This window comes from Cornus florida, unplaced genomic scaffold (assembly GCF_030987335.1).
Source record: "Cornus florida cultivar Cherokee Brave unplaced genomic scaffold, ASM3098733v1 CherokeeBrave_3.0.0_Hap2_Chr09, whole genome shotgun sequence".
In the NCBI taxonomy this organism is placed as follows: domain Eukaryota; kingdom Viridiplantae; phylum Streptophyta; class Magnoliopsida; order Cornales; family Cornaceae; genus Cornus; species Cornus florida.
Window position 1 is genome coordinate 56,997,643 of NW_026775579.1, and position 137,291 is coordinate 57,134,933.

The 137,291-nt window shown below is 35.5% G+C and overlaps 9 protein-coding genes and 1 long non-coding RNA gene across 10 annotated transcripts; 4 read left to right on the top strand and 6 right to left on the bottom strand.

The window, feature by feature from the left end:
* Positions 1-577: 577 nt before the first annotated feature.
* On the top strand, positions 578-16,579 carry LOC132272652 (uncharacterized serine-rich protein C215.13-like). Its single transcript, XM_059773753.1, has 5 exons — positions 578-732; positions 880-1,021; positions 1,351-1,461; positions 15,774-16,022; positions 16,076-16,579. The coding sequence occupies exons 1-5, from the start codon at positions 578-580 to the stop codon at positions 16,577-16,579; spliced, it is 1,161 nt and encodes a 386-aa protein (XP_059629736.1).
* Positions 16,580-30,096: 13,517 nt separating this feature from the next.
* Positions 30,097-30,573, bottom strand: LOC132272653 (uncharacterized). Its single transcript, XM_059773755.1, has one exon. It carries the CDS (start codon positions 30,571-30,573, stop codon positions 30,097-30,099), a length of 477 nt encoding a protein of 158 aa, XP_059629738.1.
* Positions 30,574-31,598: 1,025 nt separating this feature from the next.
* On the top strand, positions 31,599-34,753 carry LOC132274033 (lecithin-cholesterol acyltransferase-like 1). Its single transcript, XM_059775179.1, has 2 exons — positions 31,599-32,096; positions 33,683-34,753. Exons 1-2 carry the CDS (start codon positions 31,687-31,689, stop codon positions 34,593-34,595), a joined length of 1,323 nt encoding a protein of 440 aa, XP_059631162.1. The 5' UTR covers positions 31,599-31,686; the 3' UTR covers positions 34,596-34,753.
* Positions 34,754-35,191: 438 nt separating this feature from the next.
* Positions 35,192-40,877, top strand: LOC132274032 (uncharacterized). The gene is made up of 3 exons (XM_059775178.1): positions 35,192-35,974; positions 38,385-38,572; positions 39,806-40,877. The coding sequence occupies exons 1-3, from the start codon at positions 35,362-35,364 to the stop codon at positions 40,331-40,333; spliced, it is 1,329 nt and encodes a 442-aa protein (XP_059631161.1). The 5' UTR covers positions 35,192-35,361; the 3' UTR covers positions 40,334-40,877.
* Positions 40,878-42,699: 1,822 nt separating this feature from the next.
* LOC132273301 (protein PHLOEM PROTEIN 2-LIKE A10-like) lies at positions 42,700-44,580 on the top strand. Its single transcript, XM_059774288.1, has one exon. It carries the CDS (start codon positions 42,963-42,965, stop codon positions 44,217-44,219), a length of 1,257 nt encoding a protein of 418 aa, XP_059630271.1. The 5' UTR covers positions 42,700-42,962; the 3' UTR covers positions 44,220-44,580.
* Positions 44,581-48,555: 3,975 nt separating this feature from the next.
* LOC132274034 (phytosulfokines-like) lies at positions 48,556-49,091 on the bottom strand. Its single transcript, XM_059775180.1, has 2 exons — positions 48,921-49,091; positions 48,556-48,818 (listed from the first exon to the last, which is right to left on the bottom strand). Exons 1-2 carry the CDS (start codon positions 49,023-49,025, stop codon positions 48,693-48,695), a joined length of 231 nt encoding a protein of 76 aa, XP_059631163.1. The 5' UTR covers positions 49,026-49,091; the 3' UTR covers positions 48,556-48,692.
* Positions 49,092-65,322: 16,231 nt separating this feature from the next.
* On the bottom strand, positions 65,323-67,565 carry LOC132274035 (uncharacterized). The gene is made up of 3 exons (XR_009470319.1): positions 67,306-67,565; positions 66,343-66,558; positions 65,323-65,633 (listed from the first exon to the last, which is right to left on the bottom strand). It is a non-coding gene; the product is annotated as an uncharacterized LOC132274035 (long non-coding RNA).
* Positions 67,566-86,954: 19,389 nt separating this feature from the next.
* On the bottom strand, positions 86,955-87,272 carry LOC132273302 (phytosulfokines 3-like). The gene is made up of 2 exons (XM_059774289.1): positions 87,167-87,272; positions 86,955-87,067 (listed from the first exon to the last, which is right to left on the bottom strand). The coding sequence occupies exons 1-2, from the start codon at positions 87,270-87,272 to the stop codon at positions 86,955-86,957; spliced, it is 219 nt and encodes a 72-aa protein (XP_059630272.1).
* Positions 87,273-105,155: 17,883 nt separating this feature from the next.
* LOC132273647 (phytosulfokines 3-like) lies at positions 105,156-105,483 on the bottom strand. Its single transcript, XM_059774632.1, has 2 exons — positions 105,382-105,483; positions 105,156-105,281 (listed from the first exon to the last, which is right to left on the bottom strand). The coding sequence occupies exons 1-2, from the start codon at positions 105,481-105,483 to the stop codon at positions 105,156-105,158; spliced, it is 228 nt and encodes a 75-aa protein (XP_059630615.1).
* Positions 105,484-114,224: 8,741 nt separating this feature from the next.
* LOC132272654 (small ribosomal subunit protein uS7cz/uS7cy-like) lies at positions 114,225-114,978 on the bottom strand. The gene is made up of 2 exons (XM_059773756.1): positions 114,465-114,978; positions 114,225-114,418 (listed from the first exon to the last, which is right to left on the bottom strand). Exons 1-2 carry the CDS (start codon positions 114,976-114,978, stop codon positions 114,225-114,227), a joined length of 708 nt encoding a protein of 235 aa, XP_059629739.1.
* Positions 114,979-137,291: the final 22,313 nt, after the last annotated feature.

The window sequence follows — 137,291 nt, forward strand, 5'->3', positions numbered from 1 at the left end:
CACCCAAACCCAGTTAAAAATAAATAAATAAATAAAAATAAAATCTATTCAGTTCCACGAGTGTTACATCTGTTCAGACTGGTCTATTTCAGTTCCGGTGTGATTCAATATGGCGACTAGGGGTGGCAAATGAGTGGGTTGGGCCAGATTTGAACTGGATTAAAAATGGACGGGTCAAATATGGGTCAAGACCCATCTGCAACTTGTTCATAACAGGTTAAAAATGAACGGGTTAAAAATATATAAAGTCAACCCGTTATGACCCGTGGATCCATTAATTATTATTATTTAACTATTTTTTAATAATTTTTTTAATATTGAATTTTTTTATTCTTTTTTATTTTAATTTATTTAATTTTTTTAATCGTTGGTAACCCGGCGACATTCAGAGAGCCATCATTCCAGTGAAGAAGGTTCAGATACAGTTCCGGCCAGCTCTAGTTAAACCCAGCAGTTCCAGCAAGCCTCATATAGACCAAACAGTCCATTGTGTTTTTAGTTGGGTGCATTTCAGTCCGGTGAGAACCTATAAAATTTCAGAGATCACCTTTAGAGAGATTACAGAGATTCGGTGACCATGACTTTGCAATCAGTTCAAGCGATCACCGTGAACAGCTCCTTTCCAGCATGTTTCAGACTTTCAGTTCCATCTCTGGTGAACACCATTGAAAACCCAAACAGAGTGAAGAATTTTAGTATACAGTCCGGCAAGCTTCCCTTTGTATCAGTCCGGTGATGAGTACAGAAAACAGTGCATTTCAGGTGAGCTCCTGAAGATGCAATAATTTTCTCTCTCTAAATTGACAGAGTTTCATTACACTTCAAACATTTCGATCATTTCTCTTCTTTATTTTTCGCTTATTTATAGATTGTTTACAGTGTTCTAGAAAATTCCTATCTAACTTCCTCCATTGGGCTCATCCTCGAGGCTTTTGCAACCATGTATCCAATCGCCGTTAAGGGCCTCCAGCTTCACTCTTCAGCATTGGGTTTGCCTGATGACAGCTTGATTCGGGCCCCGGTCATTTACCAGGCCCATTCTTCATCATGTGGGTTGGATCCGGCCCATGCCGCCTTTGGTATCCTCAACTACCCCCATAATCACTCCCTCATTAATTAGGGTGTGATTATCAATTGACCAAATGATGACTTGACATCTCAAGACGATCACGTGGGGCATCGAGCGGTCGGCCTTGGAATAAATGTCTATGAAATTTGAATCTTCTTAACTTCCTGACATCTCGGTTAACGAGACCACTTCCCCTTTATATATTGTTCCTTCACACCCACATCTTCCCTTGTCGTACCTCTCACATCTTATTGTCAATCAATTTCAGTTCATTCTCTCAGGGCAGCTCGGATCTTCTCTGGTCAAACCAAATCTCCTCTGGCGAATCCAGTGAAAGGTTCTTCTCTCTCAATTCTTTTGCAACATCCTTTGCTGCTCTAAATCTTTTCAAGGTTAGTTCTGTTTTTTCTTCTTCTTAAAATATTTGTATATTTTCCCCCAAGGATCATAGTCGTTGATATCATACCTGTAGATTTGGATATTCTACGCATGAAACTTCATCTCCCTTCCGACATTCACCTTAGAGAATGCCCCAATGACATAAATATCATAACTGGTGCCGGCCTTCTTCCCGGTGAAACCTTGTTTTCCCTTCATCATCTTAACATTATTAGATTCCCTCTTCACCCTTTTTTTCTGCTATGTATTCAATAGGTTAAAACTTTCTCCTCTCCAAGTTAACCCCAATTTTTTTAGGGTTCTGTTGGTCCTTATGTAGGTCGCGGTAACCACAAGCTTGGAGAAGTGTGCAATTTAGGCGAGGGCCAAGTTTTACATTTGTAAAAGCCACTACTACCTTTCACTATAAATATAGTTAAGGCGAGTAGGGATCGTCCCAAGGGATTGGAGTCGGAGTTGATTGTGGAATCGCTATTAGGGTTAGTAGGTCGAATGATCAAACAATTGATTGGTTGGTTGATTAGATTAGAGAGCAACTAAATTAGACTAAGTAATTGAATGCAATGGAGAGTAAGTAAGAGAGAGAGAAGAGTCTTGGGGTTTAGAGATTACCACCAAGCAATGCATTTCTATATTATTGACAAGTGATTAATGAGGGCAATTAGGGTGTTGCAATATTGGTGTGTGTGTGTATTTGGTTGATTCAACAAGCAAGGATGACTAATTAAGCATACATTGTCTAACCAACATGTGAAAAGCACAATATATCTAGCAATTAAGTATATATTGTCTAAATAGCATGTGAAAAGCACAACATATCTAGCAAATCATTGATCCTTTTCATTGAACTCACAACCATGCATAACATAAAATTAGAGACATATGCTACTTGCATTCAAAAGTATGGAGCATCAAACAACTAGCATGGATTGTCTTCCCATCTAATATTATACTATCACTAAACTACAATTAAACCATTGAAATTAAACTAATTTAGCTAAGAAGGAGACACAATCCATCAAGATATGAGCATGAACCATCTAGAGAATCACAAGAACATTCCTTTAAGCACTATGTTTTGACAACCTTTAAATTTATGGCATCAATACACATTGACATGCATCAACAACACAAAATTTAGAAATAAGCACATGAATATCTATTCTAACATACATAGACATATGGATAGAATGAAATGATCAATTGAAAGCATTAAACCACATAAATCATTGATTAAACAAGATCTATATATATCAAAGTGTCAAAACATTAATTACAACGCTAATCCCTTAATAATACACAAGATTAAGATATAGAAAGCATGCTTGGGGCTAACTCTAGCCCCAAGAGGATGTCTAGCCACTCATGGTGATGATTCTCTAACCCTCAAGGGCTAACTCCATGGTTGAAATCTGCTCCTTGTTGATGAAGAGTCTCCAATGGTGTCTCTAGCCTCCTCCTCCTCTAAGCTTCCTCTCCAAGAGATGATATTAAAATAATGTTGGCTCCTCCTTGAAAAAACAATCCTTATCCTTATATAGGTTGGTCAAAATGACACCCAAAATGAGCTGGGGTCGTGCACACAATATTCCCTAATGATTGGATAAAGGACAACTTTCAATGAGATGGAATTTTAACTTTTTCATACTGGAGGAAGTTCAATCGATCGAAAGTAAGTGAGATCGATCGAACTTAGGCTGGATTGATCCAACTGGCTGAGCTTTTTTGAAAAAGACAAATCCGAGATATTTATGGGAGATATTTATGGGAAAAGGACAAAAATGGTTAGTGGGTGGTACAGTTGTGGATAGGATCAATCATTTGAATAAGGACAAAAGTGTTCGATCGATCGAAGGATGGTGTTGGATCGATCGAACTTTTGGAACTTTATGCTTTTGGGTCAAGGCTTGGATCTATCTTGAAGTGCTGAGATCGATCAATGTTCGATCGATCAAACCTTGGACTTGGATCGATCGAACTTGCTGCTTTGCTTCATTTTGCTTCTTTCTTCCTCCACTTTGCTCATTTCTTTGTTTAATCTCATAATTGATTAATTAAGCTCTTATTTGGCTGAGTTAGCTTATTTTCAGGATAAGTGTCTGAAAATGAAAATAATACGAAATCAATTTAAAACGGCAAAGTAAGATAGATAAAGGTACTAGAATGCCTAAGCTTAAGGGGTTTAAATACGCACTTTTCAATGCTCATCATACCCCCAAACTTAAATATTGCTAGTCCCTAGCAATGAATTAGAAAGAAAAGGAATGAAATAAACAACTATATAAGTATGAATCTAGAAAACAATAAATGGATAACGCCACTTTCGTAGGGAACACGATTGCATTTAACATGTGCAACAAGCCTTTTAAACCCCTAGGTTATCCCTAGTGGACGAGTGAAGTCTCGTGAGGGTTTCCAGAAATGATACCCACAAACATTAAGCTCATTCTTTCAAAAGAGGTACCAATATTGCAAACAAGCATTGGGAGAAAACTACCTCAAGTATGCGATTTTTCAACCATTTCCAAGCAATCTCCCAAAATCTCAACATCAAAGCAAGCAAGTATGGTCCCCCACACATCAAGAAAATGATCATGCAAATCAAAACAACTCTAGAATTCTTTTGAGTGGACCGATATCAAATGTGTTGCTATCTAAGCCAACTAAAGAATTAATCACATCCTTACCCTCAAACTAGCATACAAATCTAGTACTGATCATCAAGACAAAAAGTGGACCTTTTATTAAAGCTTATTGTTCTAGGCGCGCTTATTCTTTTCACTCATTTTTTTTTTTTAGAGGATCAAAGATGGAAGCATAGTGCAATGTATTAATTTATTAAGCTTTCTCGCGATTCATGAGATCGAGTGTTAGGTCAGTGACTCCCAAACCAGACGGCTTTAGGGCACTAGGTGTTCAAACACCCCTACGGACTTACAAGCTCAAATCAACTAGGCTACAAATCAAGACAACCTCCATCTAATCATTTCCCACTTCTCACCTTTTGGGAAAAGTCCTCACTTTTTATTGTTTTTGCTTTTGCCCCTTTTTTTTTTTTTTTTTTTTTTTTTTGAATAAGTTCAATTATTAACCTAGAGTTTGGGCCCTCCACCTTTCGGCGCGAGAAGTTCAGTGCTTGATGAGGCTAGAATCCCGGCTACTTAGTGAAAAGAGGTTGTTATCCACCTTTATCAAGAATGAAAGGTTTCAATGCACTACTAGCCCAATTGGGATATAACCAATTCAATAATCAATGAAGCATATACCCCACAAATGAATGCTAGTGTGCGCCTGTGCTAGTGTAGAATCCTAGAATGAATCTCAAAACAATCACAAAATCAGGATGATGTGGACCACAAGTGCAAGCAAGATATCAATCCTTCGAAAAATTTACTCCTAAATGGCATTCATAAGGCATACAAGGAGTATTGGACTCTCAAGTCAAGCAATTTTTAAATTTTAAGCAATATAGTCCTCAAAAGATCAAAATCATAACTAGGTATGGACCAATTATAGAAATATCCCTCAAATACACGAGTCATGCTAAAAATTTGAATTTAAAACCATCACTATAGAGCACCATTCCCCCCAAACTTAAATGGCACAATGTCCTCAATGTGCAAGAGAACAAAGGAAAGAGTATACCAGTGCAACTAAGCAAGAATGATCGGGACTGAAGTGTCCGAAGTGGGTGGCATTGCCCCCCCCCCCCAAACTTGGGATGAACTGTGGTCCTAAAAATTGGCACTTGGATAAACGCATTAGATAACAAAATGGGATAATCAGCGCACAGTGGATATGCAAGTGTAGATGGAATAAAGAAATAGAAAAATGAGAGATGCAAAAGGGTGGTCCTGAAATTGGGTAGCACTCTCTTACTGAAGTCACTGTAATGCACCTGATGGAGTTAAAAGGACAGATGTATCAATAAAAGCATACGACATCCATCATAGATAAAAACAAAAATAAAGTGAGATAAAAACAAAAATAAAGTGCAATACATCCAATGTCAAAGCCGACAGACTCGGCTGCAAAAATAATAGTATCACAAGTGTAGCAGACACACAACATATATAGAGAGCATAAAAAGATAAAGAGACTGGAAGTCTCAGGCAGAGGGGGCAGGACGAGTAGAGCGAACTCCGTAGATCTCCCTGGCTAAGTCATCAATGGCAGTCAAGATCTCTATACGGAAGTGAGCAACGTCAGCTCTAATGGCAGCCATCATATTTAAACGAAGGGTAGCAAGGTCGGCTCTAAGGGCAACCGGCATATCCTCCAAACTCTGAAGGTGCTCTTCTAAGCGACATGTCTGATCATGAGCCTCTGGTGTGGCTGAAGTGGAAGAGCTGTCATTCTTAGTCATGATCTGCAAAAGGAAATCTTGTAATGGGAGTGAGTGCTAGAATAAATAATTGAAAGCACAATAGAAACATGTATGTCAAATAAGATAAACAAAATAGAGATGACATGAATCTATGCAAGTGATGGGATATGAAGCATGCTAAGCAATATAAGTACGAATTGCTTCCAATGTGGAATATCACAGGCATTGGGCATAGATATGATAGCATGAAGTGAATACCAGATGAATGCAGTGTGTATGTGAAATTCGATCGATCAGAAAAGAAGTGAGATCAATCTCATAGATTCGATCGATCGAAAACACAAGTTCGATCGATCGAACTATGTTTTGTGAAAAATAAGGAGATCTGTGGAAGCAAGGGACCCACGTGAACATGTTCGAGGGCCCAAGTACATAACAAACATTAATTCCAGCCACCTGGGATGGTCCACACTCCCAAAAATCATAAAAACTCATGACAATGGACATGGCATAAAGATGGATATAGACATATGTACATGAAAGACTTAAAGCTTCATCCATGGCCACTAATCTTAATAAAAATTTGAACAAATCAGACACTGAAAGCATATTCTTAACAAAGCAAGGTGTGAAGACAGCTCTAGGGTCTTGGATCTTACCTTGAATCGAAGAGAGGAGGGATGGACTGTGAAAAGGAGGAAGATCCAAGAAGAGAAAGAATGAAATAGTATCATTAATTCTGTTTAAAGACTATTGCTCATTAGTTCGATCGATCGAAAGGTAGTGTTGGAGTGATCAAACTCTCTCTCTCTCAAAATAAAGTCAAAATAAAGTCAGAATAATGAAATGCAAAACTGAGATCGATCGAAACAATAATTCGATCGATCCAACAGAGGCAAGAGTATGCAGGTTTTTGGTTCAGAAAATGGCTAAGTGCTGGAACTTGAGATTGATCTAACCTTAAAGTTAGATCGATCGAAGATTTTTTAGATCGATCATGAAATGAGTTCGAATGATGAGACCGAGAGCTGATTTTGGATGCAGGCTTAAAATTTTTCTAAGTGTTGAGTCCTGAGATCGATCAAACCTAGAAGTTGGATCGATCGAAGATATCTGATCGATCTAAGAATGAGTTCGAACGATGGGGCCGAGAGCTGATTTTGGATGCAGGTGGATGCAGGTCGAAAATTTTTCTAAGTGTTGAGTGCAATCCACAGTTCGATCGATCGAACTCCAATGTGAGATCGATCGAACTTTGCCAAATGCTCAATTATGACATAAAAGCTTATGCAATCCTTACCAAAGTTCCTTACAATGCATGTGAGAACCAAAAACAGGTATCTAGACTTCACAAGGAATAGAATGAAAGATAGAAATGGGGGAGGAATAGGGTTTTGGCACCCTACGAATGTCTTTGCTAGTGTTTAACGTCTCTAGCAAGACGTTGGGCTCTTTTAGCCTGGATCAAAGATCTTGTGATGCATCCCCTCCTTGTTGGGGTGATGAGTACTTTGAACTTTTCCCAATAAACGGTTCTTTGAAGAACTCGTTGGATTAAGCTCAAAAGGAGTCTTTGGTTCCTTGTCAATGCAATGTTCTATGTGCTCATACACCGGGTCAACTAAATGTGCAGCTTCAAAATGTCTTTGAAAGACTTGACCCTCGATGTACGGTTTCAACCTCTGCCTATTAACCTTAAAAATGTTTCCCTTTTTCAAATTTTTGATTTCAACCGCCCCATGAGGTGCAACAGAAATGATTTCATAAGGACCTTCCCATTTAATTCTCAAATTCCCCGGAAAGAGTTTAAGTCTAGAGTTGAAAAGCCAAGCTTTTTGACCGGGTTCCAAAGTCTTTTTCATAACATGCTTGTCATGAAAGGTTTTGGTTCTCTCTTTGTAGAATTTGGCATTATCATAGGCATTGTGTCTCAATTCTTCTAACTCACTCAATTGAAGAAGCCTATTCTCTCCGGCTTTATCAAGGTCAAAATTGAGTTTTTTAACGCCCAAAAGGCTTTGTGTTCTAACTCAACCGAGAGGTGACAAGGCTTTCCATATATAAGCCCATAAGGAGACATGCCAATGGGGGTCTTATATGCCGTCCGATAAGCCCACAAAGTATCATTTAACTTCCTTGACCAATCTTTTTAGGTAGTGTTAACCGTTTTCTCAAGAATATGCTTAATTTCCCGGTTAGACACTTCAACTTGCCCACTTGTTTGAGGGTGGTAGGGAGTGGCTACCTTATGAGTGACGGAGTACTTAAGAAATAAGTGCCTCAAGAATTGATTGCAAAAATATTTTCCCCTATCACTTATTATAGCCCTTGGCATACCAAAACGAGCAAAGATATTAGATTTGATGAATTGAATGACCACGGAGTGGTCATTTGTTTTGGTAGCACATGCTTCTACCCATTTGGAAATATAATCAACGGCAAGAAGAATGTATTGAAAACCATAGGACGTAGGAAATGGACCTATAAAATCAATGCCCCATATATCAAAGATTTCAACAAGAAGTATATTGGTCAATGGCATCATATCCCTTCTAGACATTGTCCCCATTTTTTGACATCTCTCACACGATTTACAAAAATTGTAGGCATCTCTATGAATAGTGGGCCAAAAGAGCCCGCTTTGAAGAACCTTCAAGGCGGTCTTCTTTGCACTACATGCAAGAGTATGACAAAACACTAGGACACTCAGAATTTCACTCTCTAGGACACTCAGAATTTCACTCTCCGGAATGCATCTCCTCACAATTTGATCCGAACAATATCGGTATAAGACTGGGTCTTCCCAATAGTAATTCTGGATGTTGGCAAAGAAACCATTTTTCTCATTCTTTGACCAAGAAGTTGGTAGCTTACCCACTGCCAAATAATTCATAATGTCGGCAAACCAAGGCATTTTCCCATTGAAAATTTGAAAGAGTTGTTCATCCGGAAATGAGTCACAAATTGGTAGACTAGGGAAAGGCTCTATCGATAACCTAGAAAGATGATCGGCAACCACATTCTCGGTGCCTTTCTTGTCCTTGATTTCGAAGTCAAATTCCTGAAGAAGCAAAACCCATCTAATCAACCTAGGTTTTGTTTCTCTTTTTACCAAAAGATGCCTCAAAGCAGCATGATCAAAATAAACAATAACTTTTGACCCTAAGAGGTAGGATTGAAATTTATCAAGGGCATATACCACGGCAAGTAACTCTTTCTCGGTAGTGGAGTAATTCAATTGAGCTCCAGAGAAAGTTTTACTTGCATAGTATATGGCACAAGGAAGCTTACCCACTCTTTGCCCCAAAACTGCCCCCATGGTATAATCAAAAACATCACACATACTTTCGAATGGCAATGACCAATTGGGAGGTTGCATGATAGGAGCAGATGATAATAAAGCACGCAATTTATAAAAGGCATCTAGGCATGCTCGATCAAAGACAAAAGGGGTTTCCTTAGCAAGAAAATTGCACAACGGTCGAGCAATTTTGCTAAAGTCCTTGATGAAACGGCGATAGAAGCCGACATAACCTAGAAAGGAGCGAACTTCTCTCACCGTTGAAGGTAGAGGTAATTCAGAAATGAGCTCAACTTTTGCCTTATCTACCTCAATCCCCCTCTCAGAGATGACATGACCTAAAACAATGCCTTATTGAACCATGAAATGACTCTTTTCCCAACTAAGAACAAGGTTTGTCTCTCGACATCTTTTAAGCACCAAATCTAGATTTTTAAGGCATGCATCAAATGAGGACCCCAAAACAGAAAAATCATCCATGAAGACCTCTAGATACTCTTCCACCATGTCCGAGAAAATTGACATCATACACCTTTGAAATGTGGCAGGTGCATTGCACAAACCAAAAGACATCCGTCTATAAGAAAATGTGCCGAATGGACATGTAAATGTGGTTTTCTCTTGGTCTAATAGGTCAAGGGCTGCTTGATTATACCCCAAATAGCCATCAAGAAAGCAATAATATTGTTGCCCGGCCAATCTTTCTAGAATTTGATCAATGAATGGCAAAGGAAAGTGATCCTTTCTAGTGGCGGCATTCAATTTACGGTAATCAATACATACACGCCATGAATTGGCGGTACACTTAGAGATTTCCTCACCTTTTGCATTCTCAACCACCGTAATCCCCAATTTTTTGGGAACTACTTGAGTTGGACTCACCCACTTGCTATCGGAGATTGGATAAATGATTCCAGCGTCTAAGAGTTTGATTACTTCCTTCTTGACTACCTCATTCATGTTTGGATTAAGTCTCCTTTGGGCGTCCCTAAAGGGTTTTGTCTCATCTTCCATAAGTATGCGATGCATACAAATAGAAGGGTCAATTCCCTTAAGATCCACCACACTCCATCCTATGGCTTCTTTATTTTCTTTAAGCACACTTAAGAGTACCTCTTCTTGATCTTTTTCAAGACTTGAAGAAATGATAACCGGAAGAGTCTCTTTTGGACCTAAGAATGCATACTTGAGAGTGGAAGGTAGAGTTTTAAGCTCAAGAGTTGGTGGAGAGATTAAAGATGAGACCGGTGGAGTGCTAGAGAGTGGAGGAAGGGGTTCTATTGAAATTCTCCAAGATGGACAATCTAAGCTTGTAACCGATTCCATGAGATTGCTTACTTCATTCATTGATTTTTCATTATCAAATCCACAATTTCCATACATTTCAAGAAGACAAGAAGCAAGAGGATTATCGGATAAAATAGATGAAAGACTATCCTTAATTGGTTGCTTCATAATCATTGTTGGAATTAACTCCGTAACAACCTCATCTAACACATCAACAAGATAACACTCTTCTTCATCTGTGGGATGTCGACTTGCATGGAAAACATTGAGTTTGACCATCATATTGCCAAAAGAAAGATCCATAATCCCGGATCTACAATTAATTGTTGCATTTGCGGTGGCAAGGAATGGTCTTCCCAAGATGATTGGGATGTGGGTGGAAGGATTGGCAACCGGTTCAGTATCAAGAACTACAAAATCTACCGGAAAGTAGAATTTATCTACTTTTACAAGGATGTCCACTACCATGCCCCAAGGTGTTTTGACGGATCCATCGGCCATTTGAAGTACCACCGAGGTTGGCTTCAAATCATTCAACCCTAATTAGACATATACGAAGTAAGGAATCAAGTTAACACTTGCACCTAAGTCAAGAAAAGCTCTACGAATTTCATGTGTTCCAATTACACAAGAAGTAGTCGGAGCACCAGGATCTGTGAACTTAAGTGGAGTGTTTTGTTGAAGAATGGAGCTCACTTGCTCCGTGAAGAACACTTTTTTAGGGCTTGGACCCTTGCTCTTCCTCTTTTGTGTGCAAAGATCTTTCAAGAATTTTGCATAAGGTGGGATTTGTTTAATGGCATCCAAAAGAGGAAGATTGATGTTGACTTGCTTAAAAACTTCAATCATGTCATGTGTTTTCCCTTCTTGCTTCCCTAAAGGTGAAGTTTCTTTTAAAGCATAAGGGAATGGAGCTTTTGGCTCACAAGACTTTGTAATTTGAGAGGATGATGGAGAAGATTGAGAATTCTGGTTAGGAATAGTTTCATTCAAGGAAATAAGAGTGAGATTGGGAATCGAATGGGTGACAAATTTAGGTTGCACTGATTCACTATCTTCTTTCGGTAGTTCAACCCTATTATCCACTTGCTTGGCACTTCTCAAAGTAGTGATGGCTTGCGCTTAAGCTTGGGAAGAACACCCGATGTAGGGTTTGCTTCCACACAAAATTGGGCCTTTGGATTTCTCTCGGGTTGACTAGGTAATTTTCCAACCTCTCTTGCATTCAATGCATTAGCTATAGTCCCGATTTAGGATTCAAGCTTTGAAATTGATTGAGAATGGGAATGCAACAAGTTGGTATTCATTTCTAAGCTATCCAAAGCTACCAAAACCTTATCTTCAAATGTTGAATTGCTAGAGAATGCATGAGGATAATGAGTGTCAACTTGGGAGTCATACATTTAAGGATGTGAAACGTGGTTCATTCTTTGGTGATGAGAAGAAGAAACAATTCCTTGGGACCCTCCATTCCTCTTTTAAGGTGGAATGTATTTACTTTGAAAATTTTTGATTGGGTAAGGACTGGGACTCTCATTCCACTTTGGGACATATGCACTTGAATAAGGTCGAGCAAATGTAGCATTGACTTATTCAAAATGTTCATTAAACACATGTCCATTGGGACAATTGGAAGTAGTATGTAGAACACTTGAACATGTCATGCAAGGCTCACAAGATTGAGAAAAATGATGAAGAGGGAATGAATTGGTAGCCGGTCTTTGACTTAACAAGAATTGATCAAGTTTTTGAGAAAGAGTTTTAACTTCGGCTACAATTTCCCTTGAACTTTCAATTTAGCAAACTTTTTCACTTTCTTCCTTAGAATGACGATCGAACCGAGAAATGTAATGTTTGTGCAAAGAATTCTCACTCATTTTCTCAAAGAGGTGCCAAATGTCGTCTTTATGTTTCCCAAAATATGAGCCTCCACATAAGGTATCAACAATGTCCTTTTGCATATCGGATAGGCTTTCATAGAAGTATTGGACCACTTGCCATTTTAGAATGCCATGATGTGGACACTTTTTTAGTAAGTTATTCAATCTCTCCTGAGCCTCATGCAATAACTCTTCTTCCCTTTGAGAAAATTCTCTAATTGAAGCACACATTACATTGGTCAAATTTACGGGGTAAATTTTTTTTAAAAACTCATTTTGCATTTGCGCCCAAGATGTGATTGAATTTACCCTTAAAGTATTGAACCAATGTTTTGCTTTGTTTTTAAGTGTGAAAGGGAAGATGAGTAGTTTAAGAACTTCCTCCGGGACATTTATGTACCTCACTGTGGAACATAGTTCAAGAAATTCATTAAGATGCCTATATGGTTCCTCTTCATCTAAGCCATAAAAGAGTGGACACATTTGAATGGTCTCGGGCTTGATTTCATATTGATTAGTCTCAAAATTAGACAACACAATGCAAGTAGGTGTATGGTATGCATGAAGATTATAATGATCACGAAGGACCATTGGAGGAATTGGAGCTTGGACTCCGGGGCCATATTGATTAAGTGGTGGGTTTTGCATGAAACGTGGGTCTAAGTAGCCACGATTACCCTCTAGATTTTCCATGTGAATGCCTAGCATGAATGGTATGGCGAGGTTTACATAAGACTACAAATGACACACAAATCACCACAAAACAAGCAAGCTCTCCCCCTTTGCAACAAATCAACCATCAACAAACTTCCTCCACATACATTTTACCCACACTCCCATACTTGAACAACATGCAAAGAAAAGTAAATTGCCTCCACGCGGGCTCACAATCTATCTAAGAATTTAAAAACTTGCCTCCACGTGGGACGACGATTTAACTAAGGGATTGAGTAAAGAAAGTCTCATAAAGGCCTTTTAGCACTTCAACTCCAAATTTAAAGCTTAGCTTAGCAATTTTTAAGTTTTTAGCATTTTTCCTTTCTTTGCTTAGCTTCTTTACTTGGATGTTCCTTTGCTTGCCTTCTTGCTCAATGCTCCTTGTCAAATATGAACAAACACAATAAGTAACCAAAAGAAAAATGAAACAAGTAAAGACACGATCAAAAGAATACTAATTCCTAATTGATTCCACAACTACGACGTTGCCTAATCCCCGGTAACGGCGCCAAAAACTTGTTGGTCCTTATATTGTAGGTCACGGTGACCACAAGCTTGGAGAAGTGTGCAATTTAGGCGAGGGCCAAGTTTTACATTTGTAAAAGCCACTACTACCTTTCACTATAAATATAGTTAGGGTGAGTAGGGATCGTCCCAAGGGATTGGAGTCGGAGTTGATTGTGGAATCGCTATTAGGGTTAGTAGGTCGAGTGATCAAACAACTGATTGGTTAGTTGATTAAATTAAAGAGCAACTAAATTAGACTAAGTAATTGAACGCAATGGAGAGTAAGTAAGAGAGAGAGAAGAGTCTTGGGGTTTAGAGATCACCACCAAGCAATGCATTTCTATATTATTGACAAGTGATTAATGAGGGCAATTAGGGTGTTGCAATATTGGTGTGTGTGTATTTGGTTGATTCAACAAGCAAGGATGACTAATTAAGCATACATTGTCTAACAAACATGTGAAAAACACAATATATCTAGCAATTAAGTATATATTGTCTAAATAGCATGTGAAAAACACAACATATCTAGCAAATCATTGATCCTTTTCATTGAACTCACAACCATGCATAACACAAAATTAGAGACATATGCTACTTGCATTCAAAAGTATGGAGCATCAAACAACTAGCATGGATTGTCTTCCCACCTAATATTATACTATCACTAAACTACAATTAAACCATTGAAATTAAACTAATTTAGCTAAGAATGAGACACAATCCATCAAGATATGAGCATGAACCATCTAGAGAATCACAAGAACATTCCTTTAAGCATTGTGTTTTGACAACCTTTAAATTTATGGCATCAATACACATAGACATGCATCAACAACACAAAATCTAGAAATAAGCACATGAATATCTATTCTAACATACATAGACATATGGATAGAATGAAATGATCAATTGAAAGCATTAAACCACATAAATCATTGATTAAACAAGATCTATATAAATCAAAATGTCAAAACATTAATTATAACGCTAATCCCTCAATAATACACAAGATTAAGATATAGAAAGCATGCTTGGGGCTAACTCTAACCCCAAGAGGATGTCTAGCCACTCATGGTGATGATGCTCCAACCCTCAAGGGCTAACTCCATGGTTGAAATCTGCTCCTTGTTGATGAAGAGTCTCCAATGGTGTCTCTAGCCTCCTCCTCCTCTAAGCTTCCTCTTCAAGAGATGATATGAAAATAATGTTGGCTCCTCCTTGACAAAGCAATCCTTATCCTTATATAGGTTGGTCAAAATGACACCCAAAATAAGCTGGGGTCGTGCACACAATATTCCCTAATGATTGGATAAAGGACAACTTTCAATGAGATGGAATTTTAACTTTTTCGCATTAGAGGAAGTTTGATCGATCGAAAATAAGTGGATCGATCGAACTTAGGCTAGATCGATCCAACTGGTTGAGCTTTTTAGAAAAAGACAAATCCGAGATAGTTATGGGAGATATTTATGGGAAAACAACAAAAGTGGTTAGTGGGTGGTACAGCTGTGGATATGATCAATCATTTGAATAAGGACAAAAGTGTTCGATAGATTGAAGGATGGTATTGGATCGATCGAACTTTTGGAACTTTATGTTTTTGGGTCAAGGCTTGGATCTATCTTGAAGTGCTGAGATCGATCAATGTTTGATCGATCAAACCTTGGACTTAGATCGATCGAACTTGCTGCTTTGCTTCATTTTGCTTCTTTCTTCCTCCACTTTGCTCCTTTCTTTGTTTAATCTCAGAATTGCTTCAATTAAGCTCTTATTTAGCTGAGTTAGCTTATTTTCGGGATAAGTGCCTGAAAATGAAAATAATATGAAATCAATCTAAAATGGTAAAGTAAGATAGATAAAGGTACTAGAATGCCTAAGCTTAAGGGGTTTAAATACGCACTTTTCAGTGCTCATCAGGTTCTGTCCGTTTTGCTGCTTCTGAATCGTGACAGAGGCATAGATCTTAACTTAGTTGATCTTCTCCTCTGTTACAAGGTCAGCAAGATTAGGTTGGAGGACGAACATTACCATTTTTACCCTATTGAGAAAAGATCCATCTGTACGGACAAACTTAATTCCGAGAAGGGGTGGAAAAAAGGCATTATTGGCGTTCGGGGGGCTTGGTTTGCTTCGGCTGCCAAGGATTATCCTATCCCAACCGCCTTCGGCAAATGCTCCATGTCTTCTTATAAGAAATTCAAAACCCATAAGACAGATTGCCCTTGTGAAACTTGCATTCCTCGCTTCTGTTCGTTTCTTTGCAATTCTTTGGATATCTAGCAGGATAACGAACTTAGTTACAACGTTTACAGGGATAGGTTCAATTATCTGAAGGACTTCGTTCTGAACGACATCCCCTCTTGTTCGGAACTCCTCACATCCGAGAATTTAAGTGATATCTCTCTCCTGGGCACCACAATGAGTCAGCTTCGGATTCCATCCTTCAGCAAGAGGAAAGATCCTCCCAAGGTCATCGCTGCTTCCCCGGCTTCTTCCTCCCCAGCTTCGGCATCTTCATCTGCCACCACCAGGGTCATAACGAACTTAGTTACAACGTTTACAGGGATAGGTTCAATTATCTGAAGGACTACGTTCTGAACGACATCCCCTCCTGTTCGGAATTCCTCACATCCGAGAATTTAAATGATATCTCTTTCCTTGGCACCACAATGAGTCAGCTTCGGATTCCATCCTTCAGCAAGAGGAATGATCCTCCCAGGGTCATCGCTGCTTCCGCAGCTTCTTCCTCCCCAGCTTCGGCATCTTCATCTGCCATCACTTCCAGCACTACCCCGAACGTGGTGACTGTTCGTCCAATCGTCACCGCTCCACCTGTCAACCAGAACTCTGCCCCTGGAGTTCGGAGTACCACTACCCCTAGTGCATCCGTTCAGGACAAAGAACGAGGAAAAAGGCCTCAGCCTGAAAGCGAAGACAACCTTGATGAAATTCTTCTAGCAAGGAGGATTCAAACTTCCGGGCTAAGTTTGCTTATCCCTCCTCAGGTCAAACCAACTGCTCCTTCCGAGTCCGCCCTGCCACCAGTTCTTCCTCTAGAGAGGCTCCGTGGACCCCCAGATTCGTCCTAGCTGACTGCTCGGTAGTGAAGCCGAGTGAAACCATGTTCAGAGAAGGTCCAACAGCTATGGCCTACTACAAAAACATGTGGTCACCTAAAGACATTGAGGTCACAAAATCTCTATCTCAGAAGGAGGTCTTCGGCTGTTTTCCTCTTGCAGCTATAGAAGTAATTCCCTACCCTCCTCCTTATTGCATTTAAAAATGTCTTTATATTATAATTCCTCTAGACATACATTCGGCTTAATTAGGACTCACGTATTGTTTTATAGACTCTCTTTGGTATGATAGCCATGCAAAAACATGTTGAGGCTGCCAACGTTAAGGCGCACAAGTTCGCCAATAGCCTTGAAGCATCCACCAAGGAGAATAACATCATTGGCACTAAGAATGCTGAATTAATAGTGCAGCTGAACAAGGTTGAGAAAGAAATGAACGGTCTGAAAAAGGAAGCAGACTCCCTTTAAGATGAAAAAGACGCCCTTCAGATTGAGAAGAGCGTCTGGCAGACCGAGTGCGAAGCGCTCAAGGCCAAAAGAGACAATCTTCAGCGCCTGCTTCATAACAAACAAGCAGAGCACATGGCCTTTGAAAAGAGGGCTCTGGATGAGCGTAATGCCCTGCTCAGTGTCATCGGCAGGGTCAATAGAGGGATGATGGCTTTGCACAGTCGTTTCTCCTACATTGGGGTCCTCAGGTATGCTGAGGGATACCGAGAGGGTTTCAACGATCGCCTTCCTGCTGAAGGTCAGACCATTTTAGGCACAGGCCCGGATGTTGACAAAGAGCTGGAAATTGATTCTCTAGGAGTCTATGCTGATCCAGACCCCACTCCTGCCCAACACATCTTTGAAGAATGTGAGGGGATTGCCTTATCTAGAGTTATCCCTATCCCTCTTCCTGCTCAGCCTTTAGACATACCTCCTCTCTCTATTGTGGTTCCTCTTGTGTCCGCTACTGAGGGCGGAACTCAGCAAAATGAAATGGTGATCCAGCTTGACTCCCCCCCTCGCAGAGATACCGTTGCTAATGATGGGGAAGTGAATGCTAGCAACTGTGAGGAGGCTATCGAGGGTGAACAGGTGAACGAGGAGACAAACGGAACTTGATTGTACCCATCTCCTTATGATACTCTTTGTTATCTTCAATTTATCGTGAATGAAAAGGATAATTTTTTACTACATCCGATCTCAATCTTTGTATCATTTGGTAGTAATCTTTGTACCCATCTCCTGGCACTCGACTAGAATGCCACTTACCACTTGACTTTTTATTTTTTAGTAAGTGTTTGGTGTTCGGCTCATAGTGCCAGTTGCCACTTACTTGGCTCAAGTACCTGGCGCTAGGCTAGAATGCCACTTGCCACTTGGCTTTTCATTATTTTTTAGCAAGTGTTTGGCGTTCGGCTCGTAGTGCCAGTTGCCATTTACTTTGCTTAAGTGTCTGGCGCTCGGCTAGAATGCCACTTACTACTTGGCTTCTCATTATTTTATAGCAAGTGTTTAACGTTCGGCTCGTAGTGTCAGTTGCCACTTACTTTGCTTAAGTGCCTGACGCTCGGCTAGAATGCCACTTGCCACTTGGCTTTTCATTATTTTTTAGCAAGTGTTTGGCATTCGGCTCGTAGTGTTAGTTGCCACTTACTTTGCTTAAGTGCCTGGCGCCCGGCTAGAATGCCACTTGCCACTTAGCTTTTCATTATCTTTTAGCAAGTGTTTGGCGTTTGGCTCGTAACGCCAGTTGCCACTTACATTATTTAAGTGCCTGGCTCTCGGCTAGAATGCCACTTGCCAATTAGCTTTGCTTATACTCAGTCACCTTATTGGAAGAAAATGATACTCTTTATAAATCTTTCGAAGTTTTGCCCTCTCGCAAGTATTCAATTGAAGGTAAACATTAGTTAAACTGAAACTCAATTTTCATTGATAATACATTTTTAAAGAGGTGGCGTTCCAAGGCTTGTTTACTAGCCTCCCAGCCATGGTCTCCAAGACGTATGCCCCCTTTCCTATAACTTCTACAACTCTATACAGTCCTTCCCAATGTGACACCATTTTCTTGATAATACTAACTTTTCTTTTCAGAACCAAATCACCAGGTGCAAAAACCCCTATGCCTCACTTTTCTTTTATGACTGTTCATGAGCGTCTGCTGATATGATGCAAGCCTTATTATTGCAGCATTCATCTTCTCTTCAAGCAAGTTGAGGTTGAATTTCAACATATGATCATTCTGCTCCTGATTCTACGCTAGGCTTCGTAAGGTAGGAACTTGGTGCTCTATCGGTATTACTGCCTCAGTACCATATGCCATGACGAATGGGCTCTCTCCGATCGGTCACCTTGGAGTCGTTCTATACGCCCACAGGACGTTCGGGAGTTCATCCAACCACTTCCCTTTTTCTTTCTCAAGCTTCTTCTTTATGCAAGCAAAAATCGTTCTGTTTGTGATCTCAGCCTAACCATTCGCTTGTGGATGGCCGACTGCTGCTAACTTTTTATTAATTCCATATTCTTCCAGCAACTCCCTCACCTGCTTGTTATTAAGGTTAGTCCCATTATCCATGACTATCGACCTCGGCAACCCAAATCGACAAATTATATTATTCAAAATGAAGTGTCTCACATGGGTCTGAGTCACACTGGGATACGGTTCTGCCTCCACCCATTTGGTAAAGTAGTTTGTTGTAAGTAGAACGTATTTATTTTGTGATCTGGCGGTCGGTAATGGGCCAACCACATCCATCCCCCATTGCGCGAAAGGCCATGGATTGGCCATTACGTGTAAATCTTCTGGTGGTTGGTGGATCAGTGGTCCGAACCTTTGACACTTATCGTACCTTCTCAAAAATTCCTCTGCGTCTCGTGACATGTTCGGCCAAAAGTACCCCTATGTCATCGCTTTGTGTGCTAGAGACCTTCCCTCTGAATGATTGCCACAAACCCCTTCGTGGATAGTCCGCAGTATCTGCTGAGCTTCTGCAGGGGTTACATATTTTAAGTAAGGTCCTAAATAAGACCTCCTGTATAGTTAGTTGTGCACTGTGGCATATTTTGTAGCATTCGATCTGATCCTTCTTGCTTCATCCCTCTGTTCAGGCAAAACACCATCTCGTATATAAGCAATAATTGGATCTATCCAACTCAGCTCATATGGTATGACATTCACCTGCCAGGGATCCGAGCTTGACGGTTCCTCAAGGATCGATGGCTGGCATAACACCCCAATTAGAATCACCCTTGCTAATATTCCACCTGAGCTTGACGCACTGCTGGCCAACCGATTGGCATCTTTATTACGCTCCCTCGGCAATTGAATGAACTTGATCTGATCAAAACTTCTAGCCTCATGCATAACGGCGGAATGGTATGCCTCCATTGTCTCATCCTTTGTTCTATATTCCCCAGTCACTTGCCAAATTATTAACTGCGAATCACTGAAGGCGACTAAACTTTTGACTTTTAGCTGCTTGGCCAACCTTAACCCAGCCAACAACACTTCATACTCTGCTTTATTGTTGGTTGCTCTGAACTCAAGCCTGATTGCTTGGCTCAACGTAGTGCCTTCTGGTGTTTGTAACTTGACCCCGATTCCTGCCCCCATCTGATTTGAGGAGCCATCAACGAAGAGCTTCCATGACGATTCTTCGAGACATTCATCTGGCTCATCCACGTCACACTCCAGTAAGAAATCAGCCACAGCTTGCCCTTTAATAGCCGTTCGGGGTTCATACGTTATGTCAAAATAACTAAGCTCTATTCCCCACTTCGTCATCCATCCGGACAAATTAGGCTTATGCAGGATCACCCTTATAGGAAATGTGGTCAGAACGACTATAGGATGGGACTCGAAGTATTGCCTAAGCTTCCTCTTTACGTTTACCAAGGATAAGATTACTCGTTCGGCCTTTGAATACCTTCTCTCTGGTTCGGTCAACGTTTTGCTTACAAAGAAAACCGAGAACTACTTACCCTTGGCACATTGTATCAGCACACCACTGGTTGTAATGTTAGAAACTCCAAGGTACAAGAAAAGCTTTTCGTCAGGCTCTGGGGCATTCAAGATTGGTGGGTTCCACATATATTCTTTCAACTTGATCAGCACTTGCCTCTGTTCATCCCCCCAAGACTGTTTTCCTTGACCCCTGATTGTATCGAAGAATGGTCTGCATCGGTCGGATAACTTAGACAAGAATCGACTCAGTGCCGCTATGCATCCAGTGAGAGCTTGGACTTCTTTGATAGTGTTTGGTTCAACATTTTTTAGCAAAGCTTCCGCTTGGGCTGGACTAACCTCAATTCCTCTGTTGTTGACCACGTGGCCAAGGAATTGCCCGGATCCGACGCCGAACGAGCATTTAGTTGGATTCAGCCTCATTCCATACTTTCTTAGTACGCTGAACACCTCTTGTAAATGCTTTAAATGATGGTCCTTCTATTTACTTTTTATCACCATGTCGTCGATATAAGCCTTCACTGTTTTGCCCATTTGATCCTTAAAAATCTTGCTAACTAACCTCTGGTACGTGGCTCTAGCATTCTTCAATCCAAATGACGTGACCTTGTAGCAATAGATCCCTCGTTCAGTGACAAAAGAGGTATTTTCCTCATCGCTTGGGTCTATTGGGATTTGATTATAGCCTGAATAAGCATCCAGAAAGGTCAACCGCTCATACCCAGTTGTTGCGTCCACCATTTGATCAATCTTTGGAAGTGGAAAACTATCCTTCGGGCAGGCTTTGTTCAGATTGGTGAAATCAATGCAAACTCTCCATTTTTCATTCTTCTTTTACACTACAACCACGTTCGACAACCAGACTGGGTACTGTACTTCTCTAATAAACCTAGCCTTTAACAATCGATTCACTTCGTCTACAATGATCTGGTTACGCTCCGGGGCAAACCTTCTCTGCTTCTGCCTCACTGGCTTGATGCTCGGATCTACATTAAGAGAATGGCAAGAGACTGAGGGGTCGATCCCTGGCATGTCTAAATGGCTCCAAGCGAATACATCGGCGTTCTGGGAGAGGAAATCAATTAATTGACGTTTTTCTTCATCGACAAGCCCTGAACCTACCTTTGTGGTTCGATCTGGCCTCAAATGATCAATTTGAACTTCAGCTAGGGGTTTCTCGGTTTGCACCGGAAGCTCCTCCCCGTTTATGGCGGGGGGAGGTTTCTTTAATTACTATTGTGTGCTAGTAGGGCGAATGGGAGCTTTTCCCTTCCCTGCGACTTTTAAAGTCACTGAGTAACATTCCTTTGAGACAACTTGATCCCCATAGATGTCAATCACCTTGCTCCCGTCCGAACTCAGGCATTTCATCACTTGGTGTAAGGTCGATGAGACTCCGTATACCCTATGAATCCACCCTCTCCCCATCAACAGATTGTAAGAGGGATGGATCTCCACCACCACAAAGCTCTCTATAAGCTCCCTTTCGGCTGCCCGGACAAGCAATTCTACTATGTCGATCGGTTCAACTCGTTTTCCATCAAATCCCAACAACGGATTCCCAGTATATTTGAGCTCCTCTGGCTTGATTTCCAGCCGATCGAAAGTGACTCTGGGCATGATATTGGCACTGCTCCCTGGATCAATTAGCACTCTTCATACCAAACACTCTGCCACTGTCAAGCTAACGAACAGGGGGTCTTCATGAGGAATCTAAACTCGTATCAAGTCTGCTTTATCGAATCTTATCTGCGTTGATGCGCTTTGCTGGTGCAAAGTGTTAACACTGCCTATTCTCCTCTTCATTTGTGCTTGCCGAAGACGTGTTCGGATCAATTCTTCAGACTCTTCGGCTCGTTCAGGTCGACCATGAATTGCATTTATAATCCGAATGGGCTAAGTGTTATGGTGATTCGGCTTTTGATTTCTTTTGACTTGCTCAATTGGTCGATTCTGCTCTTGGGCTAGTCCTTGAACATATCCTGCAAACTCTCCCTTGGCGATCAGCATCTCCACTTGTCTCCTTAAGTTCTTGCATTCATTAGTCTGATGACCAAAATCGCTATGAAAAACACAATGTTTAGACTGATCCCTCTGTTAGAGAGGTTATCTAATTGGCAAGGGAGCACGAAACTTATCTTTGTTTTCTTGGTATAGCTTTGCCAGTGTAACTTTGAGTAGAGTAATCAAATCATCCTCCCTAGGCCTCTTCTCTGCCTTCCAGGAGGTCTGACGCTGCGAAGGAACTTGTTTCTACCGTATCTTGGCTTTAAACTTCTCTTCTGTGGAGATGATAGATGTCTTCCTAGATTAGTTGCTTTCTCCTCTTCCAGACGCACAAAAACCATCAGCTCTCTCATTCAGCTCGTCCATTGTCTTCAGCGTGTTCGCCACCAAACTTGTATGGAACGGTGTCCCTCGGGTCATTACTAACTTGAATGCTTGAACTGCTGTGGAAGGATGGCACTCTATCACCATGCTCTTGGTTAGGTTGAACCTGGTAAGAAAGGCTTGAAGACGCTCATCGTTATGCTGCTTCATAGTGAACAGACTAGAGATATCTTTTGCCGGACGCTTATTCCCATAGTACTGGCTTATGAACCGATCACACAAACTACGAAAACTGTCCATTAAGCCCCTCGATAGGTTCTAGAACTAGTTGAGCGCCAGTCCAGCTAAGCTTGTAGGAAAACATTTGAACATCAAAGGATCATTCTCCGTGTTTAGTGCCATTTTCAACTGAATGTGATATATATGATTAATCAGATCGGTCGTTCCGTCGAACAGAATGAAAACAAGCATAGAAAACTTCCTCGGGCTTGGAGTATTTTGGATCTCATTAGAAAACAGTGAATCAACCGTCTGTGCTGCCGAACGGAGGGCCTCATTCTCTCTTTCAAACCTCGTGATGATTCTTTGATCTGTAGATCTTCTTTCCGAGCTCCTATAATCATATAAGGCCATTGAAGGCCGATAAGGTGGATCGAACGACCTTTCCTCAGTGAACTCTTTCTGCCATGGCGAGTTAATCTTGTGATAATCAAACTCTATATCCTGTTCGCAATTGTGCCTTTCCTGATGCGGATTGAAAGCTGTAGTTTCTTCCCGCCTGATCTGCTCACGATGTGGATCGAGATGTATAGATCCTTCTCGATCCTCAACTCGACGAGCGTTTGGTGGTAAATTCTCTATCCTAACCTCTTCGCAATGGAGATCAACGTGGTTATCTCCCTCTTGCTCACCTTAATGTGCTTTATCAGGCTGTACGCCTCTTTCGCCCACCAGAGGCGGTCGCGGTGCAACTGGAACCTCTCAGTGCTCCATTCCAACTCTTAACTCTGCATTTTCTTTTCTTAAAGCCTCGATCATGTTCATTAGTTTATCAAGCTTCATCTGCTGGCCATTCTCCACTGGATTTGAACTCTCTCCTCTGATTATCATTCCGAATCGTAGCAAAGTCATTAACCGCAAATTTCTGATCAGATCTGAACTTTGCCAATGCAGACGCTCTAGATCTGGATTCTAGCTTAGCTGAATTTTGATCGTGATTAGCCAGATCTGAGTTGCTCCGGCTACAAACTTGCCAAATTCAGCAATCTTAGCAACTCTAGACCGCACAGCTCACCAAAATAAGAACAAATCAGAGCTGCGTAGATCGAACGCCAACTTCTCAAAATCAACTAGATTCGAGATTCGGCCAGACAGATCACGATTTCACCGATCTTGATTCTGCCTTCAACGATCAAGCATCGTCTTCATGCACTACATTGGATCGAATCAATCTGAATCAAACATCAATCAATCCTCATCGTTTCCCACAGACGGCGCCATTGAAGATGTAACAATTTTCTCTCTCTAAATTGACAGAGTTTCATTACACTTTAAACATTTCGTTCCTTTCTCTTCTTTATTTTTCGCCTATTTATAGATTGTTTACAGTGTTCTAGAAGATTCCTAACTAACTTCCTCCATTGGGCTCATCCTCGAGGCTTTTGCAACCATGGGTCCAATCGCCTTTAAGGGCCTCCAGCTTCACTCTTCAGCATTGGGCTTGCCTGATGACAGCTTGATTCAGGCCCAGGTCATTTACCAGGCCCATTCTTCATCATGTGGGTTGGATCCGACCCATGCCACCTTTGGTATCCTCAGCTCCAAATGTACCGACGACATCCTTGGATCAGCGGTGATGAGGGCCTTTGTGATGGCCATCCTCTTTGTTGTTGTCATTTGTCGCTGAGTTCACTGCTCAGTAGCAATCTGGAGCAGCCAATTTCGCCGGAGGCAGAAATGGCACAGGAAGCAACGTGCTTAGGTTCTACACTGGCTATCGATACCCTGGACTCAAGATCTCACCCATCGCCATCCTCGTCATGAGTTTATCGGCTTCGTTACCGCCCTCCACGTTGTTGGCAAGCTCTACGGCTACCGATCCACTGCCGGGGCTTAGTTTTCCAGATCTGGATCACCCGAATTAGGAACTTTATGTTGGAGTTTTCATGATCAAAGCTTTGGATTATATGGGTCTTATTTCCAAATCAACTCCACTTTGTGTCCTCTCCGCTCTCTCTGTCTTACTCTCTTTCTCTAGGCTTGCCTTCTCCGAATCATCCTTGAAATCCCACTTAATTTTCTCAAAATATCTCATATCCATTAGAATTTATTTCCAAAGTTTCTTTTTCTCTGGTAGCGCCTGTGTGAGAGGAGGACTATTGATATCGGTTCTTGATGAGTTAATGAGATCCTTCCACGTATGTGGGGAAGTTAAGATCAGAGGCTGAATGGAGCTCCAAACTAGTACCAAGGATTCTCTATAGAGGAGATTAAAAGAGAGAAGGTAGATTTGTTTATCACCCTATGGTAGCTTGAGTCCTAGAAGACTACTCCCTCCATCCCTTATTAGTAGTCTATTTTTCTTTTTTTACATGTCCCAAATTAGTTGTCCTCTTTGAAAAGTCCAAGCATCTTTTTATTATATTTTCATCATTGTCCTTTATCTTTTTAAAAAATTTCAAACTTTGGTATTATATATATTTAATGTTTGAAGGACAATTTAGTAATTTGGAAAGGGAACAATGCATTAATTGCATGTCCCCTTAAAAAGTTGTAAATCCAAAGATGGACAACTAATAAGGGACGGAGGTAGTATTATTTATGGTTATTGTTGTGGTGGTGTATATGTATTACAACCTCCTTTAAATGATGAAAGTTTAGTCTTATTTATACTACTTTTATTCGGGTAAGGACCCTTGGTTATGAGTGTTAGCCCCCTCTTTATTCAATATTGGTCACTCTGTCAGGCAAGACCCTTGGTCATGAGGGCTAGCTCCCTCTATCCAATGGTCACTTTACATGACCTCTGACATATGGGACATCTAGCCAGCTACCCAAGGCACGTCGTTGCCCTTTTCGAGGTGGTGATGATGATCTACATTAAATACGGGTCTTTTCAGTCAATCAATATATATTTAATATATTATGTGGTCTCTATTACTCGAGCTCAGCTATTGGGTATTAAACACTCTTCCCCTTGTGTAGACCTTGAGGTGAGGCGATTCCTTGGAACTTAGCCACCTAATCACTGATTCTCAAATTCCTACGAAGTAGGAGGAGAGAGGGGAATTACTTGGGACTTGCCTTCTTTAGTCCCAAGCTTCCACATTTCTTTTAAAGCTCTCGAGCTCCTATGCAGGGGGAGCTCGGGATGAACAACATAGATGATTTAGATATAAGCCCTATTTATAGGGAGGAGATTTTAGAGATAATGCATAGCGATACCCATCCAACTAGAGTGGGGTACTTCCATGGCAGCAAGAGAGTAAAGGGTAGCGACCCCCTCCTCTAAACAGTGTAGGCGCGTTGAAAGAAGCCATCCAAATGAAGCAGGGCTTCCCTCGTGAAGCCAAAAAGATAGAGCTCTTGCGTACGGTACATGATCTTTACAGTATGCAAATGTGGCCTTGCATTAATAATATTAAAATGACAGGTGGCATCTGAGGTAGAGCAATCATCAACAAAGACAATGACATATTAATACACACACACACACACACACACACACGAGTATATGTATAAGGGAATGATTCAAGGGAAGGGTATTGTTGCCCTTTTGATTTTATAAGTTAATGGTAATCTTGTAAATTTGTACTGGTCTAAAGATGTCATTTTAGACATCGAAAGGGCAAAATTGATCTTATATTAATTTTTTTGCTGACATCAAGTGAGTCACTGCTTAACGGCCGGAGCGATTTGTTATCCAAATCAAAACCTGGTAAGTAAAGTTTTGAAACGTAGAGGGGTGTGAATGGGATATTGGCAAAGGTCAGGAGGTGATGAAATTTACCGAACTTTTTTTAGTGTATAGCGGGTTGGATCCTAATGATTGAACAACAGCCCCAAAAGAACAACATAATTAAAATACATAATAGAAGTCAAAATGTTACTCTCTATCCCTCTCAACCACACATTCTGTTAAAGATGTCCAATTGGGATTTGGCCAAAGTTGCCAAACCTCTCAGTCTCTCTCTAGAAATCAATGGAGGGTTTTGGACTGAAAATAGTGAGCTTCTTCCAATCGGGTTGCACAATGGTACCCGATTCGAAAGGACAAGCATAGGTAGTTCAGGCTGTGGTCCAACCTGACCGTTGTCTTAGCCCCTTTCACGGAGTGTTTTGCTCAATGCATGATTCTTTACTATGACCCACATGTGGATGATTACCTAATGCCCCTGGGTTTAGAGTCTTGATACTAGGGTCCCTCACTTTGGTTATACCCAAGCCCTTATCTACCTTGATCCTCAAGTGAATTTTCTCCTCTCTACTCTAATCTGTTGTTGGATTTTTGCTTTTTGTTAGAAGTTTTCTTGTCTATTTAATTGAAGTTTGGAAGGTATATCATGTTTGGGGTCATTTTGATTTTGGTCACACTCACGAGGGTTGAACTTCTTATATAATGTCTCAATATATGGTATGATGCAAGTTGGGTATAGGCAAAAATCAGTTATTTTGAATTGGGAGAAATAGAATGAACAAGACCAACTACTACTTATTATTATTATTATTATTTTTAATTAGAAATGATTTAAAACATAATGGAATAAGAGAATAACAATGTTATTTAGACCTATTTCACATTGATGTGTGTAATAGGAGGGTATTATCCCTACAGTGAATAAACTCGAGTATGAGTCTTATCCATTGCATTTAAGGGATAAAAAACTTCATTGGCTATCCATAAAAGAATTCTCTTGATGTATCTCATTCATACGAAAAACGTGATGAAACCCGTTCATATGGAATTACATTTCATTTTTCAAATTAATATCTATCGGTCCATCACATCACTTGTTATCTAATGTGATTTAACCTTGTAAAAAGTATTTATAAGATTTTTTACGCGTTGCAAATATTTATTTTTCTTGTAGTGTTATAAAAACTCTTCTAAAATTAAGTATTTTTTTTAAAAAAAAAAAAAAAAAAAAACTCTTTATTAGGGATTGCTTGTAATATAGACATTGGTATTCATTTCATATATTTTGTATCCACTATAATTTTCCCTTAAAAAAATTTATTTTTACAAGTGTAGTTCGACTGTAATATTTATTTTTAAATATACTTTATATTAGTTTTCAATTTTAGATAAACATATTTTATTAGTTTTCATATATCATAAAATCCTTGATTTGTAATTTGAAGTTTCATAAAAACTACAAATTAATACTTTTATTTATTTTGATTTGATTTTCAGTGTTAGGTTTTATACCATGAAACCCTAATACAAGATAAAATCTTTAGTGCAGCTCCCATTTGTAAAGTCATATTATCTCTCATTCTCACCCTGCCAATAGAATAAATAAATAAATAACTTTATTATTATTTACTTCAAACCTTAATCTCACTAGCCCAAGTTTCTCCACTACTCCAACTTAATGCTGACTAGGGCAACCATACACCCCTAGCTTACAAATCACACCGGCCTTTTACCTTATATGTACACAAACATCATAAGTATCTACACTCTACAAAATTCTATACCATTCTAAAATCTTTTTTTTACGTCCTACCCATATCTAAAACTCTTTGACATTCTAGAATTTTTTTAACTCTTTCCGACATTTCACAATCCTCTCCACTCTATTTATGTCATGCAATCCTCTTCAATATTGATCGATGATGTAACCTCAATGCAAACTTGCGGTGCATCGCATTTAATTGTCATGCGAAAAAGGATCAATTTATTAATCTCCATCGATCATAGAACGATCAAATGAACTTCTAAACGCATTCAGAAGTGAAAGGACAACGCGGAAGGCAAAGGCAAAAATTTTACATTTCATCAACCATCCCAATTTTCTAATAGTGGGCAATGCCGAATAACCCATCCCAATTTGAAGTGGCAATGGCGAAGGCAAAGGCAAAAATGTCATTTATTAAATTTTGAAAAAAAAAAATTACCATTTATTGTTGGAATATTTTGAAGCACAACAATAAAAATAAAGTGACATTCACTTTGTGCCAATCAGTAAGGAAAAAATAAGTTAAAGAAACACCAACCGAAAAATGATCGAGTGGAATCCACATTGATGACAATGAGTCTGTTGTTTACTAGCTCAAACTCATCTACTCCATCAAGTAATGCAACGATGACACCGACTTATGTTGAAGGATTGGCACGTACACAACGGCTAAGATAATTCACCCGATGTTGAAGAATGTCAACCATTACATGGACCACAAGGATGAAAAATGGCAAAGTAGAGACGGAATAAGGATAAATTTTGCGTCAATTACAAATTTATTCATGAGCAAATTCGATGATGCAACAACCCATTATCAGTCTCAATCTCAAAGTCTTGCGGTCGCCCAAATAGTATGAGAGGCATACTTAGCAGAGAAAGAGAAGACCAGACAAATGGAGCTTTACAACAAAAAAAGAGCTTAATAGATATCGATCATGCAAATAGAACCAAAATCAATGCAAACACCATCAAGGAAATCATAGCCTATTGAACGACATAATGAGATATTAAAATGTATATATTTACACTCTAAATCAAGCTTCCCGTAAGATTAGTTCATGCTTCCCATATGATTTTATAATCCTTAGGATATTTAATTTCTTAATTCATAATGGATATTGTATTATTTAATTATTTTTTAAATCTGTATCGTATTGTTTTAATTTCTTTTAATCCATAATGGGTATTGTAATATTTAATTTCTTTTTAATATAGCTATTTTAAATATAGCTATTGGGAAAAAGTAAAAAACAAAAATATTAAATATTAAAATATTATTATTTTAAGAACCAAATCGTATCATTTGAGTAAATGCAATAGCTAAAATTTGAATTTTAAAAATGTTAACGCTTAGAATCTAAAGAGCTAAAGTTTAGATATGTCATTTGAGTTGGCTCTTACTTCATCTTTGTTTGTTCTTACTTCTATAAGTTGCTATATATACACATTGTTTAACCATTAGAGAAAAAAAAAAATTGAAACAAATCAAAGTGTGTATATTATAGAGAGTAATTTAACTCATTTTTCTGCATTTTCCAAACAAATACCATCCAAAATAACTAGAAAACAACACTTCTTAATGTAACAGCATGGCTTCTGCTTCTTGGGAACAACAAATCTGCCTTCACCCCAAAATTGAAGTCTTCACCAAAATCACAAGGCCTGTCCTCATCAATCCTACCCATCCCAACACTGCAGCTCCTCGGCACCACCGTTATATTCGGTGGTGCCGGCTGCCTCATCTGTCTCTGCGTAAATTTATCCATATCAACCCTATCCCCCATACTCTTTGTAGAGGTAGCTCTGATGAGCTCTCTGAGATCCTCACTGTCGTTGGACCTCGACGAGCTGACACTGAAGCTCTTGGGCAAGGAGGAAACTTGCGCGGCTGGACCGCCTACCATGTTGCCGTAGCTGATCTTTTCAGCACAATCTGTCAAGCTTCGGACGTAAACATCCTTTGCTTTTCTCAAAACCCTTCTGGGAATTGTAATGAAGCGCATGAACTTGTTTTCGTTGTTTGCTTTGCTTCTCATATTTCCACTTGTGTAGAGAGAGAGAGTGTGAGAGAGAGAGTTTTGGTTTGGAATGGAGATGGTGTGGGACTGTGAGGGGGTTTTATAGAGTTGACAAAGAAGCTGAATTATTTAATTGAGCACAAGTTTGAACAATTAAAATGTGGGTTTAGACTTATTCAAATTAAGCACACCATATCAGAAAAAACATAAGATATGTATATATATATATATATATGATCAAACTGTGTGATATAGAGTGTAGTGTATTAGCATTGTTAATTACTACTGATTTGTTATAAGATAGTAGGCCAAAAAATCGTTTTCAACGTTTGACTTTCTTTATTAGTAGTTGTTACTATGTCTATGAACATTCAAAACCATGTGCCTACGAGGAAACACCTCATTCTCTTAAAAAGAAAATAATAATAATAATAATAACAATAATAAAAAATAACTGGCTATAAATCTTTGCTTAATCGTTCGAAATAAATAAATAGCTAGCCATAAATGAACTCTAACTCTTAATTATTTAAATGTTTGGTTGATCAATGGATCCATTCATTAAATTTTGACTTTTCATAGCAAGTACAAGAAAAACCTCTAAACCATGAAAACTTTCTCAATAAATAAACATTTCATGTGTTTTTTGTTGGAAAAAATTATGAAAAAACTAGGTGATTGCGGAAAGTAAATTTTTTTTTTTTTTTTCCTGCTAACCAACCTTATAAATTATTGAATTTTTTTTTTTTTTTCATTTTTTACTATTTTCATTTAACCAAACTAAGCGGGAATTTAGAATTGGAAAAGGAAAAAGAATTAAATTGGACTCTATTACCCAAGTCCAACCGAACCCAAGAAGTCATACTTGTAGCTTTTACTCAGATTCGAGTTGGGTTCAGAGAGTGGACTTTATTAACCAAGTCGAACCCAACCCAACCCAAGAAGCATACATGTAACTTTTTTTAGTATGGGCTGGGCCTATTGAACAACAGCCCAAAAAGAACAACATAAAATTCATAATAGAAGTCAAACCGGTTACTCTCAGTCCTCTCAACCACACATTCTTCTGTTCAAGATGTCCAATGATTTGGCCGAAGTTGCCAAACCTCTCTTTCTCTCTCTAGAAATCCAATGGGGGGTTTTGGAAGGAAAAGAGTGAGCTTCTACCAAGTGGTGGTGGTTATGGTGGTCTCAATGGCTGTGATGTTGTACACGTGTCAGGCGAGCATCAACCTCCACCCTCTGATCTTGGTGCCCGGAAGTGGCGGGAACCAGCTAGAGGCTCGCCTAACTGACGGTTACAAGCCCCCGAGCGGGTTGTGCAGCCGGTGGTACCCGATTCGGAAGGACAGGCACGGGTGGTTCAGGCTGTGGTTCGACCCGACCGTCCTCTTAGCCCCTTTCACGGAGTGTTTTGCTCAACGTATGACGCTTTACTATGACCCAGATGTGGATGATTACCGAAATGCCCCCGGGGTTGAGACTAGGGTCCCTCACTTTGGTTCCACCCAAGCCCTTCTCTACCTTGATCCTCATCTCAAGTGAGTGTGCGCCTCTTTTTTACTCTCATCTGTTGTTGGGTTTTTGCTTTTTGTTAGGGGTTTTCTTGTCCATTTAATTTAAGTTTGGAATATATGGCATGTTTGGGTCACTTGATTTTGGTCACACTTGCAATGTTTAGTGTTAAATGGACTTCTTAAATAATGTCTCAACATATAGCATGACGAAAGTTGGGTTTATGCAAAAATCAGTTATTTTGAAAATGGCCAACTACTCAACAAATGTTGTTACTTTTTTAAAATTAGAAATGATTTAAAAAATAATGAAATAAAAGAAGAACAATGCTAATTTGTACATATTTCTCTAGTCAATGTGGGTAGCTGAAGGGATTTTATCCCTTTGATGCAATGAATAGAATCGTGTATGAGTCTCATCCATTGCATCAAAGGTATAAAACATCTTTCGGCTATCTATCTCGGTTTAAGAATCATTTTATATAAGATTGTGTTAAGTTGCATGAAATTAGAGTTTTAAAATTGGAATTGGTGTTGAGAAAAATAATTAAGAAAATTGAACCAAAATTTTCTCTAATTTTACAAATTTCATTTACAAGGCTCCAATTTTATACAGCCGAATATTAAGAAAATTCTCTTATGAATTCCATTCATATGAACATGATATGAATTAACACAAAGACCGTAATACACGGACGGATATGTCTATTCCCATGTTAATCAAAAGTAGGTATAGACTTGTAGAGTCTACTCAAAATTTATAGTTTTATAGTATCTCTTTTGTTAAATATGAAGATTCAAGTCGAGTAAATGGGTGCGTGAATTTCTTAACCAAGAGAAAAAAAACTTGTTTTTTACCATATGACTACTCATAAAACTCTAACTACGTTCTTATGCTTTAGCATTTTACCCTTGTTTGCTAATTAAAGTGGGATACAATAACTTAAAAAATCTTTGAGATTGATAGACAATGTTCTTGTTTGAAATGGAGACACCAAAAGTATTATCTTGTTTATAAAATTGTTGAACATATTTTAGAAAACATATGTACACATTTTGTTCCTTTTGTAGAAGTTCAAAATGTTTCTGAGTAAACATAATCAAAGAAAATTAAATCCTTAAAATTTGTCATTAATAACTTTAATGTCTTAAAGATTGGACCATACACGGAATGAATTTTCAATATGGTGTGCTACATTGCATTTATGTGTTTCTGCTTGGCTAGAGTTTACATAATAAAATGTCAACCCAACACCATGATTTTACAATCCGAGCCAAGACAAAAAGCAGGTTGCTTTGGGATTAAACTGTCTTAAACATATACTCCTGGCTACTGTATTCAACCCAATATAATGTAATGTGAGGGTGGGCCTTGATGCAACATTAAAGTTGCTCCCGTGAATTAAGAAAACAGTGTTTCTGGGGAAGTAAGAATGCGTACGTCTAATCCTCCTCAGACTCCGCAATGACGAGAGCCTCGTGCACTGAGATAGCCCTTTTTATCATGTAATGTGGTGGTTGAAGTATGTTTCGTGTATGACTTTAGTATTTGGCAATAACTAAAAGAACTTGGGGGAACATTTACTTTGGTCTAACAGAAGTTCCATTGACAGGCACATTACATCATACATGGAACCCCTGGTGAAATCTCTGGAACAGATTGGCTATGTGGATGGTGAAACCCTCTTTGGAGCTCCCTACGATTTCCGGTATGGTTTGGCAGCAGAAGGTCACCCATCACATGTCGGTTCCAAGTTCCTCCAAGACCTAAAACAACTAATAGAAGAAGCCAGCACTTCAAATGGAGGCAAGCCAGTAATCCTTGTGTCCCACAGCTTAGGAGGCCTATTTGTCCTCCAACTCCTCAATCGAAACCCGCCCTCTTGGCGCCAAAAATTCATCAAACACTTCATTGCACTTTCAGCACCATGGGGCGGCTCAGTGCAGGAAATGCTCACTTTTGCTTCCGGCTACTCACTGGGAGTGCCACTAGTTGATCCATTGCTAGTAAGAGATGAGCAGAGGAGCTCAGAGAGCAACCTATGGCTCATGCCTTCTCCTACACTTTTTGGTCCTAGCAAACCTCTTGTAATCACACCAAATGCTACCTACTCTGCACACAATGTCGCGAAATTTCTCAATGACATAGGATTTGAACAAGGGATTCAACCTTACAAGACTCGGATTTTGCCTTTGGTTGAACGTTTGGCAGCGCCAGAAGTGCCTCTTACGTGTATAATTGGCACCGGTGTTGAAACACCGGAGACATTGTTCTATGGAGACAGTGGTTTTGATCAGCAGCCAGAGGTTGTCAATGGAGATGGCGATGGCACGGTGAACATGGTGAGCTTGTTGGCACTTGAATCGCAGTGGGCGAACGAGAAGAATCAAACCCTTAAAGTGATTAAAATTGATGGGGTCTCTCATACATCCATACTCAAAGATGATGCTGCACTGAGTGAAATAGTTGGAGAACTTTGCTATATAAATTCTGGTTGCACCAGTTCGTTGGTATCAGTTGCCTAACAAAGTAGAGGAAGTACATTATTTCTTGTAAAATGATATTCCTATTTTAAGCTGCTTATTTTCATACTCGTAATCCTCTTCTGTACACTTTAGGTTCGGTACCATCCTGTATTTTTTACATTGAGAAAATGACAAGATACATTTTGAGTTCGGTACCATCCTGTACATTTTATATTGAAAAAATGACATATCATGTCGAAAATGTAACATGGATTCATTTCATTTACTTCTTCGGTGTGACATAATACATTAAATTGCAATACAACATCACCATAATCTAATCATCTTAGTGTCAAATGTCAAAAGCCAGAGCCATAGCAAACGCATTAATATTAAAACTTGAATTTGATAAACCGCAAATATCACCTGAATTCAATTTTAATAAAACAATACAAATAAATATCTCCAATCAAATATTAATCGTGACTATATAACATTTTCGTTGTATTGTATTTTCAATGTAATATTGTTATGTAAGATGACATTTACTAGATTCACTAAGGATTAAGAACCTAAATATATGCACCAGCTAGACATGAGTCATGACTAGTGCTATTTTTAATTACGATGTATTTTATCCATTTACAGATTATTAAAATAAGGACACGTTTGGCGAGGCACAAAGACAAAATCCAACAAAGCAAATAATCATCATATCGCCAATCAATCAATCAGGCTTTTCCACATAATAATAAATCATCTTCTCCTCCTAAACCTCGAATGTTGATCCGTGAATCAGCGCTCTGAAATTCAAACTGATCCAAACATGTCATGGTTCGCTCGCACTATAGCCAACTCTCTCCGAATCGACGACGATGACGAAGACGATGATCACACCACACCAAACCCTAAGCAATCCCAATTTCAACAACGGCACCAACAGGAACTCGAAGAACAAGACGACGGTGAAGATGAAGATCGAATCGACAGTCATGGACGTGGTGTCAAAGAAGACCTCTCGGAATTCAAACAAACCCTAACTCGCCAACTTTGGGGCGTCGCCTCTTTCCTCGCTCCACCAGCAGGCCCTCCACCTCCTCCTCCTCCTCCTCCGTCGCCAACCTCTTATCGCCACACTCATCGCTCCGTCTCCGATCGGAGTCGATGGGAATCGTACGATCGTTCCGGTTCCGGCGATGTATCGGATGAGGACGGATTGGAATCAGAAACTTGCACTGATTTCGACGAGAGGATTAGATCCGGAATGTATGATCTGTCGAATGACAATGCGGTGCCGGAGTTTTCGCGAGGAGTGTCGGAGGATGGGATTGAGGCAGCCGTCGGTGTTACGGATGAGGTGTTGGCTTTCGCGATGAATATCGCGCATCATCCCGAGACGTGGTTGGATTTTCCTTCGTTCGAGGAAGAAGGCATGGATGGTATGTCACAGTCTTTTTACTTTTTAGTTATTAAATACAATACAGTTTTGAACACTTTATGAGTTGATAATTGTTTAATTGAAAATGAAGAATTGAAAAGAATACATTGTGCGCTCTAGATTGTGTGGATATTGCATCTAAATTGAAGCAATTAATTGATCCTTGTGTTGTTATTTGGTTTTGAATTAGGCAAAACCTACACCATTGTACTTCATTCAAGTATTATTGTGTTCTCTTCTGCTTCTGCAGATTATGTGTGACACAGTGTCATATTTGTTTCATTTGAATTTATTTGAACATCGTGAGCCAATAGAATTGCAAAGCTTTAGTATTGCTTACTAATGACATGTAGGATCCAAACTTCTTTTTAGTAATCATGTAATTTCTTTCTTCCCAAATGTAGGGTATCTGAATTTCATATAAACTCTCGTACATTTTTCTCTCTTTGAATTTTGCAAAGGCTTGTTTTAGTTTTCTTTATCTACTAGAGGCAGCACCTAGGCATTTGGACCTATTTGGATTACGGTTGCAAATGAACTGACCCGAGAGGTGCTTTGGGATGTTCTTGCTCAGTTCTAGCTCACCAATTCTAGAGAGGTGGTGGAACTCCACTCTTTTGATTGATCAAGCCTGGTGTTGCCAAGATCGAGCTCAGCTTGGCAGTATTTTAGCAAAATTGAGATTGGCTTAACTGAGATCGTTTACACGTAGTATACAATTTGTATACATGGTTGAAGAAAACGTCATCGATTTCCACCTGAATTTCGATCTTCACCTTAATGTTCAATCTACACAACTTCACACAATCTAAAGCACTCCTGATTCCATCATCAATGCCAATAATGCGAGAACTAAAAAAGGTGAGACTTGATAAAAGAGAAATATGACACGGAGAGAGAAGAGAGTTATAATTGTTCGGCAATCATGTAGTCTCAAGCTTTCAGTCATGATGGAGTGCGCCAGGGTTGCAGTCCTGGCGAGTGGTTTTCTGGTTTGCTGTTGTGGCCATTGGGATTGCCGCTGCTTGCTTTTGAGGAGGTGTGGTGGCTGGGATTAAGGAGATGATATGAGGGTGAGAAAGTGAAGATGGGCTTGGGAATGCTACATGTGCTTGAGCTATTTTGTTATTAGGTGGAATGAAATAATGAAATAGATTGGGCTGGGTTGCGCTACATTTTTTACTCAAAATGAAACTAAATAGCCCTAAATGTATAAAGTTATGTGTATTCACAAAATCAAAATGAGTCAGTTAACTAGGAAAAAAAACAAAAAAAAAAACCGAGTCAGTTGACAAGCATGGTCACGAACGCATTTATGAACATAACGAGCCGAGTTGGGAGTTGTTTAACTCAGCTTGCTTAATAAGTGAGCTTGGAATTTTTTTGTTGCTCGGTTCGATGAAGTTTGATTTCTTCTTTGTTGTTAGTAAACGAATTAAACTCGACAAAATTCTCTAGCTCGATTATTAAGCGAACCGAGCCTGAGTTGTTTTGTTGCACTCTTAGTTTTGAGCATGCTGCTTCTGATCTGACACTGTCTCCCATCATTAGTAGTTTGTTTTTTTACCATCATTACATTCATAGGTATGGGAGGAAACATAATTGAGGATATTTAAGTGGATGTCAAAGTTATTGGAGGCTTGAGATCACTATTTTGGTGGCTCTTTAATTCTCTTGCACCACTTAACTTCAAAGGATTTGCAATTAGGATTTTCATAGGAATTCCCTTTGCTTGTAGTTTATTTTCTTATAACAAATTTGTACTTTAGTCTTTACCTTTCCAATAACTATTTCAAATATCAGCACTTTGGGCTGTCAGCATTGTTGCTTTGCTGTTACATATTAGATATACTATTCACCATCAGATATTCCAACTCTAAAACCCTTGGTATAAATAAATAAACCATTGTAAGAGTAGCAACTCCTCAGGATATACCCTTACCCTCTTCTCGAATTGGAAAACCCTGTTATACTGCTTAGGGAAAAGGAAAAAAAAAAATGCTGTTACACCTGACCATGAGAACCCCTGCGCCCTTCTTTTGTTGTAGCATGAGACAAAGAATATGTTTAGTTCATGGAAGTTCATTATTAATAGAAGGATACAATTGTTTTATGCTTCTTCTTTTTTTGAGAAAACATGTTTTATTAGCTGTTTAGCTTTCTTTTCTTGGTAAAATTGTATATCCAATACATATAATTAAAAGGTTAAATTCTTTTTTTCCCAGGGAGTCGGGTTGGATGTCTTTAACATCCTGGTGAATCATGAATGTAATTACTAAGAAATGAGGTGTTGTGCTGTACACAAACTTTAAATGTGACAATATTGGTGGATAAAACTTTGGTAGTTTAGTTGCTTTATTAAATACATTGCTTAATTTCGGGTTTTGCACCTTTCTTTTCTTTGTTTTCAGATTTTGATATCTCTGATGCCCAAAACAAGCATGCACTGGCTGTTGAACGGCTAGCACCAAGATTAGCTGCTCTCAGAATTGAACTTTGTCCTGCTCATATGAGTGACGCTTACTTTTGGAAGGTGTACTTTGTTCTTTTGCATTCAAGACTCAACAAGCATGATGCTGACCTTTTGTCAACACCCCAGGTAAGTTCAGTGAGGGGTAACTATTGTTTTGCTTTTTACTTGGCTATATAATGGCATTTTAAACACACCACTAGTTGATTGGTTTCATTGCTGATTTGTGTACTTCTTGATGCCAGTGTATTTCAACTATAAACCACACTTCTATCACCACAACATAGTATCAAAATTTATTTCCACACTGCTTTGTAAAGCAAAATGAGGTCCACTGCCCACACTTGAATATGAGGTTCAGTTTCTCAAACATTCTGCAAGCATTAAAAAAAAAAACCTTTAAAAAAAAAAAAAAAAGGTCAAGAGTCAAGTGAGATTTAAGTTTATAAAATTATGCGCGCAACAAAAATAGAAGTTTAAAAATTCTTTAGAAAAAGGTTCACTAATATGGTTATAAAAAAGTTTGAAGTGCTAAAATTGCAAATTAGGTACCGCTATTATCCACATTGCTAGGATTTAATAACTTAAGAACGGTTGCCAACTTCCACCCAGAGTGGAATCTGCTAACTACAAAACCGGAATTAATCTGTCAAACATTACACATTTTGTAGTCTGTTTCGCATGGCAAAGGGGGCATTTCTTTGAAATGTTCTTTCTATTTTTTTCCCCCCCCCTTTCAAATTGCCTTGGATTTGGAATTCATGGCTTGTCATCTAAAGATAACTGTTCCACTATACATATCAACGGTAGAAAGAATTGGTGGCATCGCTATTTTATAGTTATACTATTATTGTGTCTATTCTTCCAAATAAGATGCCAATTGAACAGCAGGGAAGGAGAAAGATACTGGCTAAGCCATTTGGAATGGGCCAAATGTCCTGTCTAAGGTCGTTTTAGAACTAGTCTTATGTCCAAGTAGATACAATTCTTGCATCAGTAGGATGGTTGAAGCTGTTTTCACTTTTCAGAAATATGATGTAGGCCAACAGAAGTATCGAAAGACCCATGGACCGCCATGGTCAAATGGGCCACTATAAGAGGCATTTGTGTGATCTGTACTTGAGAGAGATATTTTAAACCTATCTTACACCACGACCAGCTGAATAGCTTATTTGCCAACATAATTGACAATGAATAAAACTAGTTGATAGTCAAAATTAAAATGTGTTGAGATAGTAATGGAAGATATAATTGTGAAAGGTTTAACAGAATTATGGCCTTAGAGCAGAACAGGGAAACATGATTTATGTAGCCGATACCACATCGTTAGAATAAGAATTTGTGGTAACTATTGCATTGCAGATAGTAGAAGCAAGAACAATGTGGATGCAAGAGCTACAAAAGCGGAAAAAGGTAGAATCAGATTGGTTTGGAAGAAGCACTTCTTACTCGAAAGAGAGCCCTCAATCATGGCAGGATGATTTTGGTCCTCCTTCATCTGATGATACTCCTAGAAACATGTCACACGGGGCATTTACTTTTGAACCTTCAACGTACTCTGCTACAACAGAATTTGAGACTGATAAACACCCCGTTGTAACTAGTGAGATCCAGATCATTGACAAGTCTGTTATTGAAGAAGAGCCGGTGATCAAGACCCGAGTTAAGGATTTTGTGGCTGGTCCATCCCTTGTACCAGCGCAGAAATATGACGAGGACGATGACTGGCTAGAGGACAATTCAGAATTAGACGGGTACAGTGGAGCTGCATTTGTGGGTGATGGTGAAGATGTGTCATTCAGTGATCTCGAGGATGATGCTGATTCTAGTGTACCTATAAAATCCAAGATAGGGTTAAAAGGTTTAGATAAGTCGACCAGACTCTCATGATTTTGGCTTCAGCTGAGCATCAGCCTTTCTGATTCTGAGGATTCACGGTGTCAACGTGTCATTAAATGAGAACACCGGGATCGATCAACTTTCCCAGCATGGATGCTGTCTGGTTCAAGCACGTGGTGATACATATGAGCTTTTTTAAGGGATGAATTGGCAGTCAAGTTTCCGAAGAAGAATGTTCTCTTAATGATCATGCAAGCATTGTAATGCACTGAGCAGGTTTGCACTTCATGTGTTTGTGTTTGAAGCAACCCCTCACTGTCAAGAACATGAAAGCTTTTACAAGGCGAGAATGATTTATTGTGGATTAGTACCGAGATTTTTTCATTCTTATTGAAGTTTATGATTATGGTCTCTCCTGTAGAGAGCGCAAGAGCTGAATACAAGGGACTGTTTTCTTCTTTTTTTTACAAAATTGAGGATGATATTGTCTTGCAATTTTTTTTTTTTTTTTTTTTTTGCTAGAGAAGCATGAGACAGAGATTCTGTATGTAAAACATATTTGAGTAAGATTGATGATCCAAATTCATTAAGGCTCCACGTAAAAAAATATTTTTTTATTTTCTGGTGTTTGGTTATCTTAAAATATTTAAGAAAAAAAATATATATATTAATATTTAACAAAAATAATTTATCCATAAATTATTGGTAAATTATTTTACATGTTCCGTAAAGACTTAATACCAATAAAGTAAAAATAAAAGAATATTTTATATGAAAAAGAAAGATATGTTTTAAAAAGAATATTTTACGTCCAAACAAACAAAGCCTAAGAGTGTTGTTCTTACTATGAATCGTGACAATCAAATTTTACATTACGCCAACTCGAAGTGTAGAAACTAATTGAACCTTTTGTGTCCTATAAATGTATGACTTTTTTTATTTAAAAACGACCGGCCCCTTGGAATTATGACGGCATTGTAAACTGTAGATTTTATAACTTTCTTAAATCACACGTATTATTATTTAAACTGTGAGTGGTTTTTGCTTAGAATGTTTGATTTTGTAAACTCAAGTGCATAGTATAATCAAAAGGAAGGAATTCAAGTTCAGACATTTGTGGGTGTGCAAGTATTTACCTAATAAATAAATAAATAATTATTAAATGCCATCTTCAGCGTACACCAGGATGTAGACTTGGCAGTCGTAATTTGACAGAGACAAATAAAATGAGAATGTGTAGAAAATATGTTAAAAACTAGGTATAAGATTTTTTTTTTTTTTTTTAGTTAAAAAACTTGGTATAAGATTTGCTGCAGCCTGTTGTACATTTATTAACAAGAACACAACATGACTATATACATATCCACGAAAAATGAATGCTTAGCACTTGACAGTCTCAAACTCAGGCATCCATTTGTCTTGTACATATCTCGAATCATCAACATTTCTTTTGCAACGTGGAAGAGATACCTATAGTCTTAATGATAAGTATCTTCTTTACCGGTATTGTAATATTACATCTCAACATAATATGTAAGTGTTGCATCCTCAATATAGAGTATTGCATTATCGATTTAAACCATATGAAACCGTTAATTGCACCAGAGAAGATTTTGATTTTGTGATTCTTTTTAATGTATATGAAAATTATTATTTCTTTTCTATTTGTAGGTATCGTTTAGTACCAACACATGACGCGTTGAAAAGCCAAAAGAGGCCATGGCACTCGGTCACAAAGCACGAAAGCACACACTTGTCCCTTGAAAAGGCAACAAAGCAAAGCTTAAGACCTTACCACATCACTAAGGTAAAAACCCTAAGGTCATCAAAATCTTAAAAACAAAAACAAAACCCTCGCACTACACTACGCCAAGTCACCAAGCCTCAAGAGCAGAATCTTCCAAGTCCAACCCCAACAAAAACCCTAGTAACATACTTAGGTCACCAAACCTTGAAAATACAATTTAAAATAATCAAAATAATAATAATAATAATTCAAAATAATAATAATCATAATAATAATAATAATAATAATTCTTGAGTACAAACTAAATCCTAGCAAAATGTTAAGTCGCCAAAACCTCGAAATTTAGAAGAACAATGACTTCCTACTGTAAATTAAAGGTAGTTTACTGAATTTGCATGTACACAAACACTTGTACTTTCACTTTCTCGTCCCTCACATTTGTGTTTTGGTATCTCTTTTTTCATATATATATATATATATATATATATATACACACACACTTAAATGTATATGAAAATTAAATGACCTAATATTGTGGATATTAAATTTAGAGAGTACGGAGTATTTATTTATGGTTAAGTGTGAACAGCATTGTATAGCTGTAAGTTTTTACTCTCCCATGTGGCACGTGCCGCATTCATGATTCATCGTCTTAAAAATATCTGTCTGGAATCTGGCTGGATATTTGGAATCTTCAGTTCAAACTGTTACCAATTTGCAAACACTACTCTCTCTCTCTCTCACAGCGACACACACAGATTCATCCCTCCCAGTCTCAGCATTCCCTTGTTCTCTGCCTTCTCTCTATCTCGGTATATAAATATAGGTGCAATTTGTATACACACACCTTTATATCGTAGCTTGAACAAATTATACCAATCTCTGTTATTTCTCAGTAACAAGAAACGAATTGTTTATTTCTCACTACATTACATGGATCTTCAACTCCTGAAGAAGAGTTTCAATTTCTGTAATAGAAAGAAGAAACTGCTCATTCTACTTTCCCTCTTTGGTTTCTCAAGCTATGGTGTGTACAAGGTCTATCACTTGCCCTCTGTGTCCAGGAAGAGGAAGAGGTTTGTGAAGCTCTTAAAAACCCTAATTTCAGTAGCAGAAATGGGTTCCGATTCCGCCCACGCCACCGTCTTTGCAGACTTGAAGGAGTTTCTGCAATCTGATTGTGACCAAATCCCTAATAGTTTGAAGCAATTGTCGAAAATCACCAAGTCTGATGAATTTTCAGAGACATTAATTAGGGTTACAGAGGTTTTCACTGTTGGGGTTTTGAGGGGTTACAGATTGAATTCAAGGAATGAAATTGAAGAGTTAGATCATTCTAGTTTGTTTGATAGATTTATGGATAAACTTGTGTCTACAGCTGGGACTGGATTTGTTTCTGTGATTGTTGGGAGCTTTGCTCGGAATTTGGTTTTAGGGTTTTACTCAAATGCCCAATTGAATGTAGGGTTTAATGGAGACAACCCAGTTGGTGAATCTAAAATTGGGTCAAATTCTTGTACTTTGCCCAGATGGGTGAATGTGGTGTGCAGTGACAAATGTAGAGTAGTTATAGCTGATTGCATTCAGATGTTTGTGAAAACAGCAGTTGCTGTTTATCTTGACAAAACTGTGGATAACAATTTTTATGATGAGATTTTTTCTTGGATGACTAATCCTAAGCACCAAACTAAAGCGAGAGACATTCTTGTTTCCATTTGTAATGGAGCAGTGGAAACACTTGTGAGAACATCCCACCAAGTGTTGGCAGCCTCGAATTCCGATTCGGACTTAATTTCAAGCTCTTGTTGTTCCATTGTTGATCAGAAGGAAACTTCAAGTAGAGTGAGAGATGGGTTCTCTGAGCAAAGTGCATCTTTCGCAAATGGGATTCAGTACTCTGGGTGGATGAGTACCGTTTCATCTACATTGGCTGTCCCGAGCAATAGGAGGTTTGTGCTTGATGTGACAGGAAGGGTAACATTTGAATCAGTAAGATCTCTTCTGGTGTTCTTGTTGTGGAAGCTGTCAGATGGTTTAAAGAGAAGTCTGAATGCAGTTCATGAAGAGGTTGTGGAAAGGGGACTGCAGGTTATCAGATATGTTGGTGCTAAGACTTTTTTTATTATTGCCATATGCCTTGCCTTGTATTTACATGTCTTGGGTAGTACTTGGGCTTTGTTGCCTGCTTAAATTGATGTGTTTCTTTCCCCCAAAAAACCATTAATGTAGTGGTGGTGTATACTGTAATACTGTATAGAAATCTTGTCAACATTGCTTCTTATCATGAGGACATATGCGTATATCTTTGTTGCTCTTCATTGGAATGAAAAAACAGGACATTAATTTTCTTCCTGAATGATTATTTTAGCTTCTGGAAATACATTGCTTTCATCCTCTTTTCGCTTCTTTAAATAAAATGGTCGTTTATAGTTGGCGGCATAGATTTCCAGCCAGTTATTTTATTGAAAATATTATTCAGGGGAAGAAGATTAAATGTATTTTGCTGGATTGTGGTGTTTCATTAGGACATACCATATAGCAGCATAATAGACTGAGGTATAGACATCAATATTTTATTCTGTCATGTATTTGGAGCACCTTTTTTGGCCATGATAACAATCTTTTTTGATCATTTGGAATCCAATTGTTTGGGATGCATGTCTTCAATTGTTTATGCTATATACTTGGTTACTTTCTGTCTTTCCATCATTGTTGAATTTTGGTGATGTTACTTATTTTAGCGTAGAGCACAAAGCTTCAAGTTTCACAGCTTGTGTGCTGTTTATCTGCCCCTCCCCCCACCCCCCCCCCCCCCCCCCCCCCCCCCCCCCCCCCTCCCCTGGTTACTTTCTGTCTTTCCATCATTGTTGAATTTTGGTGATGTTACTTATTTTAGCGCAGAGCACAAAGCTTCAAGTTTCACAGCTTGTGTGCTGTTTATCTGCCCCTCCCCCCCCCCCCCCCCCCTCTCTCGGAATTGTTTGCACCGAAGAGGAGTCAAACCTTCTTCTACCTTTTTTTCCCCAAGGTTGCTTCTACTGTTTCATGTTGACTATAGATAGTTCTTTTGAAACAAGTTTAGATGTTTATTTTTTATTTTTATTACACACAAGTCAAATTATTTTGTAAAGGATCTTAGAGCTAAACCATGCCCAGTGGGTTTCACTGCTTCATCAAGAACTTGAATAGTTGTAAAGCTTTACCCCACTAAGCTTTGGAGGTCAAAGTATATAACTACTTTCAGCACGGTGATGCATTTGGTTGCAAAGAAGATGGGAGGTAGGCTACATATTTTGTGACCTGTGCAATGCTTTTGTTTTCAAAACCAGGATTTCTATATGTTAATCATGATGCTTCCAACCTTTTGTTTAATAGGGTTTGTAGTATATGAAATTGTGTTTTGACCATAAAATCAAGAACATAACTAACAGACCTACCTTCTAGCAGCTGGTACTTTATGCATTTACTTTTTGTCATTTTCATTTATAATTTTGTGGCGTTATAAGCTAGAGCCTTTTTCGTAAGAGCGACCGGTCTGACTTGTGTGCACAGCTAGTGCCTAGTGATCATTCCAGGTCCTTGATTGTTTATTGTTGCATTTCAGCGTGATAAAATATGATGACAACGGATAGTCATAGAAAGATATATCCTAGACAAGACCTGATGTAGTGACATTATAAAGTGGTTTGGGAAAGGGTTTGCTTTTATAGATAAGTAACTATTTTGTTTAGGGCCTTACGAACTTTTAGTAGCTTTTCTGTAAGATATGATGTTGATAAAAGAAAATTGTGGCATGCTCAGAGAATTATGTACTATACAGCCTATAATATTTATAACATCAATTGAAAAAAGAATGGTAGATCTATTGCCTTTACGAAATGGAACAGTAATTTTGGTGCTATTGTACCACAGTAGTAAAATTACTAGCATGGCTTCTAAATATGTTGTGTTGGCATTAGCGGTTCTGATTTTCCGGCAATCAAAGAGAATTTTTCTTCCACATGAAAGGAACTTGCCCTAAAGTGGCGGTTTAGGAAATGTAGGAAGGCACAATTACAGATTGCATTGGCAGAATATGATCATAATCTTCTATTTTCTAATTTTTTTGTAGATGTTGATACTGAGAAAGGATAAACTTTGAAGGCAAGATTGAAGCAGGATTGTTTACACCAGCAGCTGAAATGTTGCAGAAACTCGACAGAACTAACAGCTGAGTGATCTGACAGTAGAAGGCAAGTTTTGCTCTTTTTGAATATTATACCATAAATTATAAATAAAATAAAATAAAATTAGTTATTATATCATCAATTATAAAAAATTAGAGATCTAGTGTATTGTATAATCACTCTCTTAATATTGGTAACTGAATAAATAAAAAATAAAAATTAGTTTGATAACTTCTGTAAAAATATTAGTGTTGTGTAATAATAATGGCTAGTGGAAAATGGATATACCAACGAAAAAGGTTGTTACTGTTTAAAATCATTAGAACCCCTGAAATTGGATCTCCTTTGTTGAATATTAACTGATCAGATAAAATTATATGTGTTCACACTTATTCAAGTGATGCTTACCAAAAAAACTGGGAAAAAAACAAAAAAAAAAAAATATGAGTCATCTGCATTTCTTCCGAAGTCGAGAAATTCAGTTTATTCAAAAATTAATAATTCTATTAAAACAATGGGTAGGTACTTCTGAGAATGAAAGTTGGCTTCTTATTTTTGCAGTCCAAGTGTGAAATACATAACTGGATTGACCAAATCATTTATTCTTTGTTTTTTTTTATTTAATTTTCAAGTCAACTTTCCACTAGAGAACAGTTTGTCTAATTCTTAAGTGCTCTTTTTCTTCTGTAGAAAGTGAGTGCCACAGCAAGCTAGGTGTTAGTGATGGTCCTGTCTGTCCCTATCGATAGTGCTAATGCGGGACTGCAATTTTTCTTCATTCTCAATCAACTATTCTATGTCCATTTCTAAGGTTTTTGTTTTTTGCATTGCAGGATCTGTGGACTTTATACATCCAGAGACAAAGAATCCGAGGCCTCAGAATCTTCTTTACGGAAAGGCTGTTGGAATCCAATGACTGGTTGTTATCAAAGAATGAGAGAAAAGAGAGAGAATTTGGAGAGGTATTTTGACCATTGCAAGAAGCACTATAAAGAACGCGGGTTGGATGATTAATTCTTAACATGGTTACATGGTGAGCTTAGCATTACTATCATGCGTTTTTTGATAATGACTTAAATCATCTGCGTTCATGAATTTTGAATTATCTGTCATTACTGTTCCTGGTCATTACTGTTCATGTCGCGACAATTTGTCAAATCCATCTTTGACTCTGATTCCCTTTATTCGACAAGGAGGTAGAGGGACATGAAGGTCCCAGGGGGCAAAGAAGATAGTGATGTGATTAGCCTGAATGGAAAATTTTGATCTTAATTTGTGTTAATTAACTATGTGATATTGTCCTGCCAGAATTATCTTATCAGAAGTGTCGATCCCAATAGCAGCAACTGCAATTTTTTTTATTTATTTCAGATGATGAACAAGTTTTACTTTTATTACTAATAGGCACTAGCCTATATGGTATAAGCTCTCCTTTCCCCAAAGCGGAGGTTGAGTGTTCGAGCCCAGTTTGGGCAAAATATATGGTTGGTGTGCTTTTGCTTGCACTTTCGAGGAGAAAAAAAAGGTTTTACTTTTGTTATTGTTATTATTATCTTTAATATGTTTGGTGGCATTGCTTGCATATACTTCTGTACTTGAACCACTACTCTTGCTGGTACATAAACTAGGTTGAAATTCAGGAAAGCCTCACCAACCCTGCCACTCCGACTTGAACCGAGATTGGTGGATTGCTCCTTTTTGCCACTTGGAACCGAAATACTCTAACACTGCTTGATAAGAACAGCGTGTCTACCGGTTTCAGTTGACCGGCTCTCTTCTTGAGAATCCATACATTCTTTATCAGTATAGACTTTGCTAATTACCAGTTACCGAATAGACTTTGCTGCAGCAAATTATCAGATACTTGGTGTTGGTGTGATAGAATTAATCCACTAGACATTGCTAGCTGTGTGTGTGTGTGTGTGTTTTTTTTTATTATTATTATTATTATTATTATTTTTTATTATTTTTTTTATATACCCTTTAACCAGTGTAAAAGATGTCAGGAAGGATTTGTGCTGATAGACGAATAACCGAAAGTTCAAGAATTTGAACTAAACATAATCAGCCCATGTCAAACATCAACTTCTGAAAGATACTTGGGGAGTTGAAACTGTCGTATTGTAGGTGGCATAAATTCATTCAAATACAGTATATTTACTGATATATATATATATGTATATATGTATGGATGTATGTATAAACCAATTTAATATTATAATGATTGCCTGTTGGTATATCCTGAAAATGGGAATAATATTTGGCCTTAACATTGCTAGCTTGATTTAGAAAAATGCTAAAGGAGATCGTGTGTATATATATATATAAATATATATAACCAAATCCAACTAGATCACAACTCACATGAAAACACATTCATATACAAACATTTATATTTGTTTATTTATTACTATTTATAATAGTAATATATTGACCAAACATATCTAGTACTCAGCTCCCTATATAGCATAATTTTTGCTAGGAACACAAATATTCTTCATGGTTTGTGCTTCTGGGTATAGATATAATCAGTATGAGCCACCAGAGTCCTCCTCATCAAGCACTCTTCCTTCTCCACACCTTCACATGCTTCATCAGCCTCAATGCTCTCTGCCCCATTAACCTATACATAATACACACATACATATATATATAATTAGGAATAATTTGTGATTCTTTAATTTTAAAAATAAATAAGTGGATATGATGAATGAAATGGACTTACCCCAATCTGGGGTGTCACCAGAGAAGGCTCGGGACGAGCGGCGGCGCACGTTAGCGCGAAGAAGAGGAGGAGGGCTATCAGGAGCAGGGTGTTGAGCTTAGACATGTTTGTCCAATTGCTTCACCAGAATGTTCTTGTCTGGTTCGGCAGATTGGGATGAGAATGAAGGGAGACTCGGGTGGAAGTGAATTTATAGATGGAGAGGAGAAGAGAGGGATGATCATATGCGCCAAGACTTAGCTGTGCTTGTGGTCGTGTCAAACTATTATTGGTAGAACTACTTAATTCAACTAGCTTTTTCTCATATTCCTTCCTCTTTCGTGAAATTGACCGTGGTTGTTGACACGTGTTTGGACATTTTAGTCTCACCATACTCGTAATAACTAATAACTAATAACCCACTACTGTAATTAGTCTTTTTTAAAATTAAAAAAAAAAAAAGGGAATTGTTAGGTAGAAATAACAATAAAATAAAATTAAAATTTTTATTAATTATTCTACAAAAACACAAAAAAATTTATGAACTTACAATAATGAGTCTCTCTCTCTTACGATAAATTATATACTATTCAAATTATAAAATAATAACTTCTCATAATTTTTCATTAAAAAAATTGCATAATAATGAAATAGACATTCCTTTTATTTGCTTTATTTTCTTTTATTTTTATTTTTTGCTATTAATTTTCATCTAACCAAACGAAATCTAGAAATAAAATTGAATGTACCACAAATTGCTCTCTATTTTCAGAAAGAAATTTCAATACACTTTACTCCATACCCTTGTTTTTTCTCTCTAGCCTTTATTTATAGAAGTGTACATTTGCCCTGAGAACCTCTCTCAGAACCTTCCCCGCTGGGCTCATCTTCAGTGGGCCTTTTATTCGGGCAGTTATGAAAGGAGAACTTCCTCATCACAGTGAGGAAGTTGGGCCTGGAGATGGTTTGAACAAGCATTGGGCGTATCGGGCTATCATGTGGGTGGATTAATGACCCTTCCAAGCTCTGAACCCAATAGATCGGGCCATATATAGGCCAGTGTGATACCCCTCGAATCCGAGATACGGGTTGATCAGGCCCAGGCCCAGGCCCAAACCCGAGGGATATCAAAGAATTAAGGTATTTTAAATCGAACACGGAATACAAAGTGAAATACGAAATAATATAATAAACTGAAAGAAACTAAAAGAAAATCCTTGTATCATAATTAATCAAATCCGATAATCCAAAACTCCATAAGTTTACACCTCGGGAATCCATCCATTGGATCCCTTATTAAAATTCTCAAACCAAAACTGAAATAATAGAAATAAAATCCAAAGCTAACATAGAGAAGATTCATACATAATCGGAGGAATGAATATCTGTATCTACTCTGCACTTCCAAATCCTAACCCTGGAACTGACGAACATCTGAAAAATAAAGAAGTGGGCCAGGCCTACATGCAAGTCCTGATCTACTATAATCCAAACAGTAATCCGATACGCAGATACATCCTAGGACGACTCAATAATATCTAGAGTAGTTCATATATGTATATAGTACACACTATTGGACGCTCGCTAGTCCAGTAGGTCTGTCTCAACCTGAATAAAAGGTAACATGCAAATACGCACCCTAAGGTTGGCATGAGTACCTAGACCTACCAAGGAACAACACCTATGTCCAGTTATCTATCCTAGGCGATATACGCGCCCTAACCATGGTCATGAGACTCAAGCTCATACCATGGCACCATATAATATATATATATATAAAGTCCGTACTCCTCCTAATACAAAATACCATCCATCTGTGTAGTGGTCTAATATATGTATAACATATCCATCCTGAAACCATAGTAGGTTATTCAATTCTCAATTGATATGACACAAGTAGGTGATGGACTTAACCTATATGATTAATCCATACCTTAATCCAAGTTAGGTAGAATTTAGTGTTTGAACTAGTCCATACCTAGTATGTCACTGTCCCATACCGGTACATGCAATCCTCCAGTTAACGCAGTTGATAATATAGTAATTCAATAGTCATCGACTATACTCCAGAATATGCACAAAATAGATTTAACGCATATACATATAACAGACATTCAATATAGAGCCAAAAATCCAATTCCAGTAATGTAAACTGCTATATTAAATTCAAGCATTTGCATCCTCCAACATAATCCATGAATTGATACAGTTAACAGAAATTTAAGTATCAATTATATCCAAGCTAAGTATAGGAACTTTTAGTTAATTCACTATACTTATAATACTATGAAAATATGAATTATATATATAGTTAAATCATATATAACAACATTGCTAAGCTCCAGTATATAAACCTAGCAAATCCTTCAATAAAATCCATGAATTGGTACAATTTAATAACAATTTGAGTACCAATTAAATCCAACCTAAGTATAGTTGAGTTTAATTAAATCACCATACTTAAAACACTGTAAACACATGATTTATATATATCATTAAATCATATATTAAAAACTTTGCAAAGTTCCGAAACATAAACTAGCAAAACAGTGTGCAAATATACCAGTTTTCTTTAACTGTGTGTTACTCCATGATTTAATCAAATTACAGATTAATGCTTTCCATAGTTTTATAAGTCTATTACAGTCCCAAAACACGTTTAGTACAGTTTAGAAGACATGCCAAAACACTATACAGTCCAAATCACGCACCAAAACCTTACAGTATGCAAAACTGGGCAAGAGCATGCTTTAAAAAAAAATTGAGCCTGCTCTTTTATTTGATTGAGCCGGCTCTATGGCTCTAAGAGCCGGCTCTAAGGCTGCCAAGAGCCGGCTCCAACCTTAGGGAGCCGGCTCTAAGGGTTACAGAGCCGGCTTTGTCCCCTTTTAGAGCCTGCTCTCACTCCCTTAGATACCGTCGACCGTTTCTGTGTCTTCTTCTCCAACTCCGGTGATTAACAGAGCCTCTGTGATGTTTTTAAATCTTTATTCTAGGTTCAAACTCAGTCCTAGGTACATATTAAACCACTGATATTCAATGATAACATGCATAGAACATAGGTTTAGAAGCAACGATCACAGAACCTTAGTCTGAAATTTTAAGCAACCCATAACAGATTAATTTGGTGAAATTAAATATTGTCTTAATTACTTATTCAAGGGTTCGTTTAATGTCTCAGACTAATCCTCAAGCATAAATATATATTCACAACAAGAATTTAACACAAGATTTAAAACAATCCGCAACAAGATTTCAGTTAAAACTTTTAAGCAACACTAAAACAGATTAATTCAATGGAACTAAAAACTGATTTAAACATGCATATTAGATGAATCATAACATTCGTTTCATATCTTTTAATCTTTGATTAATCCCTGGAGTCTTAACTAGGCATGCACAGAACACGAATTAACGGGAGAGAGAAGAACAGAGACTTATCTTTGAGAGTTTGAATTAAAATCTCTAACTGTCGTCTCTATCAACTTCGGCAACGTCAACTTGTTGTTATCAACCTCTGCCGCTCCTATTTAAATCCAAAACTCCTCCTTGAATCCCTCCCTTAAATCTCCTAAGGTTCTCTCTGTAAATTACTCAAACTCCCTCTCTGTTTCTCTGCCTTCACAACTCTCTGTATGACTCTATTACGTGAATAGGGTTAACAAATGTGATACCCTCGGATTCCCGAATGTGGGTTGGCCAAGCCCACGCCCGAATACCCGAGGATATCAAAAACAAAATCGGCAATAAACGAACACAGAGTACAAAAGAATAAAAAAGAATAAATACAATGCTGACAGGAAACTAAAATGATAATCTAATAATAAATCTCAGAATATATTTCCATTAATTAATAAACTCTTCTGATACAACTGATCCTCCAAAATACAACTCGGGAATCCATACTGTGTGGACCTCTAGAAAATCCAAACTAAACAAATGACAGCAATAACTGTTTAAATCAGGAAACTGAATCATAAAGGAACTCCTATGTAGCATCGTAAGAATGAAGTAGACTGATCCCCGCTCAGCACGAACAACCTCTACTCCTGACGAACACCTGAAAAATAATGGTGGGTCAGGCCCATAAACAAGTTCCACTCTACTATAGTCCAAGCAGAGATCCGATACACGTATACATCCTAGTCAATCCAACAATAACTACTAATCCGTATATATATATATACACACTAAAGGAACCTCACTAGACTATAGGGTTGTCTCAACCTAAATAGTAGGCAACATGTAAAACTCACATATAGTGAGCATGAGTACCTAGACCTACCAGAGTACACAACTACACTATATTTACCTACACATCCTTGGCGATATACGCACCCTAACCACTGATCCTGAGACTCAAGCTCATATCATGGCACCATACTTATATATATAAAATCTAGTAATCATCCTATTCAGTATAAATTAATCCTCCATAAGTCATTCAAATTGTTCAGCTGACCTGACTTGAATATAAGTAAAACTTAACATTTTAGTTAATCAATTCCCTTATATAATAAATTGCCCCTCCATAAGTCATTCAACTTGTTCAGCTGACCTGACTTGAATATAAGTAGGACTTAACATTTTAGTTAATCCATTCCCTTATATAAAATAGGTAGGATTTAACTGATAAGTTAATCCGTCCCTAGAATGCCAACGTCCCATACCGGTGCATTAAACCACACAATCTAACAATTAATGTAACGATTAAGGAAATACATCAAACAATCCAGAAATAACTATGATAATATGATATCAAGTTATTACAAAATAGGAATGACTTATTATTTATTTAAGCTTCCTATATCATATATCCTACATAAACTGAATCTTATACATATGATGATATTTTATTATACTGTCAAATAAGTATTCTCCATATCCAATTCATCCTACACATTGAATCTCAATTGCTAAAACATATTAAAAGATTAAATTCATTCGTTTGTTTAAAACATTCAAATAGCAAGCATCATTATGATTGAGTCTATTTAAATTTATTTAAACCCAAACCTAGTTCCTATTTAATGTTCAGGAATCCTAAGCATGTTTCTACGTTCCATCATTCCACAGATATGAAAAATACATAATTTAAACATGTAAAAATTCACACCGGAAATCAAATCAAAATCATGCATTTATCAATTCATAACACAAGAACAGATATGAACCAAATTCATAAAGCCTATGTCCTAATCCAATTAAACACGCATAATTATTTAATTTTATGTGTTTAATAAATTCTGGAATTTCCTAAGCATGTACAGAAACACGAATCAAAGGGAAAGAGATAGAAGAAGAAATTGCCTTAAACTTTCGGATCGAAAGTTAAATTTCTTCTTCCTTGATCTTCTCTCTACATGATTTTTTTTTCTCCTTCTTTCATTTTCCTCCTTCCCTCTCTAACTCTCTCTCTCTAGAATATATCACGTGAATATTTCTAACCCCCTTTTACAACCTATAACTATATATTTATAGGCTAAATAAAATAACCCTAACCTTTTTCCCAATCCAAGTTAACTTAAAAAAAATAAATATTAAAATATTAAAAAGGTAAGTAAAATATGTTACGTATATAATTTATGTATATCTTTATTAAATAAATAAATTATACACATCCCATTATTTATTAATGGATTATCCAATAATACTTAAGTTATCATAATATTATAAAGTAACTTAAAACATAACACGTATTAAATCTACATATATTTTTATTATTTAAATATAAAACATATACATCAGATTAAATATTATTACCTAAGTTACCATAAAAATAATTAATAAATTACTTTCCCTTTTATATATATTTAAAAGGTAAGTAAAATATGTTACGTATATAATTTATGTATATGTTTATTAAATAAATAAATTATACGCATTCTATTATTTATTAATGGATTATCCAGTAATACTTAAATTACCATAATATTATAAAGTAACTTAAAATATAACACGCATCAAATCTACGTATATTTTTATTATTTAAATATAAAACATATACATCAGATTAAATATTACTACCCAAGTTACCATAAAAGTAATTAATAAATTACTTTCCCTTTTATATATATTAAAAAGGTAAGTAAAATATGTTACGTATATGATTTATGTATATGTTTATTAAATAAATAAATTATGCACATTCCATTATTTATTAATGGATTATCCAATAATACTTAAGTTACCATAATATTATAAAGTAACTTAAAATATAACACATATCAAATCTATGTATATTTTTATTATTTAAATATAAAACATATACATCAGATTAAAAATTATTACCCAAGTTACCGTAAAAGTAATTAATAAATTACTTTCCTTTTTATATATGTATATAATATATATCTATATATATACATGCACAACTATCTATAGGTAATAATCCATACACATCCAACCTCCTATTCAAGTAGTCCATTGGACCCAATTGGTTGGCCCATTACTACTAACCATAACCATAAAAGAAAAAAAAAAGAAAATAATAAAAGAAAAGAAAACGTTTAATTTACAATTAATCAAAATACCATTTAAGCACATAATCTAATTAAACAATTAACACATAGGCAAATATAAATAATACATAAATACATAATCAAATAATCAAGTAATACATAATTCAATTAAACACATAAGCAATTAGTCAAATAATCAATTAAATAATTAAAAATACAATTAAAATAAATAAATAAATACCAAAACTATCATTTTAAAATTATGAGTATTACATTCTTCTCCCCTAACAAAATGAATTCCGTCCTCGGAATTCGCCCTTACTTTCTTCCATTATGCTTGGAAACTGTAAGCGAAAAACATCATCATATTCCCAAGTAGACGCAACCGCACTATAAGGGCTCCATTTAACTCTAATATACCAAGTGGTATACAGGGTTCCTATATTTTAAGAAACACAATAATCATACGATACGTAGGTTGTATCAACGTAATCCTCCCATGTCGACAAGAGAATGATCTACATACCTCCAAGTGCCATAGAATATACGCACAAACTCCTATGCACCCAGCCCTAATAATTTGGTAACGCTAATTCAAAGGCGACTGCCTCAATTGCGAAACACAATCCTCTAAAAGTCAATGTAATAAGTAAAATTGACATTTCTCCAAAAATCGCTGTTCTTCCTACATAGAAAACAGAACAAGCAAACTACTCCCTGATAGAAAAACTCTATTTACAACATCCCACTATCGCTTCCCAACCGCGCGCAATTCAATACAAAGGGAAGTATCTCTTTCAGGCATATTTTTAAATGAAGTCGAGGTCTGATTGTACAACCTTTACTTCCATTTCCAACCAACAAATGAGAGGTATACATTGTGAAAGATACAAAACCTCTAAAGTTATCACACTAACCTCCTTGTGCCAACAATATCACAGATAAAATTCCGACAAGTGAAGTAAACACTTCCAACTGTTCATGAAAATCTAGGATATACGCCTTAAACATATCCTGTATGGTCTAATTTAATCTCTCGATTAATTCCCCCGTCTATAGATATGAAGTAGAGCTGCTGCTCCAAAATCTTCATAAAGCTCATTTAAAATAGCACTTTGCATCCACTAATATGGACATCCACATGCTATAACACCGCTGTCACTGAACTATAGAACTACTATGAAATTTTAAAATAAGCATTACTCAAATTTATGTCCTCAAGCGATTTTTCTCAATCCACCACTCGGATTCCATATGAAAAATTGAAATTCCAAATCAATGTCGATCCTTCCCACTGACCGCACTCCTGTTTAGTTCAACTTCCATATTTGTTATAGGAAGTGGCTAAAGATTCCTATGATATCCGATGATCAACTTTTCACCTTTGTAGTAGGTTTTACACTTAGGGCAATTATATACACGTTTGTTCACCAAAACTGACTTTTAAAAAAAAAAAATGTACCTTCTAACCATTTAGGTGTACCAAGAAAAATTATAAATTTCCATCTCAGTCGCCCGACCGTCATATCACTATTTACAGAAACTACTAACTCTCTTCCAGTACCTTAAACTCCTTCTCTAGGGTCAGCTCTAATATTTAAAATTGACCTCCTGAACTACCTTGGTAATAACAAGTGTTATTATTACACCTGCTATACATTCAACGGATAACTCATCAACGAACCGAAAAGATTTAAATATCTTATCGGTTGTTAAGAGCATCCACTTCCATAATTGCTTCCACCAGACGGAACTTGATATAAAGTGTGAATTACCACTTCTATCTATCTAAACCGTCTCGTGATCCATTCTATTCATATGAACTAAAGTCCTACCAGTTCGAAATAGACAAGAACTAAGCTGACCTAACTTATCAGTCAACCAATATCCCATCCAGAATCCTGACCCTTGTACGAAGTCAGCAATCCCTCAACTAAATCCGTGAAAAATGCTCTCTCACTTCCACTTCAATATAAGGAATAGCTGTAAATGATCTAGTGATCTCTGATGGTCCATCTCGACTATCTAATAAAAATTACAATGGGAGACAAAATCACTATGTCCCCCCTCCTGCCTGTCCTCCAAACATCTGCTTTATACCGTGAAGCATCATATTTCCACTAGGATAAATAAAGAACTAAGAGTTGTGAAACTCAGTCCTTGCATCCTCCATCCAATTTGTCTGCAGAAAGTACTGTTAATCCGGTACCACCAGTTTTCGTCCGTACCCGTTGTTTAAATTGGAGTATCTTTAAAAGCGAATTCTGCAACTAAATCTATCCACCACTGATCTGTGATAAACTTACCGATATTGAAAGTCAATCGGTAATTCCATTTATCAATAGTCAACTATTACTTTAACTCAATAAAAGTCAACAAACTACGACATTTCCATACATACCATGCACCTCATCTTTATATAAGTGTTTAGTCTCACCATCTTATCTTTGACACACCCTGTTTCTTTAAGACAAGTTAATGACAATCCAACTTCTTTGTCTAACTTTAAAAGAATATGAAATATTTCCATCTTCTACATAAGTCATCAATTTCATTGCAACAGCTAATTGTTGCAAATTGTGACTAAAAAAAATAATTCCATATTATTTATGGAAATGAAGAGACTTAGTTTCCTCCTCCATGTGCAACACCGGCAAATTCCTCCTAATGACACACCCTCTTGAATAAATTCTTGATTAAGAATTTACTGATGAATATTTATTCAGTCTCCTATCCTCACTCGGTGTCATTCTAATAAATACTTAATCCAGTACTAAATCCTCATTCCGACTTGGTAACAACTTCTGAAATTTTCAAGAAGATATTCAGCAAATCTAGCACATCTGATATATCATCATGACGTTACAGTGATCTTTATTTACCACTACCTCACGCATACCGAAACATTAACAACCACCAATATTATGGCGTTGTAATATGATACGAATCCATACCTAACGTGAAGTATATCAAACTAATCGTTCTAGATTGTTTGACTCGTAGTGATGGTTTAATTATCCTATCCCAAAACACACCATAATGACACATGTCCAGGTCCAATAGATTGGCTAGATTTATGTGTATCTACCAAATTCTACGACCATATGCTCACAAATCTAGCATAAATAGCGCTATTAGTCCATGTTATTAAAACAATAGTTAGCTGATCACACACTTGTGTCCCCAACTAAACCACATACCAAATCCCGAGTAATTAACAAAAAAAAAAAAAAAAAAATTAAAACACGTATGATAAATATAATAAAACAAGATATACTCCTACTTAGGATATCATTTTTTCTAAAAAAAAGAAAGTCTCCTTTGAAATCAACCTTACTAGATTTTTTCAAAATTTCCTTTTATAGTTTCATAAATAATCATCCAATCTCGAAACATATCCTTTAAAACATAGATTAAAAACACAAATATTTGCCTAAGCAAATACCAAGGTCTTAATTCTCATCCTTCTTATATGCGGAATGTAAACTGTCTAACTTGGCTTTTTAAAGCGAATTAGAATGTCACAACATAATACCAATGCCCTCTTGTATGTGATTTAAAAATTATGTATTTCATTCTTATAAGAAGACATCCGATCCCCAAACTCCTGAACAATACTTCTTATATACCTCTTTTAGAGATGATAAGAAAACTTAATTATTTATAGATTGATCAACCCCAATTCTACTAATAACATTCGCCATACTATTAGCAATTCAGATCACCTCGCGCGATCATCTATCTTCAAGATTTAGTACCCTCTCTATTAGATGCACATAAATCTCCTCCATTATGATCCTTTTCGGCTCCTACTCCTCGCTTGTCTCCTTTTTGAGATCAACTGAAGTCGCATTGGCCCCGATATGCGGTGACCTATTACGTACACCTAAATTCTTCCTTGGCTTATACTTTTAAAGTAACGCCAAATGAACCTAAACCATCGATCCCTAACTCTGCCTTTTGGCAACGAAATCGATAACGTACTCCTTTACTCCTTTGGGTCTTTATCGCTTTCGCCTTGAACCCATCCTTTTCCTAGTGCCAACCATTCTATGACTACAGAATATAATTAACATCAGCTCCTCCTAACAAACCGTAAATAGAGTACAACGAATCCTAATACGGGCTCTAAGTTTTAAGAGAAGCAACGCGGAAGTCACATAACGAAAGACACTCCTAAGGATACTTGAACCTGGAGTGCTCTGATACCAACTGTGATACCCTCGGATTCTCGAATACGGGTTGGCCAGGCCCACGCCCGAATATCCGAGGATATCAAAAACAAAATCGGCAATAAACGAACACAGAGTACAAAAGAATAAAAAAGAATAAATACAATGCTGACAAGAAACTAAAATGATAATCTAATAATAAACCTCAGAATATATTTCCATTAATTAATAAACTCTTCTGATACAACTGATCCTCCAAAATATAACTCGGGAATCCATACTATGTGGACCCCTAGAAAATCCAAACTAAACAAATGACAGCAATAACTGTCTAAATCAGGAAACTAAATCATAAAGGAACTCCTATGTAGCATTGGAAGAATGAAGTAGACTGATCCCCGCTCAGTACGAACAACCTCTACTCCTGACGAACACCTGAAAAATAATGGTGGGTTAGGCTCACAAAGAAGTTCTACTCTACTACAGTCCAAGCAGAGATCCGATACACATATATATCCTAGTCAATCCAACAGTAACTAGTAGTCCGTATATATATATATACACACTAAAGGAACCTCACTAGACTATAGGGTTGCCTCAACCTGAATAGTAGGCAACATGCAAAACTTACATATAGTGGGCATGAGTACCTAGACCTACCAGGGTACACAACTACACTATATCTAGCTACACATCCCTAGCGATATACGCACCCTAACCACTGATCTTGAGACTCAAGCTCATATCATGGCACCATACTTATATATATATAATCTAGTAACCATCCTATTCAGTATAAATTAATCCTCCATAAGTCATTCAACTTGTTCAGCTGACCTGACTTGAATATAAGTAGAATTTAACATTTTAGTTAATCAATTCCCTTATATACTAAATTAATCCTCCATAAGTCATTCAACTTATTCAGCTAACCTGACTTGAATATAAGTAGGACTTAACATTTTAGTTAATCCATTCCCTTATATAAAATAGGTAGGACTTAACTGATAAGTTAATCCGTCCCTAGAATGCCACCGTCCCATACCTGTGCATTAAACCACACAATCCAACAATTAATGTAATGATTAAGGAAATACATCAAACAATTCAAAAATAACTATGATAATATGATATTAAGTTATCACAAAATAGGAATGACTTATTATTTATTTAAACTTCATATATCATATGTCCTACATAAACTGAATCTTATACATATGATAATATTTTATTATACCGTCAAATAAGCATTCTCTATATCCAATTCATCGTACACATTTAATCTCAATTACTAAAACATATTAAAAGATTAATTTCATTCGTTTGTTTAAAATATTCAAATAGCAAGCATCATTATGATTGAGTCTATTTAAATTTATTTAAACCCAAACCTAATTCCTATTTAATGTTCAGGAATCCTAGGCATGTTTCTACATTCCATCATTCCACAGATATGAAAAATATATAATTTAAACATGTAAAAATTCACACCGAAAATCAAATCAAAATCATGCATTTATTAATTTATAACACAAGAATAGATATGAACCAAATTCATAAAACCTATGTTCTAATCCAATTAAACACGCATAATTATTTAATTTTATGTGTTTAATAAATCCTGGAATTTTCTAGGCATGTACAGAAACACAAATTAAAGGGAAAGAGATAGAATAAGAAATTGCCTTAAACTTTTAGATCGAAAGTTAAACTTCTTCTTCCTTGATTTCTCTCTACAGGGTTTTTTTTCCTCCTTCCTTCATTTTCCTCCTTCCCTCTCTAACTCTCTCTCTCTAGAATATATCACGTGAATATTTTCAACCCCCTTTTACAACCTATAGCTATATATTTATAGGCTAAATAAAATAACCCTAACCCTTTTCCCAATCTAGGTCAACTTAAAAAAAATAAATATTAAAATATTAAAAAGGTAAGTAAAATATGTTACGTATATAATTTATGTATATCTTTATTAAATAAATAAATTATACACATCCCATTATTTATTAATGGATTATCCAATAATACTTAAGTTATCATAATATTATAAAGTAACTTAAAACATAACACGTATTAAATCTACATATATTTTTATTATTTAAATATAAAACATATACATCAGATTAAATATTATAACCTAAGTTACCATAAAAATTATTAATAAATTACTTTCCCTTTTATATATATTAAAAAGGTAAGTAAAATATGTTACGTATATAATTTATGTATATGTTTATTACATAAATAAATTATACGCATTCTATTATTTATTAATGGATTATCCAGTAATACTTAAGTTACCATAATATTATAAAGTAACTTAAAACATAACACGCATCAAATCTACGTATATTTTTATTATTTAAATATAAAACATATACATCAGATTAAATATTACTACCCAAGTTACCATAAAAGTAATTAATAAATTACTTTCCCTTTTATATATATTAAAAAGGTAAGTAAAATATGTTACGTATATAATTTATGTATATGTTTATTAAATAAATAAATTATGCACATTCCATTATTTATTAATGGATTATCTAATAATACTTAAGTTACCATAATATTATAAAGTAACTTAAAACATAACACGTATCAAATCTATGTATATTTTTATTATTTAAATATAAAACATATACATCAGATTAAAAATTATTACCCAAGTTACCATAAAAGTAATTAATAAATTACTTTCCTTTTTATATATGTATATAATATATATCTATATATATACATACACAACTATGCATGGGTAATAATACATACACATCCAACCTCCTATCCAAGTAGTCCATTGGACCTAATTGGTTGGCCCATTACTACTAACCATAACCATAAAAGAAAAAAAAAAGAAGAAAATAATAAAAGAAAAGAAAACTTTTAATTTACAATTAATCAAAACACCATTTAAGCACATAATCTAATTAAACAATTAACACATATGCAAATACAAATAATACATAGACACATAATCAAATAATCAAGTAATACATAATTCAATTAAACACATAAACAATTAGTCAAATAATCAATTAAATAATTAAAAATACAATTAAAACAAATAAATAAATACCGAGACTATCCGTTTAAAATTAGGGGTGTTACAACAAACCCTTGACAGACGTATGTTTATATTTATAGGTTTTACGTAAAACCCTAAATTAAATCCTAAACCAACTATATGTCGACTCCAATCCTAGACACGATGTAAAACATAAAACCCTAAGTCAATTCACGTAATTAATTTAATCCATTTTAAAATAAAATCTGATTAAATACACATGAGATTAAAAATAACTAACCACATAATATAAAAAGAAAACCATTTAATTTAAAGAAAATAAAACACAAGTAAATAACAATAATACAACAAGTAATTCAAAAAAAAACTTAAATAATTACACCAATTAAAAATAATTCAATAAAATTACATATAATTAAATAAAATGCAATTAAATACAATAATTAAATTTCAGAATTGTCCTTGTAAAATTAGAGGTATTACAGCCAGTTTATTTTCGGTACCCTCACCTGTTCCCTAATTAATTAGGGTGAGATTAACAAGGGGATGTAATCATGATGTGACGGCTCAATACGATGACATGGGGAAGCAGACGGTTAGTGCTGAGATCAATGCTTTGAAAACTGAAGCCTCTTTATTTCTCTAACGCCTCAGTCAACGAAACTGTTCTTTTTTAAAACTCTTAATATGTTCCTCATCCATGCAAATCCTTAAGAATGCTATGTTGTTGAAGGATTCTGGTGTAAATAGCTCGAAGGACGAAGGGATGTTGTTCCATACTTTCTCTTTCAAGTTGTCAAGTCTGGCCTTGCAAACGTTGCTCCCAGCACCAAAAATTCTCCACCTGTCTTAGAATCTGCCTCGGAGAAGGGGAAAGGAAAGTGACCCCTGCCGGATGAGGGGTCTGGTCTGATATGGACGACGTTCACTTAACACAAAGGGTTCAGATTTTTGGGGCGACCGAGCCCAATTCGCAACAAGAAGTGCCTCTTCTGGCGGTAAAACCGAGGAAGCAGAGAGGACTTCATCTCCCTCTCTGATAGTGATTCCGTGGACCCCCAGGTACGTGCAAGTGGATGGATTGGTTATTTCCCCCAGTAACACCGTGTTCAAGGATGGTCCAACCACTCTTGCATATTACAAAAACATATGGACTCTACAGGATGTAAAAGTCTAAAAAGAGATGGGCCAGAGGGACATATACAACCGGTTCCCTATTTCTGCCATGGAGGTGACTTGCTGTTTGACCCTTTCTAATCTCTTCTCTTTCTTTTCATTATTCTAACTTTGTTAGCTCATATTGGGAATAACAGTTTTTATGTGTTTGCATACATACCCTATTTGGGATGATCACCATGCAGAGGCAACTTGAGATTGCAGACAAGAACGTCCGCAACTTCTCTGCTGGGATCAAGGCTGTGAACATTGACCTGAGGAAGGCTAATGCCAGGCAAATACAGTTGGAGCTCGAGTTGGTTGCTCTACTGAAAAAGAGGGATGTCCTGCGGACTGAGAGGGATGCTCTGCAGACTGAGAGGGATAATCCCCAGAGCGCCCTGGCGACTAAGCGGGCTGACCGGTCGGCACTTGAAAAGAAATCCTCGGATGACTGCATGGCTCTCCTGGGCATAATGAGCAAGGTTGAAGGTGGGATAAAGGCCTTGTATACTCGTTTCTCCCGGGCTGGAGCTCTCAGATATGCTCAAGGGTTTAGAGATGGTTTCACAAATCGTTTCCCTCCCAAAGGGAAGACGAGCTCTTACACCGGTCCGGATGATTGTGACAGTGATCTTAAGATTGACCCACCAAGCAATTACACCGACCCATCCCTTAATCCAACCGAGCTTATCTTTAGGGAGTGTAAAGAGATTGTGACCTCTGGGGCCATTCCTCCTGTTTTTGCAGTTTAACCTCTGAGTGCCGCTATTGGGCCTTTTGTTTCCCCATCCGCCCAAACTGTTGACAGTTAGGCTCGGACGCTTAAGGATATTGTTTAGATTGATTCCCAATCCTGAGGAGATGAGACAATGGATGACGTTCGGGGTGATGCTAGATCAGCCCGGCGGGACAAAAGAACGGAATAGATCAGTAATTTGTTTTTGTTTTTGCTTTATTCTGAATTTGATTTTTGTAAGGTTGAGAATGCCTACCCTTGTTCTTCTAAATGAAAGTATATGAAGAATTTTTTCTTGGGCTCTGTTCTACTTCCATTTTTAACTTGCAAATTTCACAAGTGTTTTCCGTTCGGCTAATTTCACAAGCATCTGTCGTTTGGCTAATAAGTGTTTTGGCGTTAGGCTAGAGTATCACTTGCAAATGTGTTGAATTGTATTTGTGCAAGTTTTTGGCGTTCGGCTAATAGTGTCGCTCTCCACTTACTTGGTTAGCATTTGGTGCTCAGCTAAAATGCCACTTGCCACTGACTTATTTGTATTTGTGCAGATTTTTGGCTTTCGGCTAGGGGTGGCAATTCGTGTTCACGGGTTGTAATCGTGTCGTGTTAATCTAGGTGTATTCTACTAAATAAGTTAACCCGAACATGACCCATTTAATAATCGTGTCAAGAACCCTCAACACGAAAACGACCTGTTTATTAAACGGGTGACATGACACGACACGTGTAACCCGTTTAATAAATGGTTCGTGTAACACACAACACAACCCAACTAATTTAAAGACCTGTTTAACTTAAATGGTCTTTTATCCCGTTTAATGATCTATTTACTCAATTAAACAATAATTATTAGGAAAAAAACTTAGAATCCAGCCAAATTACTAACTAGTCCATACGATAGTAAATTAAAAGACAAAAATTTAGAGAGTTATTACAAAGCCCAAATATTCAAAAGAAAAAGAAAAACATCAACCCCCCAAAAGCCAAGTACAATGCAAAGGAACTAAAAAAAAAACAAAAGAAAAAAAATTATCATCTTTGTCTTCATGATGTGTCTAGCTCATCACTTCTCTTAAAAGTCTTTCGGATGTCATCATTCTGTTGCATACAAAAAGAAGCCAAAAAAAACTAAAGCAGCAGCAACTTGAGAAAGGAAGACCAACTCTTTGATAAAAATACCTGTAAGGCAAAGAAGTGAATAAGCTAGATTTTCATTTGATTTTAAATAGATAATGATGCAGGCTTGATGGCATAAATAAGCAAAATAATTAAAATATGATTTTTCCACCAAACTACAACAACCACATGAAAATTTATTCAAAGTTTGAATACCAAGGAACATGACTTGCTAAAGCACACAAAAACACAATATAATTTGATATATTGATATGAATATAATAAAATGTCAGCTTAAAATCAAAATGTCACACTTGCTATAATTAATTCATTTTTACATACTTGGATGGAGTAACTAGGAATTTAACAAATATCTTCTTGTACTCGACTCTAAAACCCCATTTCAAATTTATATCTAAACATTAGCTTTGCTTGACAGACACTGCCTACCATTTACAACAATGACAAAACAATAACTTGAATTGTAAAGTAGAAGCCAAAATATTTTCTTTAAAACCTTTAAATTTTCAATTTCTAGCAAACTAGCACCACCACCAAAAGAAGAGTATAACTACCTACTGAATTTTTAATTTTTGGTCATACAAACACTGTTGAAAGATTGGGCTGAAGGACGGTCATCATTGTTGATATTTGGTTGCATAACATTTTGAGTCAAGTCATCAACTTGAAGCTTCATTGTATTTATATTAAAACATCCAACAAAAAAATATTTTCAGCTGAATAAAAGTAACTGGAGATATAAGTAACTGACCTATGTCAGCGCATCCCTTTTAATACAAGAGACCATATGTCGCTTCAAGTTACAAGTACCATACCGGCTATCAGCAATATACACAGCCCCGCACTTCTTACATTTGCATTTTTTCTTGCTGTCTTCATCCATCAGAAGTATATCAAAGTGCACCCAAACTGATGATGTGAGTGTTCGTTTGCACTTCCTAACTTGCTCAGCATTTCGAGAATCCATCTACGTATTACAAAAGGAAAAAAAAAATCACACACAATAACACCTAATAAAAAATATCCATAATAAATAGCAAATAAAAATATGATAGTATGCAACATGTTTGTAATGGAAAGTAAACTAAATACACATTATAAAAGCTCTATTCAGCTACTGAAAATTTGTAAGAAAATAGAATGAAAATTTTGGAATCTCATTATTACCGACTTTAGAACCCTATCTAAAGTTCTAATATGTACCTTGGAAAAATATTAAAATAATATATACATAACTTTAGAACCATATCTAATTAAAATATATATTCAGTGAAACATGAAAAAAAAAAAAAAAAAAAAAAAAGGGAATCACAACAAAGAAATATGTAATAGAATAAACAAAAAAAAAAAAAAAAAAAAAGTCTGATCCAGACCTCTCCAACTGAATAAATGGATTTATAAGACAAATAAAGAGAAAATGCTGATATGACAGGGGTGGGATCTATTTCATGCTTTGAACCAGACCTAGGTTTTGAAGAGCAACCCATCCCTAAATCCAGAAAAACATAGAATTGTTTTCTCACTTGTTGATATTTTCTCTAAGTTTCACAAATCTGATTTTACGCAACAGGAAAACCAACAAGGAAAAAAAAAAAACTAAATTAGGAAACGAGGGTTAAGGTTTCTATTACATGAATCTGAAAAAACTCAAGAGGTATGAACATATGATGAGGAAGGAAGAAATATGAAGAAGAGAGGGTGAGAAATTAATTACGTGTCTTCTATATTTTCGGTGATCAGAGGTTGTTTGAAGATTGTCTTCTTCTTTCGGCCTAGGCTGTGGGATACATATGGAGATAGATCTTCTTCCACCATTTATAATATATATGGCTTTATAATATATGTGGCTTTGAAATGGAGACTGAAGAGGGAGATGTAAGGTTAAGGTATGGGTAAGAGTGTCTGAGAGCAACTGAAGAGGTGAACCGTGTGAATGGGAAATTGAATTCTACAACATCTTAAAGAAAAAAAAAAAATTTGGGAAGTGCAAACAAATTAAGAGCTGACTTATAATTAATAGGGTTAAGATAAAATGACCTAAATATCCCTATTAATTGGGTCTAAATATAGGTAACGGGTTACACGGGTCATATTGATACGATTATGACACGTTTAGTTAAATGGGTATAAAAGGGTTACATGGGTTGAGCCCCACAACCCGAACACGACACGATTAATTAAACGGGTTAATCGTATCAACCTCTTTATGACCGGAACCCAATTATGGTCAACCTAAACCCATTTATCTCGTGTCGTGTTGGTGGGTCGTGTCGAGTTTTGCCACCCCTACTTTCGGCTCATAATGCCACTTGCCGCTTACTTGGTAAAGTTTTTGGCGCTCGGCTAGAATGTCACTTGCCACTAACTTATTTATATTTGTGCAAGTTTTTGGCATTCGGCTAATAGTGTCACTTACCACTTACTTGGTTAAGTACTTGGCGCTCAGTTAGAATGCCACTTGCCACTGATTTGTTTGTATTTGTGCAAGTTTTTGGTGTTCGGCTCATAGTGCCACTTGCCACTTATTTGGTTAAGTGTTTGGCGCTCAGCTAGATGCCACTTGCCACTAATTTGTTTGTATTTGTGTAAGTTTTTGGCATTCGGCTCATAGTGCCACTTGCCACTTACTTGGTTAAGTGTTTGGCACTCAGCTAGAATGCCACTTGTCACTGACTTATTTGTATTTGTGCAAGTTTTGGTGTTCGGCTCACAGTGCCACTTGCCACTTACTTGGTTAAGTATTTAGCGCTCGGTTAGAATGCCATTTTCCACTGACTTATTTGTATTTGTGCAAATTTTTGGTGTTCGGCTCATAATGTCACTTGCCACTTACTTGGTTAAGTGCTTGGCGCTTGGCTAGAATGCCACTTGCCACTGACTTAATTGTATTTGTGCAAGTTTTGGTGTTCGGCTCAGACTTCTTCTTTAAAAAAAAAAAACCCTTTTTTTTTATAGATTTTGTTTGACCAGTTCACTTGCACTTACATAAAGGAACATATTTCTAATAGACATTGAAATTGAAACTTAATTGGCAATTTTACTCTATTGGTAATACCTCTTCAGAAACGTTACGTTCCACGGTTTGTGTTGACAGCTTCATCTTCTTCCAAACGCACGAAGCCTTCTACTCTAGTATTCAAATCATCCATAGTTTTTGGGATCTGCACAATGAGGCTCGTGTGGAACGAAATCCCTCGTATCATGGTCAGCTTGAATGCCTGTACTGCTGAGGGAGGGTGGCATTCGATCACCATGCTCTTCTCAAGGTTGAAACGAGTGAGGGAAGCTTGAAGGCACTCACCCTCTTGCTGCCGTATGGTGAATAGGCACGATATGTCCTTAGCCAAATGCTTATTGCCAAAGTACTAGCCTATAAACTGGTCACAAATATCTCGAAAACTCCCAACCGATTCTCTTGGCAAATGCTTGAACCAATTAAGTGTTAGTCCAGTGAGGCTTATCGGGAAGACTTTGCACATCAGGGCGTCGTCTCCTGTGTCCAATGCCATCTTCAACTGAATATGGTAAACATGCTCGATCGGGTCTTTCGTCCCGTCAAACAGAGTGAATACCGGCATGGAAAACTTCCTTGGCTTCGGTGCATTCAAGATCTCGTTTGTAAATGGTGAATTGGCCGTCCGAGCTGACGTGCGAAGGGCCTCATTCTGCTCGATCTGTCTTTTCCTGGTGCTCCTTCGGTCCGGTGCGATCGTCGTTGACTAAAGCATAGTATCGAATGACTTGCCTGCAATTGACTCCTTACACCATGTAGGATCACTCTCATCACGCTCGATCTCGTCGTCCTGTCTGAGCTCTCCATGATTCGGATCCATATGAACGGATCCTGCTCTCTCTACCTGAAGGTCGACGTTCGATGACACCACCCTCTCGTCTACTGGTGGTGGTCGAGGAATCAGCGGAACATCTCTTCGTTCCAATACGGCTCTTAGCTCTGCGTTCTCTCGCCTTAAGGTTTCAATCATGTTCATTAACTCATCGAGCTTCGCCCGCTACTCGTCCTCCTGCTGATGGGAGCTTTCTCCTATAATCATTGTTCCTGAATGGAGCTGGGTCATCTATTACTGAAAATCAATCGAATCTCACCTTTTTTGCTGAAAACCGATCATATCTAACCTTCCTTGCTGAAAATCGATCAAATCAAACCTTCCATACGTGAAAATCGATCAGATTTGACCTTCCTTACGTGAAAATCAACTGGATCTCACCTTCCTCACTAGAAATCAATCAGATCTAACCTTACTCGCTAAAAATCGATCAGATCAAACCTTCCATATGTGAAAATCGATCAGATCTGACCTTCCTTATGCGAAAATTGACCAGATCTCACATTCCTCACTGGAAATTGATCGGATCAAACCTTCCATATGTGAAAATCGATGAGTTTTCTTTCTCGTTTCCCATAGACGGCGCCAGATGAATGTACCACAAATTGCTCTCTATTTTCAGAAAGAAATTTCAATACACTTCACTCCATCCACCTATTTTTTCTCTCTAGCCTCTATTTATATAAGTATATATTTGCCCTAAAAACCTCTCTCAGAACCTTCCCCGCTGGGCTCATCTTCATTGGGCCTTTTATTCGAGCCGTTATGAAAGGAGGACTTCTTCATCACAGTGAGGAAGTTGGGCCTGGAGATGGTTTGAACAAGCATTGGGCCTGTCGGGCTGTCCTGTGGGTGGATTGACGACCCTTCCAAGCTCTGAACCCAATGGATCGAGCCATATATAGGCCGGTTTATTTTCGGTACATTCAAAAATGGTTATACTTTCCACAAAAATTAATTACACATGGATTTATTTTTATCATATTATTAAAGAATATTTGGGATTGGAGTTTAGTCAAATTTTATTTAATTTCATAAAATGAAATCCTCTTATTATTTATTAATGGACTTGATCTAGCTGTGTTTTATTTTATCATTAAAAAACCAAGTGTCTAAAAATTAAATAATACTTTCAATCCATGTTGTTTATGTGAAGTATGAGTACTATTATTTCGCCTTACTTAAAAAATAAAAAAAATAAAAAAAACCCGATATATTATGACTTCTACGTGGATGTCACTGTATGGGCCACTTTAAAATCTAAATATATAAAGGCACTTGTTAACAAAAGTTGGAAGATCCTTTTTTCTCTTTTTACTCAAATAAAGCAATAATGCATCCTCTCTCCACATCCTCTCGTGGAACGCCGTGAAATCGCAATAACATCTCTTTTCCGACCGACCATCAAAATTACTTCCTGAATAGGCAATATAAAGAAAAGAACCAGGCAATACATAATTAAATCCCGGGAAGATCATTTTATCTCTCTACCCAAATAAAGCAATAATGCATCCTCTTTCCACATCCTCTCGTGGAACGCCGTGAAACTGCAATAACAAATCTTTTTCGACCGACCATCAAAATTACTTTCTGACCCAGCAAGACAAAGAAAATAACTAAGCAATACAATGAATCCCGATATTCCCTGAAACATAATCAAGAATATGCAATGACCCTTACACATTAAATGAGTGTATTACCATGTCAAAGTAGGTTTTTTTTGTCGGTATGAAAGGGTTGTCAAAATTATCATTTTCCTGTGAAGTTGTGTCAATAAATTATTTGTGTGATGCTTCATGTTTATCGTGAGATTAATTTCAAGGTAAGTTTGAAATTAATGCAATTTTTGGGAAATTAATAAAAACCTCATTGGCTCTATATGTACATACCATTTTTGGTTCATGCTAAATTAATATGGCAATTATTTTAAAAAGTAGGACACAAATATGACTGCTATTACGGATGCACAAAAAATTGAATCGGACAGATAGGTTTGGTTTGATTTTTTTACCGCTCAGCTCGGTTCTAGTTCCCAAAATCATAGAATCGTTTATAAATGGTTCAGTTACAGTTTGAAGTTTTACAAGACCGAACCGAACTATTTTATAAATTATTTATATATTTTGTATTATATATAAATAATAAAATAATAAAATTAGCCTTTTAACCAATAACTATATATCATAATATATAATAAAAATCTATATTATAATGGAAATTATAATATATATTTTTAATTTCATTTGTATATTAGACTGAATTATAAAACCAAGAACTGTAGAACCGAACCGAATCAAACCATCTTCTCATAGTTTGGTTCGGTTTGGTTCCAATATTACTGCACACCAAATGCAACATAAATACGTTTGGGTAATTTAAAATGAGATAAAAGAAAGGATAGGAAAAGATAGAGAGAAATAGTTATCCCTCATTATCCCTCATTTTCTATCTTTCCAAAAATAAGAAAATAAGGAGAGAAAGGATATTGTTTAAGTAGTATTTTCATAATTCTGAAACTGCCCTAAACAATTAAAAAGAAAAAAATTATTATTCCATTCATATCCCTTCTATTTAAAAGGATATGTGTAATACCCCTAATTTTAAAAGGATAGTCCTGGTATTTAAATTATTGTTTAAAATTGCTTTTGTTTATTTCTTTGTATTTAAATTATTGTTTAAAATTGCTTTTGTTTATTTCTTTGATTTTAATTGTTTTAAGTTAAATTATTTTTAATTGGATTAGTTATGGATTTAATTGTTGCGTTTGATGACTTGTTTAAGTTACTTACATTTAATTGAGTTAATTTATTTAATTGATTTATTTTATTTAATTGTCTTACTTATGGATTTAATTGCTTTAAGTTAAAATTAAATTAAATTGGATTAGTTAAATTACATTTAGTTGGTTTTAGTTAGTTTGCAACGTGAATATATTTTCATGGGGTTTATAGTTTTCATAGGCAGCCGACATTGTACATCCTAGGTTTGCTTATGGGCCGAATTAGACATGGATTGTGGTTTTGTGAAAATCTATAAATATATGTAATGAGCATCTGTCTAGGGTTTTAAAACCCTATTCACGGCATACTGGAAGCAACAAGCGTATAGAGAAGTTTGGGACAAAACTGAAGGATTTCTGGAAACACTTAGAGGAAGGACGTTGAGATTTTTGAACTGAATCTCACAGGCAAGTTTTATATCTAACTCAATCCCTTAGGCTTCGTGTTCTTTGCATCCCTAATTCAGTTCCAGGAAGAGTTAAAGTTAAATTAATTTGGTTGCACAATTAATTGTTTCATAACAGTATTTGTTCTTATATATGTTTTTCCTTCCGTTTTTGACTGCTTTTGTTTGTTCTTGTTCTAATTGTTTTTGGTTAACAAGTAATGAATTTAAATAACTTTAGAGCACCTTGGGGCTTAGTTTTAATCAGTAATGAAGTTGGTTTAGAAGAACAAAGCAGTCTAATACTGCCGGAGTGGAAGGAGACGACGCACAAAGGAAGAACTGGGTCACCAAAACACAAAGCAGGCTCCACCATAAGTGCAGCTGGCTCTAGGAATTAGTGGAGGTGGCTCCACCATCATTGGAGGCAGCTCCACTTTGTGTGGAGCCGGCTCCTCCAAGGATTTTCAGTTTTTATTTTTTTTATGTGATTTTCTTGCGAACTTAGGCTATTGTATTTGGAATTTTGAAGTTCTAGAATGTTTAAGAATGGTTCTAGGGGTATTTTGTAATGAATAAACCCTTGATAAATTCTAAGAAGACATGGAAATACTTAAAGCATCATAAGAGGCTAAGGTAGGAACAGTCTGGAACACTTAAATAAGCTTGTGTGACAGCTTTGATATAAATGATTCAGATTGCTTATTTATTTTTAATTAGCAATTGAATTAGGAATTTAATGTTTAAATCATGTAACAATGTTCTGAGATTAAGCATGTCAATTAATATAATTTCGGTTGATGCTTAAGGTTAAACTAGTTGATATTTTTTCAAAGAATTATTTATATCAACTTATGGGATGTTGCGGAGTCGTTATTAGTAAGCATGTTAATTCTGTTCTAATTATTATTATGCTTATTGTGGATTACAGAATGGTTACATTTATTCTCGGATATTTATATTTGTTAGAGAATTAAGTCTTGAATGTATTGAAACAAGCATGCTAATTATAGATCCTTGTTATGCCTATGATTGGATATGTTGATATTGATATGTGTTAATGTCAATGATATTATCAGCAATTGGATGGATAGTGTTATACTTGTTATAGATTGGTTGATTAGTTGATATTGAAATGTTTACTGTCATATACATTATCAACACTGGATGGATGGATTGTATGCACCGATATGGGACGGTGTCATACTAGGGGGATTAGTTCAAAAATGCTAAGTCCTACCTACTATGGATTAAGGAATGGATTAACTAAAAGTTTAATCCTATTTTATTTTTAGTGTAAAGGCAACATATAGTTGAGCGGCGGCACTACTATGGATTTTGGAATGGAATTTAATTATATATTTTATGGTGCCACGATATAAGCCTGAATCTCAGAGTCGTTGGTTAGGGAGCGTATATGCATTGGGATGCATAGCTGGCTACGATAGTTGGAGGTGTACCCTGTTTAGGTTAGATACACATGCCCACTTCGTGTGCGTTTTAGCATGTTACCTCTATTCAAGTTGAGACTGGCCTGTAGGCCAGTGAGAGTCCTTTAGTGTGATTATATATATATACTTACGGATTATTAGCTATTGTTGGATTGTTTAAGATGTACATGCATATCGGGCCTCTGTTTGGGTTGTAGTAGTATAGAACTTGCGCGTGGGCCCAACCCACTTCTATTTTTCAGGTACACGATAGTTCCAGACTTAGAGGTGTTCGTGCTGAGCAGAGATTTCTATCCACTCTACCGACGATGTAGGACTTCTCTTCGTAACTTACTTCTAGATGTCTTATCAGTTATTTTTATTACTGTTTGGATTATTTTTAGGGGTCCACTAGAGATGGATTCCCGAGTTGTACCTTTGGAGGCTTTGGAGTTGGATTATTTAATCTTTATTATTTGGGAATTTTATTTTAGTTTCTTTCAGCTCTTAAATTTTAATTCTTATTTCATTTAGTATTCTATGTTCGTTATAACATATTAATTGTTCGATATCCCCCAGGTTTGGGTCTGGGCCTGATCAACCCGTGTTTCGGATCCGAGGGGTTTCACAATATGATAGTAATTTAGTTATTATTTTTTCTCTTCTTTTCTCCCCTATATCATATACAAACAAGAATACTATCATTTCATTTCATTTCATTTTTTTTCTATCTATCCAAACATAAATAGAGATTATTAATATCCTTTATTTTATTTTATTTTATTTTATCCAAACTAATATTTTCATTTGTTTTCTTTTCTCGATCTCCTACATATCCAAACAAAGCCTAAAGTAACCTGACCTACTCATCAATCCGCTTTTACTTTCTTTTCTTTTTTTTTTTTTTGGTTGCTTTTCATAAGAAGGCTCAAACCACATACAAACATATATCTATATACCCTATAAAAGTGTATTCAATTTATAATATTTATATATTTTTTTAAACACTTAATTTTTATTATTACATGCCTTTTCAGGTTTTACGTTGTTATGTACCTTTTGATTTCTAATGGTTGCCCCATTTAGGATTTCAATGCAATATTACTCAAGTTTTCAATTTACATTGTTATACACCTTTTTGATTTTTAAAGGTTACACCGCTTAGGAATTCAACGGTTTTTTATATTCCTGTCAATACATTTTTTTCTAATAAGAAAAATAAAAATTTAGAAAAATAATCTTCTTAACTACTTAGCACCTGTTTGCAAAAGAAAGAAAAAGAAAAAAAGAAAAAATAAAACAAAATAAAACTCCAGACACGTCTTCTGTTTTGTATACTTTGCTTTGTATAAGTGTCTTCTTTTATAAAGAATTTCTTTCAAATTAAAACACTTCTATATTACAAACCTTTTTCTTTCATAAAGAGTTACTTATCGGTTAAAATATATCAACTTTCAATTTAAATTATTTTGTATTTATTTTTTTTATACATAAAAAAAAAAGATACGTGCTTTGTTTCCTCAAAACTATTTGAAAGTATATGTCGATTCAATCTTATAAAAAAGGTAGACTAAATTACTATCTTGCTCTCTCTCTCTTTCCATCTTTTTATGTAAAAATTCTTGTGCAAAAAATTATTAAATGTTTTATTCACGGTCACGTACCTTTGAAAACCCTTTTGTTGGAGACACATCTTTGATTAGTGTGCATCAAATTGGTTTACAAAAATGTTAAGGCAAAAACTTCTTATACTTCAACAGATATATCCTTTCATGAATAGGTGTGTAATATTCTATAAATAGCATAGTAATTCAATGAGTAAAATATAAGTTTTACATCTTCCTCTTTGTTTATTTTTTGCAGCCAATATATTATCTCATTATACACACACACACACACACACACACACATATATATATATGTGTGGGCAACATGATAATGGAAGACTTGGTAAATGTTCTTCAGTGAACGTGACAATTTTGGAGCCTTTCATAGTCATGACTTTCCAACATGTCAGAAGTTTCTTACTCTCTTTTATGTTAATATGCTTTTATTGATATTTTACTGGACTGTTATTATTTTATAATGTTTTATTTGTACTATTTATATTCTACTATGACTAAGTGTTTTGGTCCAACTACATTATGATCATGTTTAATTGAAAATTTTTCATTCTCTGGGTATATAATGTGTTTATTGTTCTGTACGGGTTCCTTTAATTTCTACATAATTCTGTATTCCTTTCTTGTTTAATTTTTTTAAGAGACGAGAAATTAAGAAATTCTTTATAGTTACATTTAGAATAAAATGGCATTTAGTTCAACTAGTTTAATATTATTTTATTCGTAATATGTGTATTACATATACATATATGTGTGTGTATATATCATCATAAACCGATTTCTATTTACTTCAAATGATTTAAAAAAAAAAAAAAAAATCATGGATATCATCTTCCATTAACGATTTTTTTTATTTTTTTTTCATACCTTCTGAAAAAGGAAAAAAAAAAAAAAAAAAATTTCTTTCATCCCAATACATCCTATTCTTCAAAAAAAATAAAAAAATAAAAAATAAAAAAAATCGTATTTCAGTTCTTTAATCATTTGTATTACTGAAAGTCACATTTTTTTTCAGGAAAGTATCATAAACTAATACTCTTTTTCATTCTGAATTCTATTACTGTTAAGGCAAAACATGATTGATTAAATTTAAAACTCTATCATGCATCAAGCAATGCAAAAGTTATTTTCTTAATTCCTTCCTAAGTGTTAAGAAGCTTTACAGACTAAAAGTCACTCTCTTTAACAATTAAAATAGATACGGATCGCGATAATAACGATAATTAACAAAATTTAAACAAGTGTTGAACAGACTTACAGAAAACTTTCTTTATTAAACTTCAAGCTTGTATAGAGAAATATTACAGTAGAGAGAAAAGGAAAATTGAAAAGATACATTGAAGGAAACATTTCCTTCTATTTATACATAAAATGGACTTGAAATTAACAATTTGAAGTCCGCATAGTGCATGGGATCGTGTGCTGGAATAATGCAGTCGGTCGGCCCACCACTAAGTGCTGTCTCCTTATCTGATGGAAAGTAGACATCTGATAAAGGAATTACTGTTGAATCAAAGACTTTTGAGAAAAGTTCTTTGTCTTCTTATGTCGGCAGGATAAGAGGAATCTTTACTTTTTGGATGGATTCATCTTGTCCTTCAAATGTCCTGTGAGAGAATCCCAATAATCTGCTATGGAAATCTCATCTTCAGAATTAAGATCTTCATTGGGATCCTGAGCATAACCTGCAAGACAAGAAAACTGATTTCCATCTTGACTGGTCTGGCTAGAGACTGATACCATGGATGCATCATCTCTTACTGTAGGGGTGGAGGATTCAAAGGATTTAACAAATTTATTCCTCATAAAATCCATGCATTTAACCATTAAATCTGCTTCGGTAATTAATGGTTGTTGTTTTCGGATCATATCTTTAACAAGTTCAAAGGGGTTAAAGATTTCTGGTTCCGGAATAGTTAACTTTGGAATCTTATCCATATATTCCATTGTTTTCTTTCTGATCTGATGGAGGAGGGCTTGGATAGGTTCTTGAGTCATGCCTGACCACCATCGGTAATAAAAGATCCTCTGGAGGACCGGTAACTTGTCAGTGGTATAACCACATTGGAAATCCCATTTCCAAATCCAAGGGATTCCAAATTCAGTAAAGAATAATAGGGTGGATTTCCCTACAGGAATATTATCCTGTCCTCTTAATTGAGGATGAAATTGTTGCCAGGGCAAATATAATTTGCTGATTGATTCGGGCAACATATCCAGATCAGGGCCAAATATAGCCCACCAGGGTATAACCCAGTTTGGGAAATCAGTCTTAACTGATTGAGGACATATCTTGAAGAACCAAGAATGCCTATGCTTCGGATTTTGATAAAAGAACGAATATGTCCATACTGAGATATAATCCCAATAATTGTAACTGTGACCATAGGATATTTTCCTTGGTAAATTGGGATTTAATCCCCAGTCACTAGGCCGTATAAGCCTCTTAAAGATAGCTTTACTATAAGTAAGAGGACTATCTTTGGAATTCGGAAATTGCTTCGTGTGGTTGATCTCCACAGAGGAAGTTTCAGTAAGAATGGCTTCATAGATATATCTATGGCGACCATCCGGTGCAGCATATTGTTGAGTTTGGAAATATCTGGATTTTACTTCCCAAGGATCTGGCATCCATTGCTCATCTTGAGAATCCAGTACCAATACTGTTTGAATATACCTTTGATTAGGTATCCATGGAGTTTCTTGTTCAAGAACCTCTTTCATGGTTGGTTTCTGTTGTTGTTGCTGAGAACTACTGCTTCCTTTAGAAGGAGTTTTGAGCAAATCAGCAACATGCTCCAGATATGGAAACTGATCATCAGTGAGTGGTATAACCACTTTGGCCTTAGCCTTGTTTTTGCCACGAGCCTTTGGAGTATGACCCCGGCCCTGCCCATGGGGGGGCTGATTCATGAACCCTGCAAAAATTCCCGAGTTAGAAAATCAGGTAAAGAATTAGAACTGCCTTTAATATATTCAATAGAAAAATCAAAAGCAGATAAATCAGCTTGCCAACCAGCAAATATCTGTTTGGAAACTAAATTCTTTACATCTTTTTCCAGTACTTGTTTAGCAGCACTACAATCAATGCGTAACAAGAATTTCTGATTGATTAAATCATCTTGGAATTTATAAATGCATTTAACCAAAGAAAGAATTTCCTTTTTTATGGTTGAATAATTTAATTGTGCATTTTTCTAAGTTCCTGAAGTGAAGCGAACAAGCTCCTCTGTTCCTGTGTTTGGATTTTTCTGTTTAAGAATACCACCGTATCCAATGTTGGAGGCATCTGTTTCCACAATTTTGAACCATGAAGAATTGGCTAGAGCTAAGCAAGGAATTTGTTTGGCTCTGAGTTTAATCTTCTGGACTGCCTTGGTGTGAGCCAACGTCCATGGGGAAGGAGATTTCCTTAACCTGGTGTACAAAATTGCTGTATCCTGTGCAAGATTTTTGTAGTGACTTCGAATATAATTCAAACTACCCAAAAATCTTTGAAGTTGAGTTTTATCCTTGATTTCATCTGGAAATTTAAAAGCAAACTCAATACTGCGATCAATAGGTCTAATTTTCCCATCACAAATTTCATGACCAAGAAATCTGACCTTGGTTAAAAACAGTTTTAGTTTAGGAGCCGAAACTACTAAACTACTTCGGTAAATAACATCTTTGAAAATTTTCAAGTGTTTATAATGCTGATCTATTGATTTTGAGAATATGAGAATATCATCAATATAAACAATAGAAAATTCAGTAAAAGGATTAAATATGTCATTCAAAATATGTTGAAATTCTGAAGGAGCATTTTTTAACCCAAATGGCATTACTGTCCATTCATACTGTCCGAAAGGTACGCAAAAGGCTGTTTTGTACCTGTCTTCTTCGGTGATTTGTACCTGGTAATATCCAGATTTAAGATCAAATTTAGAAAAGATTACAGCAGATTGTAACCTATCTAAAAGATCTTTGATGTTGGGAATTGGGTATCGGATCCAACTTAAAGTAAGATTAAGTGGTCGATAATCAATAACCAATCGAGGAATTCCTCGTTCCTTTTCAGCATTTTTATTGACATAAAAAGCTCTGCAACTCCAGGGGGAGTAGCTAGTAGTGACAAGCTTTTTAGCCATTAAAGAGCTGATTTCAGTCTTACATAATTCCAAGTAGTCAGCTTTCATGTGGCTGGGACTAGCTTTAGAAGGAATCATGCTATCGGTAAACCCCTTTACATAGGGTAAAGAAACAATATGCTTCTTTCTGGCCCAAAAAGCATTAGGAATCTCACTACAGATTTCTTTTAGAAAGTGTTGCCGTAGTGACTCAATTTTCTATTGCTCTTTGGGTTGTACCAATCTTTGATTAATTGCTAAGGAGGATACCTCCTGTTGCAAATAATTCAGTTGCTTTTCCTTAAAGATAATGTTATCTTTAAGGGCATTGATATGCTTATTTACTGGTGGGGTCAAGAACTGAAAAGTTATTGACTGACTATGTAAAGTAGAGCATATCCCATGAGAATCAATTTTCTCAATTGGCATAATCAAAGCTAAAAAAGGAGTGCCCAAAATAACTTGTTGTGCCAAGTTTCTGATGAGTAAGAAAGTAGATGGGAGACAAATACCTTCTTTACAAATGAAAACATGATTAAGCTTATACTTAATCTGCATCTTACCACCACTTGCACTGGTAAGACCTTGAGTGGTTTTCTCAAAGTATTGAGTAGGAACCAAGCCTTCTTGTATGCAGTTCATGTCTGCACCACTATCAACTAAGGCAATTGCATTAGTGATTGTGTACTCTTGATTAATTACCAAATTGATAGTAATATACCATTTTTGGTAAGTAACTTGATTCAAGAGTTGAAGATAATTGGTACCTTCTGATTGAGGAACTTCATCAACATTGGATGATGAAGATGGGATTGCAGATTTGGTTTTTAAGAGAGTAATCTCCAAGTCCATCTTAGTCTGACGAGACTTTAATTGACGAATTTCCTCTTTTAAAAGATTAATCTCCATTTTCAGATCAGGGAGATTAGCAGGACGAGAATTTTGTCCTTGGTGTTCTAATCTGCTTAGAACTTCTTTCATGCTGTAATGATTTTCTGCTCGCAGAAAATCTGGATTATCCGTATCCTCTGTAGATCTTGCCAAAGCAGAACCTATTTCAAAGACTTTCATCTTGATTTGAGGATCCTGGATATGATCTATAAGATCCAGTAAGGATTGTTGAGTTGAAGTCAAAACATTTAAGCTTAGCCCATTCATCTCAACAATTGCCTTGTAGTAATCATCATGAGAAGGATTACAGGAACATCTAGGGTTTTCAATCTCTGCTTCAGAGGAAGAAGAAGATTGTAATTCCATGACAACATCTCCGTAATCACTTGATGATTCTGGTTCAGAAGAACTAGTATTAAGTAACAATTTACTTAATTGAAGTCTCAGTTCCTCTTCTATGTGAAGACTACTGAGCTTCTCCTTAGTTCTGCATTTGTTTGCATAGTGGCCAATGCGTCCACATTTGAAACATTTAGCCTCAGCCTTGGGCTTTCCTTTACCCTTTGCTTTAGGAATATATTTCCTTTTAGGCTTAGTATACTGTCTTGAATTATCCTTTTCCTTTGAATAATTCTTTCTTTTGGAATACTTCCTTTTATAAGGTTTTTCAACCTTATTTCTTTTCCTAGGTTTAGGATAAGATAAGGGAGTCTGATAGGCAAATTGATCACAAAATTCACCTACTTCCTTTCTACCAGTTAATCTTTGGGACTTTAACTGGGATTGTAACTTCAGATCATTACAGAGAGCTAGACCTTCCTGGATTACAATGTTGACTAATCCACCATAGGTATAGTTTCTGTAAGGGATAGAGATACCATTATTCATATCTCTAAGCTTTTTCCTGATTCTTTCAGCAAAAAAGGTTGGTAAACCATCTACAAATTTGGCTTTCCAGTGCTCATGATTTGCATCATTGAGTTGGAGAACCTTTGCCAAGAATACATCTTTATACCACCGGAAATGAGTTAAAGATGGACATCTTAGATTCTGTAGAAGTTCACGACTTCGTTCACTATTAGCACCTTCAGGGCCAACAAAATGTTGGATAATGGTGGTAATGAGTGTGTAAACCGCATCAGGAGCAGGGCCTGATTGTTGAGTAGCTTCATCTTTAACAATCTTGGTAGCAGCAAAGATTTCAGCTTTCTGAATGTCAGTGAGAACATTATCCCACCATCCTTTAAGGATTCCTGTAAAACCAGCAACGACAAACTTAGCAATGGTTGGGTCAGTATTGTTGTTGATTTTACAAACTTGGCTATACATCAGAATTTGATGAATAACCTCGTAAATCTGATAATCAGATTTGCCATCTATGTTCCATTCATAAATGGTCTTCCCATGAAAAGATTTCTGTGTATGAAAATAATCTTCTTCATACAAGATATCTTGAGGTGTGGGTCTGGGATAATAATATCGACTCGGAGCAGGGGCTGTATTCGAGTGGATATTCTTATCGTAGACAATTCTGTTGAACTCAGGTAACTGAGTAAGATCTTTTAGAACTTCCTCAATATGAGGTAACACATTCTCAGAATCAGAACCAATTTCAGATTCATCATGGGATAAAGTCTGAATTTTAAGTCCTTGAATTTTCTGAGTAAGAAGAGTAAGAAATTCTTCATTCTTCTTAGGATGTGTCAGATTGAAGCCTTGAACTTCAATTGCAGGTTTCACCAATGCTTTGGATAAGGAAGCTTCTGGAGGAGAAGGTTTGTCAGAAATGCACTTAGTATTAATTGTATTTAATACCGTGTCTAGTCCTGTTTTAATTCTCCCAAGCTGAGACCCTATCGTTTGTAAGCAAACATTGGTATAATTGTTCTGCTTGTAAACGTGAGTAATGTCCTTTCTAGTAGCAGTACTAGTTGGATCAATTACTTTCGGTTGGCTATAAGCCTTGGTTTCCACTTTAGAACCACTGTCCGGGTCAATTCTTTTAAGAACTAGATGATCAGGGGGAGGATGGACAGAGTGGAAAACCTTATCTTCAGATGTGGTCCAGGGTTTGAGGAAATCATCCAAAATGTTAATATTAACAAGAGAATGATTGGTCATGTAAAACCAAGAAACAAAAGGTATAACCATTTTGCGTTCTTGTAGAAATTCATAAAATTGGGTTTTGAAAAGTTGTAACTGATTTTGGTCAAAACTTTTGAAATACCAACTTCTGAATTCTTTATATTGATCCTGTTGAAATTCAGCATTAATGGCCATTCTATCAGGGACAAAATCCATTAAAACTAGTATTCCTGAGGATCATTTATGTCTGTTGGATCTTCAAATTGATCCTTAACAGATTCGTTTCCGATTCCCATTTCAGATGGAGTTGGGCTAAATTCAATTCCAAATTGGCGACGAGACATACCTATAGGTGCTTTCTCGTAAACTCCTCTTGGAATTTGATTCGGAGATTGTTGTATTCCTTTCAGCTTGAGCTTGGAATCAACTGCTTCAGGGAGTCCTTCCTTACGATAATCTGATGAGATCGAATGTCGAGAAGGAGGACAAGAAACACGATAAGGAAGATGACTTCCTTTAGATGATGTCGATCTGGATAGATCGATGGATTTTCTGAAGTTCAGAAAAACATCACCATCTTGGTCCTGAATAACACAGTCTAAGCTATGATTAGCAATTGGCTGTGCTGGGACGGCATTAGAAATCGTCCAGTGTTCAGGAAATGTTATCTCACTCCAAGGAATCATCCTTTTTGTGGCAACATTTAAGGTGTACATGTTAGTATCCCATAACGCTGTTACTCCTTTAGAGTCTTTACGTATGGCCTTGGGACACATAGTATCAAGTACTTTGTAATGGATGCGATAAATAACACTTATCACTTCCGATCCAGGTAAGTAATCATATCCATAAGTCTGTACCCGAAGACTAACTGCCTCATGGATATTTTTATCTGTTAAAGATAAATTCAGACTAGGATAGACATCAAAGTAAACCGGTCCATGACATAGACTGGTTTCCAGTGCACCCATCAAAGAAGGGTGAAATTTCAGACATCGAGCATCCCTTAGGGTTGCTTGAATGCAGGCATCCATACCTAACAAGGTTAAAGGTTTAAAAGCAATTTGAATTAAACCTATATGGATGTACTTATATTTATGCATGTACCTCTGAAGGTCACGAGATGACAATAACTTAATTATTGTATCCTTGGTGCTTAATTGCATGGTCTGTTCCATGGTCTTAATAGTCCATAGATCAGCTAAATTAAGCATTCCGATTTTGTAAATGCTTTTTGCACTTACTGGAGGGATAGTCCATTTGTTCAATTGATTTTGAACATTGGTCCATTCCACTACTTCAGTATTTTTTACCAGTTCTGAATCCTGGTTATCCTGTAGTCCTGAAGAGGAGGACGAAGAGGGTTGTAACATGGCTGTTAATTATTGTTAATACTTTAAGGTTTGCATAGTATAAATATTATCAATATTATGTAGTGAACAGTAAGGTACTATTCTGTCGTCGTTCTGCTTAAGAGAGATTCTATTACTCGTCTGTCAACGATTTACTGGAAACAATACCCTGTGCAGCAATCTAATGCAAAAACGGGTTAAACATTCCAACGCGACTTTTGGACGACCCATAATTGAATCTGGGATAAACATAATGCAGACAGAATAGTAGTCATATTGTTCATTACATAATAACGATAATAATCATGCTACCAGCACCTAAAAGCATTAACAATAAGAATTTAAGCCATCATGCTATAAAGATGTATTCTTGGCAAAGGTTCTCCAACTCAATGATGCAAATCATGAGCACTGGAAAGCCAAATTTGTAGATGGTTTACTAACCTTTTTTGCTGAAAGAATCAGGAAAAAGCTTAGAGATATGAATAATGGTATCTCTATCCCTTACAGAAACTATACCTATGGTGGATTAGTCAACATTGTAATCCAGGAAGGTCTAGCTCTCTGTAATGATCTGAAGTTACAATCCCAGTTAAAGTCCCAAAGATTAACTGGTAGAAAGGAAGTAGGTGAATTTTGTGATCAATTTGCCTATCAGACTCCCTTATCTTATCCTAAACCTAGGAAAAGAAATAAGGTTGAAAAACCTTATAAAAGGAAGTATTCCAAAAGAAAGAATTATTCAAAGGAAAAGGATAATTCAAGACAGTATACTAAGCCTAAAAGGAAATATATTCCTAAAGCAAAGGGTAAAGGAAAGTCCAAGGCTGAGGCTAAATGTTTCAAATGTGGACGCATTGGCCACTATGCAAACAAATGCAGAACTAAGGAGAAGCTCAGTAGTCTTCACATAGAAGAGGAACTGAGACTTCAATTAAGTAAATTGTTACTTAATACTAGTTCTTCTGAACCAGAATCATCAAGTGATTACGGAGATGTTGTCATGGAATTACAATCTTCTTCTTCCTCTGAAGCAGAGATTGAAAACCCTAGATGTTCCTGTAATCCTTCTCATGATGATTACTACAAGGCAATTGTTGAGATGAATGGGCTAAGCTTAAATGTTTTGACTTCAACTCAACAATCCTTACTGGATCTTATAGATCATATCCAGGATCCTCAAATCAAGATGAAAGTCTTTGAAATAGGTTCTGCTTTGGCAAGATCTACAGAGGATACGGATAATCCAGATTTTCTGCGAGCAGAAAATCATTACAGCATGAAAGAAGTTCTAAGTAGATTAGAACACCAAGGACAAAATTCTCGTCCTGCTAATCTCCCTGATCTGAAAATGGAGATTAATCTTTTAAAAGAGGAAATTCGTCAATTAAAGTCTCGTCAGACTAAGATGGACTTGGAGATTACTCTCTTAAAAACCAAATCTGCAATCCCATCTTCATCATCCAATGTTGATGAAGTTCCTCAATCAGAAGGTACCAAATATTAATTAATAAATTAATAAACGCTGTCTAAATTTAAAACTAAAAGTTATGTTTATTCAACCACATTGGAATAAAAAGCTCGTAACATTCTTATACATAATGTTATTCAATTTTACTGAAATTAGTGTATTATTAAACGAGATGATGGTTGAAAGTTAAAGATTTTATTTATAAATAAATTGTAACATTGACTATACAATCTATTTCATCTATTTTTTTAAGCCTCTCATATTCTTTCATTTCACAAAAATCTATTACCCTCTTACATACGGACCAATTTTAGTTGTCTCTGAATTTCAATCTATTGCTGTGTATTAATTCCATGTTTTGAAATTTATTGATATGAAGAAGTAACGTGCCTATTTAGAGTGTTAGAAGAAGTTATAGGATAAAAAGAAAAGTGTGTTGAAAGTGAAATATGGAATTTTTCATCATGAAAAGATAAGTGTTATACTGAGCGTAAAGACACTTTTATCAGCAAACACTTTTAGAGAAACGAGAGGGTAGATAATTATAGATTCTATTTATAAATAATTCGTAATTCTTACTCTATATCATCTCTTTCATATATTCTTAGCCACTAATATCTGTTCCTTTCACAAAAACTTTAATGGTTTGGAAAACAAATTCAGACTATATGTCAACAACTTTATTAGTTTATATAAGATTTTGTATAAAAGAACTTTGAAAATGATGAAAAGTGACAAAAGGATTGACTTAGTGACGGATAGATGAATGATAACTTAAAGTTTTGAATTTGTTTAGCTATAGAATTTTAAATAAATAAATAAAATTAATTAAGCACTTATTTGCAAGTTACTGTCAGTTATTTTAATTTTATTTTTATATTTTTCTTTCTCCATTCTGTTTCTTTTTTTTTTTTTTCCCCCTCTTTTGAACTATTTTACTATCTAAAAATATAACTAAGTTATAGCACGTGGTGTTATCTAGTATAATATATATGTGTATATATATATATATATCTTAAGTTTTTACTAACATAACCTACCCTACGCACCAATCGGCTTTTATAACTGTTTTTTTGGTTGCTCCCAATTTTATTTGAAACTGGGACAAATATTTGGCCTTAGCATTAATTGCTAGCTTGATTTAGAAAAATGGTAAAGGAGATCATATATATATATATATAACCCAATCCAACTAGATCACAATTCATCCAACTAGATCACAATTCACATGAAAACATATTCATGAGAAGGCTCAAACCACATACAAACATTTATATATATATATATATATATATATAGATATATATTTATTTATTTATTTATTACTATTTGTAATATTAATTGACTCAACATGGTATAACTATAGCATAATTTTTGCTAGGAACACAAGTATTCATGGTTTGTGCTCCTGGGTATAGATATAATCAGTATGAGCCACCAGAGTCCTCCTCATCAGGCATTCTTCCTTCTGCACACCTTCACATGCTTCATCAGCCTCAATGTTCTCTGCCCCACTAACCTATACACACACACACACATATATATAATTAGATATAAATTTGTGATTTTTAAAAATAAAAAGTTGATAGGATGAATGAAGTGAACTTACCCCAATCTGGGTTGTGGCCAGAGAAGGCTCAGGACGAGCGGCACACGTTAGCGTGAAGAAGAGGAGGAGGGCTACCATGAACAGGGTGTTGAGTTTAGACATGTTTGATGTTTGTCCAATTGCTTCACCAGAATGTACTTGTCTTGTTCAGCGGATGGGGTGGAAGTGGAATTTATAGAGGAAGTGGAGAAAGAGAGGAATGATCATATGCGCCCAAACTTAGCTGTGCTTGATGTCGTGTCAAAATACTATTGGTAGGACAACTTAACTCAATACCATTTTCTTGTTATTCCGTGGCATTGGCAAACTGGTTGTTGACACGTGTTCGGGCATTTTAGTCTCACCCTTCCCCTAATAACTAATAAACCGCTACTATAATTAGTCTTTTATATATATATATATATATATATAAATTAAACGGTATGGTTAGAAGGAAATAACAAAAAAAGAAAAAAAATTTAAAATTTAAAATTTAAAAATTTTCAAAATATTAACTTACAATAATGACTGCAATTAATGCATTGTCTCTTTATAAGATTATCAAATTGGAAGATTTTTAAAAATTTAAAGAGTAATTAAAAGAGTAATTGAGACCGGTCAAATTTTATTTAATTTCATAAAATGAAATCCTTTCATTAATGAACTTAACTATTTCATTTTATCATTAAAAAACCAAGTGCCTAAACAATAAATGGTCAAACATACTTTCAATCCATGTTGTTCATGTCAAATGGTCAAACAAAATTATTTGTTTGATGCTAATCGCGAAATTAATTTCAATATAAGTAAGAAATTAATGCAATTTTTTAAAAATTAATAAGACAGCTGCTAAACCTCATTGGCATTAGATGCACCATCTTTACGCTCTTGCTAGCAAATTTGCAATTGTACTCTCCCTTTCTTGTATATATATAATATTCAATATTACAGCGGTGCCTTTTTTAATAATTGCCCTTCTTATTTTATTTAGTTATTAATTTGTTTGTTTTTTTTTAAAAAAAAAATAGTACACGAATATGATTTTTTATTTATTTATTTATTTATATCATGATAAGGATATCATATATCATTTTAAAGGCACAAAAGTCAAGCCAACTGTAATATAGAGGCAAAAAGTTAAGCCAGATACAAATCATAAAATAAAGAAAAGACACCAATATGAATGACAAAAAATAAGATTTAGATGTTTCTTATTTTATTTTTTATTATTTTTTAATTAAGTCTTAAAATATTAAATTTGCATTAAAATCACATTCTTCTTTTTTCTTTTAAAACAAAAAAATTAATAACTAAATAAAACAAGAAGGGCAATTATTAAAAAAGGCACCGCTGTAATATTGAATAATTTTGCATTATTATTTATTATATAAAAATATATTATTTATTGAAATAAATAACATTATAAAATTTAAAATAAATTATTAAAAATAGATATAAAATATTTTTGTATGTAGAATTCTCAATGTAGAATATTATTGGTATATTTTAATATAGAATTGATGTTATGTATTTATTGAAATAAATTATATATTTCCTTATCTAATTATATTATATTTTATTTAATTAGGATTTTTCCTCCAATTAGATTTGCTTTATTGAATTAATTAAGTAATTTTTTTAATAATATATATTCCATTCTCTAATTAGATTTTATACTACTATATAATAATAATGAAAATAAATAAATATTTATTTTTATTATTTCCTATTATACTATATTATTAAATAAATTTTTTAATATTAAATATTTTCTTCTTTAATTAAATTTTCAATTGTTGAATTTCGATATTGCCTACTACTATATTATTATTATTAATTACTATTTCATTCTTTAATTAGATTTCATTTTATTGAATTAAATAAATAAATTTTTTAACTTTATATATTTCCATCCCAAATTATATTTTCTTTTATTTAATTTCAGTACTTTATTTTTTAATCTTATATATTTCCTTCTCTAATTAGATTTTTTTATTTAATTTCAACATTTCCTACTACTATATTGTTAAATAAATTAATAAACTGAAATTCTGAAACTCAATTATTCATATATTTTGATATAGAATTGTTATTATGTACTTATTGAAATAAGTAATATTGATCATAGAATAAATTTATAACTCCAAAATTTTACTTTTCTTGGGGTACTAAGGTTTTTATCCTTTTTAAGAAGATTTTTTTTATTTTCATTACATGAAATTTTAGTGCCTTTTTTTCCCTTCAAAATCACAATTATAGGCATCCAGGTCAGAATTGATCTTGTGTATGGTTATACTGAATTGTTATGATTGTTGCTTTGATAATTATTGTCATGTGCTTGGATCGGGTCATGAACATGCGTATTTGCACTTGTTTGTTGAAGAATCAGTTTAATATTTACTAGTTTATAAAAATTGTTGTTAATTGATGACCAAGAATAATCCCTTTTTTTTTTTATTCCTTAAGTTTGATTAGACGAGTACTTAATATTGTTTAATATTACTTGGGAATAAGAAGTCATGCTGTTGTTTTACAGTACTTTGCTTCTGTATGATTGAGCTTTGTTTGGAATTCAGAAACTAGGAGTTTAGGAAAGAAAGGAAAGTGTTACAAAAAGATACTCCCAGTCTATTCTGAATTTTTGAAATCTTGAATGCTATTATTAATTGTTCATGTCCTTGAGCTATGTTGTATATCCTTGGTAATTTCATTTCGTTTCTTTTTCCAATTCTATTAATTATTCACTACAAAGAAAGAACTGTGATTGGACTTCACTCACATCGCAAACCAATTAACTTGGTAAGAAAAGCAAGCATGATGACTGTTTGAAACAAATTTAGGGAACACATTTTTAAGCTTTGTACGTGATCTCATCTGTACTTCTGTAATGCTTAAACGTGCAATTTGAACGTACCTCATAGGTCCTGAAACAATATGAATGTGCCTAACTGCAGAGAATTTGAGAACAAATTCATTTCGTCCTTTTTTCTTTTAATGGAACTATTTCTTTCTCCACATTTTTTTTTCCTACTATTATACGCGATCTTGAACAATCTACCACATAATTTTCCACACGACATGTGAATTACTGAGCTTTTCTATGTATTATTTAATTCTGAACAGCCTCGGTTTGTCCCAAACATTTAATTTGCACACACTATCAAACATTTGCAGGATAATATCAATCTCTTCTTTCGCATGGGGAACAACATAGCTCCATCCTAAATGAGTACGTGAATTTTCTCAGATATTTTAATTCTGATGGTTGTAGTCAGGTTCATAGTTGACTTTAATGTTGCTAATACTTTCTCTTGTGTAAAAGCTTGTTAATTTCCATTTCCTTTAATGTTGCTAATACTTTCTCCTGTATTACCATTTTGACATCGTTTAATCATAAAGCATGGATCATACTCAAGAAACAGAGAGCATGGAACATGGAACTGTAACAATCATGACAAATGAAAACAATCTATTGATTGTTGTACTCTCACCTTGAAAGGCACCACATTTGTTTCTCTTATTAAAAAATGAATTTTTGTTTCTTCGATAGTAATCATGTACAAATGAAAAGTATTCGGGAAAGGGATCATTTCATTTTAAAATCCCGGATGAATGGATTCAAGAGGGGAGAATTAAGGATACTTATTTTATAATTATTGTTGCAAGCCTTCTATTATTCTTATGTATATATTGGTCCTTAAATATTCTTATATTGAATTGTAATAGATATTGTTCATTACTATATATGAACTTGCAATAACTCCAATTATAAAGTATTTTAGAACTCCATTTCTAAAATGCTTTATATTAAAATGCTTCATAATTTGTTACAATAACTCTAATTCCTGCATTATCTACATAGAAGTTAATTTTGCACAAAAAAAAAAAAAAAAAAAAAAAAAAAGGGCAATAAATTTGATAGTTAAAAATTCTTACACATTATACAGTCTCGTTGTTCAACTCTTCATTTGTCTATAAATTGCTTGATATGATAAGAAAAACTAAGTCACTTAATTCCGAAGGAAAATCTTGTTCTCACCAGGATATTAAGTTTTCTAAAATACTCTTTAAAAAATTTATTTCAGTGCTCAAATTCTAATCTCATTTTTACTCTTTTTTTCTTTTTATTATTATTATTTTACAGGTTTCACATTGATTGCAATCTGGCTCCCCTTATGGATTTAGAATTCTTTTGGCATTTTGATACGTGTATACGATTAGCATTGTGTAATATTGGATTCGAATATTAGCATTTTGATATATGCTGAAATTATCATTTTTTGATTTTGGAAGATTTGCACATTTTAATATCTAAATTCTTAATGGAATGTGTTTTATCTTCTATGTTTGATTGTCAAATATATTAATTTTGAGTGAGATGCTTGTCTTTTAGTTTAGATTGTTTAGTTTATCATTATTTTAATTTAAGTTATAGCTTCCAAATTTCAAATAAGTGAAAACAAAATTATATTATTGTATTAGTCGCAAAACATGTTATTTTGTCACAATAAAATAGTTTACAGTGACAATATATTTGTCGCAACATGGTATTTGTATTGCGACAAATGTTTTTGTCACAATAAAAATAGCTTATAGCGACAATAGTTTTGTCGCAACATGGCATGTATATTGCGACAAAATATTTTGTCACAATAAAAATAACTTATAGTGACAATAATTTTGTCACAACATGGTATATATATTGTGACAAAATTTTTTGTCACAATAAAGTAACATGGGACATATACTGTGACAAAATATTTTGTCATAATAAAATATCTTATAATGACAATTTATGTCACAAAAGAGTATACATATAGTAACAAAAATTCTTTTTGTCACAAAATAGTAATGAATAGCAACAAATTTTATAAGTCTTAGAGGGTATAAGAAGACAATTTTGAATATTTTACGACGAATGTTTGTTGCAATTTTTACTTATTTTGTGATGAAAAATAATTTGTCGCGACATATCTTACCTCTAGCGACAAATCAAAATTTGTCACGAAAAACATATTTTGACCGATGACCTGGCGACAAAAAAAATTTTGTCGCGATAATTTTTTCACAACAAAATATGCATTTTTAGCTACAAACTCTTTTATTGCCAAAGACCAAATTTGTTGTAGTGCATCTTCATTCCTTCTTATCAAACAGAGCATTAATCAGTGCACCAGTTAATGTCAAAAGGATAGTTTGGGAATGATATAAAAAATAGTACATTCAATTTTGGAATAGGACATGTGTTTTGTGTAATACCCCTAGATTTAAAAGGATATTCCTGGTATTTAATGTATTGTTTAAATTGCATTTTTACTTATTTATTTGTTAATTTTGTTTATTTAATTGATTATTTGTTTTATTTATTTATTTATTAACTGATGATTTTTGAATTAATTATTTTAAGTGTTTTAAATTATTTGATTAATTGTGTTTTTATATTAATTGAGTAATTGTAGTATTAAATGATCCGTTACTTAACTAGGGTTCCTTAAGAAGTTACGTGAGTATCTTAACATAGACTGCTATATGGGCCGATCGACTGGAGTTATACGATAGGGCTGTAATTAAACAAGGATTAGGGTTTAGTGTTTACGCCTATAAATACAGTGATCACGTTGGTTTAGGGTTTGGGGGAAAAACAAAGTGTTATTTCTGCAAAACACAGAGAGATACAGAGTAAGGTTTTGAGAGAGCAGAGCAAGTTTGTGAGGTTTCTGACTGAGGCTTCAGGGTCGGACCTAGGAGAAGGAAGGACAAAGGAGGTGTGGTGGTGGGTTTACTAGAACCAAAGGAGGCTTTACAGTGGTTCGTATTGCCGGAACAGTAGACACGACGCCGGGATTTCATAACTGAAATCAAAGGCAAGTTCTTTTCTTCCTCCTTCCCGTTAGCTTGTGTTCTGTGCACCTAGATAGTCTCTAGGGTTAAATAAATTATAAATTAAAAACTTACATGTTAATGGTATGATACTAATAATCTGTTTAGGTTGTAATCAAATCTATTACAGAATTTGTACATCTCTGTTTTCAATTTTCTTGGAAAAGCTTGTTAGTCCGGTTGTAATTTTAGACTCTAGGGAATTAATTGAGTCTTAAATTGATCTTGCATGATTATTATATGCTAAACTTGCACTATCTGTTGACTGAGAAATTGGTTTGAAATACATTCGTTCTTATCTGTTCCAGTTTTGTTCCTTAAAGCATGATCAGTTCTGTTGTAACTTGGTTTGCTGTGCTTGCTTTTATTTACTTTAAACCAACCATGGAGATGTTAATGGGGGTTAAGAAGACTCTTAGAATCAGTGTTAAAGCCAAACAGAAAGGCTGGTAGAGGTGAAAAGTGACCGGAAACAAAGCAGAGAGTCGCAGGAATTGCAAAGGTTGGAGACGGCTCTTAGAAGGGGAGAGAGCCAGCTCCATGGAATGAGGGAGCCGGCTCCCTCATCTTTTCTAGGTAAAGAGCCGGCTCCATGAAGTAATGGAGCCGGCTCAAGGCTCTAAAAGAGCCTGCTCTTTCCAAAAATTGAGCAGGCTCTCTTGTAATTTCATTTTTGATTTTTTTTATTTATTTATTTACGAATTACATGCTACTGTTGGAGCATTGGAATTGTTTTGAAACCTCTGGGAATTTACAGAGGGATTAGATAGTTTATTTTGGGTTTCATTAAGACCATAAATTGATTAAAATTGACCTCTAAGTCTATGGGACAAACAGTAGAAAATTAGTGAACTTTCTATGCGGTTGACGGCCGGAAGGTAATAAATTGTCTAGTTTTAATTTGAAAATTTAGGATGCTAAAACATGATTCTAAATTAAGTTTTAGATGCATGGAGAAGTCTTTTAGTTAATAAATCAGACTTATGGATTAGTGTACGGCCCTGTGTTGAAAGGAATAAAACAGAGTACAAGTACGCAACTTAGTACGCTGTTACCGGATGGAAGGAACTAAATTGTTTAGAATAATTTTAACAATTTATTGGACTATAATATGATTATGGAATGGATTTTAAATGCATGATAGAGTCAATGATATATTAGATTTGATCTATGCATGTCTGGATGTTAGTTGTTGAATTATGAAATCATTCCTTACAACTATATGGTTTAAATGCTTGAATTTAGTTGCAAATACTTGGATATTGGTTTTGGATTATAAATCGCTAAACGATTATATATATATGTGAAATTTTAATTGCTGAATTAATAGATTATGTCAATTACATGGTTGTGGAGGATGGTATGAACCAATATGGGACGGTGTCATACTATGGATGGTTTAGCTCAAAACGTATAAACCTAACCTATTGGATTTAAGGGAAGGATTGTAAAATGTTGAATCCTAAACCTTGTTTAGTCAAATCGACTGATTAAGTTGAAAGACTATCTGGATTAATTGTGTTTGTGTGTAGTCGGATCGACTGATTAAGTTGAATGACTACCTGGATTAAATGTTGGTTGTGTTTAAGTCAGATCGACTGATTAAGTTGAATGACTAAACTGGATTGAAATTCTTATGTCAATTCAATAAACAATAAAATGGCATACCGTGGGTTAGACGGACTTTATATATATGATATGGCACCACGATATGGGCATGAGTCTCAGAGTCGTTGGTTAGGGAGCGTATATGCATTGGGATGCATAGCTGGATATGATGGTTGAGGTGTACCCTGTTAGGTCTAGGTATTCATGCCCACCTTTGGGTGCGTTTTTGCATGTTGCCTTCTACTCAGGTTGAGACCCCATTATAGTCCAGTGAAGGTCCTCTAATGTGGATATATTTATGTATGGACTAGATAGATATTGTGAGGTATTTAGGTGTATCTGCGTATCGGGTCACTGTATGGATTGCAGTTAGATTAGAACTTGTTCGTGGGCCTGACCCACTCTTATTTTTCAGGTATCGGACGGTTCCAGTCTTAGGCTCGATCGTGCTGTGCAGGGATTATCATTCATTCCACCGACGACGTAGGATGTCATTCCATATTTTAGTATTTGGTTTTATGTCAGTTGTTTACGTTTCAGTTGAGATTTTTTATTTAGGGGTCCACTAGATGGATTCCCGAGTTGTAATTCATGGAAGTTTTGGAAGTTGGATTTTATTAAGTTTTATCAGGCTATTGAGGATTTTATATTAGTATTCTGTTCAGCTTTTAATAGTTATTCTTATTTCATTTTTTTTTTCGTCTGTGTTCGTTTTAAAATACTTTAATTGTTTGATTTCCCTCGGGTTTGGGTATAGGCCTGATCAACCCATGTCTCGGATCTGAGGGGTATCACAGTTGGTATCAGAGCACTCCAGGTTCAAGTGTCTCTAAAGTGTTTCGTATTAAGACTTCCGTGTAGCGTTTACTCTTTATTAGAGCTTAAATTTAGGATTCATTGTATTCCTTTACGGTCCGTTTTGATTGTACTGAGGTCTGTCTTTCCGTGTTGACAGATGGTTAACGCTAGGAGAGGAGGACAGAACAGCAGGCAAAAGAAAGAGGCACGTAGGAAACAACAGTTTCTCCTACGGCAACAGCAGATGCAGGAAGGGCAGCTAAGGCCTGAGTTTCAGGAGGAAATGGGTTAGTTTCAGGAGGAGCAGGGGGTGGTTCAACAGGCTCAGGATCAGGTCAGAGATCCAGAGTTTCCTCCTCACATCAATGACCTTGTTGCTCGGGCTATAGAAGCAGGAGTAACAGTTGCACTTCGGAATCAGCCTCAGGTACAGCCGGCACCGTTACCAGCACCGGTTGTTCAGACTGATACTTGGGAGAAGGCCAGGAGTTCTTTCACAAAGGGGAGTCCACCTGAGTTCTCAGGCTCCACCGATGCGAAAGTAGCTCACCAGTGGAAACGGGACATCGAACGACATCTTCGGTTGGTTCAGTGCACGGAGGTTCAGAAGCAGATGCTTGCTACCTTCAAGCTAGTCGGAGATGCATTACAGTGGTGGGAATCAGTTACCACCGCAGAAGAGAGAATGGAATTGACTTACGAGCAGTTCAGTGTACGCTTTGATGAGAAGTATTTCCCTTATGCAGTCAGGGCAGCTATGAAGACGGAGTTCCTCAATCTGCAACAAGGGAACATGACGGTGGCAGAGTATGAGCAGCAGTTCACACGCTTATCTCTGTTTGCTCCGGAGGAGGTGGATACGGAAGAGAAAAAGCGCAATAGTTTTATGAAGGGACTGATGTGGTCAATTAAGCGAGCTATTATAGGCAGTCCAGCTTGCACTACCTATGCTCAGGTGGTAGACGCCGCTTTGCAGCAGTATCAGCTAACAGTGGACATCAGACAGGCCAAGGGTGAGAAGCGGGGTGATAAAGACTCTGCTAATCAGTCAGTTGAGGAGGGAAATGGAAATGATCATAGACAGAATGACAAGGGCAAGTTCCAGGGACAGCAGCCTTGGAAGAAACACAAGAGTGGTTCAGATGATAACAGGGATGTGTCACCTATTCATGGGCAGCAGAATGGGGGACCACAGACTGGACAAGGTCAGCCACAGGCTAACAGACAGAGGAGGCCATTTGGTACTTTCCAAGGTAGTTGCTACACTTGTGGAGAGTATGGTCATACCTCCAGGCAGTGTCCTAAAGCAGGACAGGGACAGGGGCAGCATATGCAGCAGGGGCAGGGGCGCCAGTACCTTTACCCACTCCACAGGTTCCACGGATTCAGGGACAGACTTATCCAGCTTTACCAGCACCGCCGCAGCCTCAGGGACAGGCACCGCAGCAGTTACATTATGGCAGGGTGTACAACCCCATGCCACAGGATATGCAGGCACCTCAGGCTGTTGAGGGTAAGTTTCCTATTCATGTTTACTAGGACGTGTTTTGTTTGTTACGAGTGCCCCACACTCGTTTATATCCCGGTCTTTTATTTTTATCTGGGATGGGGACGAGGGAATGCACTAGACCTCGGGGTATTTCTACACCTTTAGGCAATGTTGCCATTTTATTTGGGAATGATTTGTCTGTGACACTAGATATTGGTAGACTCAGATTTCTAGCTAATCTAATGGTCTTGGACATGCACATATTTGACGGGATACTTATCGCATCACCATGCTCAAGTTTTTGTTACTAAGAGGCCTATTGTGTTCACCATACATGGTCAGGATATGTAGGTAGTCGCTGTGCCACGTTCTAATGGGGCCCCAGCACTTGTTTGTTCTATAGAGAGGAGGAAATGGAAGGATGTCATTCGCTGGTAGTTTCCAGAAATTTTGGAAGAAGATCAGAGCGAATTCCGAGGACGGAATTCCTTTTATTAGGAGGGAAGAATGTAATACCCCTAGATTTAAAAGGATATTCCTGGTATTTAATGTATTGTTTAAATTGCATTTTTACTTGTTTATTTGTTAATTTTGTTTATTTAATTGATTATTTGTTTTATTTATTTATTTATTAACTGATGATTTTTGAAGTAATTATTTTAAGTGTTTTAAATTATTTGATTAATTGTGTTTTTATATTAATTGAGTAATTTGTAGTATTAAATGATCCGTTACTTAACTAGGGTTCCCTAAGAAGTTACGTAAGTATCTTAACATAGACTGCTATATGGGCCGATCGACTGGAGTTATACGATAGGGCTGTAATTAAACAAGGATTAGGGTTTAGTGTTTACGCCTATAAATACAGTGATCACGTTGGTTTAGGGTTTGGGGGAAAAACAAAGTGTTAGTTCTGCAAAACACAGAGAGATACAGAGTAAGGTTTTGAGAGAGCAGAGCAAGTTTGTGAGGTTTCTGACAGAGGCTTCAGGCTCAGACCTAGGAGAAGGAAGGACAAAGGAGGTGTGGTGGTAGGTTTACTAGAACCAGAGGAGGCTTTACAGTGGTTCGTATTGCCGGAACAGTAGACACGACGCCGGGATTTCATAACTGAAATCAAAGGCAAGTTCTTTTCTTCCTCCTTCCCGTTGGCTTGTGTTCTGGGCACTTAGATAGCCTCTAGGGTTAAATAAATTATAAATTAAAAACTTACATGTTAATGGTATGATACTAATGATCTGTTTAGGTTGTAATCAAATCTATTACAGAATTTGTACATCTCTGTTTTCAATTTTCTTGGAAAAGCTTGTTAGTTCGGTTGTAATTTTAGACTCTAGGGAATTAATTGAGTCTTAAATTGATCTTGCGTGATTATTATATGCTAAACTTACACTATCTGTTGACTGAGAAATTGGTCTGAAATACATTCGTTCTTATCTGTTCCAGTTTTGTTCCTTAAAGCATGATCAGTTCTGTTGTAACTTGGTTTGCCGTGCTTGCTTTTATTTACTTTAAACCAACCATGGAGATGTTAATGGGGGTTAAGAAGACTCTTAGAATCAGTGTTAAAGCCAAACAGAAAGGCTGGTAGAGGTGGAAAGTGACCGGAAGCAAAGCAGAGAGTCGCAGGAATTGCAAAGGTTGGAGACGGCTCTTAGAAGGGGAGAGAGCCGGCTCCATGGAATGAGGGAGCTGGCTCCCTCATCTTTTCTAGGTAAAGAGCCGGCTCCATGAAGTAATGGAGCCGGCTCAAGGCTCTAAAAGAGCCTGCTCTTTCCAAAAATTGAGCAGGCTCTCTTGTAATTTCATTTTTGATTTTTTTTTTATTTATTTATTTACGAATTACCTGCTACTGTTGGAGCATTGGAATTGTTTTGAAACCTCTGGGAATTTACAGAGGGATTAGATAGTTTATTTTGGGTTTCATTAAGACCATAAATTGATTAAAATTGACCTCTAAGTCTATGGGACAAACAGTAGAAAATTAGTGAACTTTCTATGCGGTTGACGGCCGGAAGGTAATAAATTGTCTAGTTTTAATTTGAAAATTTAGGATGCTAAAACATGATTCTAAATTAAGTTTTAGATGCATGGAGAAGTCTTTTAGTTAATAAATCAGACTTATGGATTAGTGTACGGCCCTGTGTTGAAAGGAATAAAATAGAGTATAAGTACACAACTTAGTACGCTGTTACCGGATGGAAGGAACTAAATTGTTTAGAATAATTTTAACAATTTATTGGACTATAATATGATTATGGAATGGATTTTAAATGCATGATATAGTCAATGATATATTAGATTTGATCTATGCATGTCTGGATGTTAGTTGTTGAATTATGAAATCATTCCTTACAACTATATGGTTTAAATGCTTAGATTTAATTGCAAATACTTGGATATTGGTTTTGGATTATAAATCGCTAAACGATTATATATATATGTGGAATTTTAATTGCTGAATTAATAGATTATGTCAATTACATGGTTATGGAGGATGGTATAAACCGGTATGGGACGGTGTCATACTAGGGATGGTTTAGCTCAAAACGCATAAACCTAACCTAGTGGATTTAAGGGAAGGATTGTAAAATGTTGAATCCTAAACCTTGTTTAGTCAGATCGACTGATTAAGTTGAAAGACTATCTGGATTAATTGTGTTTGTGTGTAGTCGGATCGACTGATTAAGTTGAATGACTACCTGGATTAAATGTTGGTTGTGTTTAAGTCAGATCGACTGATTAAGTTGAATGACTAAACTGGATTGAAATTCTTATGTCAATTCAATAAACAATAAAATGGCATACCGTGGGTTAGACGGACTTTATATATATGATATGGCACCACGATATGGGCATGAGTCTCAGAGTCGTTGGTTAGGGAGCGTATATGCATTGGGATGCATAGCTGGATATGATGGTTGAGGTGTACCCTGTTAGGTCTAGGTATTCATGCCCACCTTTGGGTGCGTTTTTGCATGTTGCCTTCTACTCAGGTTGAGACCCCATTATAGTCCAGTGAAGGTCCTCTAATGTGGATATATTTATGTATGGACTAGATAGATATTGTGAGGTATTTAGGTGTATCTGCGTATCGGGTCACTGTATGGATTGCAGTTAGATTAGAACTTGTTCGTGGGCCTGACCCACTCTTATTTTTCAGGTATCGGACGGTTCCAGTCTTAGGCTCGATCGTGCTGTGCAGGGATTATCATTCATTCCACCGACGACGTAGGATGTCATTCCATATTTTAGTATTTGGTTTTATGTCAGTTGTTTACGTTTCAGTTGAGATTTTTTATTTAGGGGTCCACTAGATGGATTCCCGAGTTGTAATTCATGGAAGTTTTGGAAGTTGGATTTTATTAAGTTTTATCAGGCTATTGAGGATTTTATATTAGTATTCTGTTCAGCTTTTAATAGTTATTCTTATTTCATTTTTTTTTTTTTTATCTGTGTTCGTTTTAAAATACTTTAATTGTTTGATTTCCCTCGGGTTTGGGTATGGGCCTGATCAATCCATGTCTCGGATCTGAGGGGTATCACATTTTGGAACATCCAAAATAGAAAGTTGGATAAGAATTTTGTGATGGATAGAGTATCACTTTTATATGTTTTTGTTTTGCTTTAGTACGTATTAATGTTCCCAGTGAGTTTGTTAATATTATAAAAAAGGAAAATGATAATTTTGACGACACTTTTTTTTTTTTAGTTGGTGCTCACGCACACATACCTCCACTGAGGCTTGAACCCTTGACCTCCCTTTAGGAAGTATGGGCTTGATACCGCTAGGCCACCGACCCATTGGTAATTTTGACGACACTTTCATATCGACAGAAAAATCGACTTTGACGTTGTAACGACCCACTCCACCACATGGTATGATATTGTCCGCTTTGGGCCTGAACCCGCACGGTTTTGCTCTTTGGCTTTATCCTAAAAGGCCTCATATTAATTGGAGATGACACACTTACATATAAGCACTTCACCTTTCCTCTACCCAGGCGATGTGGGACTGTGCACCCGTAGTTCACCAGTGTGGTAGCCTGACAGTGTCTCTCGCACCCGCTCACGGCACACCCGCCCAATTGTAATGACCTTGTTGGCAGGTGTGCTGTGGGCGGGTGCGAGAGATACTGTTAGGCTACCACACTGGCGAGCTACGGGTGCACAGTCCCACTTTGCCTAGGTAGAGGAAAGGTGAAGTGCTTATATGTAGGTGTGTCATTCTAATTGGTATGAGGCCTTTTGGGGTAAAGCCCAATAGCAAAACCGTGCAGGCTCAGGCCCAAAGCGGACAATATCATACCATGTGGTGGAGTGGGTCATTACAAATGGTATCAGAGCCTAACCCAGCCAAAAGTGTACCGATGGGGACGTCGGGCCTCCAAGGGGGTGGATTGTGATGACCTTGGGGGCGGGTATTCCGTGGGCGGGTGCGAGAGACACTAACAAGCTTCCACACTGGTGAGTTATGGGTGCACAAGTCCCACATCGCCTAGGTAGAGGAAAGGTGAAGTGTTTATATGTAAATGCATCATCTCCAATTGGTATGAAGCATTTTGGGGTGAAGTCCAAGAGCAAAACCGTGCGGACTCAGGCCCAAAGCGGACAATATCATACTATGTGGTGGAGTGGGTCGTTAAAAATGGTATCAGAGCCTGACCCAGCCGGAAGTGTGCCGACGAGGACGTCAGGCCTCCAAGGGGGGTGGATTGTGATGACCTTGTGGGCGGGTGTGCCGTGGGCGGGTGTGAGAGACACTGTCAAGCTACCACACTGGCGAGCTACGGGTACACAATCCCACATTGCCTGGGTAGAGGAAAGGTAAAGTGTTTATATGTAAGTGTGTCATCTCCAATTGGAATAAGGCCTTTTGGAATAAAGCCCAAGAGCAAAACCGTGCGGGCTCAGACCTAAAGCGGACAATATCATACCATGTGGTGGAGCGGGTCGTTACAGACGTGGCAATACACAAATGGCTGTTCTAAATCTCTTTTATCACAGATTAAATGCACTATATTTTTCAAATAAAAATACCTTTTTAGTTTCTCGTTTTCTTCACCATATATATATATATATATATATATATATATATATATATATATATCTTTACAAAATTCTTTTTCCAGTGAGAGCCTCCAAAGGAATTTTTTTCTCCTCTGTCATCTGAATAATCATTAAATAAATAAATAAAAAAGAAAAAATCATGAGGAATAAAAAGACGTAATAGTAAAGATTAAGCACTCATTTGATCTGTAGGGATCAATGCATATTCTTGATTATGTTTCAGGGAATATCGGGATTCATTGTATTGCCTATTTTTTTTTCTTTCTTTGTATTGCCTGTTCAGAAAATAATTTTGATGGTCGGTTGGAAAAGAGATGTTATTGCAGTTTCACAGCGTTTTACGAGATAATGTGGAGAGAGGATGCATTATTATTTTATTTGGGTAGAGAGAGAAAGATCTTTCATTTTTTGTTAATAGTTGTATTGATATATTTAGATTTTAAAGTAGCCCATACAATAACATCCACGTAGAAATCGTAATATATCAGTTTTTTTTTTTTTAAATCGGATGAAATAGCAGTACTCTATTAAAAAAAATTGCTAACCGCTGATTTGAACCAATAACAAATGAACCATCTTCTTTAGTTGCCAAGTTAAATATAATGCATTACATATTCACTTACTAAATAAGAGATGGTGGGCAAGTCTAGGGGTGGCAAAATAGGTCATGACCTGCCAACCCACCCATATCCACCCGTTTAAAAATGAATATGGGTGAACCATTTAAAAATATGGGTCACCCATATATAGGTCACCTATTTTGACCCATGTTTCACTCATTATATAAGAGATACAATTTTACATTATCTATTTGACTCAAATTCACCTCTTTTTACTTTCTAAAATTCTCTCACACGATCCCAAATTCTCTCTCTCTCCCATCCTCTCTCTAAAATTCTCTCTAAGATTCCCTCTCATCATCCTCTTTGTCTCTCTAAAATTCTTTGTAGTACTATAATATTGCTCTGCTACATCTACAACACATATACAATGTATTCGTGTGTATTATATAAATAGGAATACCTGATTTATTTATTTAATTATCTATTCTGTAAAAAGCTTAATAGATGATTTCATATATATATATATATATCTTACCTTCATGCATGTCTAGTCAAAAAATAAAATAATATAAATTTAAAGAATTTTCAAAATAAATTGGAAGATTTACAATTATTGATACATATATATTTTTACAAGCTTTTATCCATCTAAAAAAAAATAAAATAAAATAAAAAACTATAATAATGAGATTATCCAAAATAATAACATTTCTTTTTTCTAAAACGAGTTGGTAGGTCATGACGGGTTGACCCGCCCCATTTTGACTCGATCCATATTTAACCCACTACAAATGGGTTGAATATGGGGTTACAACCCATATTTGACCAACTCATATGTGATCCTACCCAAATACGACCCAACCCGCCCGTTTACCACCCCTAGGCAAATCCCATAGCTTTGATTTAGTTATTACAGAGGGGCATGTTCATTTGTTATTAGTTTAGAGCGGGATGGTGTACATCCTCGCCGATGAGATCTAAGTATGGTCCCTTATTTAAATTTTTTGCCTTGGGCCTCAAATTGTTCTAAGCCGGCCTATATTGCTTACTTTTTCCTCCAACAATTATAAGGATATTAGTTAACATGAATGTTTTCATAGCGTTAAGAGACCCTGAGACCCTTCTGGCCCAACCCTAGACACTCTAAGATCCTTTGGGTTGTTCGTAGTGACTGAAGTTGTCGAAGAGCAAGAAGTGATTATTTATATCAAGCATTCTTCTTACGGCTAGATCCAATCTCTTGGCCTCTACGAAAAGGAAAAAAAATTTAACACTCTTCCTTTCGAAGGGAGGTTTAGTAGACTTGCTCAAAACTCTTTTTGAAAACTATTATTAATTCGTCGTTTATATGTGAATTCTCATTTTCAATTGCTAATGGGAGAGCTTATTGTGGGAGGGTTTTCATCATAGCATTGTTGGGTTTTCATAATAACATTGTTTGATGAGTAGTGATATTTGAAGCAAATTCTCAAAAAAAAAAAATTACTTGACTTACATTATTTGATTGGTTATTTTTATTAAATATACAAAAATGAAGAGTCCACTTTCTTATATTTTATATACATGATTAGTTCAAACTTATAAGTCAAGCAAATTATTTTAAATACTCAGACTAAGAATCATTATAATTATGTCACATGATGTGTCATTAAATTAAATTAACTACACATAAAGTTTGTATTAAATATAATGCATGTACAATATTAGTAAAAAAAAACTCAATTAGAATGGAAGTATAAAAAAATCGCATGAAAATACTAAATCTCTTAAAGTAGACCGGCTTCAATTTTATGATTCTACGTCTTAAAATACTCTCTGTGTAGGTCATGCTGTTCACCTCCTCTAGTTATTGATCATATATAACATAAATTTAGTGATTGATTACAAAAATCATTATTATTGAGGGTATGCTAGCTATGCAAATTTTTCTCGAGGCACTGCACAATGAGGCAGCTTGTGAAATGTTTCAGAATTTCGAACGTTTTTAGGCAGGCGGTCTGGGCCGCAAAAATTTTGCAATTGTGAAGTCCATTTCCTACACTAAAGTGCTCGGGAGGGAGGAGCATTAATTTAATAAATCATACTACGTAACAATATTTAATTAATTTATAATACCATGTCATCAATATAGCAAAAGTACTAAAATATTTCTGGCAGAGCTATACCACCAATAGACTAGACTATATCTTTGGTATGCCATGACATGTGATGGAAGTCTATTGGTGATATAGCTCTGTATATTTATATATTGATATTATAATCATAAATGATTATCCAAATAGGAATAGAGTTTTGATAACTAAATTACATGTTGAGGCCGAGCACGTGCGGTCGCCTGTCCCGCCCATTGTAATACTCTCCCATTAGCAACAAATATTCATGAAACAACTTCAACATAAATATATATATATATATATATATATATATATAACCCAATCCAACTACATCACAACTCACATGAAAACACATTCATAAGAAGGCTCAAACCACATACAAACATTTATATATCTATTTATTTATTTATTTATTAATATTTATAATATTAATTGACTCAACATAGTATAACTATAGCATAATTTTTGTTAGGAACACAAATATTCATGGTTTGTGCTCCTGGGTATAGATATAATCAGTATGAGCCACCAGAGTTCTCCTCATCAAGCATTCTTCCTTCTCCATACCTTCACATGCTTCATCAGCCTCAATGTTCTCTGCCCCATCAACCTATAGATACACACAGACACATATATATATATAATTAGATATAAATTTGTGATTTTTATTTTTTTAAAAAAAGTTGATAGAATGAACGAAGTGGACTTACCCCAATCTGGGTTGTGGCCAGAGAAGGCTCAGGACGAGCGGCACACGTTAGCGTGAAGAAGAGGAGGAGGGCTACCATGAACAGGGTGTTGAGTTTAGACATGTTTAATGTTTGTCCAATTGCTTCACCAGAATGTTCTTGTCTGGCTCAGCAGATGGGGTGGAAGTGGAATTTATAGAGGAAGAGGAGAAAGAGAGGAATGATCATATGCGCCCAAACTTAGCTGTGCTTGATGTCGTGTCAAAATACTATTGGTACGACTACTTAACTCAAATACACCCCTTTTTCTTGTTATTCCGTGGCATTGGCCAACTGGTTATTGACACGTGTCGGACAGTTCTCATAACTAATAACTAATTACTACGAGTAATAAACAGCTACTATAATTAGTCTTTTAGATATATATATATAAATACTAAAAATAAAAAGTAAACGGTATGGTTAGAAGGAACTAACAAGAAAACAAAAAAATTTAAAATTTAAAATTTTTCATAATATTAACTTACAATAATGACTGCAATTAATGCGTTGTCTTTTCATAAGATTACCAAATTATCTTTTCAAATTTAAATAGGTATATTATCAAATTGGGAGATTTTTAAAATTTTAAAGACTAATTTTGCAATGATTGATTTTATTTGCTTTGACTTTTCAAGTCGTATAAGTATTTAGGGACAACTTAAAAAATATATGAAAATTTAATATGAGATGGAGGGTAATTCTCATTATTTTTTTTGAAAAAATTGCATGCAAATAAACAATTATTTTTATTTGCTTCATTTTTTTTTACTTTAATTTTTGGTTATTGATTTCCATTTAACCAAAGGAAGACGGGATATTCACCACAAAATTTAATTACAAATGGATTTATTTTTAAATATGAAAATTTAATATGAGATGGAGGGTAATCCTCATAAATTTTTTTAAAAAAATTGCATGCAAATAAACAATTCCTTTGATTTGCTTCATTTTTTTACTTTAATTTTTGGTTATTGATTTTCATGTAACCAAAGGAAGACGAGATATTCACCACAAAATTTAATTACACATGGATTTATTTTTATCGTACTATTTAATGTTGTGAATTAAAAGAGTAAGTGAGACCAGTCAAATTTTATTTAATTTCATAAAATGAAATCCTTTCATTAATGAACTTAAATATTTCATTTTATCATTAAAAAACCAAGTGTCTAAACAATAAATGGTCAAACATACTTTCAATCCATGCTGTTCATGTCTGGTCAAACAAAATTATTTGTTTGATGCTTATCGTGAAATTAATTTCATGATAAGTAAGAAATTAATGCAATTTTTTAAAAATTAATAAGACAGCTACTAAACCTCATTGGTACTACATGCACCATCTTTGCGCTCTTGCTTGCAAATTTGCAATTATTCAATATTACAGCGGTCCCTTTTTTTAATAATTGCCCTTCTTGTTTTATTTAGTTATTAATTTGTTTGTTTCAAAAAAATAAAATAAATAGGACACTAATATGACAAGAATAAGATTTAGATGTTTCTTATTTTATTTTTTATTATTTTTTAATTAACTTTTAATATATTAAAATTACATTAAAATCACATTCTTTTTAAAATAATAATAATAATAAATACAAAGCTACACATTGTTTCCCAAACTTGCCCTTGTAGTGTTGCACATGTCAAATTAGGAAAAAAGATTATATAAAAAAAGGCAAGAGTGCAAAAAAAATTCTTGAAGTTTCACCAAATAAGCACAATATCTCCTTCATATAAAAGTGACCAAGTCGATCTATGTAATTTCAAAAGTGCACAACTTAAACCCCTGCATTTAACCTCTGACAATTTTTCATCTAATATTATTGTACATTTACCAAACTACCCTGTATAATTAATTTTTTTAAATAGAGGTAAAAGAAACATAAAAGGCAAAATACTTTAAAATCCCTCTATAGTCTCTATAGTAAATTGGTATATTACATTACCCTAAAGTGACTAAGTGTGTAACTCCTGGTCTGATTTGTAAATGCAGCTTCACACATTTCTCAATAAAGTATCCATCTTTCTTTTTTGTTATTTTATTGTATGCCTATCTTTTTCTAAAGGTCTATTCCCTTGTAAATTTTATGTTATACAAACGAAAATTGATCGAAGTACTAGTTGGGAATATATAGACATACCGTAAATATATGTCATTAAATACTCTAAAACAAATAATTTCCTATGAGATTTTGTTTTTCTCTCGTAAAATGACATTTTTCGGTGAATTATATTCAATTCGAAATTATCATGGAAAGAAAAGTTATTTATGATGTAAAATTTCACTATAGCTTTTCACTTTGTAGGCATAATAATTTAAGGAAAAAACTTGCCTTAGGCTGCATAAGCAGGGCTCTCTTTCTGATATTAATATGGATCAATAAAAACATGACATGTGTTAAAAAAAATTAAATAATTAAACCTGAATAATTCGGATCTTTTTACGGATTATCCAAAAAGGAAGAAAATTTTCTCTTACGTGTGTGTGAGACCTGGTAGCGGGCTCTCCCTCTCTTTAACTCGCGATTCTTTCTCTCTTTCCACCAAATCCCTATTGATTCCCACCATCCCCAATTCTGAAACCCTAATATTAATCCTCTTTTTCACCAACTGACCTCCACCACCTCCACTGCTTGCCACCTCCTCCATTCCCACACCCTAATCTTTAGAGATGATTCAAGCCGCCACATTAGTTGTCTGCCATCTCGATTGCAACTCTATCTCCAAAATAACTCAAGAGACCAACCAATTAATATATACGCATAACTCTAATAACATCCAAAATTTTGAGATTTCTCACCACCTGTTACAATCTGAAGCCAAATTGATTTCCTTAAACTCAATTGATAATTGGAGTCTTATAATTGTGGCTAATTTACCATATTTGGGCTAATTGTTTAGCTTCTTCTGTAATGGATTGCAATATGAAGGGTTTTCAATAGAAATCTTAAACGCATGAGGGGAAAAAAAAAATCATTCCTTTTAGATGATCCGCAAAAAGATCCGAACAATTTTTATTAGTTATTTTAAAAAAATTTTGACACATGTCATATTTTTATTGGTCCATGTTAGCATCAAAAAGACATTGCTACTTATGCAGCCTGAGACAAGCATTATTCTTAATTTAATAGAGAGAGTGAAAGTGATGATGGTTTTCATGTTTTTTTTTTTTTCTTAGATACACTTTTTTTTTTTCACCCTTATTTGTTATATAAATGACCAATTAAAAGCAGTAGATTTAATAATTCACTGCATCTACTCGGTGTAAAAATCATCTTTCAATTAGAAATAAAATTTTGGAAATTTAAATAATAAAAAAAAGTTGATATGATGAATGAAGTGGACCTATCCGAGACGGGGCTGTCACTAAAGAGGATTAGAATCCTCTTCGGTCTCACAGTAATTCGGTTCCATCCGGTGGAGTAAATAAACAGTATAATTGTAGAAGGTAAAAATTTTGTAATTTTTTATATACGGAAACTAAAGCCATATATATTGTGTATATACATCACCGTCATCTCCTTCCCTCTCTTCTGAATTGCCAGCTAACGAGATGGGATAGTTGATAATATTGATTTGTTTCCAAAAAATACTAGAATTTGTTCTTTCTTCATTTACGTAGGTCATTTAATTCCAAATTAACAAGCAACACCAAAGCACAGAGAAGAGCAGACATTGTTTCCAAAAAAATTTATTTTATTTCCAAACAAAACCTTTTATTTCCAGAAGAAATCAATAGCAGAAAAAGGAAAATAATTACTAAGAATGAAGGAAGATAAGTGGACGATATCTAGAAAAAAGAAAGTAATCCTCCGTTTATTTGTTTGTTTTATGTGTAAGTTGTTTGGGTTTAGGGTTTAAAGTAAATACAAAGATTTACTGAGTAATTTCGAATATGTTCTGTAATGTATAACATCCCAAGCAGATTGTAATTTAAATCAATATAAGTTGTACGAAACATTACACATAATCCTAACATAATTCTACAGAATGATATGCAAATACTTTTGTGCATAACATCCAAGCAGTTTATAATTTAAGCCAATATAAGTTGTTCGCAGCATCCTAACATAATCTTACTGGATGATAGTCGTTGACTCTAACCGGAGAAACACTAGTTCAAAGTTCAAATTATAATCACTATAATCATACTGGATGATAGTCATTGACTCTAATCGGAGAAACACTAGTTCAAATTATAATCTACATAGCATCCCAAACAATACATAGTTTGTTTCATATTTATGTTATAAGTATAAATCCCAAGTAGTACGTATTTTATTTCGTGCTTAAGTTATACGTAAAATCCTAACAAAATTCTACTAAAGAGAGTAATTGCAGTATATAATTGAGTAGGAGAAGGATCGAAAATAGACACGAAAAGATAGAGAGAAGAACACCAACACATACCAAGCTTCTTCTTCAATTCCAAAGCAACAAATTATGAATCAATGAACCAACAATTTTTAGACAAAGTGAAGAAAATTAACTGTTATCACAGAAATTCAAATTAAACCACGTAAACAATATGAATTTAGAATGAACCAACAATTGTTCAGACAAAGGGAACAAATTTGATGATAATCAAAGGAATTTTACTAAAACTCCCAAAATAAAATATCAGAGACCAAGGAGAGCGAAGAAGACGACCTAGAACACAAAATTGAGAGTTAAATAATATTAAACCGGACCCACCTTCTCTATTAAAATAACTTGCACCATATTTTGAAAATAATGTTTAAAGTTTATATATATATGGAATACAACTTAAAGAAGAGTGGTGAAAAATTAGTTACTCAGTGGCACTTTCACAACCACTTATTTCCAAAAGGAGAAAACTAGTTACTGTTAGACAGGAGGAGATTTTGCACCCACTAGAGAAGGCTCAAGACGAGCGGCGTACGTTAGTGTGAAGAAGAGGAAGAGAGTTATCATGAATAGGGTGTTGAGTTTAAACTAGGGGTGGGCAAAAAATCCGTGATTTGTGGATCCGATCCGTGAATCCGATCCGCGACCAATCCGTAAAATATATATATTTTACGGATTTGTCACAGATCGGATTCATTTACGGATTGGTCGTAATATCTTTACTTTTTTGTAACTAGCATATATATGAACTCCTAACATACATTACTTTTTCTGTTTTTTTTTTTTTTTGGTAAGTGTCATACAATTAGTTTTATAATATTTAATTATTTATTACTCTAGGAGTGGGAGTTAGGACCAGTGGACCACCGACTTTTCATTTAATCAAAACATAAACCTAGCCAAATATGAAAGAAAAGAACTCAAAGAACTAAAGAGAGCAAAAAGAAAAGTGGTTGCCTCACCTCTCTTCTTCTGTTCTGCCATCTCCTTCACCAAATCAAAACCTAGCCACCAATCCTCTCTTCTTCTAATCTACTGCCGTCTCCTTCACTAAATCAAAACCTAGCCGCCTCACCTCTCTTCTTCACTTCTTCTGATCTGCTGCTGTCTCTCTCATCAAAACGAAACCTGGTCGCCTCACCTCTCTTCTTGGCTTCTCGATCCAGTTTGCGGATTGGATCCAATCCGATCCGTCATTTCACAAATCCGATTCGTGGACTAATGAATTAGTGAGGTTTCAAAATCTCTCAATCCATTGTGAGCGGATCGAATTAGGATTGATGCCTAATCTGATTTGATTTGTGGCCTCCCCTAGTTTAAACATGTTTCTTCAATTGCTTCAGTAGATTGTTCTTTAGAGTTGAGAGAGAGAGAGAGAACAATAAATGGTGAAGTAAATTTTTAGTGGAAGAGGAGAAAGGGAGGGATGGTCATATGTGCCAGAATTTAGCAATGCTTGTGGTCGTGTCAGGATACTATTGGGTGGACTACTTGAGTCCAACGACCTTTTTCTAATATTCGTTCATCTTCCATTGCATTGACCAACTAGTTCTTGACACGTGTTCAGACATTTTGGTCTAGGCAAAAGCTATTACTACAATTGGTCTTAAAGAAAAACAGAGTAATACTTGTTTTTTTTCGATATATCCGTCACAAAAATTAATTATATCTTGATTTCTTTTCATTACATTATATAAATTTTGTGCAATATCAATATTTTTTTATTATTTATAAAATGGAATCTTTTCATTAATGATTTTCATCTAGTTGTTTAATTTTATAATTAAAATATCAAGAGTCCAAAATTTAAATGTTTATATAAAATTTTAAGGGTTTGTTTGAATTAAAAATTTTGACAAGAGTTGTCATGGTTCAAAAATTTACTAAGTTGTATATGATTCCAAACTTTAAGGGTGCCTTTGTACTTTACAAGAAATAGTTACGTGACTTAAGAATTGTTAAAAATATTTACTAACTTATGCTCGGTCTTATAGCATTAGTGTTGTATTAAGTCTTTCTTCTTCTTTTTAGCAAGTTTTTAGTTATTCATATAGTTGTAGAGTAGAAAAAGGCCTTTGTAGAATTCTTAGTAAAGCTTCGTGTATGTATACAATTCCATTTGTTAGGATGTAAAAAAATTTTTTTGTAAAATGTTTTCTACGTTAAACTTTTTCGTTTAAAATGTTTTTTATTTTTTATGTTTTGGTATTTGGCAAAAGTCCGTAAAATATTTTCAAGAAATTTTTTTAGTGTTTAGCTTTTGAAAATGTTTTTAAATGAAAATCAAAGCTCTAATTTGAGTCATTCATTATCCCATTTCTCACTTACTTAGAGTGAACTTGTCTCACATCAGATTCGGATAGTAGAGTGATTGGGTCTATATGGGCGTGATTACCCCACCTAATAGCTTAGGTTTTTGGATTGGATTGCGAAGCACCCATTCGTTACAGTTTGTATCAACGCCAGGTTCGGTTCTTGATCTGGTATTATGCCAAGCATCCGGCCCAGAGGGCGTCCGGGTAGGCAGGATGGCCCGAGCCGCAATGAAGGTGTTACAAGTTTAGGTAGAGGAGAATGTAACAAGAGAAAACTTGTTCTACATCGGATCCGGATGGAGTAGTGATTGGGTATATATGGGCGGGGTATTAGCCCCACTTAATAGCTTAGGTTTTTAGGTCGGATTGCGAAACACCACCGTTACACCTATCCACTAAGTTTTACTATATTTACTTTTAAAGTGATAATTATTTGACAAGAAAATATCAAAAAATAATCAATCAATTTTTAAAAAATAATAAGAAAATCGAAACAAGAGGCCACAAATGGGCTTGATGTGGATTTGGAAGATAAAAGGTATCAAAAAGCATAATGAATGCGGCTGAGTTAGCACTTGTGACAAAAATGGATTCATTGGGACCTAATTCAGGTATATTGTCTATCAGTTGCCGAGAAAAAGATTTCCTTAGCAGATATTGTGAAGATGGAGTAAAGCAAAAGAAAGTAAGACCCAAAAATTGGAGTAAAGCAAAAGAAAGTACGACCCAAAATTTCACATCTCATTAAAAACTTTCCTTAAAACCTGTAGAATTTGCATTTCTAATTATACGAATTTCAATTCCATGCAACTGAAAATAGTCTTAAATGCATCTAATGACATCTCAAATTGCAGAGATCTGTTTACCTTTGGCCTCAAGCAGCAAAGAAGCAAAAAAAATACTAACTGAAAGATATATATTGAGTTGGCAAAGGAGGAGCAAAGTATATCTGCTGATTGAAGAGGCTTCTCCCTCCTTGCAGATACCTTTGGCAACTTCTTGGAAATTCATCAAGCAGCCTTTAGCAAACAAAACGAGCCCTGAAACGAGCTTGTTCATGAACAAACTGTGAGTTGCGCTATGAATGGATATGGAAGTTTATATTAAAAATAACCTAGAGCGAGTGAATAAGTTTTTACTTACTCCTTTATTAAGCCGATAACATGCAGCAGTGCAATATGGCAATCTGCTTGATGGACATGAACAGGATGGATAGATGACGGAAGCTAAATTTTTGCTTCAAACCATAAGAGCTTCGTGTGAAGATGGACAGAGTGTTCTAAATCATTTGAACGTGCTATTAAGATATTCACTGAATTAGAATCACACTCCAATGTGAAGCCCGTTGCTGGGAAGAAGGGAGCCATAAAGAAATTTGAACTCTTCCCACATCATGTCACACTAGAAACCAAAATGAAAGAAGGGCAGAAACATAAATTATTCAACATCTTCAATATTGTTTCATATCTTTTATCTAATAATCAATTAGTTTTTCACACCTCCAATACTTTGAATTGAAGATAAAGATATGAAGCAATAATGGGATAGCAACTTTCAGAATAAATGCCTCACATTGTAACACACAAGAAACATGAAAACAATAAATCACCTAGACTAGGATATCCAGAGGAAAAGGCAAATTCTGATATATATATATACACACACACACACACATATATGTATTGTGTATGATTGTCTATATATCTAACATGGTAGCATCAAAATTTCACACCTAATACATTATATCGGCACTAATTCCCACAGAACACATTTTAAATTTTCTATCAAAATTCCCAAAAAACAAAAAAAAACAAATATCATCCGGGAACTGAACCTGATGGTCCTCAAAACTTTCAGACAAGCACAATCAGCAAGACAGAGCACCCAATATAGCACTTGCAACAATTAAAGCCGTTCCTCTTCTGCTAGCAAAAAATGGGCACAGTTTAACCCAATTAGAAGAGAACACAATCCCATCCAAAGACAACTTATGAATTAAAGTGATATATTCTCCAAAACCCACGTTCTCTAAAGCTCTACTTAATTTTGTAACCGTACCAATTTCACAAAATCCACTCCTTGGCAAGGCCTGCAATCACCTCATTGGATCCATGTGTCTATATAGACACTGTCTATGGATTAACGAAAATGTGCAAAAGCTCTATTTGCCTCTGCCATTTTATGAGTCTCTTCCTTTTTGCGTATGGCATCGCCACTCCCTTTGGCAGCATTCACTAATTCGGAACTTAATTTGGAAACCATATTTCGTCCATGACGTTTCCGGGATGCAGCTAATAACCAACGAATAGCTAGTGCTTTTCCTTGTGTGGATCCTATTTCAATGGGAACTTGATGAGTCGATCCACCTACACGTCTTACTTTTACTGTTACACCGGGAGTTACGTATTGCTTGACGTAAAACAGAGAGTGGATTTGTTTCCGTCTTTTGTTGTATCTTTTTCAGGACTCGATAGAGAATTTGATAAGCCAATGATTTTTTCCCGTGTTTCAGAATACGGTTAACCAACATGTTAACTAATCGATTGGCATAAATTGGATCAGATTTTGCAGGTCTTCCTTCTGCAGTACCTCGACGTGACATGAGCTTGGGTGGATGATTACGGCGGGGATTTATGGAATCCTCTAGGTCTGAAGCAAAAGTAGTCCAACAAGAATTAAAAGAAGAAGAGTTTATTGCTGTTCTGTGTGAAAGAAGAGACCAACTTGATGGGTTATAGGAGGAGGAGGATATAAGTTGTTTGACACAACCACCGCCGCCGCCGCCGCCGTTGCCCGGAAGAAAATACCCTAATTGCCTCCCCCTGTTGAGATTGAGATGACCCAAAGAAGCAGTCCTCCAAACACAAACATCGGAATTCAATTTTAAGGCCATGGATCCAATGGAATTATATTAACTGTACGAATACCAAGAGAGAAGATTGATTGATCAGAGTCTAAAATTGGTACTGATAGTGAAGTGAGAAATGTAGGGGAAGAGAGTGAATGTGAAATATTAGTCACAAATTAGGGTTTTTGAAATCTCCACCCGGCGGACCCGCCCCTTTTGGAATTGCTATGAAAACACGGCCGGTTTTAGGGCCCATTGCCAACTGTTTGATTTGGTGTGCTTGTTCGGCTTGGGCTTTTTCCATTGCCCGTTAGGCTCTTTACAGCCCATCTGTAATTATCCCCAACACATAGTATATAATTTGCTCGGCTTTCTAAAAAATAATCTTCAAAAGATATGGACACATATTTTTTAGAAGGCAGAGTTGTACTGAATATCAACAAGTTGTTGTATTCCACCTCCTTTTTATATATTCGTTGTTCATTTCGAAAATTTTGACGCACTACTATTTTTTTATTTTTGATATATTTGAGGTCATTTTTAATCATATTCCTTTTATATACTTATATATTATCTATATCTCATATGAGATGTCTACTAACTTTGACTTACAAAAATTATAAGTCAAAATTTTTAAAATAAACAACTAATATGGGATGGAGCCTAAGTCACATAATCATTCTCAACATGTGTCGCTCTTACGCTCCGAGCACACCCCCGTTCTCACGCTCCGCGCGCACTCGAGTTCAAATTCTTACGGCTTATGACTTAATTATGCCGTTCTTACGCTCCCACTTTCGAATTTACTCTCGCTCCCGCTCCCGCTCCCGCTCGCGCTACATGTGACTTAAGACGGAGGTGGTATTTGATAATCTTATTCCAAAATGTTAAAGGTTTTCAAATATTTTGATTTATAAATTCAAGATATAATTAGCAAAATACGAAAGAGACAGAAAATGGTAAGTGATACATATAATTTTTTTTTTCTTTCATTCAAAATCATGATTATAGATTAAGTAGAAAGAAATGTAATAACTAATAAGATAAAACTAAGTACACATAAATATTCGTATATTCGAAGTTAGTGCATGAGTGTTTTATAATTATGAAATTTATGCAGTCTTATCTTTACATTAAAAGATGTTTATTTAGTAGTTATCTGGCTCATAAAGCACACTATACAACAAAAAGGCACGGAAGATCTGTGGAATCAATTTCTAAAGTCACATAAATTTATACTTATTTTCTACTTTTTGGCTAGGGATAAATTTAAGATTAATTGTTGATAAATGTTTGTAATTTTGCACAAAATCAAGGGGCATTGGTGAAAATTAGCCTCATAATCACCAATAATATAAAGAGCTTCTTAAAGCCTTAAAAACTTCTCAACCACTTTCTATGGTCACTACTTGATGTCTCTAATTCATGGCAGCTTCCACCTCTACAACTACGAGTTGCAGAAGCAGCTTTAGTCTAAGAGCCAATTCGGGCGAGCCCAGGGTGCGGTCCTCCTCAAGCCATGGCTCTCCGAGCAGTGGAAAGCTCGATGGCATGGCCATGTGGCTCATCAATGGTGTTGCAAGTGCTTTTTTTTCATCTTTGGAACGATGTTCTTGCATCCGTATTGCCACCGATGATGATGCTCATGACTTGCCATTGATCTCCAACGACGGGAATTTCCGACGTGATAGTGGTGGTGGCGCCACTGGTAGCCGGAGGAGGAAAGGAAAAGAAAAGGAAAGGAGGAGCTTTGGTTGACGTCTTGAAGACTAAGTGATAATGAAGTTGAAATTGATAATGTAATAATAGTGTCTTTAGAAATAAGTTATGGTGTTTGTTGGTTTATAAGGAAAAAAAAAAAAAAAAAAAAAAAAAAAAAAAAAAAAAAAAAAACGTTATATTTTCTGGTTAATTTTTCATCTTATATATATCGCATGTACCCTAATCACTATCTACATTTAGATGGTCCACGATGGTGTTTGAACTTGAATTTTTTTTTTTTATTTATTAAATATTGTGTTAACAACCATCTAATTAAAATATTAAGTTTTCAAAGCACGTATCTAAAATATTTCTATTCTCATGCACATATATATGTAAATATGTATCATAGATATGTATTTTATTCTTACATCCAAAATTTGCAAGTTAATATTTTAGTAAGCTTCTTAAATATGAGATATCAAGTTTGTAGGTTTGTGGAAAAAATGAATATTGATAATAGGCCAGAAGGTTGGCGTAACCTAAGAAAAGTGATGGGTTAACTTTTAATTCAACGTGGATTGAAAGTTTTTTTTTTTTTTTTTTTCCCCAAACATGGTAAATAATGTTTGTTTTTTGAAAGGCGAAATAATGTTTGGTTAATATAGGGTATATATCAATTTTATTGCAATTTTTCGCCAAATAACGATCTAATCTATCCATAGGTGCATGTCAAAGTATTTTTTATTAATTTACATTTAAAATTTTTTTTTTGTACCCTTTGTTCAATCTCTGAAACACCGATTGGAACTAATTAATACATTTCCTATGTAATCCATTATTTTTGTGGACAATATAGAGAAAGTAATTAGGATGCTTTAAAGGTGCTTTAGACATTCAAAAAATCACTTTTTCTAAGAATTTGAATGATGTTGTCATCATATCGACCACTAGCTCATGTTTCTTTTACTTTTCATATGCTAAAAGGACCATCAAAAGGATGAGTTTGAATGTCTATTTGTTTTATTGATTGTAACTCAATACAACCCTGCATAAATTTTTATTTAAAAAAAATATATATATTTCTTTCAATATGGTGATATTCAGTCCATTGTATTGCTAAATAAACATAATCACCCACAAATCAAATATATCATTTAAATTCAAATATTTATACATCGAACCTATTTAAAATTCTCCCATAACTCTCTCTCTCCCTCTCCTGGTGACATGCAATACTTTTTAGCTTGAAGTTGTGTTTACTTCGTTAAATAGACCAAAAGAAGTGTTGCAGTATTTTATTCGTGACTATAAATTAATTAGAACATAAGAATAATTCAACAAACTTGAAATGCAAAAAAGAGAAAAAGTTGTTTCAGCATCACTAGCTTGTCTCAAAAAGAAAAAAGAAAGAAGTAGTTTCAGCATCTTTTACAATTACCACCAACTCAGGTGAAGCATTTAATCTTCTTTCGAAAAGTAACCAATCAAACCATTTGGGAATCCCTAGCCTTCCCGGACCGAAATCCTCTCCTATTCTACAGGACGTATAGTAAATTAGAAAAGTAAAAATACATAAGATAAAAAATTAAAAAGAAAAACTTTTGTATATACATACACACATGAATATATACGGGACCAAATCAAAACCAAACCAACTTCTTACTCTCTTTTTTTTTCTCTCTCTCTACAATCTCTCTTTACACAAACATTTTCCTAACTTACAACTTCTTGTATATCACAACATTTCCTTAACTTACATCTCAACTTTCACCTTACCAATATCTTACTTATTGTACAAATACATAAATATATCTTGGTACAAATTATATATCACAATATTTTCCTACCTTACATTCCAACTTTCCTCTTATCAATATCCCAACTTTCTCCTTACCAACATCACACTATTCATCTCTTTATCATGTTTGGGATATACGTTAGAAAAATGTTGGGATGCTAGTACAGAAAAAGTTGAGATGTACGTTAAGAAAATATTGTGATGTAAGATCAAAATAAACATATCTTGGTACAAATGTTGTGATGCAAGACCAAAATAAATATATCTTGGTACAAATTGTATATTACAATATTTTCCTAACCTACATCCCAACTTTCTCCTTACCAACATTACACTATTCATCTTTTTATTTTGTTTGGGATGTTTATTAAAAAAATGTTAGGATGCTAGTAAGGAGAAAGTTGGAATGTACATTAAGAAAATGTTATAATGCAAGACCAACATCCCAACATTTTCTTAACATGTATCCCAAACAAGAGAAAGAGATTGTTGGGATGTTGTTAAGGAGAAAGTTGGGATGTATAGTGAATATTGGTATAAACTGATTTATGTACATCAATATGTGTTTATGTATACATATATATAGTTTTGTCATGCTTGGATGAAGTTATCCAATTCAAAAACCGTGGAGATTGTTTTCCCACCAATCAATAGCAAAACCAAAGATATAATATTAACAACAAATAATTCAAACACATATTGATAAGATAATGCTAAGAATTTAGGGTTTTGGGAGGAAAGAAAGAAAAAGCATCGTCTGCTGATATTTGATATTTTGTATAAAGTATTATACTTGATGCAGTAACAAATTTTAACCCATCCCTACTTATACGATGTAGCGTTACTAAAACTGTAGATCAGTCACCAGCTGGGATACATTCCCTGTGGCACTGAAGAGGATTTTTATCCGTCTTCATTATGCATATAAGTATCTGTGTTTGTTATAAATTCCACACACACACACACACACACACACACACATATATATATATACACATACATATACATATACACATGAGTGGGTATGTTGGGCATTTGAACGATTATATTAATGAATTATATTTAGGGTTAATTTAACTGGCACCTTATGAGGTTTTGGTCAATTCCACTCAATGGCAGGACAATGACACCTCTAAAATTTTAAATGACATAAATGCCTTTGAATTATTAATTAAATTTTATTCACAGAATAATAGCAATGTGAATTGACGAAAATAGCCCTCTGCAAAAGAATTTTGTTTCCCCTTAACACCATAGAAGATGATGAAGGAGAAAAGAGAGCTCAACTCTTTAGAAGGGGGTGTCGCCTGATGAGTGCTGAAAAGTGCGCATTTAAACCCCTTAAGCTTGAGTGTTCTAGGACCTTTATCTATCTTATTTTTCTGCTTTAGACTAATTTCGTGTTGTAACGACTCGGTCATTTGCCTTCCTTTCCTTTTTCCTGAAATTTTACGAATGAAATTTTTTCGTTTAATTTTCCTTTCTGAGCTCTGTTTCGTGTTGCTTAGTGTCATCTCGAGTGCTCGGAATTGGTTTCTGAGACTCTTTCATGTGAATTGACAACTTTCTTTGAGGACCGAGTTATTTTTCGCATTTTTCATTTTTGGACACTATGCGCTATTTCGTTTTTTCCCTATTATGTCATTTTTCCTATTTTGTCTTATCTCCATTTGTCAGTTTTTGGCACAACCTCACTTTTTGTGCTCGGAGTTAGTTTTTGACTTCACGTGTCTTCATCTTGAGTGGTTTCCTCGAAATACACATCTTCACTTTTGCAAGAAAGCACTCTTGTTGCTCCCGGTGCCCACAGGGGCATGGATGCTCAATTCTTTAGAATCTTTTTCATTTCTTGGGGTGTTTTTCGTAAATATATTTTGAAGATATTTTATTCCAGGGGTATCTAAGAAAATATCTTTTGGAAGATATTTCCATTCTGGGGCAGTTTCGCAGTTAACCCTTTTTGTAGGGGTCATTGTGCAATTAACGAAAGTTATTACAAAATGTCTCGTCTAGAGCCTGGATCCTCGTACGTGATTCATTTTCACATTTCGTCAAGTCATGGATTCTTAGAATTCCGTTCTGGTCGTTTTTCTCCAGTTTCAGAGTTTTTGGACCTGGTTGTCGCCGAACTTGTTCAGGGCATAACTTTCTGCTCGGGACTCAATTTTTGACGCTGTTTCTTCCATTGTTCATATTTTCTCATTTTGAATCTTTTTTATTCATAGATTTTTGCCGTTTTAGTGCGTCTGCTCAAAATCCACTTTTCCTGACCCGACGGGGCCCTTTCAGGGCAGTTTTTGAGACTTACTATAAATAGGATGCCCTAAAGTGAAAAGTCCGATTTTCACTCTTCTTCTCCACCTCTTGGCCGGCAGCCATGGAAGCTCCTTGGCTACCACCCTTTGACCTTCTCCTCCACTTGATTTCCTAAGTGAAATCTCTTCGGCCTTTACGTTTATCGCTCCCCTCGTCATGCTCTACCATTATTCCTTATTAGAATTCATTTTTGACAATTTTTTGAGTTTGGCTTTGAAGTCAAGTTTGGATTTTCATGGGACTTCTTGTGGATTCTTGTTCACGGTGTTGTCCCTGATAAAACCTCTCGGTATCGTCGAATTCGGAGCACTTTTATTTTGGTGGGCCTTTGGGATTTTCATCTCAAATTGAGATAGGAGATGTTCTAGGTTTAAATTCTTGTTATATAGCATGCTTGTGATGCTTATACAACTTGATTGCATGATTAAATATAAAATTTAGAGATTTTATTATTTATTTTTCTTGTACGAGATCTAATTTTCCCGGTTGCCCATGACTTGGTTTAAACATGTAGCATAATTTTATATTACCCCTTGATATGCTCATTGTCGTGTATTAAAATTGGAACATTTGAATAAGTATTAAAGATTTTATTTAATATTTATCTTAGGTGAAAGATTAATTTACATAGCCTTAACTAGCTTAAAATCAATATGTGTTAGCATATTAAATTAGGCCTTAGCATGCTCTCCAACATAGTTGAATTTGAAAGTGATTGGAGGTGTTTTGAAAGTTAGTAATTATTAATTTGCCCCGAGTGCACTATTCACTCTATTGGAATTCCGACTTGATATTCTTGACTTACATGCCATATAGCTTCACATATATTTGATTTAGAATATTCGGTTAGGTTTTGAAACCTTTTATTTAATTAAATTCCATGTTTAAGATTTAATCCTCATGGTGATATACAACTTGGAATTGTATTGTGGCATGCTAGAAAATTAAGCCTAGGTATAGTTATTCACATATATTAAATTGGGATTAATTACATGAGAATTATAACTTTTAATTTATATTTAACTTTAGTGAAAGTTAAATTCACATGGTCGTAAATTGAATGAAATAAACTTGTAATGTGATATTACATTAGTCCTTAACATATTCTCTAAGATATGTTAAATTGAGAGTATTTGGTTAAGTTTGAAAATCTAGAGATTTTAATTAAAAGAATTAATTAAAATCTATTTTGTGGTCCCATTAGCTTAATTAATGTTTTAACTTGATATTTGTATTGATCATGACTTGTTTACTTGCATGTATTAATTTGGGACTATTTGAAATTGTTTTAGAACCTTGGGATTTAAATTAGTATGATTTAATTAAAGTTCTACCTTGTTGTTGAATTTAAACTCATAAGCTTATGTTTTCAATATTGAATATATTGTTATCTTGCGTAATGATTTGCACACTTCATATTTAACATCATTCATGCATAACGTGTAACGAATCGCACACTGAAGATTCGACATTCATCCTAGCATATTAGTTGTGGATTTAGAGCATGTATTGTATAGGTTTCCAAATTTGGTTGTGTTGGGTAGATAGTTGATTATCTTGCATATTCCTGTTGATATATGTATTGTTACACAACTTGTTGATTTTGGAAACTTGGGGATGTCGTTGTTTGACTATGGCTAGGACGTGATTCTAGTACGGGGGATAGTCCCTCTATATAGTCTAGTGCGCACATAGGGAGGTTACCCATGAGCTATTAACCCTAAAGTAACTATGTTGTCGGTCTGATCCGGCGTGACGTCCGAGTACCCACTTTGTTTGATTTCGCATTTCATTTTCAAGTTGATAACTAGATGATGTTGTAACTTGTTGTTTCTTATTTGTCGTTTCATTTTAAGTTACAGGATGTTAACTTTGCGAAATTGTGTTTTATGCGTTGTATTGGAAGTTTCAATGTTGGTTAAATTGCATCGAGATTGAAAATCGTGTTTTGACGTTCTAATAAAGCTTAGGATTGATCCTATTGATTCATTTATAACATAGACGTTAGGTGGCATGAACTACTACTATTATTTTGTGCTTTAGATTCTAAGTTGATGGCTTTGAGAACTTAAACCTTGTTGCATTGTATAACATGCTCTTTTATTGTTGAATTGCATGGATAATGTGATTCTTGTTAACTTGTATTCAAATATGCTTTTGTCGTGTTGTATGGATTACTCTAGACCTAGTTCAATTGTATTGAAAATGCAATTCATGTTAATCTATGCTCAAGCATTCTTTTTGTCGTGTTCTTTGGATTATCCCAACCATGATTCGTTTCATACACATATGTATATCATGATTCTTGTTGCTTAGACTCTAAGGTAGCTTAGGATGCCCCCCGAGTCTCACTTAGACATAGACGTTAGATGGCATAAGCCCCTTTAACATGTTTCACCTTAAGGTGATAAATTTGTAAAATGCTAGGTCGATGCATGCTCATCTCCTACGAGTATCTTTATGTTACTCACCCCTACGATACTGGGGCATATTTCAGGTACGAAGACTTGGTTCGTGACGCCTAGCATTCCTTGGATGTCGTATAGCTTTCAAGTTTCCATTTCATGCAAATGTTAGTATGAAATGTCATTTTGTAGACTTATATGTAAAATTTGTATTCTTTGATTCCATGTATGTAATGTGTACATAAGTGCATTCCTTTCAATGTATTTGACATGTATAAGATGAGGCCAGAGGCCAATGACATGTGTATTGTATTCTATACAACTTTTTAACTTCATGAAATATTATGAAAACCTTGAAAAATCGCAAGTCATTGCTTCACTATGGTTGCATCGGGTGTGGAAATTCCATTTTCATTCTTTCATAGGGTCTTATTAATCTTGTATGAAGTGTGGCCAAGGGCAAACGGTCATTTGACCCCGTTTTGTATTTTTGGATTCCGAGTTTTCATTTCAAGTTCCATTTTTGCCTTTTTGCCCGTTGGGGGGTCGGATTTTGTATCGGTGGTATTTTTAAGTCGTGGACCATTGTAGCACGTCCAAATAGGTAAGTTACGTTTGCGTGCATGGTCGTTTCCGGGCAAAACCTTATCGTTTGTGTTTTGAGCCTCCTACGATTTCATTTTGCGTTTTTGTTGTATAATCTGATTTTAGGGCACTTTGGGGTTTTTCTTTAGGAAATAAATTCCGTTCTTGACATGGTCACTTAGAAAACGTGATTTTAGGGGGGGTTTCTTCTTCATGTTTCTCCAGAAAATGTCGCCTTGGTGCTGGAAATCCCATGCAAAGTTCAGCTTTCTGTTATGCATATAGCAGCTTTTTAATCCTCTTGCCCTTTTCTGATCTAGGGGCATTCTGGGTACTTTATAGTGTTTATTTTTCATTTTTGTTCCTGTTCCAAGTAGAAAATATGATTTTAGGAGGGGTTTCTTCTTCATGTTTTTACAAAAAAAATCATCTTGATGCTGAAAATAACTCGCAGATCTGGAAAATCTGGTCATTCCAGGTTTTTCGGGAAAAAGTGCTGATCTAAGAGGCATTTCGGGTATTTCACTTCTAAAATAAAATCTTCTCTTAACATGGTCATGTAGAAAACATGATTTTGGAGGGGGTTTGTTCACAACTTTTTGCCAAAAAATGTGATTTAAGCCCTCAAAACCACATTTGAAGTCCAAAAATCTGTGCAGGTCCTGCCCAGATTTGAACCCAGAAAGTTGTTTTTTTTTAAACTTTGAGGCTTCATATCTTCTTCGTCCCGACTCCAAATCAAGTGATTTTTAAGTCAAAGTTTATTAGTTTTTGCTGGTCTATATAACAGTATACACGATTGCATCAAATTATATCTTAAATTTACCCATTGTAAAGTACCCTTGCCACACTGATTTTAAACCCAAAAGTTGGTTTGTATGAAACTTTGATATTTCATATCTTATTCGTCCGGACTCCAAATCAAGTGATTCTTGAGTCTAAATTCTTTAATTTTTCCTAGTCTATCTAATGGTATGCTCAGTTACATTCAGTTTTGTCAAAAAAAGACCATTTTACCCCTTGCAAAGTACCCTTACTGCATTAATTTCAAACCCAAAAATGTGATTTTTATGAAACTTTGGAGTTTCATATTTTCTTCATCTGGACTCCGAATCAAGTGATTCTTGAGTCCATCTTGATTAGTTTTTCGTTATCCTTCCAGTGGTGTGCTCGGTGGCACCTGATTCCACAGTTTTCAGAAATGACTATTTTGCCCCTGGGGACTTATTTGTCATATTTTTGGTCTTTTGCTTCCGCGTCAGTTCTCATTGAGTTCCACGACCTCATGGAAGGTCATTTTGACTTCTTAGAGTTTTGTTTTCTGTTTTCGCTTCTGCATATCGGATCCGTTATCAGGTCAATCTTCGGTTCATCATAGAACACGCTGGCCTAAAAACTAGGGTCGTCACACGTGTTATTTCCCTTTTTAGGTCAATAAAGTTAAAACGAGCTAAAAATGGCTTCTTAAGGCTTTTTTGGAGTCAAACTAAGTCTTTGTGAGAATTTAGAGCAAAAGGAGACTGATTTGGAGCAAAAGGAGACTGATTTGGAGCAAAAGGAGGCTGATGCTGAAAAAGTGCCAAGTTGGATAGATCTGAGAAAAGTCCGATAGATCTGAGAAAAGTCTGATCGATCTGAGAAAAGTTCGATCGATCGAAGAAAAGTCTGATCGATCGAAAATATGTTGGCAGTGAGCTGTCTTATTCTCGCGCGCCCGATCTCTACCTACCAAAAAGTTACGAGATTATATATTTTTGGGGCTATATTTTTAACTTAGTGACTAAGAAAATGACTTTGTATTTAAAGGGAATTGAACCATTTTGTAAGAGAGCTTTTTCATCATTTTATTTTTACATTGTAATTTCATTTTCTCTCTCTAGAAAAGTTAGAGATTAGGGTTAAAAGAAAAGAAGAAAGTGGAGGCACATCCAAGAACCCATCTCTAGATCCACACACACACACTCTCTCTCTCTAGAGCTTAAAAGAAGAAGAAGAGGAAGAAGATGGAGCCATGTTTGGAACTTTCCCTTGAGGGTTTCATGACCACATCCACCTCCTCTATGATTGGCTAGATCTACACTTAGGGCTTAGACGAGCCCTAAGTCTTGTGTAATCTAAACCCTTGTATTTTTATTTTTGGAGATTTATATATATTGTTGTGATTAGTATTCTAGCCTTATGAATTTAATGAATCTTGGTATATTTCTATGATTTTTTTGGTTTAATTTTTCCTATTAATTCTCTAGTGTATTTACATGTCTCTGTGTGATTAAATTAGGAATTATTTCTTGCATGATTCATATGGATTAATTATTTCTATTGATTCTCTATTTGATTACATGTTGTCATATGTGTGATTATTTGGGAATTGATCTTTACACTAGTTTCTCTATGTTGGTTGCACGTCTATGTGTGATTAATTAAGGATTTAGTGATGGCTAAGTATGAGTTTTCATTGAATGAGTTTGTAAACTAATTTGATGGATAATACTTATGCTTGATGGGTTGTTCTACAATTTAATTCATGCTTGTAGGTAGATAGACAATCTATACTTGATTTGATATTCCATGGCTTATTATTGCAAATTCCATGATTCTCTAGATTGATGTATGCTACAATTGTGACTAGTTTGATGGGTCATGCTTAGATTTGATGGGTTGTTCTACACTTAGTTAATTTGTTGGTTAGGTAGACAATTCATTCATAAATTTAATGGTCCATGCTTAATATTGCAATTGGTAGTCACATTTTGTTCACAACAATGTATTCCCCATTAATGGAAAGCAAGTGGTTAATTACATGAACTTAGTGGTGATTCCAACACCCTAAGACCTTCCTTCATATCTCTTAAATCTCTATCTCTCACTAGTTTATTTTAATTGCATTTTAATTCCTTGCATCTTAGTTTAATCAACCAATCTCTTTTTGCAATCAATTGATACATTAGAGTTGAAGTTAACTTCCAACACGTATAATCCCTTGGTGGTAGTAGTGGTAGTGATTTTCATAAATTTAAATTTGACCTAAAAGGCTTTTCTTGAACCGTACATTCACTACATTATTTTGACGTATACAAGCGGCCTCGTCAAATTTTGGTGCCGTTGCCGGGGATTAATGGTTTTGTTGGAATTAAACTAGACAATAATGTTCATTAGATTGCTTCTATTTTTATTTTATTTTCCATTGTATATTCTTTTCTTATTCTTGATATTATTTGTTTAATTAGGTACTTGACTACAAGAAAGGCAAACATTGGATTTTAAAGCAATCATTAGAACTTAAAGCTAGCATTGGAGTTTGAAGTTGCTTAAGGACCTTTGTGAGGATTTCTTGAAAATCTCGTAGTTTAATTATTTCACTTCTTTGCATGCTTGTGATAGTCCTTGTTGAGGCTAAATTCATTGGTTTAATTTTTGTCCAAGCATCGGCCCATGTGGAGGCCATTATTTGTTGCATTTAGATTTTGAATGTGGATGGAGCCATTATTTGATCCAAGTTTGAGGGAAAATTCCTTCCCTTCACCTTATGTCCCTCCACCATATTTTGATCCTTATGAGATTGAGTCCAATTCATTTCAACATGCATCATCTTATTATGGGCTTGACTATTCTCATTATCCTCCTTACGATTATTCCCTTCCCCCACCATTTTATGAAGAACCAAATCCACCACCTTCTAGGTATTCACCCGAATTTGATGAAAAAGTGTTAGCTTTACTTGATGTGCATATTTCACAAGCTCCACTTATTAATTCTCGTTCTCAAATGTTAGCCAAGTTAGAAGCTCAAGTTGAGCAAATTGCAAGTACTCTTTCTCGTCAAGAGGAGGAGGAAGAGGCAAATAAAAAAATGGCAAGAACTTCAATGTATATAGATGAGGATGATGAGAGTGAAGAGGAGGATGAAACAAGTGAGTTAATGCCTAGCACTCTATCTTGTATAAAGGAAGAAGTGGCAAGTGAGTTAGTGGCTAATCCAATTGAGCATAATATGATTAATGAGGACTTTTTTTGTTTTGATTATGATTTTATCTCCACCATTACTACTTTAGAGAGTGAGGAGACGATGACCACACTTGAGGTAGGAGAAGAGGAGGAGGAACTTGTTGAAGAGGGCCTTCCTTCTATTATCTCCAATGACCCTCTTGAGACATGTCTTTTTGAAATATATAAAAATTGTGGTTTTGACCTTAAAAGCACCAAAAATGAAGTGACCTCTCTAATGGACTCCGTAGCTAACTTGGAAGGTAGGGAGATTGTGATTTTTGAGGAAGAAAAAAGGGATGAAGAAAAGGTGTTTCTTATTAATCCAAATGAGTCTCTGAAAGACAATGCCTTACCAATTATCAAAGTGGATGATCATTTGAATGTGTTTCAAGAACACAATAAAGAGGTATTCTTTTGGAGGATGATTTCATTGTTGTAAGTGGGACATTAAATGAGAAAAGTGAAAAGAGGATCAATAAGGATGTTTCATATCCGATTTTTGATTCTTTTGATTAATGAGTTGACCCAACGTCTTGTTAGAGACGTTAAACAGTAGTATTTGTAGAGTTTCAAAACTCTATTCCTCCCTCATTTCTTTTTATTTTTCGTTCTTGTGTACATTTTTCCATCCATTTTTCAATCTCTATTCTTGTTACCATCATTGGGGCCTAGCATATGATTTTCTGCACTTTCATCACAGAATGAGGCATTTGGTGCCAGTTCGATCGATCACAAGAGACATTCGATCAATCGAACACCATCTCTGCATATTCTCATCTCTCTGTTCCATCGTTCGAAGATTCTCTGCATATTTCAGGTCTCTGTGTATCGTTCGAACTATTTCTCCGATCGATCCAACACTCTTCGATCGATCTGGATACCCCAATTATTGATCTCACTTTTATAAGCTCTGCAAATTTCATGCCCTTTGTCCCATCGTGCGAGTATTAAGATCGATCAAGGTGTGATCGATCCAAGTCAAGATCGATCACAACTTTGCCCTTTTGACTTTTTAACTTTTTGCTTTTTCTATTTTTTTTTAATTTTTTTTTTCATTTTCTTTTACTTTTATCATTTTTTTTTTTTATCTTATTTAGTTACTTTTCTATTTTGAAAAAATAAAAAATAAAATAAAATAATTTCTTTGCATTCTTTATTTCTATGCATTTTTACTTCTTGTATTTTATTTATTTTTTTTATTTACTTCCTTTTTTATTTTTATTTGTGTACATACTTGTTTTGTCTAAAAAATAATTACAAAAAAAAAAAAAAAATTCTTTCAAAGTGGTATTCCGTCTTGCTAGAGACATTAAACTTAGCAATCATTGTGCATGTTGTTTCATTGTACATACTTTTATAAATATATATATATATATATAATAAAAAAATAATAATAATAATAAATTGTATTCTTTATTTCATTGCATTTTCATTTATTGCATTTTTATTTCTTTTGCATTTTATTGTGTGTGTGTACATACTTGTTATGTCATAAAAAAAAAAAAAAAAAAATAAAAAGAGTTTTTATTTTCATTTTTTTTTTTTTTGTTCTTGTATCCTTTCTTACTTTTTGTTTTTCATTTCTTACATTGTACATATTCTTTCATTGCATTTTACCTTCTTTATTTTTCTTTTTCTTTTATTTTGTTCATGCATTTTATTCTTTATTTTTCTTGCATTTTATATATACTTGCTTTCATTAAATGAAAAATATAAAAAAAATTCACTATTGTGCCCTTTTGTGTAGTCATGCATACTTTATGATTTATATTGGACTTTATCTCATATTTCTCTTTCATATTGTGCTATATTATCTTAGAATGCATGATTTAATTATTCTTATCTCATTTGATATTTGATGTGAGTTTGATAGTGTGGTTATTCAAATAGATTGTTGATTCCAAGTTTGGGGGTGCACTCTTTCCCAATGGATCACTACCGGGCTTCATGTCTTTGCCACCACGGTATACTCTTTCCATCTTTTCCATTGTTCTCATTGCACATTGAGGACAATGTGCGGTTTAAGTTTGGGGGTAAGGTGACTTTGTTGCATTCTACTTAAGTTGAGACTTAATTGCATGATTGAGATTTGGGATCCATTTGAGCGATGATTTTGATCTTTTGAGGACTATATTGATTAGAATTTAAAAATTGCTTGACTTGAGAGTCCAATACTCCTTGTATGCCTTGTGGATGCCATTTAGGAGTAAATTTTTCGAAAGATTGATATCTTGCTTGCACTTGTGGTCCACATCATCCTGATTTTGTGATTGTTTTGAGATTCACTCTAGGATTCTACACTAGCACAGATGCAAACTAGCATTCATTTGTGGGGTACATGCTTTGTTGATTATTGAATTGGTTATATCCCAATTGGGCTAGTAGTGCATTGAAAGCTTTTATTCTTGATAAAGGTGGATAACAAACCCTTTTCATTGAGTAACCGGGATTCTAGCCTCATCAAGCACTGAATTTCTCGCGCCGAAAGGTAGAGGGCCCAAACTCTAGGTTAATAGTTGAACTTGCTTAAAAATAAAAATAAAAATAAAAAGAAGAAGAAGTTGCAAAAGCAATAAAAAGTGAGGACTTCTCCTAAAAGGTGAGAAGTGGGAAATGATTAAATGGAGGTTATTTTGACTTATAGCCTAGTTGATTTGAGCTTGTAAGTCCTTAGGGGTGTTTGAACACCTAGTGCCCTAAAGTCGTCCGGTTTGGGAGTCATTGACCTAACGCTCGACCTCATGGATCGCTAGAAAGCTTAATAGATCACTACATTGCACCATACTTCCATCTTTGATCCTATAGGATAGTTATAAAAGAAAAAAAAAAAATCGAGTGAAAAGAATAAGCGCACCTAGTTTAATAAAGCTTTAATAAAAGGTCCACTCTTTGTTTTGATGATCGGGACTAGATTTGTGTGTTAGTTTGAGGGTAAGGATATGATCATTTCTTTAATTGGCTTAGATAGCAACATAATTGATGCCGATCCACTCAAAAAGGATTCTAATGTTGTTTTGATTTGCATGATCATTTTCTTGATGTGTGGAGGACCATATTTGCTTGTTTAATGTTAAAATTTTGGGAGATTGCTTGGAGATGGTTAAAAAATTGCATACTTGAGATAGTTTTCTCCCAATACTTGTTTGAAATATTGGTACCTCTTGTGTGAGAATGAGCTTAATGTTTATGGATATCAATTCTAGAAACCCTCACGAGACTTCACTCGTCCACTAGGGGTTTAAAAGGCTTGTTGCATATGCTAAATGCAATCGTGTTCCCTACGAAAGTGGTGTTATCCATTTATTACTTTCTAGTTCATAGTTGTATAGTTATTCATTTCTTTCTTTACTTCGTAGTTCATTACTAGGGAATAACAATATTTAAGTTTGGGGGTGTGATGAGCACTGAAAAGTGGGCATTTAAACCCCTTAAGTTTGAGTGTTCTAGGACCTTTATCTATCTTATTTTTCCATTTTAAACTAATTTCGTGTTATTTCCCTTTTTAAGTCAATAAAGTTAAAACGAGCTAAAAATGGCTTCTTAAGGCCTTTTTGGAGTCAAACTAAGTCTTTGTGAGAATTTGGAGCAAAAGAAGACTGATTTGGAGCAAAATGAGGCTGATGCTGAAAAACTGCAAAGTTGGATAGATCTGAGAAAAGTCTGATAAATCTAAGAAAAGTCTGATCGATCTGAGAAAAGTTGGATCGATCAAACCAACTCTGATCGATCGAAGAAAAGTCTGATCGATCGAAAATGTGTTGGCAATGAGCTGTCTTATTCCAGCGTGCCCGATCTCTACTTACCAAAAAGTTACGGGATTAGATATTTTTGGGGCTATATTTCTGACTTAGTGAATAAGAAAAGGACCTTGTATTTAAAGGGAATTGAACCATTTTGTAAGAGACCTTTTTCATCATTTTATTTTTACATTGTAATTTTATTTTCTCTCTCTAGAAAAGTTAGAGATTAGGGTTAGAAGAAAAGAGGGAAGTGGAGGCACATCTCAAAAACCCATCTCTAGATCCACACACACTCTCTCTCTAGAGCTTAAAAGAAGAAGAAGAAGAAGATGGAGCCATGTTTAGAGCTTGCCCTTGAGGGTTTCATGACCACATCCATCTCCTTCATGATTGGGTAGATCTACACTTAGGGCTTGGATGAGCCATAAGTCTTGTGTAATCTAAACTCTTGTATTTTTATTTTTGGGGATTTATATATATTGTTGTGATTAGTGTTCTAACTTTGTGAATTTAATGAATCTTGGTATATTTCTATGATTTTTATGGTTTAATTCTTTCTATTAATTCTCTAGTTTATTTACATGTCTATGTGTGATTAAATTAGGAATTATTTCTTACATGATTCATATGGATTAATTCTTTCTATTGATTCTCTATTTGATTACATGTTGTCATATGTGTGATTATTTGGGAATTGATCTTTACACTAGTTTCTTTATGTTGGTTGCATGTCTATGTGTGATTAATTAAGGATTTAGTGATGACTAAGCATGGGTTTTCATTGAATAGGTTTGTAAACTAGTTTGATGGATTATATTTATGCTTGATGGGCTATTCTACAAATTAATACATGCTTGTAGCTAGGTAGACAATCTATACTTGATTTAATATTACATAACTTAATATTGCAAATTCCATGATTCTCTAGATTGATGTGTGCTACAATTGTGACTAGTTTGATGGGTCATGCTTAGATTTGATGGGTTGTTCTACACTTAGTTTATTTATTGGTTAGGTAAACAATTCATACATGAATTTGATGGTCCACGCTTAATATTGCAATTGGCAGTCACATTTTGTTCACAACAATGTATTCCCCATTAATGGAAAGCAAGTGGGTAATTACATGAGCTTAGTGGTGATTCCAACACCCTAAGACCTTCCTTCATATCTCTTAAATCCATATCTCTCACTAGTTTATTTTAATTGCATTTTAATTTCCTTGCATCTTAGTTTAATCAACCAATCTCTCTTTGCAATCAGTTGATACATTAGAGTCGAAGTTAACTTCCAACACGTATAATCCCTTGGGACGATCCCTACTCACTCTTGCTAAGTTAGTAGTAGTGGTGGTAGTGGTTTTTATAAATTTAAATTTGACCAAAAAGGCTTTTCTTGAATCGCACATTCACTACATTATTTTGACGTATACAAGCGGCCTCGTCATCGCCAGCACTAACCACCATCGCCACCTCTACCATAGGCCGCCCATTTCTCTCTCCACTCACCACCGCAACATCAACCCCACAACTATCACCAACGTACCATCGATGACCTATTCACACCACTAGCTGCCATCGACACCACCATCTATGATACCCCCAATTTTCGAACGCGGGTTGATCAGGTCCGCACCCGAAGACCAGGGGATATCAAAACAATTAGTAATAAACGAACACAAAATACAAGAGGATAAATAAAAATAAATAAATAATCACTGAAAAGAAAACTAAATAATAAATAAATAAACTCCTCTAATAATAATATCCAAGGAATATTCCCATAATAATGATCCTCCATAAGTAACCTTAAATAAAATTCTATAACGTACAACTTGGGAATCTATAAAACACGGACCCCTAAATAAAACCCAACACTAGGATAATAATAATAACGTCTAAATAATAAATAAATAAAGTCTAAGATAATATCCTACATCGAATGTCCATAGTAGTGAATGTGAAAGCTCTCTGATCAGTACGTGATGAGCGCTGAAAAGTGAGCATTTAAACCCTTAAACTTGAGTATTCTAGGACCTTTATCTATCTTATTTTTCCATTTTAGTACTTACGTGATGAGCGCTGAAAAGTGAGCATTTAAACCCTTAAACTTGAGTATTCTAGGACCTTTATCTATCTTATTTTTCCATTTTAGTACTTATTTGTATTTTTGTCTATTTCAGGTCAATAATGTTAAAATGGGTAAAAATGGTTTCTTAAGGCCGTTTTGGAGTCAAACTAAGTCTTAGTGATGATCCGGAGCAAAAAGAGCTTGATTTGGAGCAAAAAAAAGCTTGGTGGTGGCTACGTCGTCCTACACCACAACAAGCTTAACAAGTGTGCAATTTTGGTGAGGGCCAAGTTTTACATTTATAGAAGCCACTACTACCTTCACTAAAAATATAGTTAGGGTGAGCAGGGATCGTCCCAAAGGATTGGAGTCGTATTTGGTTGTGGAATCGCTATTAGGGTTAGTAGGTCGAGTGATTAAACAAATAGTTGGTTGGTTGATTAAACTAGAGAGCAAATTAAACTAAATAATGAAATGTAATAAAGAGTAAGTAAGAGAGAGAGAAATCTTGGAGTTTAGAGGTCACCACCAAATAATACTTTTCTACACCCTTAACAAGTGACTAATGAGGGAAATGTGTGTTGCAATATGGATGTGTGTATGTGTTTGGTTGATTCAATTAGCAAGGGTGACCAATTAAGCATACATTGTATAATCAACATGTGAAAAGTACAATATATCTAGCAATTAAGTATATATTGTCTAAATAGCATGTGAAAAACACAATATATCTAGCAAGTCATTAATCCTTTCATTAAGCTCACAAGCCAACTATACCACAAGTTTAAAGACATATGCTACTTGCATTCAAAAGTATGGAACATCAAACAACAAGCATGGATTGTCCTCCCATCTAACAACTATGCTATCACTACACGACAATTAAGCTAATAACATGAAATTAAACTAATTAAGTTAAGGGATAGGCACAATCCATCAAGAAATGAGCATGAACCATCTAGAAAATTACAAGAGCATTCTTTTAAGCACAATGTTTTGACAGTCTCTAGATCTATAGTATTAATACACATAGACATGCATCAATAACACAAGAAATAGAGACAAACACATGAACATCTATTCTAACATACATAGACATATGAATAAAATGAAATGATCAATTGGAAGCATTAAACCATATAAATTATTGAATAAACAAGATCTATATATATATAAATGTCAAAACATGTATTACAACACTAATCCCTCAATAATACACAAAATCAAGATGTAGAAAGCATGCTTGGGGCTAACTCTAGACCAAAGAGGATGTCTAGCCACTCATAGTAGTGTTTCTCCAACCCTCAAGGGCTAACTCCATGGTAGAGATTTGTTCCTTGGTTGATAAAGAGTCTCCAATGGTGTCTCTAGCCTCCTCCTCCTCTAAGCTTGCTCTCCAAGAGTTTTTACAAGGTATGAGATGATATCATATGAGGTTGTATGAGGTGATATGATATAAAAAGTAATCCTTATCCTTATATAGGTAGGTCAATTGACACCCAAAATGAGCTGGGGTCGTGCACAAAATATTCCCCAATGATTGGATAAAGGACAACTTTTTGTGAGCTGGAGATTTAACTTTTTCGCACTGGAGGAAGTTCAATCAATCAAACCTTAGACTTGGATCGATCGAACATGGCTGAGGTCTATCGAACTGAAGTTGGATCAATCCTCAATGGTGGCGCTTTTTGGATAAAGACAAATATGAGATATTTTGAAGATATTTTTGGGAAAAAGACAAAAGTGGTTGGTAGGGTGGTACAACTAGATAAAAATAATCATTTGGATAAGGACAAGGTAGTTTGATCGATCGAAAAATGATGTTGGATCGATCGAACTTTGGAGATCTCTAAAAATGTCATCATAGCTCTGATCTATCTTGAAGTGCTGAGATCGATCATGTTAGATCGATCGAACTTTGATTTGAGATCGATCGAAGATGTTGATTTTCACCTTTTTCTTCCTTTTGCTTCCACTTGGCTCCTTTCTTTGATTCATCCCAGAATTGCTTCATTTCTGCTCTTATTTGGCTGAGTTAGCTTATTTTCGGGATAAGTGCCTGAAAATGAAAATAATACGAAATCAATCTAAAACGGTAAAGTAAGATAGATAAAGGTACTACAATGCCTAAGCTTAAGGGGTTTAAATACGCACTTTTCAGCGCTCATCACACCCCCAAACTTAAATATTGCTAGTCCCTAGCAATGAACTAAAAAGTAAAGGAATAAAATGAACAACTATACAAGTATGAACTAGAAAACGATAAATGGATAACGCCACTTTCGTAGGGAACACGATTGCACTTAGCATATGTAACAAGCCTTTTAAACCCCTAGGTTACCCCTAGTGGACAAGTGAAGTCTCGTGAGGGTTTCCAGAAATGGTACCCACAAACATTAAGCTCATTCTTTCAAAAGAGGCACCAATATTGCAAACAAGCATTGGGAGAAAACTACCTCAAATATGCAATTTTTCAAATATTTCTAAGCAATCTCCCAAAATCTCAACATCAAGCAAGCAAATATGATCCTCCACAAATCAAGAAAATGATCATGCAAATCAAAATAACTTTAGAATCCTTTTTAAGTGGACCGGCATCAAATGTGTTGCTATCTTAGCCAACTAAAGAATTAATCACATCTTACCCTCAAACTAGCACACAAATCTAGTACCGATCATCAAGACCAAAAGTGGACATTTTATTAAAGCTTATTGATCTAGGTGCGCTTATTCTTTTCACTCGATTTTTAAAAAAAAAAAAAAAAAAAAAAAAAATAGGATCAAAGTTGGAAGCATGGTGCAATGTGTTGATCTATTAAGCTTTCTAGCGATTCATGAGGTCGAGCGTTATGTCAATGACTCCCAAACCAGACAGCTTTAGGGCATTAGGTGTTTAAACACCCCTACGGACTTACAAACTCAAATCAACTAGGCTACAAATTAAAACAACCTCCATCTAATCATTTCTCACTTCTCACCATTTGGGGAAGTCCTCACTTTTTATTGCTTTTGCAACTTGCTTTTTTTTTTTTTTTAAGTTCGACTATTAACCTAGAGTTTGGGCCCTCCACCTTTCGGCGCGAGACGTTCAGTGCTTGATGAGGCTAGAATCCCTGCTACTTAGTGAAAAGGGGGTTATTATCCACCTTTATCAAGAATGAAAACTTTTAATGCACTACTAGCTCAATTAGGATATAACAAATTCAATAATCAACAAAGCATGTACCCCACAAATGAATGCTAGTGTGCGCCTGTGCTAGTGTAGAATCCTAGAGTGAATCTCAAAACAATCACAAAATTAAGATGATGTGGACCACAAGTGCAAGCAAGATATCAATCTTTCGAAAAAAATTACTCCTAAATGGCATCCATAAGGCATATAAGGAGTATTGGACTCTCAAGTCAACCAAGTTTTAAATTTTAAGTAATATAGTCCTCAAAAGATCAAAATCATAGCTAGATATGGACCAATTATAGAAAATCTCTCAAATACATAAGTCATACTCAAATTTTGAATTTAAAAGCAAACACTGTAACCTACACCGTTACCCCCAAACTTAAACGGTACAATTTCCTCAATGTGCAAAGAGAACAAAAGGAAAGAGTATACCGGTGCAATTAAGGCATAGAATGATCGGGACTGAAGTATCCGAAGTTGGTGGCATGGCCCCCCCAAACTTGGGATTAACTGTGGTCATGAAATTTGGCACTCGGATAAACTCATCAGATAACAAAAAGGAATAATCAGTGCACA

What these genes read in the sequence shown, in the direction of transcription:
- LOC132274034 (XM_059775180.1), bottom strand. Translation starts at nt 49,025, where the DNA reads ATGTCTAAGCTCAACACCCTGCTCCTGATAGCCCTCCTCCTCTTCTTC. An exon ending in TGGTGACACCCCAGATTGGG is followed by an intron (nt 48,819 to 48,920) that starts GTAAGTCCATTT and finishes TATTATGTATAG; the next exon opens with GTTAATGGGGCAGAGAGCAT.
- LOC132272652 (XM_059773753.1), top strand. Translation starts at nt 578, where the DNA reads ATGACTTTGCAATCAGTTCAAGCGATCACCGTGAACAGCTCCTTTCCA. An exon ending in CTGCTCTAAATCTTTTCAAG is followed by an intron (nt 1,462 to 15,773) that starts GTTAGTTCTGTT and finishes GATATCTAGCAG; the next exon opens with GATAACGAACTTAGTTACAA. An exon ending in CTTCATCTGCCACCACCAGG is followed by an intron (nt 16,023 to 16,075) that starts GTCATAACGAAC and finishes AATTATCTGAAG; the next exon opens with GACTACGTTCTGAACGACAT.
- LOC132272654 (XM_059773756.1), bottom strand. Translation starts at nt 114,978, where the DNA reads ATGGCCTTAAAATTGAATTCCGATGTTTGTGTTTGGAGGACTGCTTCT. An exon ending in CTCCCGGTGTAACAGTAAAA is followed by an intron (nt 114,419 to 114,464) that starts GTAAGACGTGTA and finishes CCATTGAAATAG; the next exon opens with GATCCACACAAGGAAAAGCA.
- LOC132273301 (XM_059774288.1), top strand. Translation starts at nt 42,963, where the DNA reads ATGGATCTTCAACTCCTGAAGAAGAGTTTCAATTTCTGTAATAGAAAG.
- LOC132273647 (XM_059774632.1), bottom strand. Translation starts at nt 105,483, where the DNA reads ATGTCTAAACTCAACACCCTGTTCATGGTAGCCCTCCTCCTCTTCTTC. An exon ending in TGGCCACAACCCAGATTGGG is followed by an intron (nt 105,282 to 105,381) that starts GTAAGTCCACTT and finishes GTGTATCTATAG; the next exon opens with GTTGATGGGGCAGAGAACAT.
- LOC132274033 (XM_059775179.1), top strand. Translation starts at nt 31,687, where the DNA reads ATGGGGGGTTTTGGAAGGAAAAGAGTGAGCTTCTACCAAGTGGTGGTG. An exon ending in TACCTTGATCCTCATCTCAA is followed by an intron (nt 32,097 to 33,682) that starts GTGAGTGTGCGC and finishes TTCCATTGACAG; the next exon opens with GCACATTACATCATACATGG.
- LOC132272653 (XM_059773755.1), bottom strand. Translation starts at nt 30,573, where the DNA reads ATGAGAAGCAAAGCAAACAACGAAAACAAGTTCATGCGCTTCATTACA.
- LOC132273302 (XM_059774289.1), bottom strand. Translation starts at nt 87,272, where the DNA reads ATGTCTAAACTCAACACCCTGTTCATGGTAGCCCTCCTCCTCTTCTTC. An exon ending in CACAACCCAGATTGGGGTAA is followed by an intron (nt 87,068 to 87,166) that starts GTTCACTTCATT and finishes TTAGTGGGGCAG; the next exon opens with AGAACATTGAGGCTGATGAA.
- LOC132274032 (XM_059775178.1), top strand. Translation starts at nt 35,362, where the DNA reads ATGTCATGGTTCGCTCGCACTATAGCCAACTCTCTCCGAATCGACGAC. An exon ending in CGAGGAAGAAGGCATGGATG is followed by an intron (nt 35,975 to 38,384) that starts GTATGTCACAGT and finishes CTTTGTTTTCAG; the next exon opens with ATTTTGATATCTCTGATGCC. An exon ending in ACCTTTTGTCAACACCCCAG is followed by an intron (nt 38,573 to 39,805) that starts GTAAGTTCAGTG and finishes ATTGCATTGCAG; the next exon opens with ATAGTAGAAGCAAGAACAAT.